We start from the raw sequence: 144,179 nt of genomic DNA, 5'->3' as shown, positions 1-144,179 counted from the left end.
CGCCAAAATTTCCGTCACTCGATCTCCCCCCTTCCCCGAACGGTATACGTCGATGCCACTTGTTTTCCCGACAGCTTTAGTCTTTTGTTACGGTTGATGTGCTGCTCATGGTTATTACGGATGATTCTTATCGAGTTTTGTTTACAGCGAGTATTCAAAAAGCGAAAATATGGTATTCAGGAATGGAAGAGAAAAGAACTTTAGCGTAGCTATCTCTGGTGAAAATTAAGACACAACTGTCACATAACAGATGAAAGCCCAAACCACTGTGGACCCCCCCCCCCCCCCCACTCATTTATTGTATCTCAAGAGACGCTAAAGGCAAGGGGCATGAGGAGAAACAGGCGGGTGGAGGATGGCGTCCGTTCGTGTGAGTGGAAGTCGCGACTCTGTCAACACTCTCCGTGATCGGTAACTAAAACTATCCCATAAACATGGCAAAAAATAAATAATTAAAAAAAGGAGGACCTATAACCAAAACTTTTGCACCCATAGAGGGCCTCTCACAAGTCACAATAGTATCGACACTCTCGTGGAAGAGAAACACTTCTTGTAATCTATGAGTGAATATCTGAACTCACTGAAGCCAATTTTTAGGAGAAAATAAAACTGATTGAATATTCGTTTTTATGTAAGCCTACAACTGCATGTAAAACTGAATGAAAAATTGTATCGTTATGGAAAATTCAACCAAATAACGAAAAAAAAAATGTATATATACAGTATATAATTGTGTAACGAAAAAAAACACGACAGTGATATTGGCGGGGAAAATTTCTAGGATATCGCGCCTGAGTGTCGTTGCCGTTGCTATGGATTTTTAATAATGGTAACCAATATTTTTTATAATTTAAAGATTTTAAACAAGTAAACATCGGTTCAAAACGATTTTTTTTCAGTATTTTTTTCAAAATCATAGAAAAAATTTAAATATTCTGTATAAAGGTTCATCTTAAACCTCCGATATATGAGAACTATATTTTGCGGCGAAGGAATACACTCTCTACCTTTCTCTTCACTGCAAAGTTAACCTGAAACAGACTATAGACAAAAGTGCAAATCTTATACGTCAAATACGTAAGCGTAAAAGTGTGTGTAGGCGGAGCCAGTAGAGAAACAGGCTTTATAAGCGCGCGTAAGTTAAGACGCATTTCGTTCTCTAGCACACCTCGGTGAATTTCTTGGTGTTATTTTGCAGCAATCGGTTCATTTCAAATTGTAACAGTAAAAATGAGTAACCACCAACGTTTAGATGATGGAATGAGGTGGCGAATTGTGGGTAGGCTAGAAGCGGGCCGATCTCAAGTTCAGATTTGTAGACAGTTCAATTTAACGGTCAGCGTCGTGTGTAACTTATGGAAACAGTTCCAGGATACCGGATCCATCGAGAGAAAGCCTGGGCAAGCTCGTCCAAGAGCCACGACGGCCAGAGAAGATCGCCATTTATCGATTATAGCGAGGTGTAACAGGAGTGCTACAGCTTCTCAGCTCTCTCGTGACTTGTATTATGACAATTTATGACAATAACGAAAGAGCAAAATGAACGTAATGGAATACAGTAAAAAAATATGCAGGGTGATCATAAAAAAACTATCCCGACATATGGGCCCCTAACTATCATACCATTCACAGAAACTGAATGAAATTTTGGCATAAGGTATTTTGATGTATGCGCTCAAGAATGATATGGAAAACAACAGTGTCACTCTAACAGTTACGGTTACAGTGAGAAAATTTCGAAAATATAAAAATGGAAACACCAAGTTTTTTGTATTGGAATGTGATCTCCATTGTCAAAAACCCTAAATAGCGTTCGAACGGCAACTGTAGCATGAAAATCACCGGCGGTAGATAGGCTAAAAGTGAGGACAACCAATAAGGACAGAGAAGCAGCATAAAATAAAGCATTTTATTGTGTTTTGCACATGACCTTATGGAGGACTAATCAGGCTGGGATCGAAGAAACGGTGTGACGAATGAAACGAACATTAATGCTCTGGTGCACGGCAAAGTCCTTTTTCCTTGCCTAGCTCCGGGGATTTTCGTGCTACAGGTGCCATTCCAACGCTATTTAGTGTTTTTCACAATGGAGATCGCATTCCAATACAAAAAACTTGGTGTTGTCATTTGATATTTTCGAAATTTTCTCACTGTAACCGTAACTGTTAGAGTGACACTGTTGTTTTCCATGTCATTCTTGAGCGCATACCTCAAAGTACCTTATGCCAAAATTTCATTCAGTTTCTGTGAATGGTATGATAGTTAGGGGCCCATATGTCGGGATAGTTTTTTTTATAATTACCCCGAATATATAATAAATTATTTTCAATCAATGTAAATTCTGCGCTTGAAGACGGCACAATGTCATCAAGTTACTTGTGCTGGATGAAATTTGTATTATTTCAAATTAGTTTATTTTTGTGTAAATTATTATGGTTTCGTTGAGAAAATGTCAGTTGTAGATTCCAAAATACGCATTCTTGTAGTGATATAAATCGCCAAATGTGGTTGCAAGCAGTTTTATTAATTTAATTCTCTTCATGCGGATAAAAGTAATATATAATGAGGGAGTAGCCACACAGAAATGAATCACAATTGAAAAGTTCAACCTTTCACATCGTTTTCAATAATGTATCAAGGATATAGTAGGTCCATGTTGTAGCCATACTATGAACTTAAAAAAATGAACTAAAATACGTGTGAAAACTTTTTAAATATTTGTTTGAAACATTCATTCCCGAGAAATCATGTGCGCAGTCACAGGACCGGATTAACCATTAAGCAAAATAAGCACGTGCTTAAGGCATCAGTACTAAAGGGGCACCACCAAAAAGATATCATATGGTATTTTATATTTAATGAACGATTTTTTTCAACATCCATCATCCGATAGAAGATCCTAAAATTGTAAGAACACTTGATTGTATAGTTGAAGATCATTATCACACAAGGATGGTACAAAAGATGAGAATCTAATAATATTGCAAACTAAACTTCACATTATTGCCAAGTTTTTCGATTAGCTTTTCACAATTTTCATAAAGCCCGCACGGGGCTGTCTTAACATTATCATACGCCCGCATACAGAGCGACTCATACAAAGCGACTTTTGTGAAAGAGGCACTACTACATAGCTAAAAATTCCTACCTACCTATTTGCATGTTTACTCTTGAAAATCGGAACCAGATCTAATTGTCACTTGGTTGCCAGAAGTGACCAGATGGGCCCCATGCAGCAAACCAAGTTCTACAGAATAAGGACATGACTTTTGTGGGTCATTAGTGGATCAAGTGTGTAGTTTGATCTATAGAAGTAAAAGAAATGCTACCACGTGTAAATTATAAACTTGAGAATGTATCTAAAAGAAAAAGTACCCAATATAACGGCGATTCGTCAGAAATAAGATACCTACTGGCAGGGCCGCAACTGGATACTTGGTTAGCGAGGGCAACTACTCATTTAGGCACCCCCCCCCCGTAATGCTGAAGGATAGGTTGAATGGTTGAATTTGCGCCCCCTTTTGTATTGCGTCCGGGGCACCAGACTCGCCTGCTCCCCCCCCCCCTCCAGTTGCGGCCCGCCTATTGGTAATATTATGGCCATTATAAGATTCAATGGTTTCTCCTTGGAGTGTTGGTACAGCCTTTATCTCATCAACCGTTCGCCGTAGCGGTATGGTTCTAATTTTAAAAATTCTCAAAATATGACCAAAAATCACCCTGTACGAGTTTTGAGGATGAAAATACAGTGTACACGAAATAAAAAATGTAAATTTTTGTACGATCGCCCCCCCCCCCTCTAATTTCCAATCAGACAGTTGTTGCTCTTTCCTCTTCTGAGCCCAAAAAACAAATCACATGTTTTTAACTGTATTATTCCCTGAGATATTTAAATTCAAAATCGGACACAGGTCCGGGCACGGAAGAATTTCGCGGCCCAATGCAAAAAAAAATTTTTACGACTCCCTCTAAAAACATTTTATGTAGTTGTTCCCGACTTACAAACTTTTCGAGTTGCGAACATAAATCTTGGAGGGGAATTTTTTTCCAGAAAGAACGTATTTTATTACTCTAATTTTTTTCATTATTTCAGGAACGCGGTGATAGTCTGGACCGTAATGAAACACGACCCATTGGGAGGGAATAGCATTTAAATTAATTTTACAAAGTTCATAAATTATTGATAATAATTATTGTCATGGTCCACCTGCTGACACTTCATCGTGGCTCGAATCATATTGAACAGACATAAATTTTTGTCATACTTTTAAAGCACTTCATCATCTCTTTATCAATTCGATATTGCAATTCGATAACTTTGATCATTTTTCGAATTTTCATTGCTATTTTTGTGTAATTAATGTAAATGAATAGAAGTAAAGGAATCAATTACTAGAATTCCATGACTTCCACAAGAGTAGGGCAGACAGACAGGATCGTCGTAATAGCATCATAGCCCCCCCCCCCCCAAGAAAAGGAATTTTTTGGAGGCCTTACATGGAAAGTTCTCGAAAAATTCAACTACGTCTCGTTTTTCTGATGCACCTCTTCTCTTGAGGCTCTTCGGGCACGGCCCGTGGGGGGGGGGGGGGGGGAGTGGAAGCATGCGTTAAGACGGCACTGCGTAAGGTTCGCACCAGGCGTCCTCTTTTTTCAGTTTTGAATCTGGTGACCCTATCTGAAGACCACATTATCCGTAGTTTCACTTATTTGTTCGATCATCCATATTGTCCGAATGTTTTTGTGGAAAGAAATAATTATTTTTTCTACATAAATTCGATTATTGCAAATGTACGAATTTTGTTACCGAAATTTTCGTCTCATAAAAAAATTTCATGCCAAAAAATGACAAAGAACTCTCTTTCATCATCGCATGAAATTTCGAGATTAAATGGCAGCACCAACAATATATAAATCAAGCCTTTGGAGAGAGTAGGACGTCAGCGGTCTCCGCTTTGGCAGTGCTGAGGGACATCACGTGACTCGGTGAAAACAAACACGATCCCCGTTATTTTCTTATGGCATAAATAGGAGTTTAAAACAATAAATGAAAAAATAATTTCACAGCATGGACGAGATAATGCCAAAATTAATGAAAGTTATAATTTCGGCGTTAATGGAAGAAAATATTCTAGAATTAATGTAAGAGAGAATTACAGCATTGATAAAAGTGATAATTCCAAAATTAGTGAAAGAATTAATGAAAAAGATAATAATAAAATTAATGAAAGAGATAATAATAAAATTAATAAAAGAGATAATAATAAAATTAATGAAAGAGATAATAATAAAATTAATGAATGAAAGAATATTCAAAAAATAATGAAGGAAAATTCAAGAAATTATGAAAGAAATGATTCCGGTATTAAATGAAAATAATTTAATCTTTTTTAACCTTTATATGAGTTCTTTATCCTTTTTTTAAATCTTTAAAAAAACCCAATATTTAGAGACCAAACTGTACATTTCTATGGGCAAATTGCCAGGCGGGAAGTTTGTTTTGACCGAGTGACGCGATTTCCTTACATTTGATGTCGCTGCAGTCGCGGCGGCTGGATTCTCCCTCCAGTAATAAGTCCGACCAGTAATGTCGTCTGCTTCTCTCCAGGTTACTTGTTTTGGACTTCTCCTTGTGTCCTTAAAAAATAACCGAATTGGAAGTTCGAACTTCCAGTTCTGTTTGTGAGCTTAGCTTGTAGGGAACCGAACAAACCGTCTGTCGTCTGCTCAGTAAGAGGTTCTTTGTTCTGAACGTCTCCTTATGCTCAAATAAAATAACCGAACTTTCAGTTTTAATTTCCAGTTCAATTTATGAGCTTTGTTTATAAGGAACTGAGCGGAATAAAGAATATAGTTTTTTTACTTTAAACTTCATCATCACCACAAGAGTCACTTTTAAATTTGAGACTAGATGGCAGCACATTATTTTAAAGTGGAATGTGGAAAAATTCACTTTTTACGATCTTACCTGTCGTCTGCTTGTGTGGAGAGTGTTTTTTCCTTTGTTTTCGATGTCTCCTTGGGTCTTGAAAAAATTACTGGACTGGGAGTTTGATCTTTCAGGTCAGTTTATAAGCTTCATTTATAAGGAGCAAAGCTGAATGAAGAATTCAGTTTTTTTATACTTGAGCTTCGTCATCACCTCATAAGTCACTTCTCATTTTGAAAGTAGGTAGCAGCACCAACAATATTTTTAAAAATGAATGTCCTAAAGTATTCTAGAGTATTAAATTAATTTTAATTCCCTTTTAAAATTGTTAGTGCCATTGTGAATTCGCGGCAAATGCTGCTACAAAACAAAAAAAAAAACTTCTATTGGCGGACGGCGTAACATTTCGATTCACCCGGTATATACGGATTTTGTCATTGCGTAACGCAGTGACAAAACTGTTCATGTGAACATAATAATGATTCTATATCAGGATTTCAAGCCCGTCGGAAAATATAAATAAGGAGCCATTCAAGTATTACATAAGCAGATTTTCAGAATGTCAGAATCCCTTACAACATGAATGACATATCTGAGTTGGGCACATGATTTGGATACTTTTTCTAGTTGGATATGTCTTTAAGACTAACGGCTCGCCAGTAAAGTGCCATACGCCATGTTACCCCATGCAGTCTGCATATACACGTAAAAAAATAGTTTGAGACGAAATACAGTCGACTCCTGTTTTAACGAATACCGTTTTAACGGAAAAAATATCGTTTTAACGAAAACTTTTCTAATCCCCCGGATAAGTTTACATAGGAACAATATAAAAATCTGAAATTTAACGAAATTTCTTTATTACTCCGGTCTCTTGGAGTTCATTATAATGGGGTTTGACTATATTCCCACCAAAAAAATCTGAAATTTGATGTGAAAGCAGTCCTTTTTACTTTTATAAATTTAGGAAGGAAACAAAACGAAGAAAGGGTGGGGAAAAAAAAAGAAAAATGGCCAAGAGGGGCTCGGTTGTGCGTAAATGCCTTGAAATTCCACTTGTGCGCAAGGGGGATTCGGGCCTCACACTCAGTTTTATGACCCAATTTTCCCGGTTTCTATGTATCCATGCAGAGAATATATCTTTAAGGAATTTTTTATGACAAGACAATGTATCTATGTTTTATGTGTAACAGCTGCGAAAAGTATTATTTTCAAATTATTTTTTTGCAGTGCAGTGTACATTTCAAATCACTTCGTATTATCCACACCGAAATAATATTCAAACATTCCGACCATAGGCACCAGAACTGGGGGCTGATGCCATTTGAGCACCCCCCCCCCCCAACTCCAATAACTCATGAATATACAATTCAATGCACCATTTCGCCTCCTGAGTACGGGTTTGAGTCCCTTATAAACGGAATGAATGGCGATTTTTAGCCCCCCCCCCCCCCACCTCCTCAATGTTTCCTTCATGTCGGCACCTTTGACTGGCCAAGGATGCCGGAAGTGTTTGAAACTTGTGGGTTCTTGTCTTGATCTTGAAGTAGTTAATTTTGATTGCTGAATCATTTCTCTGGGTGCTCATACCCATTCCATAAAATACCCTGGGCACCAACAGCATCTCTGTCTCTGACACCACTGCAAATGTCAATCGATTTTTGATTTTTTTTTTCAACTCTAAAGTAACAACTCTAAAGTAAAAAGAATGAAATCAGACTTTTAATTAGCCCATTGTATGTAACTTCATGTACATGACACTCGAAATTAAAATTATAATATCAATTACATTTAGAAATTTAACTGCATATAAAAGTTTAATTATATTTGGAAATTCGGTTACAAAAATTTGAGATGTTAAATAATTGATTTTTGCTGCGATAAAATTTCAATATCATGTGGAAAAATTTCGGTTTGTATGATATTCTCCAAATTACAGTGAGCCTTTCTTTAACGGTAAATTTCTATCTGCCCCATGGGCTCGAGAGTTCCCCCCCCCCCTTCGAGAGTCACCAACATTTACCATTACAGTATCTCCATAAGAACCTGAAATATTTAATTAATTAATAATTCAATAAAATTAATATTTAATTTTCACCGTATAAGCCGCACTTCCCGCTTTTGTTGGGATTTCTATTTCTCACAGCGAAGGGAGTTGGGCGCAGATCAAGGGTAGAAATGTACAGCGCTTGTGAATGACAATTCGATGAAGTTTTCATAATGCCCACAGGATGAGCACCTACAAAGGCAATGTAATCACCAATAAGAAAGATGACTATGGGTCAGTCGCATAGATATAATATAACCATTAATCTTATGTTTATAATCAGTCGCATATCTTTTGCTGATTTGTTTGTGTGGTTGTAAGTGTGGCTTATACGGTGAAATTAAATATTAATTGAATTGAATTATTAATTAATTAAATATTTCAGGTTCTTATGAAGATACTGTAATGGGGCAGATAGAAATTTACCGTTAAAGATAGGCTCACTGTAATTTGGGGAATATCATACAAACCGAAATTTTTCCACATGATATTGAAATTTTATCACAGCAAAAATCAATTATTTAACATTTCAAATTTTTGTAACCGAATTTTCAAATATAATTAAACTTTTATATGCAGTTAAATTTTTAAATGTAATTGATATTGTAATTTTAATTTCGATGACCTTTCCGCATAGACAAAAATTAATTATTTTCAGTTAACTGCGTGTACACTTTTGTTCATGTTTTTATTTCACGTGTAAGACGAAAACCTACATACAAGCTCGCGTGGAACATGTACAGTGAAGAATCGACGGTTCGACGAAATTGATTCTGCGCTGTAATATATAAATTGACGTCACGACGAACTGACACGGCGGCAAACTTGTACAGCGACGAATTGGAGCTGCGACGAATTTGTATCGCGACGAATTGGAGTTGCGACAAATTTGTACCGCGACGAATTGGACTACGACGAATTTGTACCGCGACAAATTGAGGCGCGACGAGTTGATCGCGACAAGTTGAGTGCGACAAATTGACCGGCTACGATATATTCCCCATCGGACCACTCAGGTTTAGAGGTGTCGCGAGTTCGTTACCCGGTTCGTCCTTGCCAGAAAACTTTCCTGACACAGGAGTACAACAAAAAACGGCGACTTGACCGCAGCGAAAAATTGCTACCGCATTGAGTCCCCCATCGAGGGGGGTTGGCGCACCAACCTCTCGATGAGTATAAGAAACAAGCCTGCCGTTCGGAATCGGCAATAAATTGTAGGTCCCAGTCTAATTAGCCCTCGCGTGCAGAAAATGACCGCGGTGCGACAAAAATGATCAATGATCAGACCACTCAGTACCGGTTGAAGATAGCTTTGTGCTAAACTAGATGGCTATCCGTCTGTAATTGCATGAAAACGATGGGTTTTTTTACAAGCTTTCATTTTTCACCCATCTACTTCTTGGATTACATTTACTACCAGCACTCAAAAGAATGTCAATGAATGGTAAACAAAGCTTTGTCTGCTTTCTTTATGGCAGCCCTCTTTGAATGAAAAGTCATCAAACACACACAACTTTCTGTCTTTACAGTTACTCCATTTTGCTTTAAACCTCTTCTATATTGTGTGTCAAGGCCTACTGTCACCCCCAAGTCGTAAAACCACCGAGATCACATGCAACGCTTTTTTTTATTTCCTTCCTCATGTTAATGTTACTCGAATAGCGGAAAAATTGCGAAAAATGTATTCTATGAATTTTTTGTTTGAAATAAAACTTTTTTTAGTCAGAGTGACTAAAAAAATTTAATTCCACAAACTTCTTCGTGGCCCCCGTATCAGTAGCCGTGGCTCCCCTTTTGCCAGATTTTCATCCGTGGCCCCGTGGAATATCCTAGGACCCCTCGAGTTCATATGACCCCCGGTTGAGAACCACTGTTCTAGAGTATTAAATTAATTTTAATTTCCCTTAAAATTGTTAGTGCCATTGTGAATTCGCGGCAGATGCTACAAGGCCAAAAAAAAAAAAACTGCTATTGGCGCACGGCGTAACGTTTCTATTCACCCGTTATATACGGGACTCATTACTTCCTAGATACAATATTATAGGATGTACTGGCCTAGTCGGGAAGACTTTATGCATTTATCGCACCCACGTCCTGCAGCAGGGATGGCTAGGCTACTATCTTCGGTGAGGAGCCTTAGAGGCCAAATTTTCCACTGGTCTTTCGATAAAGAATTTATAGTATGAAAAAAACAAAAATTATAAGAAACTAGACTGAAGCCTTTCAGCTCCCCCCCCCCCATTTTTCACATGAAGGCCACCTTAAAACCATCATAGACCCGGGGCCACAACTAGAGGTTCGGTCAGCTGTGTCAAGCAAGCATTTTGGCACCCTCTTACAATGTTGAATCGGAGATTAAACGGTGAAATTTGTTCCCCTTCTGGTCCAGCACCCGATTCACCAAACCAGCTGGCTCCGCCCTAGTTGCGGCCCTGCATAAGCCCTGTGACGAAGTGATTTTTCTGAGCCCCCTCTTCCTATCTGCCTAGAGAAAAAAAACCTGCTCTCCAATTTGCTTGTTTATTCTCAAATTTTTCTATCAGATCGTATATGAGGCCCCTTTCTATAGTTGAGCCCCGTCTCCTCACGGCTGTGCTCAGGTGCCCCCCCCCCCCACACATTAAGACGACACTTGCGAGAAGAGGGGGGGGGAGGAGGTATAATCAGCCGATAACATACTAGTCAATAGGGAGTCGCCCATAAAATTCTCATTGTAAGTCCGGTATTACTCTATAAAATATTGATAAAAGTTCTTTTATAAAATTTGAAAAATGCGAAAAATAAGCGTATCGGTTTCAATCTTGGTTCTTACAATTTCAACCAGATCTATTCACGGCCCCTGTGCTGTGCCAAGGTGAGCCCATGCGTTAAGACGGCACTGGCCTTGGGCCTCGGCTGGGCCGTAGCGGGAGGGAGGGGTGAACTTGAGGATCCCCCCTCTCCGAAATGTGAGAAAATGCCAGAAAAAGGGGGGGGGGAAAGATGGACAAATCTATTGTTCTGTAACTTTGGTCCCCTCCAAACAAAATTTCTGGCTACGGGCCTGCACCCAGAGACGGTTCTATTATCATATTTTTGTTTTTTACCACCGTAAATTCACTTTAGGGGGGGCCCGTCAAAGCGTAGGTATCCTGCTGCAAGATGATGGGGAGGGGGACGCCGATTTTTCCACAGGACAAGTAGGCTATTTCTCGGGCCTCCAAATTAAAACTAAAAATACTTGACCTCAGTGGAAGCCAGTAATTTATTTCGAAGGGGCAGTCCTGTGTTAACGCATGCACCCACCAGGGCCCGGCCCGGAGGTCCTCTCAAGTACAAAAGAAGCCTCGTGATAATGCCTCTGACAAGAGTGGGAGTTTTTCGGGGCCTTCTTAGGAAAGGGTATCTCACAGGCCCATAAAGACCTGGAATGTCACGGGCCTTCTCAGGAAAGCCTGAAAAGCGGCGCCCATAAAGGCCGGGAGTTTTGCCGGGCATTTTCAGGAAAGAATTCTTCACGGGCCCACGATGGCCGCGAATTTTTCGATCATCGGGCTTCTAGGCTAGAGCCCTACCAATCGGAAGAGCTGACATGAAGGAAGCATTGGAGGAGAGCTCAAGGTTGCCAGTCTTCTCGTACATACGGGACTTAATATCACATGCAGGAGGAGGGAGTGGGGTGTATAGTCATTAGTTATTTGGGGGCTGTGCTCCCTCATAGAATTCATCGGGAGTCAGGAGCTCAGAGGTTTTGGCACTCATGCTATCAACCTCGAATTGGGAAGTTATCATGGTCTTTTCTTGCAACCATGAGTAGGTACTGGCATCAAGTTCTCTTTAAGACAAGGTGGCCATGAGAAAAAAACTATGGTCCAAACAGGAGCTACGGACTATGCTACATCCTAGGGGTTAACAAATTTTCAGCCAATTTTCAGGCCAAATTTATGGTGGAAAGTCACCAACTGAAAGAGTCTTACGGGAATAATAGCCAAAAAAAGGGTTAGAAACATCAGTACCCGACAAAGCCATAATACAATTACAATAAGAACTCACTACAACGTCGATCACTTTTAACGTCACCCCAGTTATAACGTAATTTTTTAAAGGTCCTTGCAGAATGATCAACAAATCTTGTTTACTCGTTATTTAAAATCGTTTTTTTTTTTAAATCGGTTTCCAAGGATGGCGTTATACCGAGGTCTGACTATATAACGGAGTAGAACCTCTCGATAACGGATAGCCACGGGAAAAGGGGGGAGGGGGGTGGAGTTGTAATCGACATCGTAAAAAAACATTAAATAAACATTGGATATCTAGTAGAGATAATACAGTGGATACTTCCAATAAAGGACATTCCCGTTAGCAGACACCTCTGTCACACCGTCCTGACTGACATTTTTTTCCGAGTACCGTGTGACAGGACTTTAACGTATTTCAGTTCTTACTAGCGTACACTACCCGTTAACGGACAATTTCGGTCGTATGGATGTCCGTTTGGTGCCTTTTTCCTTTTCGGCACTCCCTAAACTAATAGTAATCATCACACAATCACTTGCGACACACTGATAACCACTATAAGGACTTCCAGGATAGTCCTGCACAGGGGAGTAGCGAACGAAAAAAGGGACAGTGGCAGACTCACTTACTTGGCGTAGTGTGAAATTTTACTATTTATACCCATTAGATCGTTATTACTCGGACACATCGTAATGTCATATTAAGCCTTATAAGTCAGGGTCGAGTGAACGTCGCTCATTGCGTAAACCTTCTCGGAGTAGTCCGCAAAACTCGAAGTAACCACCATTATGAGTTCGACTATCGCTGCAGCGGTACCGCCCGGTGGTTATCTCAGTCCTGTGCGGGATGTTTTCTGTACGGGATGTTAAGGGGAGTAGCGGACGAAAGGGTCAAGTTGCAGACTCACTTACTTGGCGTAGTTCCATGGAATTAGCAGGGCATTAATTCGTCACTCTATGGTCACACCTGGACAAGTCTTAAGCACTTTATAAGCTGAGGTCGAGTGAACGTCGACAGTACGTAAAACTTCCCAGAGTAGTTCGCGAAACCCAGAGTCATCATCACCAACGCACAGCACGCACGCCACATGTAACATGATACGGTAAAAACTGTCTAAATTGGACACCTACAGTTCCATTCAAACAAAGTCTATCCAAGTTAGAGAGGTATCCGCAAATGATATACAGCAGAGTTTCGCAAAGTGGACAATATCCCCCCCCCCCCTTGGGATGGTGGAATGGTCCGGGGGGGGGGGGCGATGGAATGGTCCAGAAGGAGTAGATCCAATGGTTATAATATAGGATCCTATAGGTTGTGTCTCGAGTTCAGGAATAAAAAGTAGAACCGGAAATGGGCACGAAGATATATTTTAGGCTACCGGAAACGGGATAAAAAATTTCTTTACATTGAGTACATTTGGACTTCGTAACTTAAAATTCTGCACAAGACAGAGAAGCACAGGCCCAGGGATTTGACGGAACCCCTAAGTCAATATTTCTTCAATCGAATCTTTCAGCGGGGCCTATAGACTGTGATCTTTGGTGAGCCCCTAAGACACATTTTTCACTGGCCGCTGGCTGTGATCTTTGGTAGACTCCAGCAGGGCCGCAAAGAGGGGGGTAGCAGACGGATCCTTTGCCCCAGGCGCTGGACCAGAAGGAGCGTGGAATTCACCCTTTAACTGCTTCTTCTACGTGGCAAGGGGCGCAAAAATGCAGGTTTTTCCCGGGTGACGAAGTATCTAGTTGCGGCTCTGGAACCCAGGGCAACAACACAATATATTTTTTGGGGGGGGGGGAGGGAAGGGATGATTATTCAGAGCAGTGTTTCTCGGCGGCCTTCAAGTGCCCGGAGGCGCATTTTGTCTCGCTGAGCTGTGGGTAATATTGCCAAACTTTTTTGTCGAATGGCTTTTTTATTACCATAGTAACATAGTTTGATAGTCGTTCTCGGGTGTAAATGTAAACCTGGCGGGTCCCAGGGTACCCGATTACACTGGAGGATCATTATTATAACAACTACTAAACCACACATTTACCTCGTCCATGTTCCTCTGCGGAACTCCTCTGTGAACCTAACGTGAAGCTTGTCTCTGTGTATAATGCTTGTTATTCATTATTATAACTGGTTACACTCAAAACAGTCCAATATAGGGAGGTGCCCAAGTTGACAGCTTTTACTGTAACACACGTCAGAAGACCAGGTGGGTCGAGCTTTTCAATGTGGACTCTCTTGGGGGGGGAAGTATATTAATTATTATTTCCCTTAATAATTTTCTCAATTTTCTGAATTGTTTTATTTCAATGGGGAGAGGCAAAAAGCTCTTTAAATTGGAGCCTACGTAATTTAATGTAATTATTAATACTGAAACTTAAACTATATATATACAGGCAAATAATAATTACTTTAAGATAATTTTTCTAATTAAGCGTTATTACAGCAAATATAACAATTAAATCAATTAGTAGGAATAGTCTTAGGAAGTTATAGGAAGAATAATTATACGAAGCTATTGAATTAACCAATGAATTTCAAGAGCAGATTTTTCTCAATTCCCTTTCTTCCTATGTACCCGGCTTGCGGCAGGAGGACCTACCACATCGGAAAAGGAGTTTTTCATCCTGAACTTGAGGTCCCCTATCTCAGAAACTAGGCGATCAACCGCAGTTGGTTGCGACTCGCCGGTACAGCCAGCAGCAGTGTTAGCTAGACCCTCATCCTTGTCGATGGTAAGCAGTGGAATGTACCGTGGAAGGAACAATTTGTTCGCGACGTGTGTATAGCGACAGGAGTCTTACAATAAATTGTGATGTATTTTTTGACGTATTTGAGTGCTTTTATTATTGACACTTTCATTTAGTACTTATGTATATATATATATTTTTTACAATATTATATATATATTTTACAATTTTACAATATACTGGGGGGGGCAGCGGCCAACCCCCCCCCCCCAACTTCTCTTCACAACATATCTTGTTTATTTCGTCCCACTTCATCAGCGTGCTATGGAAAGGGACGCGTGAAAGGATCAGCTTACTGAAGAAGCGAATTTTAATAAAAATAATAAAGCAACAAAAAACAGATGAGATTCATCAAGTACCCCCAGAAAACTTCCTCATGAGGGTGCCAGATTCAATTCGCTGAATTTTAGAGGGGGGCCCCACACTGCATATATCTTGGACTACCGATGTGTTGCAAATTTTACAATGTTAAACAACAAAAATCAATGAGATACATCCAGGGGCACCGAATTAGAACCTTTCAACATTTCCTTGGAGCCCTGACCTGGAAGCTTGTCAGACACTTTCGTGGCCCCTCACAAGGGGGGTCCCTTGTGAGGGGCCACGAAAGTTTTTCATTTTTATCAATTCTACAATGAATAAAATCCAGGGCCCCACATCCAGTAGCGGGGACACAATACGCTGATTTTTAGTGGGGAATCCACACTGGATTTGTGAAAGATAGATGGCAGTCAAACTCATACAATGATACCTCGTCTAAAGAAGATGGTTCGTTCCGAAATCACGTTCATTAACCAAAAACTTTACAAGCCGAAGTATCGCTTTGCCGTGAAAGCTATCTAACAAGGAAAGGGTCCCAATGTGTCGTCCTCAAAAAATTATGAAAAAATTCACATGTATCTCACCTAGAAAAACGCAAAAAAATTAGCGGCTGAATGCAATTATTAAAGTTGAAAAAAATTGTCAAAATGACAACACTTGGTTACTCATCGCCTCTCGCACTTCTTGGTGATATCTATAAAAAAAAAATTCTTTTCACGTTTTTCACATTCTATAGCTCAACTTTTTCTGTGCTGTACCACCACCATCGTGATGTGTCAAGTCCTGAGCATCATGCGGAAACTGTACTGTGAGGTCATGATGGAAAGACCGACCAGTTCACAAGCTACCACCACCATTGTGATATCTTAATATCGTGAGCTAACGATGGAGGGGGAGGGGGTTATATCTGATCTTGCGTTATTTGAATTACGTTACTCTAAGGTTGTGAGACTTTTAGTCACATTCTTTGCCTCTGAAGTTAAAAAAAAATTTTTTTTTTGAGTAACCCACAACAATATTCCACCGGATTTTCTTATATTTTTGTGCACGTTTAAATGATTAGAATCAGAGGTAATTGTTTTGAAACTTTTGTAAGATGCCACCTTGGGACCCTTTCCTTGTGCGATGGATACTATATGGGACAGGACGCGGAAACTTTTCTTCGACGGAATCAAAAAATAATCCCTTCATTGATTGACACTTTTATGTCCACTTTCTATAAAACGGAAAAACTGTCTAAGAAATGTAATTTATTATATTTTAATACTTAATAATTTAATATAATATCATTTCAGTCTTTTTTGACGTTCCATTTATGCACGTTTCACAGTGTGATACAATCTAAAAAAAAGTGTGATACAAATAATCTGGGTTTGAGTCTACAATCACCGATAAAATAGTGATTGATGGGTAGGTAAGCCACCTGTTGAGTACCACTACTCAACAGTGTGCAATCACCCCTAAAATGTACAAGCAAACCTGTTAGACAACAGAGAAATAATAAGGAAAAACTAGAATATATACGCATAGCCATCTATAAGGAATTTTAAGAATTTCATATTAAAAAAATTTCTTTAAGAAGAAAATCCAGATCATCTCAGGATGATTGAGCACAATCAAAGATTTCTGTTTTTTCTTTAAGAGGATATAAAACCTGCGTAGCCCCCCGCTCCCCCAAAGCACGAAATGAGATCAGCCACGTCACGTCAGATGATTGTATTCTTTTCTAGAGAAAGAAGTCAAACGTGAATAGAACCGTCTTACGTGATGTGACTTGACTTAGCCAAGTTTCATCTTGTGCTTGGACAGCACCTCCTAGAGATAGAAGGCCTCTACACTGTTCGCTATAAACGTCATTCGGACACTACCTATCAAGTCTGCCACATTTTGAAAAACAGCATCCTATTTCGTTTCTTCTTATTTTGGTGTAGAATCTTCCTGATTGGCTCACAAATACCGCATAGTGATTGGATGTGGGGGCATAGAAATCGCCAATTCTGAGCCCGATCATTTCTTTCCTCACAACGATATATTGGCACGAGCAGGGAATGTTTTTTTAACTGAATATTCTGAGGGAAAATGGACTATACTTACTGACGTCACAAGCAGACTGCGGAGGCCTTCTATCTCTAGGTGGTGCTGGCTTGGACGACAATACCAAAACCTCGTCTGGGTACTAGCAAAGCCTCTAGAATAGATCGATTGTCTAGGAGGAGGCGCTTTGGTACAAGTCTCTATCTAGAACAGTGTTCTTCTGTTGCTCCTTTGCAAAACACCAACTCTGGCCATATCGCTGTGCTGCAATTTACTGCCATTGATGAGATTGGTTGGTATCTGTGATCGCCTCAAGCTCGCGTTTTATAGAGGAAAATATCTTATCTATATCCTCCGTCGGGTTTGAACCTGGGACCGCGATAACAACCTTCACGGTGGTAGACGAGCGTCTTACCACAACGCCACTCGGACAACCTTCTTCAATTGATGGTCCGTGGGAATTTTCTGCCGGTCTGCAAAACATTTCGCCCAATTCATTTAACCGCTACATAGTTTTAGATTCAATGAATAAAATACCGTCTATGAACTGTTTCTGTATACTTTGCGGGTCCGCAATTTGTTTTCACTGTTTATGTACAGTAAAGCCTCTCATCTGCAGACACCGGCGGGACAAAAGAATTCGTTCGTAAAGGAAGGGGTGACTGTTAATCAGGCGTTTGAAATGCATAAATGTTTGTTGTTGTTTTTTTTGTCAATGTCGCTAATCCAGTTACCCAATCACGCAAATGCGAGTCGATCTCCCGAATAAAAAGTCTCACCACAGAAAGCAACAGGCCTTCAACGGTACGACTATTCAATCATTACATTTCAGTCACAGTTAGAAAAAGTAGATGGCAGCAGTTCACATAACAAGCATTACACAGAAACAAACTACACGTTAGGTCCATAACACGTACACTCTGGCATGTACCAATTCGTTAGAAATACCGTAGGGGAATGTGGACGAGGTGCGCATGTGTGGTTTAGCAGTAGTAGTAGTCACCCAATCAGCCAATGCTAAACGACCAATTCACAAAAAATCAACCTCCTTATCACAAAAGAAAAAAAAAAATTGAAGGCCGTAAGGGGCCGTTCAAGTATTACGTATTTTTGACCCCCCTTGTCAGCAAAAGTCATCAACACTCTAACGCCCCCCCCCCACCCTTGTCAGCAAAATTTCGTCATCGCTGCCCCCTACCTCCTAACGCATATTGGTGGGATCAGAAACGTACGCGGGAGGGGGGCATAGGGCGGTCATGCGCCTCCCCCCCTCCCTCAGACAAAAAAAAATTTTAATACAAAAAATATTTTAAAAAAAAACTAAAATTTCAAAAGAAAATATTTTTATATATTATAATAATTGATTTCTGTTCATTTCAATGCTATTTAAAGGGTACGAACTCAAAATTTTTCTTTAAAAAATTCATTGTGACCCACCCTTTAAGCCATACACGGTAAACCCTTGACCCGCAGAATAAATGTGGCCCTGAAGGTAATCTGATGTGGCTTGCTCCCCGCAAACGTATTTTTTTTTAAATGAACTAAGCGGCACATTTTTACAAATCGCTTAAATGACCCGTGGCACAATTCCAGAACATTTAAGTGGCCCGTGGCACATTTTCAGTTTTTTTTCAGCACTTCAACATTCAAAGGTCACTTAAGTAACCCACAGTTACAGAACACTTAAACGATTCGTGGAACATTTAGAGATCCCTTGAATGACATTTGGCACAGTTTTAGAGCACTTAAGCGGCCCCCAGTGCCGTTCTGCATCAGTGAAGTTACCCGCGGAACATTCCCAAATTACTTAAGTGATCCTTGACATATTTACGGATCACTTGAGTGATGCGTGGCACAGTTCCAGAGCACTTAAGCAGCCTGGAAACATTTCCAGAGCACTAGCAGGATCCGTGAAACATTTAGAGATCAGTGGCTCTGTAGGGGACTTATCAATAGGTAGAATGTTCAGGTGCCCAATAATATATAGGTTCAATATATATTATATATCCCAATATCGATAGGTTTTTTTCCCGTTTTTGGTGCACCTAATAATATGTCATTATGAATATTTTATATCTTCAAAAACGGGGGTTGATGACTTAAGCATCATCCAAACCCCCCCCCCCCACCCTTGTCATCAAAAATCAGCGAATCGGAAACCCCCCCCCCTTCCCCCATCGATTCTGACGTAATACTTGAATGACCCCTAATTACGATTTTGGCAATTATTCTATCTAAACAAACACAGAAATTGCAACTCCTATCCAGGAGGAAAGGAAAAAATTTTGTTTTTGTGACACAAAGTGTCAGGGCCCCCACATCCTGTAGCGGGGCCCCCTAGACTGGGATCTTTTGCGGGGCCCTCGGTCAGACTTTCAACGGGCCCCTTCTGTAGCTAATTTATAGCGTGAAAAAGCAAAACAATGATGATAATCATCCCGGGCCCCAGGGCTAGAGCCCTGTCAGCCCTGCCATGTGGGGGCCATGCAAAGTGTTATTGTTTTGAACACTGGTTTTTTTTTATGCTCTAAGTAAACTGAGCTAATGTGTCGCCATCTTTTTATCACTCGTACAACCAATTGCGCAGTCTAGTGTTGAAAAAGTTCGATCAAAATAAAATATAAAATTTTGTTTTTTTTTTATTTTATAAAAATTTTTTAAACAATTGTTTGGTTTTTTTGCTATTAACTTCTTTTTAGAACTTTTATTATAATATATTTTATATGAAATTTTTATCTTCGAAACGTACCTGTACACTACTTCGCATGGTAGCGAAGTTGGTCAAGGCCGGTCAACGTATTCTGTTGATTCTTGAACGTTGTAGTGAAACACTAGGACCTCGATTATTCAAGCGTAGGAGGCGGAGATTGACTTGGTAGTCTGGGGGGGGGGGCACTGTCTTGATTACGTCAATTCATATATACATTAGATCATTCGACTCCACCTTTGATGCTGGGGGGGGTGGAAGAGAGGATGCCCCCTCCCGTATCTCCGCCCTTGTATCCAAGCGAGTAGAGACAAAACATCCTATAAGTAGTATCTAGGAGACTTTGGTAGAGAGAGAGACCGGTTCTGCTTCGAATAGTGCGAACCTCCATAAATTGGCGAAATTATTTTGCAATTTTCTCATTGCAGAAATGCTTGATTTGAAAATCAAATGTTTAAAGTTACACGAAAATTGCACAAGTACTCTGTAATATATTCTTATACTTTTTTTCACATTCAGATGGTTATATTGCATTCATCGAGCACTTTTGGATACTTCCGGGAGCACCGGAGCCATCTTAACATGGGCACCCGAGCAAAGTGATGTTCTGGGGACTTTGCCTAGCTAGGTGTAGTTGCCTAACAATTTACATCCTTACTCTTGGAAAATCTTGATGTTGATGTTGTAGGATGCGTTTGCTAGTATTGTTCGCACACTTAGAAGAACAATATCTTGTTTTCACATAATTAATTTATTCCGGATATTAAAATTTTTATATTCACACAAATTAGGGAGAGAGCATAACTTGTGTGTTTACCCACACTCTCGGTCAATCAAGGTCCGGATAATTGGGATCCTACTGTACTTATATTAAAGGCTTCGTGATTAATCTCTAATAAAATCATAGTGATTATCTTGAGTCATTGTGAAAAGAAAATCTTGCGCTTCATACAGTGACTGACACTCTCTAATTTCTGCAAATAATAACTTTCAGAATTAATTAATTAAGAATAACTTTTGAACTGCATAACTTTCAAGCGGCTTTGACTTTCTGCGAGTCTGGTCTTGGCGATCTTGATGTTATTGGCGACCGCTACAATAGCATCTTAATCTCACAATCACGAGGCCCTCCCAATGAACTTAAGGCCCCTGACCAAATCTTAATACAGCATTGCCTGTGATCGGGTGATGGGTTAAGACGGCACTCGGAGGCACCATTGTGCTAGTAAACAGCTTTGAGATGTTTGTCCAATCCAATCTAGAGTCTTATAAACCTATTTGTTTCAACGTTCCACTTCTCCGAAAAAGAAAAATCCTACGGTACAGCCCAGAGGATCCAACGTTTCATCTGTAGTTTCCACCCTTGGTTTCCACCGTCTTCACTCTTTAACCGACTGACGGTCCTGCACGTATACTATGTACGTGCGAAATTGATGACTTCCAAACGGTCCAGGCCGTATTTTTACGTGTGAACTTTTCGACTTCCAAATGGTTCTGGCCGTAAATATACTGCTTTGCTTTCCTCCCCCCATAAAGAGTCATTAAGCTGGCTTAGCATACACCCCTTCTCCTTTCTCCACAAAATGACCATTGTACTCGCATTGTACTCGCGTAATAGACCCCCAGGGGGTCTATTATGCTCACGTCGTTATACAACGAGGTCGTTAGTGACGTCACGCCCTTAACGCAAATTCTCAACGAGCCTCATAACGCAAATCGCAGCGACCATCGTCAAAAACTTGATTTTTCTCAGCAACCCGGGGTATGTCGTTATCTATTTTACGAAAAACTCCCTGGTCCGAGAGTTGCGTTAGCTCCGAAAGGGATGGACAAATCGGATAATTTTCTCCGCTGCTTATAATCATCATCACTATCAACGAGACAAGACGTTAGGGTCCTACCTATGCTAACTTTATTGTTTAAGTGCTCCTACGTCACGCGTGAAATCACGCCCATTCGCGCTTGCGCTTTAAGCATTCCTTCGTGGTCCCTACCGGCTATGTATCAACGAGTGCTGCAGCACGTGCGTTATTATTATTTTATTTATTTGTGCGCGTTAGTGTGTGTTGGTTGTCCCTAATTTTCTAAGCTGCATTTTTTTTTTAATTCATCCGGATTATTTTTATTTTCATCAAATATTTGAGAAAAAGGTAGGCTATGCACGCACATGATACTGGCGAGGGGAAATTTTCTAAATTATTACGTTTAAAAAATGATTTTCTATTGAAGTTCAATGATGTTATGAATTTCCGAAACGACTAGCAAAAATATCATTGTATATTACCATGTTTTTAACACATTTATCTACCGTCTTGATATTAAGTCAAAATCAAGAACAAGTAACCTTTTATTTACATCATTAATTAGACAATTGGTTTCCTTGTGTCACACATGAAAATGAAGTGCCACCAAATTTACACTGTTGTTGACATATTTTTTATACTCCGATGAGAAAATGCACTCAAGGATTAGAAAAAATTTATTTGTTGATTAATAAAATTTACTTTGATTTTTTATAGTGTATTTTTAGAGCGCAGAGTATAGTGTGTGTAATGGTGTTTACTGCATTACACTTCTGTGTACTGCACAAAGTAGCAATACTTAATTGATATTATGAAATATCAATGTTATTAAACGAATTAAGAAGGGGAAAATCTGGAGACGTTTAAATATATATTGACGTCGATTTTGAACGAGATGTAAAAAAAATATTGAGTGAATTTCAAAATGTCTTGAAAACATCGCGGTAGAGAGATTTACCAGTTAAATAATATTCTTATATTGAGATGAGTTTAAGATTAGAATAAAGGCATTTCCATGCAAGATTTAAAAAAAAAAACCGTTTTGTAGAGTGATTTATCTTTGTACCGAGTATAATAATTTATAACGATTTACCACTATGAATAATTTTTTCCAATCAGTATGTGTACAGATAACATTTTAAACGATAATGCTGTCTCTGAATCATGTTACTAAATTTAGGAACGTAATTCAGAGAATTATCATTCATTATAATGAACAACTTGAGAAATTAATAATGAATGAATAATTTCCAATTCTAACTAATTTGTCTCCGTTGCTCTCACCATCGAAAAATGTACGCGCGAGCGGCCATGTTTATTTCCGTAACGCGAACATAACGAGTGGTCTCCGGTTCCCGTTAGTTAACGTTTCACGTACCGATGACTGTAACGAAAATCGCTAGTAACGATGTGAGAAAAATCAGCCTTTAGCGATGGTGACGTAAATCTATCCCACAATGCACCGCAAACCCCAAACACGTTTGAAGCGCGGGCATAACGACAGCAGGCCTTAAACTTAGGGAAGCAACACCCTCTCGTGATTTCGTGCGGGTGACTTCGGAACCTATTCGGAATTCCGAGCTTCGTCCGACGATATAACGCGCATGCGCCGCATTTCGTGACGTCACGACACAACGTTGTTTATTTCGTTATAACCCTTATAACGTCTGCTTGGGCTCGCTTTTCGCTTTCCTAAATTTTTTCATCCATTTCTTTTCTTTCTTTGGTTCTTATTTTTACATTTTTTTATATTTTTTAGGTTAGTATTTATATTTTTAGATATTTTTTAGGTTAGTATTTATATTTTTAGATTAACTATATTTTACTGTAATTATATTTTCTATATTGTGTTTTCCTGTATTTATTTTTCTGCTTTTACTGTAATTATATTTTCTATATTGTGTTTTCCTGTATTTATTTTTCTGCTTTTACTGTAATTATATTTTCTATATCATTTTTATTATATTAAGTGTATTTTCCTGTAATTATATTTTGATATTGAGTGTATTTTCCTGCAATTATTTTTTTTGTATCAATATTTTATAATCAATAGTTGTAATTTTCTTATTCTCAAATATTCTAAGCTTTTTCTTGTTAAACTCTACTTATGTCTTCGTCACTCAAAAGGCCCTTTTCAGCCCCAGAGCCCTCTGTGAAGAAAACTTGTTCTGTCTGCCAAAAGAATTTTTCAACTGGTGTTAATTTGAGTAAACACATTAAATTGTCCCACCCATCAGCTGTTGGAGAAATTGAGAATGAAAACTTCACTCACTCTTGTGATTTTTGCAAATCGCAATTCAATGCACTCAAAAATCTGCGGTATCATTTGAAAATGAAACATTCTATAACATTACAAAGCTGTAAGAGTAAGAAGACACATAAGTGTCCAAAATGTGTACAGCAGTTTCATAAGGAAGACATGGATGCACATCTACATGATGCACATGACATTAGACTTGACACCCAACAACTCCAGTTTGAAACTTTTCAGGACTTTGATAACTGGAAGACAAGTACAGAAAAGACTTCGAAATCAAGATATACAAAACTCTCATCAAAAAAACTGAATGATAACGAATATCACTATTATAGATGCTGTCGCTCTGGCGAATACTCGCCACAGGGTAAAGGAGTACGCGAGTTAAAGGGAAAAGGCAGTTGTAAAATTGAAGCCTACTGTCCTGCTTCCATGAAAGTGAATGTGTTTAAAGGCAAGTGTGAAGTCACTTGCTGTTTAACCCATGTTGGACACGACGCTGATCTTGGACATCTTCGTCTATCCAAGGAAGAGAAATCTATTATCGCTGGCAAAATAGCATCTAAGATACCATTTGAGGCTATTCTAGATGGCATACGTGATGATGTGGGTCCTGATTTTGGAAGAATCCAGATATTAACAAAACAAGACTTGCGTAACATTGAAAACTTGACCTGCTCAACTTCTAATCATACGAATGACTTGATTAGTGTGGAGACTTTGGTACAGTCGGATGAAATGAAAAAAGCTGTTTTATTTTACAAGGCACGAGATACCACACATACTATATTGGACGCAGAGGATTTCATGCTGATTATAATGAATGAGGGACAGCTGGAGATTTTTAAAAAATTTTCATCAGATTGTGTAACCATAGACAGCACTCATGGGTTAAATGAATATGGTTACCAATTGACAACTCTCATGGTCCTAGATGATTTTCGCCAAGGCTTTCCATGTGCTTTCATGGTATCAAACAGAACAGACCAAACAGCATTAAAAATTTTTTTTTCCCACATTAAAATGAAAGCTGGTACAGTAAAACCACAGGTTTTCATGACGGATATGGCTGACAATTTCTACAATGCTTGGATTGAAGAAATGGACACTCCTACTAGACGCCTCTTTTGCTGCTGGCATGTTGATAGAGCATGGAGAAAAAATTTATGTAAAATAAAAAATTTAGAAAAGCAGGCAGAAGCATACAAAGTTTTGAGAACTCTTCTTTATGAAACTGATGAAAAGAGTTTCATCCTTATGCTTCAGAAAGCAATTGAATGTTTTATGAATGATGTAGAAACAGACTCATTTGGAACATATTTTTCCAAATATTATGGGAACAATCCCCAATCATGGGCATTTTGTTACAGAATAAACGCAGGACTCAACACAAACATGCATGTGGAGAGCATGCACCGCACTATCAAGCATATTTACCTGAAGGGTAAGCACGTGAAAAGACTTGATAAAACAATAGTGGCGTTAATGAAATTTATAAGAGATAAATTATTTGATAGGCTGATTGCTTACCACAAAGGAAAACTATCAAGTAAGGTGAAGTTTCTAAGAAAGAGGCATAAATTAAGTGAGTCTCTTTCTTCGGAACTTCTGAAAACTGATAATGGGTACATAATCAATTCGACTGATGGGTCGGGGGTTTATTTAATCCAAGAAAATGCAGTCAATTGCAACTGCAAGATTCTGTGCCGCCAATGTAATATATGCATCCATCGATACAGCTGCACATGCATCGATTATTGCATCAAGTGGAATATGTGCAAGCATATTCATTTGGCTTGCACAAAATATCCGATTCCTGCAAGCACAGAAGTGTCAGAATTGACTATTGTGGAAGACTGTGAAGAAGAAGGTATTATGAGAAGCTTAGTTAGTGATAATACTAGCAGCTCATCAGAAAAAGAACAATCTTTTGAGAGTATGAAGAGCAAGATAAGAGAACATTTAGAAAATCAGTTGAGGGATCTAAAAAATCATAGTGAAGCGCAGTTATTTTTTAAGCAATTGAAAAAAATACAACCCATGATTCATGCAACAAGATCCCAAAGTAGGCCAACAGAATCATCCATTGGCAACTCAGGTAAAATACCAGCAAATAAGAACATTTCATTACAAAGAAGGTTCATATCGGTAAAGAAAGCATCCAGAAAACAAAGGTTCGCAAAGCCAACACCAGAAGAATCTCAGAAAATCGCACTTTCTCTTGTTCTGGATCACGAGAACAGCAAACCATTTGGACAACAAGGTAATTTTTGACTTAATTTCTTTCAAAATTAGTATCGCCCTAACCCATGTTTGCATATTATTTTGAGAGAGAGAATTTTTTTTATGCTAAATTTGATTTTGCTAAGACAAATTCCAGGCCACAAACTAGAAAATCTGTATTGACACCTAAAGTTTTCAGTTTTATACATATATAATTGCTAAATTAGAGTCTGGGAATAATACAAGTGTTTCTTATTTCATTACAGCAGGGGACACAAGACCCGTGAAAGTCAAGAAATGTAGAAAAATTGAGCATATAGGATGACTCGGACCTATTCTGCCAAATGAAAGGTGATAGACAAGCCCAAGTGGATCATGGAACACCCCACCCTGGCCTATCTCAAACCGTTTTCGAGTTATGGTGGATAATCAATTATGGAAAAAATCTGTGTCGTCTAAAAAAACCTACATTTGTGAAGTATCTAAGATACCTACATGCAAACTAAGTACATATTTGAAAAGAACAGAAACAATCCTGTAAGATGACATAATTTCCATTGAAAAATCTAATGTATTGACAAGCACTGAAAGATTGGCAAAGTTCAAATTTCAGTTGTCGCCAAAATGTTTCATCACCAATTAAGCAAATATCCTTCTAGCTACAATCAGTCAACTTTACAAAAAAATTGTGCATTGTGCCAGCTTTCAAAACAGTCTACAATAAACCATATCTGCAATCTAGTTTAAGAGAAATTCAGTTTTTAGTTTGCAATACATCACTGAAATCTGCATTCGTCAAATTAATTTTAGTAGGTTTTGGCGACGATTTAATTTTTCACTTCACTCAAACTCTCAGTGCCTGAAGCTTGCCAATAAATATAGGTATCCAGTAGGCAGAGGTAGTGTCACTTTATAGGATTTTTTTCTGCAAAATCAAATTTTCACAAAAATCTGTAACTGCCAGTTCTAAATTTTCATTGGATATCTACTCAATACAAACGCTTCTTCCAGTAATGTATTGCGAACAAAAGACTGAATTTCTCCTGAAATAGAACACTGATATGGTTTATTGTAGGTTCTTTCAAAAACTGGTGCAATGAACAAGTTTTTGTTGAATTTGTCTGATTATGGCCAGAAGGGTATTTACGTAATTGGAAACAGAAAATTTTAACGACAATTCAATTTTGAACAATTCAATCTTTCAGGGCTTGTAGCTTGCCAATACATCCAGATATTTCAATGAAAATGATGTGATCTTGCATGATTTTCCCCATTCTTTCCAAATATGTGCTTAGCTTTTGTGTAGGTCTTTTAGAAACTTCACAAATGCAAGTTATTTTAGACTTATCACATATTTTTTTCCATAACTGATTATCCACCATAACTCAAAAACGATTTGAGATAGGACAGGGTTGAGGAAGAGGGTTTCATGATATACTTGGACTTGCTTATAACCCCCATTCATTTGGCCAAATACTCGAATTCATCCTGCATGAAAATTCACCCAATTTCTCAAAAATTACTAATTCACCCAATTTCTTCAAATTTGTAAGGGTCATATTTAAAGTTAGTGTAGTTTCATGTACATGCATCAAATTTGCAAAATATTTTTGTTTTTGCTTGCAATCAAAAGTTAAAAAATTATTATACACTCCACTATATACTGCGCACGTGGTTTCATCTACCCAAATTTAATTTCTGTGTAAAAAAACATTGCTTAATGTCCTAAAATGTTTTTTAATGCAATTAACTAGTCTTTTTAAGATATGTAAGTATTTTTAAAAATTCAGAATTTGAATTTTATGAAATTTTACAAAATTTGAATAAAAACTTATATGAATGCCAACCATTCTAGTTCATTTTATACGCCTAGGCAAGGTACAATTACTAGACAAATTTTATGGAAATGGGAAACATGGTTCATGAGATATCATGCTGCAATGACAAAAGGTGTTTTGAGAAAAACGTGTTTAAAGATTGTAAAGTATGAATTTTGATGAAATTTATTGTGTCCTCAAATCCAATACCATTCAGATTCATTAGAATAGCTTTAACGTTCAATAATATAATCAGTTTTTAACATTGTCATCATGTTTTCATGCTTTAATTTGCCATTTTAATGCTTTGAGATGCCTGCGTTTCAAATGTTCCACACACAGCAAGTTGAAAAAAGCAACAGATTGGGAAACTAATGAGGCAAAAATTCACTTAAATTGATGTAAAAGAATTACCAAAACTTGTAACAGATTTATCAAACATTTCAGATCATCAGGAAGAAGTCATCGTTCCAGCTCTGGACCCTGAGGTCGCTCTGAAAGTTGGAGCCGTTACAAGTCAGTCAGTAGGCCCGCCAGCAGAAGCCACAGTGGAAGTTGAAAACATTCCAGAGGTAAGATAAGACAAGGGTATGGTATTCTTATGGCAATTGTTTGACCACTTATTTTTTTAACCTTGAATTTATCAATCACGTACAAGTGATCAGCACAAATTATTTGATTATTTTAAATTAACAAAAATTTGTCTTGATAAAAAAAAATTTTAAAATTACCTATATCTCAAACCGTATCTCATCAAGTTGGCTATAGTCACTTAAGCTATCAAAATGCTTGAATTATAAAAAGTATGGTGGAATAAGTTGAAATAAAATTCCAAGGCCCTCTCAGGGTTGCAGCCTTCTCGTTTTAGGGGCTGAAGGGATCTATCTAGGTTTCACTCTCATCTTTTTTTCACATAAAAAGGACATGTGAAACTCTGCTGTATATGTATGAGCTGGAACCTTGGGGCTGAGGCTGTTTGAATCCTTCCCCTTATAAATTTGACTAAGGGATTAAATAATAATTTTACTTAATTCAAATGAATTCACAATAAGCGTATTGATGCAACTTGAATGATTCAACTGTCAAGGATTTTTTGCTCAGGCACAGGGATAGAGTACTTCTGATGCTTCAGCAAAGACTAGTTTAAAATTGTCTGATATTTAGGGCAGTCAAGGCCAACTTAGCTGATTTTGTATGCATATTATTTCCTCACAGAAACGTGCATGTATGAATGCCAATCCATAATATTGTGTTTTATTTTTCTTTTCATTTCAGAAACACTCTTAATTATTGCCAGAAGTTATATGGAACTTTGAATTACAGTCATTGGATTATAGCCAGAAATAACATCAAATATTGAACTTCACTATCAACTTGTTTTGTTGCCAATTTGAAATGTTTTTGTTGCATTATGTAATGTAGTTTGAAGACAAAATTCTCTTGAACCAAAAATTTTGGCCTTGAAAAATTGACTTTGATCAAATTATTTCCATTCAAATTTATATTAATGTAGACGTGATGTTTTGCTTTGTATTTATCCAGTGAAACCTCTATAGTGAACAAGCATTTTTGCCACTTCATCCAGGAATATTAACTCGCCGTCTCAGAAACGTTCGCATAGTTTTTTTATCAGCTTTTCTTTCAGTTAGTATTCTAGGGTTAAGGTGGCTACGCACAAACGACTAAACCATATACATTCCTCCATGAAATTTCTAACAAATCAGCACATGCCTGAATGTCTGGCCCTAATGTATTTATGTTGTTAAGTTATGCTTGTTTCGTGTCATGCTCCCATCTATTTTCCGTAGTTAGGATGGAAATGCTAGAATTTTTCATGTTTTTTCAGTACCGTGTACACACATAACTGCAACCATGCGGGTTGCATAAAATGTTTCGTACAAGCATGTTCACTATTTTATCTTCCCTCACTGCACAGTACAAGTATGCATATACAAGAACCAGTATACTTGGAATATGTCGAGCTCGGATAGTAATGCACTTGCTTTACCGGCCTGTGTGTTTGTGTATGAAAAAAAACAGCAAAAAAAAACTCTAAGCAGAGCTTACTGAATAATGAAGACTACTGCTTAGCCATACATGTATCTCATACATATTTCTCTATGGAATTTCTAATGAATTGGTACATGCCAGAATGTACTTATACATGTTATGAACCTAATGTGAGTTTTGTTTCTGTTTAATGCTTATGTTTAGTGGGTGCTACCATCTGCCATCTATTTTCCTGACTATAAGTAAAGTGTAATGATTGGATAATTGTAAGCTTCTTGCTCTCTGTGGCGAGACTTTTAAACAGGGGGACCGGCTCACATTCGCTCAAATCAAGAAGACTTGTAAAAGTGTGTACAAATCCTCAGTTTTGTTTGTTTCAAGTGTGAAATTTTATTACTTTCATGCATACACGCTTGTAGTTATGCATGTAGCTGCCTTTAAATGGAGGTGTTACTTGAACTGTTCCTTGTGTGAAAATTGTTTTAAATAATTAATTTGTTATGGAAATGGAGTCAAATATTAAGAGGGAACCTGGGCCTACGGGCAAAATTCTACTTCACACCTATGGAAAAGCATAGTCATAGCATATATGGCAAGGGAGGGGCACATTGGTGGATTAGAGATACTTTACTTTTTTGAGTCACTATCCTTGAAAAAATCATTTTTAATTTAGATAAACTGAGATTCGGCTAAATTGTGTGTTATTGGAAAAAACTCTCTCAATAAAAATGAGCTGAATTTGACAAATTAATAAACAATGATCGATTGTTTAATTAATTGATTGTTTATTTAAATAATTTCGATAATTCTTTTATTTTTTATCTTGAAAAATAAATTCACAAATTTAACCGTCATGGCCCTAATTTCTTCATTGCATGGTCACTAATGATCTTATTCACCTTTCCTGTTGGAGGGAAGGAGGGCGATCCAACCCTTGTGATTCACCCCACCAAGCAAATGCGGTCCATATAATTTATTTCACGTATGTTTTTATGTGGTTCTCTGATGCATGTCAACCTTTCTGACTGGGCTTTACTTAAGGTATCCGACTACCTTTCTTGTCACTTTTCTTTAAAATGGTACTGGAGTGAACTTTAATAACATTTTTTGATAGAAAGTGTTTCGAAATAGTGAAAACTGTGGTAAATTTTGGTCTACCTATGACATTTTCTATGAAAACGTCGTTTTTATGTCAAATTTTAGGCAAAATTCATGTAATATTCGAAACATGATTGCAAAAAAAAAGATTTTGTTAATGAAATGCTTTGTGATTTTCTTAGTGCATTTAGCTAGTACTGTTGCAGGTTATGAACCAAAATTTAAAGGATTGCATGATATGCTCATTAATTACACCAAAATATGTTTGTTTACGTGTGAATTTTTTGAAATTTCATCCTAAATTTTGTTTATTTTTCTATAAAACACTAGTTCAAAAATATATGTGATAGACCTTAGATTTTGGCCCATAACCTCAACAATATATAGTAAAATATCACATTAAAATTTCGTATAAGGTTGCAATGAATAAATTTTTACAAATCATGTCACAAACTCAAGTTAAATGTCGAAAATAGCATTCTTCATAAAACACGTTTAGTCTTTATTAGCGTACTACTTGTATGTAAAAACGCAACACTAAAGTGAACGCAACTTTGATTCTAAGCATCACACAAACAAAACAAGGCCCATTTTGGAATCGCAACAAATAGGGCTTTTATCAAAACTAAAAAAATGAAAATCTATATTTTCTTCCAAAATGACGTTGTCAACGTAGTCGGATACCTTACAGATGTATCTACCTGTATATAGCATACAGGTTTGAGTGGGCCATATAAGCTAGGAAGTTCTAAAACAATAAGGGTGCTCATTCTTTTGGCTAATGCGGTCATTTTATTGGTTTCGAAACATGTTGTGGGCTACTTCAGTAATCTGAAAATATGCCTCGAGCCACTCAGGTAATCTGAAAGTGTGCAGCAGGCCACTTGCGTCACTCGGAAATGTGCCGCGGATCGGTCGAGTGATTTGAATATGTGCTTGGGGTCACAAATGATCCTGATATGTGCTACGGAACACACATGAGTGGTTTGGCTACTTGTCGCGGGCCATAGATTGAGCATGTATGTTCCAGAGCAGGGGCGCCAATAACTGACACGCGAAGTGATTTTGTGTGGCCCCCAACAAGGTAAAAAGTACCGTGTATTAAATTGAATTTGTGATTATTGGAATATCGGTTCCTACAGCAGGTTTCCTGATCAACAAACTGCTCACAAACTACTTATTTCTGGTGACGAAAGCAATTTAATAATTAATCAATTTATAATGGTTCGACTTACATGTGGCGTAAACATACATCCCGTATTTTCCGGGACAGTTTTGTTTCCCGGCTATCCTGAATTTTTGTAAAAATGTCGTGGTTTTTCAAGCCAACTTGGCTTTTATTCTTCAAATTAACGATTAAAATTTTATTTCCAACTCAGAAATTAGATTACGATAAGTAGGACTACAAGTAAGAATATTTCACATAATTGTAATATATTTTAATTCACTGCAATTTGAAATGCCACTTTTGTTCCTTCGATTGGCAACTTTTGTGTGATTTTAGCATGAGTTAACAACTTTGCTTACTTTTGGCGATAATTGGTAATGAATAGGGTGATCATACGTCCCGTGTTTACAGGGACAGTCCCGGTGTTCTCTGTGTTTTTAGTCGTCCCGACTTTTTGGCAAAAGTGTTCCGGTTTTTCCCGTATATTACACGAAGCCTATTTGAATATTTACGCTTTATTGAAGTCAAAGATTGACATTATTTTTCAACTCATAAATTATTTCATAATAATTACAACTATGAAAGAATATTAATCTCCCACATTCGTCTTGGTGAACGTTTTTCTTCGTGGAATTCATTTTAATCCACTTCAATTTGCAGTAATGGTTCATTTCCCGCCATTTTTATTTTTCTGTAACTTCAACAATATTTGGCAACTTTGGTTTTGGTGTCATTATTAGCGATAATTGGCGATGTCCCGTACTTTCCTGTATTTGGAATCTTGATGTCCCGTATTTATCTCGAGAAAATATGGTCAACTTAGTAATGACGCGTGTTTTCAGTGTTTTGAAGCCCCATTTTACGTATTTTTCTCGTGCAAGTATGGTCAGCTTGCTTATACGTCGAGCACAGTTGGACCAAAAAAATATAATAGTTAGAAAATAACTAAAATTTGTGGCAACACTAAATACACATGGAATAAACTTATTGTGACGTAACATCCAAAGCTCCGAATCCTCTTCGGCAATGTTCGGGTCTTCGGCTACTACGTCACAAGATAGGTTCGGAGTTAGAATTTCCCTAGCTCTATGGTCATGTCATAACGACATGAGCGTAATAGACCCCCTGGGCGTTGAAAACGACAAAATGGCTTATGCCTCTTCGGCGGGAGGCAAAGCTGCATTAAGGCAAAGCTGCGTGAGAGGGTTAATGCAGAGTTAACTTACAAGCGGCTTTGGCGGGAGGGGACAGTTTTCAATTAACTTAGCAGATAGACGTTTGACAAGCAGCTCTCGAATAGTCAGTTCAAAGAAGCCCTAATCCTTTTGTAAACGAAGTGGAATTTTCAGAAAGTATAAAGAAGGCTGCTCTTCAGCAACAAATGCCCCAGCTAAAATGCACGTTTTTAGCTTATTATAGAAATTCTTATCTCTTGATTGTAGGATATGTACTGGCACTCACTTTTATTTTGGCATGAAAAAAAAAAATTACATCGTATTAAAACTCATTGACTGCGAAACACTGAATGCAAGATAGAGATAAACAGGATCCCCCCCCCCCCCCGAATTGTGACATCCTGACTTTCCAGGGATTTCAATTTTTTACAGTATAGGCGAAGTTCTTTAATAATATTTTTCATTTGTTTATCTTTACCTCTTTATCACTACGCAAGTACGATGCGGCAGAACCTCAATTATCCGATGTGATTGGAAAGCCCTACATCAGAAAACCAAAATACAGTATCATGTTTATTTACGCAGAGCATAATTGATACCAGTGTTTCTTAACTCCTTTACCCTCCCCCTGTAACCCTCTTTGGACCATGTTTTCTTCTCACTTCTTTCTTGGCCTTTGCCTGGGCCCCCAACCTCACCCAGCAGCGGAAACCATTTCTAAGTACGCAAACTATTTTTTTTTGAAAAAATTTATACTGAAAGCGAAAATTTTATAAACAAAGTCTGTCATAGTGTCTATCATGTCTCTAGAGTCCAGCGAGCTTCCCTCTTGTGAAGGTTATAATACGCTGGGCAGTGATTCCAAGATCGTGCCAACCCACCCCCTCCCGCGTGCAAAGTGATGTTCGGGGGGGGCAGTATTTGGATGGAAGTAACAGCTTACATATTTACATACGTTCGAAAATTATAGTGTGCCAGAATTTTATCATGCAGGCCCCATGAAGACAATATACCCCCCCCCCCCCCCGGACTATGCCTGGATCAGCCCATACTCGTGAACCAGAGTTGGGCGAACGTACACAGAGAAAGCATATGGGAACGTATGCGCATCACATTTGTGGTAAGCCGTACATAACATGTATGAAATTCTATTAGCTTTGCAAACTACGCCATGATAATGTTCAGTGAAATCGAGAATGCGGCTCATTTGCAATACCTAAATCCACGCATGTATTCAATCTCTGCCACATTTCATTGCTTAGTTGATAATTTTCAGCTAGTGTACCAGTACTTATACAAATATATACATTTTTATATTATTATTCATCGCTTCGCTGAGCAATGCTCTAAAAACTAAATAAGGCAAGGGCACTCGTGTGTGGCGTGTTTTTAAAAATTTAATCGGTTATAATAAGAATTTAAAAAAAAAAACAGTTGGAAGTGGAAATAAATATAAGCATGTCATCACATTGTTGACCGGTCATGAGTAAATTCGTACTTTTCAAGAAGGATAAACTTGTAACCCAGCGATTCTTAAGCAGTGCTCCGCGGAGCCCTTGGGGCTCGGAGGTGACTCGAAGAAAATAAAACAAATCAGTGACTTTGATAGATAAATAAAAAATAAGAGGCCTACAAGATTCCACCATAAAATTTATATGCAAAAAGTGCTCCTCGAGTGAAACAGGGCTCCGCCATAGAAATTAGATACTGAAAAGGGTGGACTTATATGCTGAAATAGGACTCGCTCCGCGAGTCCAAAATGGATGAGAACCGCTGCTGTAACCGTTCAACAATGCTTTTATCAGTTGAAAAACCGCAGAAAACGAACTTCAGTAGACCACCACTCTGCCGCCAGTGGGGTACAAACCTGGATGCTCGTGATGAGATCCTAGAATGATGTCTACACGACCACACAGTAGCCCTAGAATATACTAAGGGGCCACAGGTGAAAATCCAGTAAAAAAGTATTATGCTGTAAAAGCTGAGCCACGGCTTATGATTAAGCATTCCGTACAAAAAAAAATGTTCAGCTCATCTATCAATTCCTCACACTTATGTGGCAGGACATGAATAAGCTTGTACGTGCTCATCAAGCACAATGTCTCAACATTGAACGAAAAAAAAGTACATTTAAATTTAAAAATAAAATACAATTTTTTTATTGTATCTTTTAGTCATTTATCACACTTCCTATGAAATGTGTGCTCATTGTACAAACGAAACATCCAAATGGTTGACTGACTTCTTTTTTTCCCCATCTAAGATAGTGATATGGTGGCCCAGCCATTAGATACGTCGGAAGAGTTACGAAACCGTGGGTGCTTGACTTGAGCTTTACATGGAAACTATTGATCCCTGAATAAATTTTGGGGGTGCTCCAAGCCTTTTTTTTTACATTTTAACTGGTGGGGATTTTGCCCCACTAGCCTTTCTATTTGCCCCCACCAGTGAAGATAAAAAATGACCACTGGTGGGGCAAAGCCCTTTTGTTGTTTTCCTGAGGCAACTTCAACTTTAAACCCTACCAATATGAAAGGAGTCAAAGAAAAAAACTCACACAAAATATTTCGCCATTTGCGAGACCGATTTTTTGTGACTGGTCTTTTTTTTTTTCAAGAAGGAAAAGGAAAGTTCAACTGAAAAGATTAAGTTTTCCAGGAACTGACTTCTCTGAATAGGTCTTTTTGTATCATACAAAGTCCGACGTAGAACCTCGGCCATCCTACATTACAGATGGAGGATGACCGAGGCGAAGAATATGACCATTGATTGATTTTTTTTTTTTTTGATGCTCATTAATGTGAAAACTATTTAGTTATATAACCCCGGGAGTAGAAAGGATCTAAAGTTACCGGGTTGTCATCAGATGCGGGGGTTGCACAAGACCCTTCAAATTTAGGCATTGGGTGGTCTCGATTCATCCGAACAGAGGGGAACGAAGAATCGAAGAAATACAGTGGAGAGAGAGACTCACAATTTGAAGTATAGATGGCAGCACTCAAATATCACACACAACACTAGCTACACACTCACTGTTAGGTGCACTCACTTTGTTCCAGACTCTGCCACGAAGCTGGGCTGGAAGAGATCTCGGCAACGGGATAAGTCCGGTGGCAGAGACCCTGGCGTTCATTCATTCAGTGGAGAGAGAGAGACTTTCGAGAGACGGAATCACTGTATAGTTTTTATTTACCCTTGTTTCTCCCATAATTTTTATTAAACTTTCGGATTATTTTTAAAAGTTATCTGAATATGAAGAAAACAAAGAAAAGGTCATGAGATTATATATTTTTGATAAATTTAATTCAATGATGACTTTGCCCCTTCACTTCAATCTCTCTCTCTCTCTCTCTTCAAGATACTTAGGATTATTTTACAAATAACAAAAAAAAGGAGAAAATTAAAAGCAAATTTGTAAGATCTTCTGCGAACAATTCTGTTTATATTTACAGATTTATTTTTATTATTATTATTTTGCAACCGTCTCAAAAAGTAACTCGGCATATTTAATTTCTTCACAAGTTTCACTCTTTCGTAGATCCAGTTTTTTTTTCTTGAAATTTTCATTTTACGTGAAGGGCCTTTTCTTTTTTTCAGAAATTAAGTAAAGCTGATTCCACAACACAGCCATCTAGCAAGCAAGATACCACAGATAAAGGAAATTCTACTGGAAATGAAAGAACGAACTCATATATTGTACTTGTTTCTCACCAGCAGACCAGTTGCAAATGCTTCAGGAATAACACTGGGAAACGAAGCCCTAACACAATCCAAAAACATTGGTTTATTTAACATATTTTTACTGGCTGAAACAAACAGAGCGAATTTTGTCGCTGCGAATGACGCCAGAGCTGACATCATTCGCAGGGTCCCCAATTTCTGCTTTGCTCATGGTCGTGCCCCCCCCCCCCAGATCAAAGTCAAGCTCTGCCAGTGGTGTCTTAATTGATACGTGCAGGGAGGGGATAAGCAGCGCCTCAATCAAATTATCATAGACACAAAATATTTGTGCAAAAGATATTTAATTCATAAATAAGTCCAGGTGGAGGAAAGAGAGTTGCCAAAAAATATATTTTTTCCAAACTAAACGACACTGCCAAGAAAGGAATGTGAAACTTTTATATTGATTAATTTAAAAAAAATTGCGAACACACAGTATTTGCAAAACACTAACTGGTGAATCGGAGCAGCCGGCCCCAAAATATTTCTTCGGGAGCACCACAAAAATAAATCGGAAAAAAAAAAAAAAATCTTTCGTAATTTAATAATATTAGGCGCAATTGTTTGGTATGGCTAGGCTTACCATATTTGCTCGAGAAAAATACGGGAAATTGGGCCCGGAAATATGGGCAATTGCCAGTTATTGCCAAAAATGATGCTGATAGTAAGCGAAGTCACCAACTCATAATCGCAGAAAAGTCTTCAAACGCGGAAAACAAAGCCTCACTTTAAATTGCAGTGAATTTAAAAAAAAACGAAAGCATGATAAATATGTAAGACGAATCTTCTCGTTTGTAGTCGTAATTATCCTAATATAATGTCTGAGTTGGAAAGGTAATTTCAATCGTTTATTTGAAGAATAAAAAGTCAAGTTGGCTCCGTTGGATATGTCTGAAAAACCGGGACAGTTTTGCAAAAAAGTCAGGACCATAAAGAAAGTAGAAAATGCCGATTCTGTTCCAGGAAATACGGGACGTATGATAACTTTAAGCATTAGTGAAAGGTCGATGTTTATTTACTTATGTTTGTGACTGACAACAAAGTGACATCTAGTGAGTCTTTATCACATCATCATAAGCTGAAAGAAGCGTATTGGGCTTTTATTACTTTAGTGAGGTGACTTTTCTGAGGTGCAAAAATGTCCCAGTTTTTCACGTAATTTCAACGAAACCAACTTGACTTTTATTCTTCAAGTCAACGATTAAAATTTTCTTCCAACTCAGAAATTACATTGCGATAATTACAACTACGAATAAGACTATTTATTTCATCTGACGGCTTCGGCATCCAAACCCGCACCCCCCCCCCCCACCACCAAACTCCTCCAATGTACCTAACTACTCATCGCATCTTCTTTAATTATCATGCAAAGTATTCCTCAGGCACTTCGAATGCCTGCGAAATAGTCATTCAATTACCAGTTTCCCACTCTGATTCCGATAAGCAATGCACTGCCATCATAAATACGGCGTAATACTCGATGCACCGAGTAAACTTTCCCCCGACTTCTTCTCGGTCGTAGGTCCTCGGCTGTACCTCCACTACGATTTCAGAACGGAATAACTGGATTCTAGACTCCCAAAAGAGGAAAACAACACTTTATTTAATTTATTATCCAACACCTCCAACGAAACCGTCCAGTCTCTTCGGTACAAACTTTTACACTACTCCTCTTTTTCGAATGTCTCAACTCGTTCTCGTTTCTCTCTCTTGAGACTCCTCTTTCTCCTCGGCCTTTTTCCAACCTCTTTTCTCCTGAACCTTACACACCGCAATACATACATTATACCAAAAGATAGGCAATACACAATAAGTAATGCACCACCATATGTAGTGCATCACAATAAGGAATACACCACTATATGCAGTGAACTTCAACACGCAAAGCACCATGATCGGCAATAAAGCTCAATACTACCACTGTATATGCAGTGCACCACAATGAGAAATACAGTACAAAATGCAATGCACCACCATCGGCAATACAGCCAAATTTGTGCACAAAATTGCAGAGCACCATGATAAGGAATGCACCACAATACGCAATACAGTACAATACGCGATGCATCGCAATAGGGTATAGGGTAAGCACCATAATACGCAATACACCACAATACATAATAATAAGCACTGCATTACGTTGAGCAATATAGCACAATATGAAATGTACCACAATACGCAACGTATCGCATTAAGCAAAGCACAATAATACGCAATCCACCACAATACGAACTGCGTTCCAATAAGAAATTACAGCTTGCGATGCGCTACAATATGGAATGAGCCACTACTTGCAATAAGCAATACACCCCCAATACGCAATAAGCAATCATTAAAATAAGCAATACAGAACGTGATGCCCTACAATATGCAATGCATTACAATCAATAATGCACCACTATTTGCAGTGCACCACAATAAGCATTACAATGTGATATGCAATCCACCACAATACGCGATGTCTCATATTAAGCAAAGCACAATAATACGCATTGCACATAAGCACTGCATTACAATAAGCAATACAGCACGTATGCACTACAATACGTAATGCATAACAGTACGCAACCAGCAAAATCAGCAATCCACCGCAATCGGGGAAGCATCACAATAAGCAATTCACCACAATACGCAATACAGCAAAATACGCAATACGACTACATTACAATAAGCAATTCACCACAATACGCAATACAGCAAAATACGCAATACGACTACATTACAATAAGCAATAATACAGCACAATAGCAATAACCACTGCATTTTATTAAGCAATACGGCACGCGATGCCCTACAATACGTGATGCATAACAAATGCAATGCAGCACAAACAGCAATGCACCATATTGAGCAATACAGCACGCGATGCATAACAAATGCAATGCACCACAAACAGCAATGCACCATATTGAGCAATACAGCACGCGATGCATAACAAATGCAATGCACCACAAACAGCAATGCACCATATTGAGCCATACAGCACGCGATGCAAAACGTACTAAATACGTAATGCTTAACAATACACAATGCACCACAATACTCAACACACACCACAATAAGCAGTACAGCTCAATACGCAATACATCACTATACATTGCAATAAGCACCACAATACACCATAACCACTGAAATACGGTAAAAAAAGCGGCAAACTATAATCAGCTATGCACAATTATTTGCAGTGCACCACAATAAGCAATACAGCCCAATACGCAATGCACCACAATACGTAATAAGCATTGCATTATATAGCATTGAGGACTACCGCTCGCGATTCACTATAATGCATAATGCATAACAATACGCAACGCACCACAATAAGCGATGCACCACAATACGCAACACACACCACAATAAGCAGTACAGCTCAATACGCAATATATACATTTCTGTACATACTATACATTGCAATAAGCACCACAATACACCATAACCACTGAAATACGATAAAAAAAAAAGCGGTAAACTATAATCAGCGATGCACAATTATTTACAGTGCACCACAATAAGCAATACAGCCCAATACGCAATGCACCACAATACTAATAAGCATTGCATTGCAATGAGGAATACAGCTCGCGATTCACTATAATGCATAACAATACGCAACGCACTACAATAAGCGATGCACCACAATACGTAACGCATACCACAATAACCAGTAGAGCTCAATACGCAATACATCACTATACATTGCAATAAGCACCACAATACACCATAACCACTGAAATACGATAAAAAAAAAGCGGTAAACTATAATCAGCGATGCACAATTATTTACAGTGCACCACAATAAGCAATACAGCCCATACGCAATGCACCACAATACGTAATAAGCATTGCATTGTAATGAGGAATACAGCTCGCGATTCACTATAATGCATAATGCATAACAATACGCAACGCACCACAATCAGCAATGTACCACAGTAAGCGATACAGCACGATGCGCAATACGCACTGCATTATAATAAGCAATACAGCACGCGATGCATCACACATTATACGCAAAGAACTATAATATGCAATACAGCACATGATGCACTATGATACGCAATGTACCAAAAATAGCAATGTATCACACATTATACGCAATGAACTATAATAAGCAATACAGCACATGATGCACTATAATACGCAATGCACCAAAAATAGCAATGTATCACTATTTACAGTGCACCGCAATACAGCATAAAACGTAATGCACCGCAATACGTTACGTATCGCAGTAAGCGAAGCATCATAATATACGCAAAAAAGCACTCCATTACCGCATTACTATAAGCAATATGGCACGTGATGCATTGAAATATGTAATTCATAAAAATGAGCAATTGACTAATATTTACAAAGCACCAAAATAGTCATTCAATTGCCAGTTTCCCCCTCTGATTTCGATAAGTAATGCACTGCCATCATGAATACAGCATAATACTCGATGCACACAGCAACACATACGTTATACACAACGATAGGCAATAAATAATGCACAACTATATGCGGTGAGTTTCAACACGCAAAGCAGCATCATCGGCAATAAAGCGCAATACTACCACTATATGCAATGCAGCACAATGAGAAATACAGTACAAAACGCAATACAACACTTTCGGCAATGCAGCAAAATAAGGAATGATAAGGAATGCATCACAATACGCAATGCGCCGCAATCGGCAAAGAACCATAATACGCAATGCACCACAATATATAATAATAAGCACTACCTTACGTTAAACAAAATTTTGTTTTTGCAAAAGATTTGTTTACTTATATTTGTTATAGACAACAAACTGTTCGCAGTGGCATCTAGTGAGTTTTTATATTCTAAAACATTAACATGAGCTTAGAGAAGTGTATTGGGCTTTTACTACGTTCTAGGCAGTGGTAAAAGCTCGATTTGTTACAGACGATAAACTGTTTGCAGTGGCATCTAGTGAGTCTTTATATGCTGAGGTGTCATCATTAGTAAACTGACTGATGAATACGATTTTATCAGCCACCTCGTTGGGCATTTTGCCTGTTGTGGCGTTGTATTTGTATTTGCGGGCCCTGGAATTTAGTTGTTGGTAAATTGAATACAAGTTTAAATTTTTCGTGGCCCTCACAGAGGGGATGTCCGACAAGCTACCGGGTCGGGGGCTCCATGTGATAGTTGACAGGTTTCATTTTGGGGGCCTTGGATGAATCGCATTGTTTCTTTTTTTTTTTGTTTTACACTGTAAAATTTGCAACAGTGGAAGACCGAGATAAATCCAGTCTGAGCTCCGCTAAAATTTGCGAATCGGGTCCCGGATCCTAGATTAGGAGCCCTGGAATTTATATGATGGTGAAATGGATACAATTGAAAAATTTTCTTGGTCCAACAGGGCTCCAGTCTGGGGAACCCTCATGGAGAAGTTTTCTGGGGGAACTTGATGAATCACATTTGCTTTTTTTCCCGTTCATTATTTTAAAATAAGAGAAAATGGGGGTGTGGGGGGTGGCCGCCACAGGCGGTGAGCCCCTCAGTAATTAAATAAAATCAAAATGCCGCTGTTACTGCTATCTGTTGACGACAATTAAAACCCGGGTTCAATGGCTGTGAAGAAGTTTGATTTAATATCAGACATTTGTGACACCCTGGGCCGTAACTAGTCTGGGCCAACCGGAGCACTGCCCTGAGCCGAATGGTTTACGGAAAATTCACCGACAACAATTCACTGCTAGGAAAATTCACGGACCATCAATTCACTGACAACAGTTCGTCACGAAGCTACCGAGTCCGTGAGCGAGTGAAATATTGAGTGACGGAACAGTGAGCGAGCTACTGAGTCCATGAGTGAGTGGGCGAACAAGTGAGCGAGTGACTTAGTGAGTGAGTTGATGAGTGACTTAGTGACTGAGTTGATGAGTGACTTAGTGAGTGAGTTGATGAGTGACTTAGTGAGTGAGTTGAGGAGTGACTTAGTGAGTGAGTTGATGAGTGACTTAGTGAGGGAGTTGATGAGTGACTTAGTGAGTGAGTTGATGAGTGACTTAGTGGGTGACTTAGTGAGTGAGTTGATGAGTGACTTAGTGGGTGACTTAGTGAGTGAGTTGATGAGTGACTTAGTGGGTGACTTAGTGAGTGAGTTGATGAGTGACTTAGTGGGTGACTTAGTGAGTGAGTTGATGAGTGACTTAGTGGGTGACTTAGTGAGTGAGTTGATGAGTGACTTAGTGAGTGAGTTGATGAGTGACTTAGTGAATGACTTAGTGAGTGAGTTGATGAGTGACTTAGTGAGTGAGTTGATGAGTGACTTAGTGAGTGAGTAGATGAGTGACTTAGTGAGTGAGTTGATGAGTGACTTAGTGGGTGAGTTGAGCAAATGAGTGAGTTAGTGAGCGAGCAAGTGAGTGGATGGTTGGGTGAGTGAATGAGTGGGAGAGCGAGCTACCGATTTCCTGAGTGGGTGGTTGGGTGGGTGAATGAGTGGGAGAGTGAGCTACCGATTTCCTGAGCGGGTGAGTGAAGGAACGAGTGAGTAGGTGAGTGGTTGGGCGAAGGAGCAAGCGGGTGAGTTGGGGTGAGCATGTGAATGAGTGGGCGAGTGGAGGAGTGAATGTGTGAGTCAGCGGGCGAGTGAACGGATGAGTGGGCGATTGGGTAAGTGAACGAGCTACTGAATTCATGAGCGGGTGAATAATAGAGCGAGTAAGTGGGCGAATGGGTGAGTGAGCTAGTGATCGAGAGAGCTACCAAGTCCATGAGCGAGTGTGCGAGCGAGTGAAATAGTGAGTGAGGGAGCGCGTGAGTGGGCGAATGAGTACGTGAGGGCGTGATCGAGCGAGCTACCAAGTCCATGAGCGAGTGGACGAGCGTATGAAATAGTGAGTGAGGGAGCGAGCGAGTGAGTGAGCGAGCGAGTAAGTGAAATAGTGAGTGAGGAAGCGCGTGAGCTGGTGAGTGGGTAAGTGAGCTAGCAACTGAGTGGGAGAGTGGGCAAGTGAGCGAGTAAATGGGTGAGCGAGAGAAATAAAGAGTGAAAGCGAACGACTGGGCGAGTGGGTGGGTGAGCGAACTACCTTGTGTAAGTGAGTGAGGGAGCGAGTGAATGGGAGAGTGGGTGAGTGAAGGAGTGATCGAGCGAGCTACTGAGTCCGTGAACGAGTGAGTGGGTGAGCGAGCGAAATAGTAAGAGAATGAGTGAGTTAGAAACGCTTTAATTATAAATATGTAAGGAGTATTACAATTAGTAATTTTCATTCAAAACATACTGTATTTATTGGGGGCAGTAGTATAAAAAGGACAGTTCAAACACAGGGGGAGGCGCGGAGGCGCGCGCCTCACATCCGGCCCCCTCACGCGCCTCACATCCGCTCCCTCACACACCTCACATCCGCCCCCTCACGCGCCTCACATCCGCTCCCTCACACACCTCACATCCGCCCCCTCACGCGCCTCACATCCGCTCCCTCACACACCTCACATCCGCCCCCTCACGCGCCTCACATCCGCTCCCTCAATCCTCTTATCACCCTAGCCAATGCACCGCTCCCAACAACGTAGACTTTGATTTTTGAGAAACAATTTCATGCAAGCGGTAAACGCCAACTTGGTGTAACTCGTCACATATTTATTTAAACGCGCCGCTGTTGCACTGCAACCACTTCATTTTACTCAACGTTTCGTCTGTTTGAATACTCTCAGTCTCTACACTCCACAGCTAGCATTACCTGTAAGTAAAGTATTTTCCTTTTTGAATCGTCATGTCTTGTGTGTTAGATATCGAAGGTTTTAGATTGAATTCACGTGAATTCATCGTGAAGGAATTAAGTTTTTCCAATTTGGAATCAAGTGAAACTTATCACACCGTTTATAAACCATAATAACAGAATTGATTTTTTTAGAATGAACGGAAGAAAAAATTCTAGAATTGATGAAAATTCGGAATTAATGCAAGAAATAATTTAAGAATTGATGGAAGCCTCCAATAAGTTACCGTGAGTGCGGGGCCCGGTGCAACCGCACACCTCTAAGGGCGGCTCTAGACTTACAGAACCATGAATTCCGTTTGGGACGCATTATAGCCAGATTGCTTTTCAGGCAGAAATTTCGAGTGCTTTGACACGTAGACTGCTCAACACTACTTTTATTGAAAAAAACTTTTTAGTGATTTCAGGGTAATTTTGAGTGCTGATTCTGTGTGTGAATCTGGCATTATTTTTTTTTCAAACGCTGTAATTTTTAACATAAAGTGAAAACTAAATTTCAGTAGTACTGCATAAGCAGCACACAAATCGCATTTAAATCTGCGAGCGGAGTTTACGTCACTAGAAAGCTTGAATCAATGGAATGAATCAATTTAATCATGAAAAGTAATCAATACATAAATTGCAAGATAAGTCAATACTAATGATTGATACTTAGGGCCGGACTTGGGCAAGTGTGAAGGTTGGCCGCAACCGGGGCGTTAAATGTTAGGGGCCGCAAAAACGTGATGAAAGAAAATACTTTGATTGCATTTTAATTTAAAAACTTCGTTTTCAACAAAGCGAATGCATTTAAACCTCACTACAACGATACTCAATATAACGGTAAATTACTCTACAACGATATTTTTTCAAGCCTTGTTTGAAAATACCTATACTCTAATGTTAAACTGTTACCTCTCGACATAACGATATATAATCCGTACATAATCTACAACGACATTTTTTCTTGGTCTGCAGAGTCGTTTTATCGAGGTTTCGCTGTAGCTTAAAATTTTGTCTAAAACCTTTAAAATTCAGACATCGAACCCTATTCCTCTTGCCTAGGGTTTTCACAGAACCCCTTCCTCCAAATCAAGTAAAGGATGGAGGTGGATCTAGTGCTCCGGATGATGGGTTGCTAAATTCTTCTTTTAAAATTTAAAAAATTACACAAGGCATACATAATGCATACTTGCCCGGCCGAAAGAGTATGAAGTTGAGGTCCTGGGTAGGTAATCGGTTCAATTTCCCTGACAGCTCTCCAACCTTTAAATGTCTGGAAGCAGCGGGCAATATCGTTTAAATTTATTGTCGAATAATTTTTTTCTCTGTGACCATGAAATAGTAGTTTGATGTTCATTCTGCCTATGTAAACCTGGCGTGCTCCTGGGTGTTCATGGTTACTCAGGGATTAGGAAACTCCGTTTTCGAGGGCCACAAAATGTTTAAGCCCGTCCTTGATAATAAAATAATGCGTATTTGTAAATCAATAAATGCACATCTTTAAAAACACTCCACTCAATTATCAGATTTCAATATGCAGGCAATGCACGTCATATGAAATTTGTGGTACATTTATGTTCAGAATAAAAGTAAAACAATCATGTATACATTTATATATCGTATAATATATGGAATGAAAATAAGGGAATATATTTAGGATATCAGAATAGATCAATGCAGTAATGATATGCTCTATAATGTTGCATTTTATCCACTAAAATGAACACAAAATGATATTAAATTAATTCAAGGAGAAGCACTTGCATGATTTTCTGTTATGGGTTTTGAATGTCTTTCATAGGAGGCTTCGGTAGAGTAATCAGCCATCATACGCGAGGCTCGAGCTTGCCTTGATACTTCTGTTCCATTACTTTCATAGCTTGATGAAACCGCCTCTCTTGTCATTAAAATGACTCAGATTGTCTGTGAAATTGGACCAAGTAACTAAGAAGAAAATGCGCCTTTGTGCTCATATTAACAGTCTATTTTTCAAACGTTAGAAAATTTTTAAATTCAAATTACAAATTAATCGTATTTTATTGCAATTCTTCATCGTTCTCTGCTTTGCAATCATTCAAAAAATTCTCAACAACCGATACGAAACATGATCAAACTGAAGATTGACCGGATTGAACGGATATTGATTAATATCCGTCAAAAATGCTGAAAATTTCGTATCTTTAAGAAATTTATGAATTTGAGAACCATCAAAAATCCTTGCTCACAGCTTTTCATTGTTCAGTCCAGGAAACGTTTTACAAATTCATTGGAAGCACTCGCCACTTTATTTATTGAGCACCTTTATCGAATTGCTTCACTATAAGCCGAGTTTTATATGAAGTGTTGGGGGGGGGGGGGATGTATTTTGTCTATGAACCGCTGGCTCTCTGATGATATTTTCTTTGTTGTCCCAGTAAGAGGTTCATCAGCTCAAGATCATGACAAATAACGGATGTCTGATGATGAGAGATACGTAAATTTTGCGCATAAAATTTCGAAATTTCGCAAAAATAAAATTTTCTAAATCAGAGATTTTGCATTTATTCGCAAAAATGAACAAAACTAACGATACATTATTACTTCGCTTCAAAATGAAACCTGAAGGAAAAAAGTACTTAATTAAAAGCTAATATTTCAGTAATTCTTCAATAGTACTTCCCTCTGTGACTAGTAACGGCGTTGTAGGTACATAATACAGTCGACTCTCGGTTTACGGAGTTAATTCGTTCCTGAGGTAGGTTGGCAAACCGAAACACATTTAGGAATTAATGTAAAAATAGATTCATTCGTTTCTAAGACCCCGAAGATTCCTACAGTGTCAATTTTTACACGCTCAAGTGAATAACTCGAAACCTATTGAAATAATCATACTGACACTAAAAACACTTTTTTCCAGAGAAAATCCAGACTTTACGAGAAAACGGGCATATATGCTATACATGGGCAGAGCTGTCTACCCATGTCTAGTCTGATTAATTTCATCTATTAATGTCAATGTCAAAGCTCTCGAAATTTCTGCCTGCAAAGCAATCTGGCTACAATGCGTTCCAAACCGAATTCATGGTTTTATAAGTCACTTGCTGCCAAACTTCATCAATAAGTTCTATGAGCAATGTGGGCATTAAAATGATGTTTCTAGAAATCAGATAGTAGTAATTACATATGTATCAGAGGTTATTGCAAAACGTGTTTCAAAAATTTCTTTGATGAAAACCGTCCCAAAATTTTAAATGACAAGCTGATCTATGAGCTGGATAAAAGGTGTCGAATTCGGAGGAATGCATTTGAAAAAATCGAAATGCGGCCGTAGACACTTCAATTTCTCCATTATCATTTCGAATTTAGTCAAATATTTTCCTGCTTGCGTGTTCGTAAACCGAATCAATTTTTGTTGTTGGTAAACCGAATTGACGTAAACCGAGACGTTCGTAAACCGAAGGTTGACTGTGTCAGCATTCTTGCTATTAGCGGGACTACGAAGACTTTGAATTACTGTCTTTGCATAGTAGGTAATAGAATTTCATTATATTTAACATGCGCATGGCCATCAACAGAAGTATTTTAGATGACTACTGAAAGTAGTATGATTGTATTTATCAATGACTTCATACCATGTCATAACGTTGCAAAAAATATTATCTTGGAGAAGCTTTCCAAAGTACAAAATTTGGGTGCAAAGTTGATGTAAGTGTTGTCACGGCTTCAGATAGGCCCAGCATAAAACCACTGTATATGCTGCAGAGTTTAATTTGTCGCGTCGAATATCGTGTAAAATAAATGTATTTAAACTCTTCTGCTGCTGTCAAACTTTTTTTCTGTCTTTTCGAAAAAAATGGCTCTGACTTTTGCGTTCATGAGAAAATTAACTTGATGCGCAAAACGTGCGCGAATGGATATATAGTTTGGTCCTTCTATAAATAGTCAATAACATCCATAATTTTCGGACAGAACTCAGAAACGGAAGGCAACTGAACTCTTAATTCACGAGTTAGAATTCAAAAGCTCAGCAAAATCACGACCTATTTTCGCTTAAAATTGTAAATCTTCGAAATTTTGAGGAAAAGTTATAAAAATCAAAATTTTCGTATTTATTCATCTACATCGGCTAATTTCACTTTTATCGCATTTATTCCGTAAATATGAAAATTACGCTTCCTTAATGATGCTATGAATGCAATAATATTGAGAATAAGTTACGAAAATAAATGAAAAAACACAAAAGTAAAAATCTGCCGCAAAAAATAGTGATTACAGACTGCATTGGAATGTTGAGAATATGTACTATCTCAAAACTAGAGTCATTTCGTCAAAACCAACACCAGTTTTGGAATCAGCAGACCACTAAAACCTAAAACCTTTACAATAAAACCGTTGAAGTTTCTTTGGTAAACCGATTTTTTTTTTTTTTTGTCTTGAGTAGTGTAATAGAGGATATTTTAACACTTCTAACGAAATTAGACATTCCCTGTCTCTGCCCCAGTCTGACTTTTTCTCTCTCTCTCTGAGGGAATTCGTTTTTAGTTTATTCAAAGTTCTTTATGACTTTTTTTCAAAAACGTTATAAGCGGGATCCGAATTGGACAAAAACCGAGACTCATGTAAAACCAACAGATCTATCCACCCTATTTTGTAGGTTAACTATCATTCTCCTTCGACAAAGAAAAAGTTTACCCCCCCCCCCCCGCACTCATGAGAAAATCTTCCGTACACTACTGAATGGAATTCGCTGCACACACAATGTACTTACAGTTCCCGTTTGAACTAGACTGGGACAGAAGGAGTCTTCTCCTGAACTGGGGTCTTCCGTGTACCTATAATAATTAGCTAAAATTTTTCGCAAGCATCTTTATAGTTAATTTATTGTGCCATCAAACAAAAAATATAGCCAGATATGCATGGCTTCTTTCTCAGCCAGAGATATCAATGGGTTCGAGTACCTGGGTTCGAGTCCCGGCGGAGACGTGATGACTTTTCTTTCCGAGCTCACCTCAGCATAATATCCGGAAAATAACTGTTTCCTTGATATCTCTGGCTGAGAAAGAAGCCATGCATATCTGGCTATATTTTTTGTTTGATGGCACAATAAATTAACTATAAAGATGCTTGCGAAAAATTTTAGCTAATTATTATAGGTACACGGAAGACCCCAGTTCAGGAGAAGACTCCTTCTGTCCCAGTCTAGTTCAAACGGGAACTGTAAGTACATTGTGTGTGCAGCGAATTCCATTCAGTAGTGTACGGAAGATTTTCTCATGAGTGCGGGGGGGGGGGGTAAACTTTTTCTTTGTCGAAGGAGAATGATAGTTAACCTACAAAATAGGGTGGATAGATCTGTTGGTTTTACATGAGTCTCGGTTTTTGTCCAATTCGGATCCCGCTTATAACGTTTTTGAAAAAAAGTCATAAAGAACTTTGAATAAACTAAAAACGAATTCCCTCAGAGAGAGAGAGAAAAAGTCAGACTGGGGCAGAGACAGGGAATGTCTAATTTCGTTAGAAGTGTTAAAATATCCTCTATTACACTACTCAAGACAAAAAAAAAAAAAAATCGGTTTACCAAAGAAACTTCAACGGTTTTATTGTAAAGGTTTTAGGTTTTAGTGGTCTGCTGATTCCAAAACTGGTGTTGGTTTTGACGAAATGACTCTAGTTTTGAGATAGTACATATTCTCAACATTCCAATGCAGTCTGTAATCACTATTTTTTGCGGCAGATTTTTACTTTTGTGTTTTTTCATTTATTTTCGTAACTTATTCTCAATATTATTGCATTCATAGCATCATTAAGGAAGCGTAATTTTCATATTTACGGAATAAATGCGATAAAAGTGAAATTAGCCGATGTAGATGAATAAATACGAAAATTTTGATTTTTATAACTTTTCCTCAAAATTTCGAAGATTTACAATTTTAAGCGAAAATAGGTCGTGATTTTGCTGAGCTTTTGAATTCTAACTCGTGAATTAAGAGTTCAGTTGCCTTCCGTTTCTGAGTTCTGTCCGAAAATTATGGATGTTATTGACTATTTATAGAAGGACCAAACTATATATCCATTCGCGCACGTTTTGCGCATCAAGTTAATTTTCTCATGAACGCAAAAGTCAGAGCCATTTTTTTCGAAAAGACAGAAAAAAAGTTTGACAGCAGCAGAAGAGTTTAAATACATTTATTTTACACGATATTCGACGCGACAAATTAAACTCTGCAGCATATACAGTGGTTTTATGCTGGGCCTATCTGAAGCCGTGACAACACTTACATCAACTTTGCACCCAAATTTTGTACTTTGGAAAGCTTCTCCAAGATAATATTTTTTGCAACGTTATGACATGGTATGAAGTCATTGATAAATACAATCATACTACTTTCAGTAGTCATCTAAAATACTTCTGTTGATGGCCATGCGCATGTTAAATATAATGAAATTCTATTACCTACTATGCAAAGACAGTAATTCAAAGTCTTCGTAGTCCCGCTAATAGCAAGAATGCTGACACAGTCAACCTTCGGTTTACGAACGTCTCGGTTTACGTCAATTCGGTTTACCAACAACAAAAATTGATTCGGTTTACGAACACGCAAGCAGGAAAATATTTGACTAAATTCGAAATGATAATGGAGAAATTGAAGTGTCTACGGCCGCATTTCGATTTTTTCAAATGCATTCCTCCGAATTCGACACCTTTTATCCAGCTCATAGATCAGCTTGTCATTTAAAATTTTGGGACGGTTTTCATCAAAGAAATTTTTGAAACACGTTTTGCAATAACCTCTGATACATATGTAATTACTACTATCTGATTTCTAGAAACATCATTTTAATGCCCACATTGCTCATAGAACTTATTGATGAAGTTTGGCAGCAAGTGACTTATAAAACCATGAATTCGGTTTGGAACGCATTGTAGCCAGATTGCTTTGCAGGCAGAAATTTCGAGAGCTTTGACATTGACATTAATAGATGAAATTAATCAGACTAGACATGGGTAGACAGCTCTGCCCATGTATAGCATATATGCCCGTTTTCTCGTAAAGTCTGGATTTTCTCTGGAAAAAAGTGTTTTTAGTGTCAGTATGATTATTTCAATAGGTTTCGAGTTATTCACTTGAGCGTGTAAAAATTGACACTGTAGGAATCTTCGGGGTCTTAGAAACGAATGAATCTATTTTTACATTAATTCCTAAATGTGTTTCGGTTTGCCAACCTACCTCAGGAACGAATTAACTCCGTAAACCGAGAGTCGACTGTATTATGTACCTACAACGCCGTTACTAGTCACAGAGGGAAGTACTATTGAAGAATTACTGAAATATTAGCTTTTAATTAAGTACTTTTTTCCTTCAGGTTTCATTTTGAAGCGAAGTAATAATGTATCGTTAGTTTTGTTCATTTTTGCGAATAAATGCAAAATCTCTGATTTAGAAAATTTTATTTTTGCGAAATTTCGAAATTTTATGCGCAAAATTTACGTATCTCTCATCATCAGACATCCGTTATTTGTCATGATCTTGAGCTGATGAACCTCTTACTGGGACAACAAAGAAAATATCATCAGAGAGCCAGCGGTTCATAGACAAAATACATCCCCCCCCCCCCAACACTTCATATAAAACTCGGCTTATAGTGAAGCAATTCGATAAAGGTGCTCAATAAATAAAGTGGCGAGTGCTTCCAATGAATTTGTAAAACGTTTCCTGGACTGAACAATGAAAAGCTGTGAGCAAGGATTTTTGATGGTTCTCAAATTCATAAATTTCTTAAAGATACGAAATTTTCAGCATTTTTGACGGATATTAATCAATATCCGTTCAATCCGGTCAATCTTCAGTTTGATCATGTTTCGTATCGGTTGTTGAGAATTTTTTGAATGATTGCAAAGCAGAGAACGATGAAGAATTGCAATAAAATACGATTAATTTGTAATTTGAATTTAAAAATTTTCTAACGTTTGAAAAATAGACTGTTAATATGAGCACAAAGGCGCATTTTCTTCTTAGTTACTTGGTCCAATTTCACAGACAATCTGAGTCATTTTAATGACAAGAGAGGCGGTTTCATCAAGCTATGAAAGTAATGGAACAGAAGTATCAAGGCAAGCTCGAGCCTCGCGTATGATGGCTGATTACTCTACCGAAGCCTCCTATGAAAGACATTCAAAACCCATAACAGAAAATCATGCAAGTGCTTCTCCTTGAATTAATTTAATATCATTTTGTGTTCATTTTAGTGGATAAAATGCAACATTATAGAGCATATCATTACTGCATTGATCTATTCTGATATCCTAAATATATTCCCTTATTTTCATTCCATATATTATACGATATATAAATGTATACATGATTGTTTTACTTTTATTCTGAACATAAATGTACCACAAATTTCATATGACGTGCATTGCCTGCATATTGAAATCTGATAATTGAGTGGAGTGTTTTTAAAGATGTGCATTTATTGATTTACAAATACGCATTATTTTATTATCAAGGACGGGCTTAAACATTTTGTGGCCCTCGAAAACGGAGTTTCCTAATCCCTGAGTAACCATGAACACCCAGGAGCACGCCAGGTTTACATAGGCAGAATGAACATCAAACTACTATTTCATGGTCACAGAGAAAAAAATTATTCGACAATAAATTTAAACGATATTGCCCGCTGCTTCCAGACATTTAAAGGTTGGAGAGCTGTCAGGGAAATTGAACCGATTACCTACCCAGGACCTCAACTTCATACTCTTTCGGCCGGGCAAGTATGCATTATGTATGCCTTGTGTAATTTTTTAAATTTTAAAAGAAGAATTTAGCAACCCATCATCCGGAGCACTAGATCCACCTCCATCCTTTACTTGATTTGGAGGAAGGGGTTCTGTGAAAACCCTAGGCAAGAGGAATAGGGTTCGATGTCTGAATTTTAAAGGTTTTAGACAAAATTTTAAGCTACAGCGAAACCTCGATAAAACGACTCTGCAGACCAAGAAAAAATGTCGTTGTAGATTATGTACGGATTATATATCGTTATGTCGAGAGGTAACAGTTTAACATTAGAGTATAGGTATTTTCAAACAAGGCTTGAAAAAATATCGTTGTAGAGTAATTTACCGTTATATTGAGTATCGTTGTAGTGAGGTTTAAATGCATTCGCTTTGTTGAAAACGAAGTTTTTAAATTAAAATGCAATCAAAGTATTTTCTTTCATCACGTTTTTGCGGCCCCTAACATTTAACGCCCCGGTTGCGGCCAACCTTCACACTTGCCCAAGTCCGGCCCTAAGTATCAATCATTAGTATTGACTTATCTTGCAATTTATGTATTGATTACTTTTCATGATTAAATTGATTCATTCCATTGATTCAAGCTTTCTAGTGACGTAAACTCCGCTCGCAGATTTAAATGCGATTTGTGTGCTGCTTATGCAGTACTACTGAAATTTAGTTTTCACTTTATGTTAAAAATTACAGCGTTTGAAAAAAAAATAATGCCAGATTCACACACAGAATCAGCACTCAAAATTACCCTGAAATCACTAAAAAGTTTTTTTCAATAAAAGTAGTGTTGAGCAGTCTACGTGTCAAAGCACTCGAAATTTCTGCCTGAAAAGCAATCTGGCTATAATGCGTCCCAAACGGAATTCATGGTTCTGTAAGTCTAGAGCCGCCCTTAGAGGTGTGCGGTTGCACCGGGCCCCGCACTCACGGTAACTTATTGGAGGCTTCCATCAATTCTTAAATTATTTCTTGCATTAATTCCGAATTTTCATCAATTCTAGAATTTTTTCTTCCGTTCATTCTAAAAAAATCAATTCTGTTATTATGGTTTATAAACGGTGTGATAAGTTTCACTTGATTCCAAATTGGAAAAACTTAATTCCTTCACGATGAATTCACGTGAATTCAATCTAAAACCTTCGATATCTAACACACAAGACATGACGATTCAAAAAGGAAAATACTTTACTTACAGGTAATGCTAGCTGTGGAGTGTAGAGACTGAGAGTATTCAAACAGACGAAACGTTGAGTAAAATGAAGTGGTTGCAGTGCAACAGCGGCGCGTTTAAATAAATATGTGACGAGTTACACCAAGTTGGCGTTTACCGCTTGCATGAAATTGTTTCTCAAAAATCAAAGTCTACGTTGTTGGGAGCGGTGCATTGGCTAGGGTGATAAGAGGATTGAGGGAGCGGATGTGAGGCGCGTGAGGGGGCGGATGTGAGGTGTGTGAGGGAGCGGATGTGAGGCGCGTGAGGGGGCGGATGTGAGGTGTGTGAGGGAGCGGATGTGAGGCGCGTGAGGGGGCGGATGTGAGGTGTGTGAGGGAGCCGGATGTGAGGCGCGCGCCTCCGCGCCTCCCCCTGTGTTTGAACTGTCCTTTTTATACTACTGGGGGCATACTGTGTTTATGAGGCCCATGTCCTACTACTGATGCTGGAAAAAACATTCCAGCATCAGTAGTAGGACATGGGTCTGGGTCATGAGTCGACAGGTCAAAATCCCAACAGGGTTAAAATACCGAAAGGGTCGAATGAATTGAAAATTTTAGTTCCACCGTATACGTCGCACTTAGCAATTTCTGTCGAGATTTGCATTTCTCGCGGCGAGGGGCATTGTGGGGCTCCGATCAAGTAAATGTTGAAATTTTAATTTTCACCGTATAAGCAGCACTTGCTGTCGGGATTTGCATTTCTCGCTGCATAATATTTTGTATGTCTGGGGTGGGGGGAGGGGGGAGAAGTCATTCAAAAAATGTCTCAGTTATTCGACACATTCATACGATGTTTTGACTTGGCCTCTTGTGAACGTAGTATAAACGAGATTCCCCTGTATTATGCAGTGGACTTGGCGAGAGGTCACGCTATGTCCTGTTGTTCTGCAACCCTATTCGACTTGTTAATGTCGAATCAAGGGCGTAGCGAGGGGGGGGGGACCAGACCCCCAAGTCCCCCCCCCCCGAAAAGTGAGAAAATGACCAAAAAAATGGAAAAAGATGGCCAAATCCATTGTTCTGTCACTATGGTCCGCCCCCCCCGAACGAAATTTCTGGCTACGCCCCTGTGTCGAATGGACGCTTCCCGTTGCTAAGATGCTTATTCATGTTCACATTGCCGATTTACTTTTTTCTCTGTGATTGGTTAAATATTTACAAAAGGGAATAAAGAATATATTAATCTCAATCCTCAAATGGCACTATTTTGTAAAACTAAATTTTACTTTTTTTATTTATGAAGAAAAAATTTCAGCCAACTCTCCACGAAGTCCACGGGCCAACAACTCTGAATCCGGCAATTCACAAGGGCTTAATACAGTGTAGAGTTGGCCAACGGGAACCCGGTTAGGTAGGGGGGGGGGCAAAATAATTGAAGACATTTAATTACTTTGAAATTATTTCTTCAGTTTAAGTCAGTTTAAAAAAAAAAGCAATTGCTTCCGGTAATTAAATCATCATAAAAATCAGAATTTTTATCATTTTTAACTGATTCACCAATTTTATAATGTAAAAATAAATATAGATTCATCATGAGGCCCTAGGGCTATTGCACTCTAAGCCTTCTGATGTAAGCACTGCATGTAGTCAGGGCCACTGCCGTCTTAACGCATGAGTCCACCAGGGCATTTCACGGGAATCTCAAGTGCAGAATGGGCCTCATGACAATATGAGACGTAGTCAAAAATTCGACATTCAGAATGTGAATATGTTAGCAGGTGTTTCAATCAAGTGGGGCCCAATAAAAAGCATAAAACCCCTTCTCCCAGTGAAGGCCGGGAACTGGAGAAGTAGGGTAACTGCCCCGCTGAAAAATTTGGAGACAACAGTGTTCGAGGTGGGAACAAAGAACACCGTTATAAAATTACCAACAGAAACCGCGGAGTGCGGCATATGCAATGAAATCAAAATTTCAAAATTTATTTGATCGCAATTTATTATCCTTATCGGAGGCCATACGCCCCTCGCTGGGAGGAACGCAAACCAGGACAGAAAGTCGAAAGTGCGGCATATACGGCGAAACTAAAATTTCAAAATTTTATTGATCGCAATTTATCATCTTGATCGGCACCCCAGAACGCCCCTCGCCACGAGAAATGCAAATCTTGACAGAATAGCGAAGTGCGGCGTATACGGCGAAACAAAAATTTTCAATTCGATCCTTTCGGGATTTTAACCCTGTTGGGATTTTGAATTTCGGGAATATGGCCCAGACCGATGTGCTACAACTGATGCTGTAAAAAACATTAGTGCAATAAAATGAATATAAAGATAAGTTTAATTTTCTCCATCAGCAAAACTGGTAAAAGAGCCTCAGCTTCTAATTGTTAAAAGCCATATGCTTGAGTTCAAAAGCTGTGTGAACTTATCTCGTTTTAAACATCCAGTTCTTGCACATAAAACCTCGTGGGTGACAAAAACATTTTCGAAAACTGGCTCCTGAAACTAGAGCTTCGAAAACGAAATAAAAAAAATTAGCATTCCTTTTTGGGAAATTTTAGAGGAGATATAATTTTCGACAAGCATTTTTCATTACATGTTTATTTGGTATAACTTTCATTCAAAACATACAGTACTTAATTAATAATTTCCGACATCATTTTCATTCTTCACATATTTATAATTGAAGGGTTTCTCGCTCGCTCACGGACTCGGTAGTTCGCTCGCCCACTCATTCGCGCACCCGTTCACTCGCTCGCCCACTCACACTCACTCACTCGCCCACTCACTCTCTCATGGACTCAGTAGCTCGCTCGATCACCCGCTCAGTCACTCGCTTCCTCACTCACCAGCACAAGGACACATTAGCTCGCTCACACACCCACCCGCCCACTCACTCACGGACTCGGTAGTTCGCTCGCCCACTCATTCGCGCACCCGTTCACTCGCTCGCCCACTCACACGAACACTCACTTACTCGCCCACTCACCCACTCACTCTCTCATGGACTCAGTAGCTCGCTCGATCACCCGCCCAGTCACTCGCTTCCTCACTCACCAGCACAAGGACACATTAGCTCGCTCGCACACCCACCCGCCCACTCACTCACGGACTCGGTAGCTCACTCGATCATTCGCTCACTCACCTACTCGCCCACTCACTCCCTCATCCAGTCACCCACTCACTCATGGGACTCAGTAGCTCGCTCGCCCACTCATTGTTCCAATCTCCCACTCACTCACCCGCTTACTTATGTTTCAACTGTTACTCCAGCTCTCACAAGGTTTATGAATGTTCGTCGTCGTTCAGGTGTTCGCGATGTGATCAGAGGCATCATTCAACTTTGCACGAAGTTGTGTCCACTAGTGTTACCGCTGCGTTATCGGATATGCCTGAATCTACCGAGTCTAAGGTGCATGAATCCACAGTGTTGCAATCGAATATTTCCGCTAATGTTCCTTTCTGTACGCTATTGCCCAAGGCTCAAGTGTGCGTCTTGGATACGTCAGGTAACCGTCATGTTATCCGTGCACTTCTCGACTCGGGCTCTCAGTGTTCCTTCATCAGTAAAGCATGTGTTCAAGCATTGAGTATTCCCCGCAAAAATGCCCGCTTGACTGTGAAAGGAGTGGCAGCTGTGGACGCTGGTACCACTAGAGGGTTAGTGAACTTTAAATCATATTCTACATATGATGATAATCATTATATTGACATTGATTCGTATATCTTGAGAAAGTTAACGGCTCCTTTGCCTACTGAGTTTATTCGTTCGGATGAACTGAATTCTTATGCTGATTCTCTAAAATTAGCTGATGTTAACTTTGATAAATGTAAAAACATTGACATTATTATTGGAGCTGAGCATTTTTTCTCTTTGATACGCCCAGGGCAAATACGGGATAACGATAGTGCACTCATCGCCCAAAACACATTGTTCGGTTGGGTGCTGTCAGGAAAGATCCCTACGAAATGTAATGAAGCTAAAAATAACTGTCAGTCTAATGCTAATTTGATATGTCTTCATTCTGAATTGGATATCGATGAAACACTTCATGGTTCCGACGAGATTCCTACAGTGTCCCATGAAAACTGTCTCTCCTCTGAAGAGGAATTTTGTGAGAGGCATTTTCAGGAGAATTATCAACTGTGCACGGTAACTTACAAAACATCCCCACTACGAGATTATTGCATCAGGTGGTCTTGAACTGAGGAGAGCTTATCAGCTGTTGCTGACGTCATTTAGAACGACACATATGTTGACGATATATTATACGGTTGTGATGGTTTGACATTTGTTCGCAGCCGCAGCTTATAGGTGTTTTCAGAGAGCATGGTTTTCATTTGAGAAAGTGGCGTTCTAATTCATTGGAATCAATTGATTATATTTTTTCTTGGGATGTCTCTTCTGAAAATGCATCCGTTGAAAGTTGTGGTGATGGTATCTTACGGGTGGGAGGACGTTTTCGACATTCCTCTTCGAATCGTTCTCTTTCAGCTTGTGGAGCTGGCTTTGCAGGACCTGTCAACATACAACAACACAGAGGTCGCGAATGACTTCCGGCAGAAGGATATACCGCTGTTTTTGTGTTTTGCTCGAAAGCTCCTCATATCGAAGTTTATCGATCTTACACCCAATGCATTTATTGCAGCTCTTCAACGATTTTGCTCACGTGCAGGTGCTACTAAACATATTTATATTGATAATGCTCATGAAATTCATCTAAGTGGAAATGTTATGTTGAGTAGTCGCCATTCGAACTACTAGGGGTATTTTTAAAAGAAATGTTTAATTTGTTAATCAGATGCTAAGATATGTGTGTTCTACTTATGTATCAAGAATAATATGACATCATGTATATATTCTTGGTAGGGTGGGAGTATGTTTGTGTGTAGCTGTAGTATTTCATATTATTCTTTTTCTCTGTATCGCCACTAGATGGCAGCGCTTACATAATTATTATCTATGTTATTTTCCCCCCTTTTGAGGCAGATGTTATTTTGTATCGGCTCGAGTCAGTCGTAACTTTGCTTCATCTCATTAATAAACGGGTTTTTTGTTTAATTATAATTGAAACCTTTGCGTTCTCCGTATATAACGGCGCGTTCGTCGTTCGTATACAGTAAGGATATTGCTTGCTTAGAAATGGATGTAAGAGAGGAAATCTAGTACAAAGCGGCATTGCCCATTAGAGCACCTGTGCTCTGCAAGTACCATGGGGGTGGCCTTAGGTATTAATATGAAGGTAACCGGTGCACGTCGGCGTTCTAATTATTTAGGAACGGGCGGAATTTATTATGGCAGATGAATAGCACAGATCTTCTCGGGAATGGTCACGCGAAAGTCCAATCGAATTGGCCTTGCTTGAGGCCTCAAATAAAAATGTAGCACAGAAAGAAAAATTGCAAGACGGAGCGAATCCGGGGTTCTAAGGAAGAGCCGAAGAGGAAGTAAAATGCAGGACCGTCTTAAGAGCATCATGGGCTCCCGGGCCAAGTGATTTTTCTGAGGCCCCTTTTCTCTTGAGGGCTCCGGGTGAGGCCCATGCCTTAAGACGGCACTGGTAAAATGAGGAGTCCTGATAGAAGAGGGAAGATATGGAAGTTGGAAAATTTGTTGTGAAGAGAGAAGAGTTTGGAGTTTGCCCGGAGATTGGGAGAAAAAGCCGGAGGGGTGGGCTTGGATTTTGTGGAGTGGAACAGAGTTGCGGGATATGAAAAGGCCGTAGTGTGGTGTGTAGGAAGTGCAGTAGTGTGGTGAGTAGAAAGTGCCGTGGTGTGTAGGAAGTGCCGTAGTGTGGTGTGTAGGAAGTGCCGTAGTGTGGTGTGTAGGAAGTGCCGGATGTAGGAAGCGCCGTAGTGCTGGATGTAGCAAGTGCCGTGAGGAGGAAGTGCAGACACACGATGGCAAGGAGATCACAAACGAGGACCGGGGTGAGTACACCAATCTATTGTTCCCTTAACCCGTAAGTCCAGTTATGCAATTGTTGAATTGGTATGTAATGTGTAACGTCTCAGATACATTAGATAAAGGCTACCTGCGGTTGTGCTGATAGCAGAAAAAATTCAGTATTAGGAGATACATTACAGTCTATAATTGATGTCCTGCTGTGTTAAACTTCTAAATTAAATATTTAGGTCTATATACTTCAAAATTCCCTCCGTGCGTTTAATCGCTCTGGATTACGTTAATTATGTTTTCTGTCATGTAAAACACATCGAAATTTACAACAACTACACGAACGCGACGTCTTGCTGATTAACAATTAGTTAAATACATAGTTAATTAAAAAGTCACCCAATAGAGAACGTGCTGGTACTACTACTAATTCGGCCGTTTACTCTATCAGCTCATAGAAAGTACTGTAGTACTTATCTCAGAACACCCGTTTCAGCGTGTACCAATAGCAAAGTTTGATCATTTCTGATGGCTGTAGACAGCTCAGAACATGATTACTAGAAACCGTTTAGATACATATCCACGATTTAAACCTTTCAGTCGCAATCCCGAGATATCTCGTCAAACTTGATCTGCTTCATTTCCGTCACCTCGGAATATTTCATCTTCTAAAAACACGTTGAACGTATTTTTTACGTAAAACACGTTCCCCCCCCCCCATCCAACCAATCAACTTCTGGTGGGCGAAGTCAGCTATTGTTCAAGGTTAGATAAGAGAAAAATAGATTGTGCGAGTTTTTCCCCCCTTTCTTTCAGCACAGTAAAGAAATATACACTCAGTGTAAATAATACAAAAGCTTTCCCCCCCCCAAAAGAGTATTTATCTTCCTATAGAAAGCCACACACGTCATGGCAGGGTTTTTTTTTATCATAAAGACCGAAATAAAAGCGATGGGAGGAGTAAATTTTCATGTTGGGAGGGGAGCAGTTATCAGTTTACAATCGGAAAAAAAAAAGAATAATTCTTTTTTGAAAAGAGTTGAAAATTTGATAAGGTTTCGCAATTTCAAATTTGGCAGTTATAATGCGGATCCTTTTGCATTTATGCAAAAAGTTCTTTCCTCGAGGTGTCGTCTTCTATCGAGCCAACATATAATTAACGGGGAGAGAAATGGTTATGTGTGGGAAACTCCTTTTACTTCTTTTAAGACTAACGGAAGTTATGGTGGTCGAGTGGTCGTAGTGATGGACTCGCATCACGAGGATCTGGGCTCGAACCGCACCTTCACTACAGTGTTTGGTAGACTTAAGTTGTTTTTCTGTGGTTTCCGAACTCGAGGCCTGAATATAATCCGATCTAGAGAGATATAGATGGCTTTTTTCTCAGCCAGAGATATCAAGGAAACAGTTATTTTCCGGATATTATGCTGAGGTGAGCTCGGAAAGAAAAGTCATCACGTGTCCGCCGGGACTCGAACCCAGGCCCTCTTGCATACCGGGCAAGCATGCTACCATCTACACCACTGGAGACACATAAACATGCCTTCCAAATTTCACGCACTGTGTCGTGAGGCGCTGAAGTAGAGGCATTAGTAGCCTCTCTTCACCGAGCCTTTTCTTTCCGAGCTCACCTCAGCATAATATCCGGAAAATAACTGTTTCCTTGATATCTCTGGCTGAGAAAAAAAGCCATCTATATCTCTCTAAACCGTCCCACCCGGGGGCCATTTCCTGAAGTTAAGAGAGGCTACTACTGCCTCTACTTCAGCGCCTCACGACACAGTGCGTGAAATTTGGAAGGCAGATTCATGTGTCTCCAGTGGTGTAGATGGTAGCATGCTTCCCCGGTATGCAAGAGGGCCTGGGTTCGAGTCCCGGCGGAGACGTGATGACTTTTCTTTCCGAGCTCACCTCAGCATAATATCCGGAAAATAACTGTTTCCTTGATAATCCGATCTCCTCGTTAAAAAGACTCGCCACAGAGGTGAACAGACCTAAAACGACATAATTGTTCAATCACTGAACTTCACTCATATTTCGATACATAGATGGCACCACTATAACTAGCATTTACACAGAAAAAGAGCGACCATACGTATCGTATTTCCCGGGACAGTCCCAGTTTTCTTTCTTTTTCTGGCCGTCCCACAATTTGACGAAAGTTTCCCGGTTTGTCCCGTTTTTTACATGACGCATACTTGGATTTTTATTCTTTATTGAAGTCAAAAATGGAAAATATTTTTCAAGTCATAAATTATATTATGATAATTACAACTATAAATAAGAACATTAATCTCCAACATTTGCCTTGTCGAACGTTTTATTTCGCGGAATTCAATTTGAATCCACTGCAATTTTCAGTAACGCTTCGCTTCCCACCATTGTGATTTTTCCGTAATTTCAGCAATATTTGGCAACTTTGTGCGCTTTTGGCGTTGTTCTTGGCGATAATTAGTGTTGTCCCGTATTTTGCCGTATTTGGAATCGCAATTTCCCATATTTTTCTCGAGGAAACCTACACAGAAACAAACTTCACGTTAGTTCAGCAACACGTACACACAGCGTGGGAACTCGTCTTCTTCTTCGATTACCTGCTTATAGCTGTTTATTGAGACAGAGCGAAGGGCCATCAAAATTACGGAAATACACAGCAATGCATCATAGGCGGAGATAGACTTGGGGAGGGCAAAGAACATGTACTCAATGTATTTATAATTTTATATATATATTTGTTTATATATACCATTTTTAGTGTATTTTCAAAAGCTGGGGGCAACGCCTCCCACCCCCCCCCCCAAAAGACGGGCCTGCAGAATCATTGAAAGAAATAATTTCAGCATTTATGAAAGAGAAATAAATCCAGAGTTGATGAAAGTGATTATTCCAGAAGTAATGAAAATGATTATTCCAGAAGTAATGAAAGTGCTTATTCAAAGTAATGAAAGTGCTTATTCAAAGTAATGAAAGTGCTTATTCAAAGTAATGAAAGTGCTTATTCAAAGTAATGAAAGTGCTTATTCAAAGTAATGAAAGTGCTTATTCAAAGTAATGAAAGTGATTATTCCAGAGGTAATGAAAGTGATTATTCCAGAAGTAATGAAAGAAATAATTAATAAAGGAAATAATTCCAGAATTAATGAAAGAAATAATTAATAAAGGAAATAATTCCAGAATTAATGAAAGAAATAATTAATAAAGGGAATAATTCCAGAATTAATGAAAGAAATAATAATTAATAAAGGAAATAATTCCAGAATTAATGAAAGAAATAATTAATAAAGGAAATAATTCCAGAATTAATGAAAGAAATAATTAATAAAGGGAATAATTCCAGAATTAATGAAAGAAATAATTAATAAAGGAAATAATTCCAGAATTAATGAAAGAAATAATTAATAAAGGGAATAATTCCAGAATTAATGAAAGAAATAATAATTAATAAAGGAAATAATTCCAGAATTAATGAAAGAAAACTCAAGAAATAATGAAGGAAAAAATTCCAGAATTAATGGAGGAAAATTTCAGAATTGATGAAGGAAAATTCAAGAATTGATGAAAGAAATGATTCCAGTATTAATGAAATAAATGATCTTTTTTCACCTTTAAATGAGTTCTCCTTTTTTTTAATCTTTAAAATCCAATATTTAGAGACCGAACTGTACATTTCTATGGGCAAATTGTCAGGCACGGACTCTGTTTTCACCGAATAACGTGATTTCCTTGCATTTGATGTCGCTGCCGTCGCGGCAGCTGGATATGCTCCTATAATTATACTTATTTTCTTCTCAATGGGATACAAAACTTTAGTCAGAGAAACAGTAGTTTTGATCCATTTTTTGCGCACGCGCACTACAGATATGACTACAGCATGAATTTTACAGAGTTGCCAGTGTGTGATATGGCTTCCCTCTGCACCATGTTGTAACCACAAAAAATCTGATAAAATTTATTATATTTTATAATGAAATTTAATTTTAATTTTCAAATTTTTTTCAGTGCATTTAATGTACTATCGTGTAAAACGTATCATTAAGGCATATTATCAGATTATTTGAAATCAAAAATTTAATGACAGTGAATAAACGCAAATAATAATAATTACGGTATTTAGCGTAAGTACAATCAAAATATAGCTAAATAAGTGCAAATAATAATAAATATGTATAAAGATTGCAACGATTGAAGATTGAAAAAAAAATACGTGAGAATGAAATAGGACGAGCCGTTAATGCCAAAAGGCACAGTGACACGATTGGCTGTTGGGGAACTGACTTATCAGTTTGTCATATTTGGCAAGAAATCATACTTTTTCATCATTAAAACAAGTCGCCAAGATGACTTTGTGTTGCTATCTTTTAAGACAAAACTCTGTCGGAAAACCTCATGACCATGTACTCTCTGTATTTTACGGAACAAAATTACATAGAACTCTGAGAAAATTTTAAATTTCCCGTTATCACGTGATTTCTAGTAAAAGTCATTTAGTGGATTTTTGTCTCTGAGATATATTGGGTGCAGCATTCAATGCCACTCTGCTGTTGTTACATTACGCATGCTCAACCCATGGCCCGCGGGCCAATTTGGCACTCAGAGCGATCTGATGTGACCCGCGACCTCAAACTTAATTTTGTAAAAATTTACAGATCACTTGAGTAACCCGCCGTACAGTTCCTCGCACACTTAAACGGTCGGTGGCACAGCACTTAAGTGACTCGTGGGACATTTACAGAGCACTTGAATGACTCTTGGCGCAGTTTAATATCACTCAAGGGACCAGCGACATATACACAGTTCACTTGAGCAACCTACGACATAGTTCTAGAACACTTTTGAGTGGACCCGACATATTTCCAGATCATTTAATTATCCGCGGCACATTTTATATCACTTAAGTGATACAATTCCACAACACTCAAGTGACCCGCGACACATTTATGTACCACTCAAGTAACCCACGACGTATTTACAGATCAATTAAGTGATGTGCGGCACAGTTCCAGAGTAATTAAGGGACGTGTGGCATAGTTTCAGAGCATTTGAACGGCCTGCGATGCAGTTTCACATCACTCAAGTTACCCGTGGCCTAGCTCTAGGTCACTCAAGTGGCCTCCGAGGCATATTTCGACATGATTTAAGTGGCGCGCGACACATTTTCAAATAAAGTGGCCCACTCTTCCTCCAAAGGTTGAGCACCATTGCATAAGGGTAATTGAAGCGAGGGGGTCCATGGAAAAATTCCAGTTGGTCCGTGTAAGCTCGGAAGTGAAAACATTTTCGTCATTATTCTTATCAGTGGTGTTTTAACAATAAAAGAGCCACAAGATCAATGGACCCCAGGGGCGAACAGTTGGTCTGGTGCCACGGACCAGTGGGGACGAAAATTTCATCCTTTAACCTCACCTTCAACATTATAAGGGCAATACCGTCTAGAGCAGAAGCTGCTGCCTTCTGCTCTAGAAGGTATTGATAAGGGGGCGCCCAAGCATTTAGTTGCGACTCTGCCTACGGCCGTAGCCAGAAATTAATTTCGAAGGGAGGGGGGTGACAAAAAGTAGAACAGACGATTGTACCATGTTATTACATATATATTGGCCTTTTCTTACATTTCGAGGGGGGGGGGTGGAACCAACCTCACCCACTTCCTCGCTACGGCATTGATGGACAATTGAAGAATCTTTTATTGATTCGCAAATTTTTTTCTCGAAAATTTGCAATTTCCACAACTGCACAATTTGCAGTCCGTCTCATAAATTTTTAACTACGTATTTTTTTCCATTCGTTCTAAAATTTCAACAATTTGGTTATTGGAATTAACGCTCACACACATTAGCTTTTATCTTAAAAAGTTTTTTTTAATTATTACTGTGTATGCTTACTAATATGCAACATTGAAAAAAAAGTGCAGAACCGCTGACATATATAAGAACAACAGTTCTGGGATTCAAGCCCCACAAGCAGAAGCCTACACAAGGAGGTGCTCAGAAGACCCAGTCAGCCACCTCGTTGGGCAATTTGCCTGTTGTGTCGTTGTATTTGTATATTGTATATTGTATATGCCTTCTCCCCAAAAGTTATAAAAAAATTTAATATTTTGGTCAAAAACAATTTGAAAAAATATCGAAAGAAAATACCCTTTATATTACGCTTTGGGGGGTTTTACACTTAAAGTATAGGAAATATTACGCAAATAAATTGTGGGCTGTTCAAAATCTTCTCTCTGCTTTCACGTTTCACCTAATTTTTGTGCTTTAATCACTATAATTATTAGAGGAATGATGGCTTGGAGATGGGAAAACAATCACCTCATTTTTTTTATATGTCTATGTACTAATTATTATTTGGGAGAGTTCATGGCCTTCATTTCATGGGTACTGTGTGTTCACGGAACACCCTGCTATAAGCACACAACGTAAGAAATATCCTTATCCATTGGCATTTCGTCAAGAACAGAACTACTACCTTGGTCCATCCGATAACTTGGATAGACCCCCTGTTGGGTTCACCTTTATTGGTGGGTGAACTTCAATTCCTTTTTTTTTTTCACAATAATAAAACTTTTCACATAATCAACATCACACGTATCTGCCACTTTGCATGATCTTTATTTGATCACTCAATAACGCAAATGGTCTCCATCATTTTACAAACTACACGCCTCACATTCACGTCTGCACATAGGCAGCTCCCGAGACCCACTGATCGTCCAAGGTCTCTTTTCTGTCCTCCTTTGTCCCTCAAAGGCAGGTGTCCCGATGTTTTGGCGATTCCATTTTAAAGAACAAGGAGGGTTCTCTTCGCTTCAACTTCTGCCATTCGTGTCTTTAGGAAGCACATCTCACACGCCCCCACCAAGAGAGAAACTTGCCTAGCAGAGGCTGGTTTTCTCTTAAAAACACAATAAGCATGAGTTTCTAATAAATCTTTCCCTCTCTTTACAAAAATGCACACATGGAATTCAGACTTACATACATGTTCAAAAAAAAACTAAAAAAAAACAAGAATTAAAATTTAAGCCAAAATACGTTCTGCAATAGAGATGACCATATATGCATAAATATACATATCCATGTATTTGTATACATACACAACAATACTCACATATATGGAATATATATATTCTGTTTCCTGTCTGTTTGAAAGTTCCGGGTACAATACTATGATTAACTCACGTGTACGAAATGTACATAGCAATATCAAAAAAAAAATATATAGAATACATCTTTCAGATTTAATATCCGAGTACGAGATACGCACATACATTACAAAAAAAAAATACTACAATCGTGATAATGCATCTGGTACCTGATTTAACGCACCAGCTTTATGTACAATCTGAAAATTCCATCTTTGCAGTACCAGAGCCCAGCGCATCAATTTTGGGCTTTTGGGTGTTGTGTATCTTGCAAATAAGTCAGTGGATTGTGGTCAGTTATTATTTCGATTTTCGTCCCAATTACCCATTTTTCAAATTTCTTCAAAACAAAAAGAATGGCCCACGCTTCCTTTTCTATGGTGGCCCATTTCCTCTGAGTATCATTAAGTTTTTGACTCACGAAAGCGATTGGTTTGTACTGGCCCTCGGCATCCATCTGTGTGAGACATCCTCCTACCGCAACGCATGATGCATCTGCATGTACCTGAAAATTTTTGTTGAACTGTGGTGTAGCTAGATAAGTTACTCGGCATAATGCATCCTTTAACTTCTGGAAAGATTCTTCCTCTATCTTTCCCCAACAAACTTTATTTGGAGATCCCTTCTTGGTGAGGTCAGTCAAAGGCGCTGACAGGGCCGCGTAGTTTGGAATATATGAACGATAAAACCCCATTAACACCAACACCGAGCGCACTTGTTTTTTATCAACAGGTGCCTTCAGGTTTTTGATAGCCAACACCTTTTCCTCGTCTGGCCCATGTCTTCCGTTCCCGATTCTATGTCCCAAGTATTTTATCTCTTTCGCTGCGAAGTTACATTTTTGCATACGTATGGAAAAACCGTAGTTATCTAGTTCTCTCAGCACTGCAGATATATGCATAAGGTGTTCCTCCCAGGTTTTAGAAAATATTATTATATCGTCTATGTAAGCCTGAGCATATTCATGATGTTCCCTGAGAACCCGATTCATTTGTTTTTGAAACGTACCACTGGCCCCGACCAACCCGAACGGCATGGTCTTCCATTGGTATACGCCATTGTGAGTCGCGAAAGCCGTAAGATGTCGACAGTTTTCGTCCATTTTGATTTGCCAATATCCTTTCAATAAATCTAAGCTGGTAAGCCAACACGCCCCTCCTGCTACGTACATTAGTTCTTGAATGTCTTTCATCGGAAAGACGGGGACTTTAGTCACTGAATTCAGTGCTCGATAGTCAATACACATACGAATGGAGGAGTCTTTTTTTGCAACACATACTACAGGGTATACAATTTCTGCCTCTGATATCTCAATAAGATTCCAGTCTAACAACTCCTGAATTTGTTTATCGACCTCTGCGCGATATGCCATTGGTATTTTGTAACAATGAGGTTTTTTCCGTGTGGCATTGGGTACCAATTCAATCGTGTGTTCGCCAACCTTAGCTGGTTGAACTGGTCTCGTGAACAAGATCCTATGCTTAAAAATGAGATTTTTTAAATCAGCTGATTGCCGTTTATTAAGTGAATCTATATTAAGATCATTTACCCCTTAAAAAAAATCAGTGGCCTTTGAAGTTTGGGTGGGGCATGTCTCCACTCTTCCAAAATCTTCATCCCCTTCGAAAATAATACTGGCCGAATTTACACATGAGGAGAATTTCCTGATTTTGTTTTCATGTACATGTTTTACACTGCCATCCCCCATCTCAATTAGAAATGAGTGCTGGCCCTTTTGTTTCTTGATAAAACCCGGACCTTGCCACCTAGCGTAGATTTTGCTGTTAGAGTCTGGTATTAACACTATGACTTTGTCCCCCTGTTTGAATGATCTAACCGAAGACCTCAGGTTATAATATTTCGCCATTCTATCTTGTTGTACTTGAGCTGTAAGATTTGCTTGTTCCGCTGCTCTTTCCAACCGACATTTCATATCATGTAGGTACAACGATATCGGTTTCGTGTTCAATTGCAACCCGTCATATTTGCCTGTCCATGTATTTTTCAAAATGCATAATGCGCCTCGTGGAGGTCTGCCATATAGAAGTTGAAATGGTGCGACTCCCGTAGTATTATTAGGAATTTCCCGATACGCCCACAAAGCATATGGCAGTTGCAAATGCCATTTCCTACCTTCGGCGTGTATAATGTGGTTCAACATCCTTTTCAACGTTTGATTGAATCTTTCAACCAATCCATTTGATTGGGGGTATCCAGGAGTTGAAAATCTCGGGCACGCTCCAATTCTTCTCTCGAATTCTTTAGTCAACTCCGCATTGAAGTTGGTACCATTGTCTGATGCTATGACATTAGGTATGCCCGTTCTAGCAAAGATGCTTAATAATGCCTCACAAGTGCTTTTTGCAGAGATGCCAGTGAGTGGCAAAGCCTCCGCCCACCTGGTATGTTGATCGACCAGACATAAAATGTATTTATGCCCCTTAGAACTACTAGGGGTTATTGGACCGATTATGTCAACATTGACCACCTGGAAAGGCAATACTGGTCTTGTTACGGGAGTTATTGGGGCTCTTTCCCTCGTTAATACTCGTTTAGTCAATTGACATTCTTCACACAGCTCACAGTACCTTTCGGCATCCTTCTTCAGAGTGTCCCAGAAGAAAGAGTACCGTATTCTTTCGATTGTTTTTCTTTTTCCCACATGTCCTGCAGATACTGAGGAATGCGCTAGTTTCAATACTTCATCTCTTCTGCCCTTGGGCAGAACTAGCTGCATCACAGTTTCAACCAGAATCTTATCTCGATGCCATAAAAGTTCCCCAGCAACAAAGTAGTTTGCTTTCCCAATTTTCGCGTTATCCCATGCTCCACGTAAATCCGTACACAAATTTTGTTCCCGAAGGAACTGATCTGTCGATGACAGCATTTTATCCTTTTCATCTAAATTCTTTCTTGATCCATCCCTTCATTATCAATTTCCTCGGAAAACTCGTAACTCTTGCCTTCTTGATCATTCTCGGACATTTTCTTGGGTTCCATCATCCCTGCCTTGGAGTTAATCTCCTCTGTTTCTATTTTTCGAGTGTCGAGCGAATTCCCCTCTTCCACACACAGCATATTTCTTACGTCTGGTGGCAACAAAACGTCTTCCACCAAATTCTTGGCTATCGCACACAATACCTCCTGGTGTATCACGTTTGATCTATCCCCAACCGCCATTCCTAAAGGAATGCTTAAAAGTGGGCATTTTACCGCAGGTCCGAAAATACTTTTTAAAAAAATAGTCGGCCTCCCTTCTGTTTGGATTTCAGGAAGTACATCCTGTCTTACTACGGTAATCTCACTACCAGAATCTACGAGAGCATAAACTAGTTTCCCGTTTACACTTATTGGAATTCTTTCTAATTTGCTAAGGTGTTCTCGAACAGACTTTCCCGAAGTTGTTTCCCCAAAAGATCGGACTTTTGCCACCACCACCCTTTCGTGTTCGTCTGTCTCTTCTCCCAAAGTTCGGGTATGGTTTATGTTAGCTTTTTTTTCGCCTTCAAATTCAGTAAATTTTCGCTTCTCCAGAATGGGACAGTTACGTCTGAAATGAAATTTAGAATTACATTCAAAACAAGTGGGTTTTCTCCAACTCTCCCTGTATTGTGCTCCTTTACTGCTCCCATCGAAGAGTTTGTTCTCTGTCCGTCTATCGTGAAACTGCCCATGAACTCTGTCACTCCAACTGCCTCGACGTTTTTCCCTCGGACTCGAAGCCATTTCTCTTCCCCTCGATGCGAAAAAAATATCACATTCTCTCCCAAGGTCCCTAGGTTTAAACCACTCCCCGTTTTGTCGGATTCCAATGTGGTACGCTGTCTCCCGGTCCAGTGTCTGGAATAATTTATCGGCTACAACCAATGAGTTCACACTTTCGAAATCCGTGGCTCCTCTCATCCTGATATATTGTTCCCATTGCGACGTAAGCCTTGTGGCAAACTGCATGAACGTCTCTTCCTCGTTCCGACTCGCTTTTTGGAAGTTTTCGAGACATCTCTGCGGGGAGGGCTGATACTCCCTCAACACAATTAATTTCAACTCCTTATAATCATCATATTTGTCACTGCTCAAACATGTCAATAGATTAGCAGCTCTCTCCCCCAGCATGCAAATCAAAATTTTTGCCCTTGCCGCCTCAGGTACATTTTCACTCTCGAAAGCTTTCTCAAGACTGGTGAAAAAATAGCTCCAACCCTCAGGTTCAGACAGGACTTTGACTGTCAACATCTTTACTACCTTCACGAAATCATCTAAAGTCTTAACCTTACTTCCAGACTCGTTTGAGCCACTTTGATTTTCCATGCCAATACGCATTTTTTCTAGGGCTAAACGCTCCTCGCTTTCTAATCGAAATTGGAGTTCTCTTTCTCTTTGATAAATCTCTCTCTGAATCTCCTCCGTCTCTACTCTTTCGCGCCTTATAGTAATTAATAGTTCTCTAACTATTTCCTCATCGTATGCCTTATTACCCAAAATGATATCTTTCAATTCCATTACCTTGATATCAGGTGCCACTGCCTCACCAAGCTCAATGGCCAGTATCTTCAGTTCCTCTTTGCGGTATTTCATCAGAAAAGTCATTTTCCTGTCACTCAATGAACCGAAATTCAAAAACACTATCGGATTCCTACTATCTACCGAATTTGTTGAAAAATTAAAAAGTTTCATGCAACGAATGATCTCACCCACGCATTTTTCTTCTTTTTTTTTTCGAAAGGCAAAGGGAAAAAAAAAACCAAACAAAAAGACAGTAAAAATACAAGAAACACACTGATCACGATTTGCGGTTACACTGGCAACAAACACAAAAAAATAAAATCTTCAAACCAAAACTGTCTGAACTCCATATATTTACCGCCGAGAGAGAGAGAGAGAAAAAAAATTACTCACGCCACCGAACTTATCGTTTGTACCAGGAGACTATCGTTTCCTTTTCGTTGTTTGGGTTCCTCTTCTTGCCGGCGTCGCCTCGATGTATACGTTTGTTTCTCCCACTCGCTACCGATGTATCGGGCTCATCACAAACACATCACCAGTTTCTTCCGAAAGGCACCGCTGCGACCACTGTTGGGTTCACCTTTATTGGTGGGTGAACTTCAATTCCTTTTTTTTTTTCACAATAATAAAACTTTTCACATAATCAACATCACACGTATCTGCCACTTTGCATGATCTTTATTTGATCACTCAATAACGCAAATGGTCTCCATCATTTTACAAACTACACGCCTCACATTCACGTCTGCACATAGGCAGCTCCCGAGACCCACTGATCGTCCAAGGTCTCTTTTCTGTCCTCCTTTGTCCCTCAAAGGCAGGTGTCCCGATGTTTTGGCGATTCCATTTTAAAGAACAAGGAGGGTTCTCTTCGCTTCAACTTCTGCCATTCGTGTCTTTAGGAAGCACATCTCACACCCCCTTAGACATTTTGAAAACCCAGAAAGCACAAAATTTGGTAAATTTTTTCTTGCTGTAGATATTTTTAATCTAGTGAGTTTAGCCCTGACTGTAGCTGTGTTATTGAAGTCAGGTCTGAAAGGGTAATAGCATTCTTTTTTAATAGGCTACCATTCCTGTCAGAAAGCGATACACAAATTCCTTTGTATTTCTAAAATTCAATGTCATTTTAAATATCTTTCCACTTCTTGAATATCATCAAAATTCAAGAACTGGTGAATATAAACAAATTAAAACAGTAATGAAAAATAGGCATCAGATATATGTGTAGAAAAATTTTAAAGATCTAACACTCTTATAGAAGCACCCGCTCCCCCCCCCCCTAAATCCTAGCAAGTCTTGAGAGTTCAATGGAAATTTCACATCATTTTTGTAAATAAATCACAAAATAAATTGAAACTGAAGTATTTATTGATGAAAAAAATATATATCAGCTAACTTTCATTTACAATGTATACGACTGCAGCCACTATGCACATACAAAGGACTTTTGATCATTTTCGCTTTCTCAGCATAAAAGTGTCAAACACCGGTTGTCTTTTTTGGTGATTGTTTCCTCTCCAGAACTGAAACTAACGAATCTCTGATATCATCTAGTGTTTTGTGGAGAGAGACTCCCACTTTCATTTTATCTGGAAAGCGAATGAAAACAATTGTAACAATTAATAACACAAATACAAACTCTACGGCCACAACAGGCAAATTGCCCAAGTGAACTGATGCTGGGAATAGGGGTTTAACTCAAGCAAGGGTGAGCAAACAGACAGTGTTTCAAAAGAGATGGGCTATTTCTAAAAAGATGGCAGAACAGGTGAAACAATCTCATTTTCCCTTTAGCAATGCATGGAACAAAAAAAATACTAAATGGCCAAAATTCTATTTACACAATAAAGTAGACGCGGTTTATTGGAATCATGTATAATCTTATCATTTGGTATTGGTTTAACCATATCTTTTTTCACTCCCCAAATTATCATTGTCTGCAAAACTATGTAGGAGATTAGAAAGTGTAATACTCCCCTCCCCGACAAACATTTCTGTACTCTGGATGATGATTTTTGCTTGCACATGAAATTGATAGGCTATCTGATTATTATTAGCCGTTATAATCCCTGTACGTGTGCAGCTGCTTTTGCAATTAACTTCCACCAATGGAGGCAAACAAATGTATGATCAAAAAGAAACTTCAGTTCCCTGTTAATTGTCCAGATTCAGTTTTTGTTTGAAAAACTTTCTCAAGGGAGCTATGGAACACACAGTACATGAATTAAACACCTGATGACTGAATTAAAAAAATTTTTTAGCTTAAAGGAAAAAAAAAAAACCCCAAGCATGATTTTTCCTCGAAACAGTCCTAGATAATGTTTTTCAACTTTTCAGAGACATAATGACTTCTCATGTTGCAAGACAAACTGCAATGAAATCAGAAAATTTTGAGTCACCCTTAGAAAAACTAAATTTAAATCCTCCTGCTTAAAATTAAAACTCCCTTTTAGCAATCACATGAATTTCAGACGGAAATACCAATTTTACAGTTGCCACGTCGACTAGGATTTATCAAGCCTAGAGCTATGGAGGAAAGCGAATTGAATCAGCTTGATTTAAATTCTGTTTTTCCTTTTCATAACTTATATTGAAGTGAAAGTAACCTAGTATATATGGTATACATGTTATTGAAATGTGAAGTTCTTGATTAAAATAAGCATAGAAGATCTTTGGGATAAAATATAGACTTAAACTTAATCCCTAGATATAGAACAGCTTTCTTTCCGCACTTTTTCTAGATTTTGTACATGGAAAAAAATTGTAGAGAAATATAGGGAGTTAAACTTAGCACTTAAAGAGTTCCCCTGATTAAAAAACAAACTATTTTTTGTATAAAGCCTTGAATTCTACGTACTAATTGCTGATTCAAAATAATAGATATGTTGTTCCAACATAAATACTGTTGGACTTTACATTTTAATACAAAAAGTGGAAAAGGTCTAGTGTTTGTCTATTTTTTTTACCAAAACTCATTAAATATGTGAAACAATGAAAATGTGTAAATTACTAAGCAACATCATGCAAGTTGGAAACACATCATAATAAATGCATCCATCTGTAGCGGAAGAAACAATCTTGTCAAGAGAATGATTTTATTTAGTTGATGCCGAATGGAAGTTCAGAAGTGTAATGATTAACATATAGAATTCCGCACATGTAATAAATCTAAAACAAATATATTGTTGATCCCACTTATAACGTTTCTCCCATTTAGAATGTTTTTCCACTTGATACAACTTATTTTCATGGTCCTAACAATAAGTAATTCTCATTGCGATTTCCTGTTTAAAGTATTTTCCTATTTATTACGTTTTTTATGACGGTTTTTGAAAATCGTTATGAGCAGGATTCACTTTAATTAACAGTTGAATGCACACATTTATGTATTTACTAATAATCAATGTACGAATTCCCTTCTGATTGATTTTACATTTTTTTTAAATATCTTAGCATTTCCAATATCTTCAGATCAAATTTAAAGCAAATCAGATTCTCTCTCTCCTCTCCAGACACTTATCTTCTCATTCCCTATTCATACTTTGGTTATCCTGCTAAAATGATTTTATTTTCCTTCCCTGATGGTCCACAACTCTGATCTGTCACCATTTAACGGCCACATATTTGAACACCTGAATGTGGGTGCTATGTCAGATTTGTGTTGAAGAAACTTAAGTGTGCTTATGTGTGCGTGCCCAGCATTTGGAGCGTTTTGTGTTCAGTAGGTGGTGCTATCTATGTAGCGCCACAACTAGATACTTTCTCAAATGGGGCAAGTACACATTTTGGCAGAATTAAAATATTGGAATAAAATAATTTATTTTATACTATCTGTGAAGAATTAGATCCTTGTGCCCCCTCCGATTCTGCTTACACACCCATGATTTTTGCGATGCAAAATGGTGACTACCGCATAGCAGCTAGATGACAAAACTAGATATTCAAGGTCGAGTTTTTACAGATTCGGTTTCTTTCCACGGTATCGGGAAGGTTTTACAATTTGAAAGGGTGTTGCAATCCTTTATGATTAAAAAAAAAAAAACCGCGCATTCGCAATATTGTAGGAACAAGACGAATTTACGCAGTATAAACACGGTCTTTGAATGCCGGCCAATCACCGCAAAAGTACCGTAATTTCCTGTATATAGCAGGAAGGGAAAAAATTTGCAGGGTAATAAAAATCCGAAATTTGAAACTTCTGTACACGGCCCCTCATTCAGAGAAGCAACCAAAAATATCCCTCATCTTCAAAAACCCACAGGTATATCAATACAGTAGTGTACAAAGTAGTAAAACCAGTTTTTCAAGGTCGAGGGATCATACACGGTGAAAAAAAGTTGGGAGCTTTTTCCTCTCTACTTTTTTCTTGTAAGAACTAAGAATGAACGCATCCCGGAGGACGTGTGAACAAAATTTTTACTGTTCCTTTTCCGAAATTCAGAGTATTTGACACGTTATAACGCGTCAATGGCATCTCTGCCAGTCAGGGGCACTGCTGCCAAATGTACGGAGGGGGGGGGGGCGGCACGTGTAGCTTAAGCAAGGCTACAAGGGGTGCGGTGCACCTGAGCAGCAGATTGTAAGGGACGGCAGCCTAGGCTTTAGTTAGACATCAAAAAATTTTAAAACCTCGAATGTTAAAAATTCACATGACCAGAGGCAACTTTACAGTTTAGCTGACTGTGGGCTACAAAAATGTAGCCACCTTCCACTCATCTTCGTCAAATTTTCTTGACCATTTATTTCTCAAATTTGCAGGGCTATAGCCCAGTATCAGCCAGTATTTCTCAACCTGTAAACATACCCGTTTCTTACTTTTTTCATCCCTCTTTTCCTCTTCACCTGGTCCCTAGATTTCTCTATTTCACTTTTTGCCTGATCACTCAGATGCTTGAAAACTCTATGGAGTTTACTTTGGTCCTGTACATGCTTGCAAACTCAAGGCCACTATTTTTGGTCACTCGCTGACTCAGTCCCTCTCTCCCTGGGCAGAGGCGGATGTACATTTTTGTCAATTTCAGAGTCCTCCTCCCATTATACTAATTTTCCTGTGACTATTTATTTCTTGAATTTGCTGTCCTGGGCCTGCTAAGCCCCTCTGTAAATACGGCTCTGGGGCCATTCAAGTATTACGTAAGCAGATTTTCAGCCATTTCTGACACCACCCTCCCTTGTCAGCAAAACACTGCCCCCCCTGCCCCTGTCAGCAGCTTAGAATATTTCATATCTTCAAAAAGGGGCGGTTGATGACATAAGCAACCTTCAACCCCCCCCCCCCCCGCCCTGTCATCAAAAGTAAGCAAATCTGAAACCCCTCTCCCCTCAATGCTGACGTAATACTTGCATGACCACTCTGCAAATGATATATCATGCTTTTAAGACATACCTTTCTGATATATTTGTTGAGAAAACTTTAAGATAGAGCTTAGGGACAGTGATACCAGAACAAGAATGTACTCTATCGCCCTTTGTGATAGAGTACATTCTTATTTGATGTCAGAGTAATTTTCCTGAATGCCAAATGAATTCAAATTCTGATTCTTAGTAGTCCCATCTCTGTACAACAAAAACGGCTTAAAAATAATTTTTTAAATAAAAGTTACCTCATTATATTTTCTATTTATAAAGTGTCAGCAACGATGACTCATCAACAAGAGCTGAAATATGAATTGAGTTATCTGGCAAAATTCTATACCTCAGAGCCATACTATCATATGTGGTTCCGAGGTACAGAATTAAGAACAGTATAATGATTTGACTCTTGCCTCCTGCAGCAAGAGTCTTCTTTAGGTGTGGCACATGAGGCTTTACATCCAGATGGCATTTAAGCTTGAGCCGGCCCTAGTGGAGGCCATGCTTCTATTATTTCTAAAACAACATTGATTTTTAGATTGTTTGTCTTGGTAATTTTCATGTCTAGCATTTCTGAAGAAAAAAAAAAAGGATTGAATACAATGGCTCAACAACTGTTATGTTAATGGCTCAACAACTACAAAAGGTGCATTAAAGGGGGAAAAAACGACAAATCAAGTCACTTGCAATTTCTTACCTCTCTGCTTTGATAGGAGAATTATTAGTGTGTCCCAAGTAACTTTCCTAGTGCTGCACTTGAAACATTCTGGAATTTTCAAGTAATATTATTTCAGCAGGAATTCATCTTTCTGCTACCCTGACTTTTGCAACATCTTTGGCCAGTGCATCTGCTGATCTATGACACAAAGGGCTCCTTACACATTCTTTCTTTTACGTCAGTCTGATGCTTTTGATAGAAATATTTTGACTGCCTTACCAAAGATTAAAATCTAAAAAAAACAAACAAAAATCATGCATTTCAAAAACACAGAACAGCCAGAACCGGGGTGGGGAGGGCAAAGGGGAAAACAAATTCAAAGGGACAGCAAATTTTTGGTGAAAACAAAAACACAGGTGTAAAATCATCAATCAAATTCTAAAGTGGCGGGAGCAGAAAAAACACATTTGGTCCTCTCCCCCACAAAAATCGCAGTTAACCTTCACAGTGACAATCCCGAGATATCTCATCAAACTTGATCTGCTTTATTACGGTCATCCCAAAATATCTCAATTTCTTAACAGCTTTTATTTCTAATGTGGCAGTTGCAATGCAGACCAGGAAAATTTAAAAAACTACTTAAAGGGTTAAGGCCTGACATAACTTCACTCTTCAGTTATTTTAAAGTTGTAGTCACTGACAGTTTGATTGTGAGGTGAACAAAAAATATTTTTGTCTCCTGGAGAGTAACAAAAAATATGCCAATTGCAATAACAGCTTTATAATATTTAAATACTGCATTCCCAGCACACCAGGAAACAGTAACTGAGATCAGCATGCAGAGAATATTCATATTTTCCACCATGCTTGGCAAATTTTAGTGACCAATTCCTGATATAACATCTGTTTTCAGCATAATTACACAAATTACCTGTATAATTCAAAAGTGACCTTTCTTCAGTATCAGAAAGCATCAAACAATGTACAGAATTTAATATCTGCATTTCGTATTAAAGGTTGGTAATTGAAGTAGATGTAAATGTTCAATTTTCATTATCACTATCAAATTCTTCAATGTTTCCTATAGTGGGAAAACCATTACTTTATTCCAATTAGCTCATTTGTTCAATATAAATTGATATCAGTCTTTTGAATGCATCACGTTATCCTCATTGAACCTTGGTTTAAAACACATGCCGGGAATGGAGACTCCAACATTCAAAAAACCGAAGTCTTCCCCGATTTGCCTGGAATGACAGTTAAAATACTGGGAATACTGTTATTTTGATAGCAGTAACAGAGTCGTCGTAACACACGGGAATACCCCAGTGTGTGTGTGGGATCATAACGCTCCTTCTTGGTGCCCCAGGGTTGACATTTTCTTGGGAGGCCCCTAGGCCTTAAAAGGGAAAATATTATGCGAAATAAATGTACATTATTTGTGAGGCCAACATTTGGCTCGAGGCCCCTGGTCTCACCAAACCCACTGCCCCTCTAGGACTGGGGTCCTGGAGAGCGGCACGAATGTGACATTTGGTTTAAATTTGACAGTAAGCATGGTTATTGCTGGGCAACAATTTCTAGCCAGATGGAGGAAAAATTGTTTGCATGGAGGGCTGTCAGGAGTGTTCGATAAATTAATTTTTGGTCAGCTTGGGGAGGGGCAAGGCCAGGGCTCAACTAGATACTTTGTCAACCGGGGCAAGCAGGCATTTTAGCACGCCAATGTAGAAATAGTTAGAGGGTGAATTTGGAACCCCCCCCCCTCCTGGTCCCAGCTCCCGGGCCACTCGACCCGCTCCCCCGTCCCTGGGCACGTCCCCCAACACTGTGAACGCCTCTGGTGCCCGTGATACACTTAGAACGCCCCTGGCTAGCAAATTTATTGAGTCGTGTAATGATTTCCCGGATTTGACGAATTTTTTTTACGAAGTTTCTGTGCGTATATCGGCATCGATGTTACCCCCGATAAAACGATTTTACTCGAATTAAGGAATGGAAACGGCAGTTTTACACAAATTGTTAAATCGGGGTTTTCAACTCTTATTAACGAATAATTTTAACAAACGAATCAACTCACCTTGGATCGATGAAAATACATGCTGCTCACGTTGAATTTCTTGTCCATTGCTTTCAGTCAGATGATTGCGAAGAATATTTTGTGCCGCATCATACTGCATCTGTTCCGTTTTTTCACCAAATTGCTTTCAGCCGGCAACCTATTCATTTTTGTTGCATCATCAACAGCCAATCGTCGATCAACAGGATCGATACAGACAGTAATAATCCCATGTGATACTCGTGATAATAAAAGTAATTAATCGGATAGAGCGCATGCGCAAAAAATGCGAGCAAGTAGTGGTGTCGCCATGCGCATGCGTTGGGCTGATGATCAAAAGTAGTGTTTCTGTGACTATGTGCTATACAATGGGATGCTCCCTCCAGTAATATAAGCTCGACGCAAGCCTCGGAATCTCTGTCGTCTGCTTCTTTCCAGGTTACTTGTTTTGGATGTCTCCTTGTGTCCTGAAAAAATTACTGAACTGGCACTTTGAACTCCCAGTTCTGTTTGTGAGCGTAGCTTATAGGGAACCAAACAAAGCGACTTCTTGTCTGTCGTCTGCTCATTCAGAGGTTCTTTGTTTTGGACGCCTCCTTATCCTCAAATAAAATAACCGAACTTGCAGTTTGAATTTCCAGTTCAGTTTATGAGCTTTGTTTATAAGGAACTGAGCGGAATAAAAGATATAGTTTTTTACTTTAAACTTCATCATCACCACATGAGTCACTTTTAAATTTGAGACTAGATGGCAGCACATTACTGTAAAGTGGAGTGTGGAAAAATTCACTTTTTACGATCTTACCTGCCGTTTGGTGGTGTGGAGAGTGTTTTTTCCTTTTTTTGAATGTATCCTTGGGTCTTGAAAACAAATTATCGAACTGGAAGTTTGATCTTTCAGGTCAGTTTATAAGCTTTTATAAGGAGCAAAGCAGAATGAGAGAAGAATTTAGTTTTTTATACCTGAGCTTCTTAGCGGAGAGCAATTATTGTATTGTATACCTGAGCTTCATCGCTACTTAAGTAGGATGACCATACGTATCGTATTTCCCGGGACAGTCCCAGTTTTCTTTCTTTTTCTGGCCGTCCCACAATTTCACGAAAGTTTCTCGGTTTGTCCCGTTTTTTACATGACGCCTACTCAGATTTTTATTCTTTATTGAAGTCGAAAATGTAAAATATTTTTCAAGTCATAAATTATGTTATGATAATTACAACTATAAATAAAAACATTAGTCTCCAACACTTGCCTTGTCGAACGTTTTATTTCGTGGAATTCAATTTGAATCCATTGCAATTTGTAGTAACGCTTCGCTTCCCGCCATTGCGATTTTTCCGTAATTTCAGCAATGTTTGGCAACTTTGTACACTTTTGGCGTTGTTCTTGGCGATAATTGGTGTTCCGTATTTTGCCGTATTTGGAATCGCAATTTCCCATACTTTTCTCGAAGAAACCTACACACAAACAAACTTCACGTTATTTCAGCCACACGTACACACAGCGTGGGAACTTGGCTTCTTCTTCGATTAAGCCGGGTTTTCCTAGGAATAGGTTTGTAGCGCAGCGTGAACCGAATTAGACTATTTCGCGCCGACAGAAACGTGTTACATAATCACGCTACGCGTTTGTGTTTTCCTAGCGGGGCGCATCAGATCAGGGCGGCTATATATAGTCCACCGATCACGAGAAGAACATTGGCTACGTCACGTTACGTCACGTCGGACGATTCTATTATTTATTTTTAGGTAAAGCAACTGTCCATCGAGAATAGCACATTAGCAACGGCGCTTTCCCGTTTGGCGTCTTTAGCGCTATTTTGGCCTCCTAGAAATTTCACTAAAAGTGCCACGGCAGTGCTCTCGATAACGTCGTCATCGCAGTGTTTTTGTTGCGTAAACAACGGCTGTTAGACAGTGTCGTCTTAAGGCATTGTCGCATTATATTCACAAAAATTAGATCTGGTTGAAATTTTCCAGAATTTACGTGGTAGGGCCTCAGAAAAATCACTTGGCCCGGGAAAGCCCGTGATGCTCTTAAGACGGCCCGGCTGCTCGAGCACTTATTTTAATACAAAAAATATATTTTTTATTCCGCAGAAGGGATCAAAATCTCCAGCCTTTTTTAAAGAATCAGTTCCATGCATCGAGCTGAAGCCAAACACTGCTCGTGTAAAACCTTTTCGACCATGGCCCCCAGAAGGATGGGCTACTACACCGCACACCAACTCTGATCATATATCGCCATACGGTAATTTCCAACCAGTGGAGTTCGGTGGGAAATGAAGGCTTCATCCATCGGTGGTCGCCCTAGGCTCGGTAGGTAAAGAACTTGCTTCGAATGTTCTATGCCCGGATTCGAACCCATGGACCTTGATGGTAACCTTCGTAGTGGCAGACGAGCTGAAGACGAATGATTGGCTGACAAAATCCAGCCTATAGTAGAATTCTTATAATTTTCTTTTTTTTTCCACACTGTAAATTCAGAATGGACGGCCGGTGAGAGATCCCAGCCAGGATCCCTGCTGCAGCATGAGAGGACCATTCTTCCGATGCCCTTAAGCATGGCCCCCACATCTTGCAGCCAGGCTCTCAGATTGGAAACTTCGATGGGTCACTCTAAAATGAATTTATAGTTGTAAAAAATGGTTAGAATCATCCAGGGCCCCAGGGGCTGGATCCCTGTCAGCCCTGCCCTTGGGGGGACATGCCCTTAATGTGGCTATAGACGTAACTGCAAACTTGACAAGCAGGCATGCTCAATCTTTTTATTTGTCACCTATTTATGTATATGCTGCGGTATAGAAATTAAACCGAAGCAAATGTCATATAATTTACAGTAGAAATAAATTATTATTATTATATTAACAATACTCATTTTATATTAAATTATTAATTTAAAGTAATTTAACAAATAATATATTTTATTATTTTAGGAATTTAACCGACTGGCGGTTCGAGGTGTTGGCACAAAACCACTTCAAAAATGCTTGGTCTCCAGGATTAAAATAGCTTTGAAAACGTTCTGGCTGTTTGTCCCCCCCCCCCCCTCCCCGTACGCACAGCAGGACAGCGAGGACTCTTTGTGAGATTTGATTCTTTGTACTGCCCCGATCGTCACAGAGATGTCTACAATTTTCGCGGAACAATATACCCTCATTGTATTAGGTGGTTTGCCGGTCCTATTACATTCAAATACAATAGAATTAAGAATGTCTAAATAAGCGCAGAACGAGTCTGTTTTGAAATCTAGGTGAATATTTGTAAAGGAAAAAAGAAAATTGAGCATCTCTTCTCTTCTAAATAACCTGGATTTATACATAAATGTGAATTACAAGTAAAGTATATATACATACAATGCTATAAGCCGCAAAGGATAATTGACTTTCCGAGTTGACCACACACATGTGGCGACAGTGATTCTCGCTCAGTACCGTGGGGAGCCCAATGGATTTGGGAGTGTTTGTGCGAAGAAATGAGAGAGGCGTGTGCTGAACCGATACCTTCTAAAGCAGCTTGCTCTAGAAGGCGTTGGCTAAACTATCATTGTCATGTTTCAACAAAGACGTTGAGGGGGGGAAGGAAAATCGGTTTTTTACGTTCAGAACCTTTTAGAAACGGATTTTCTGAATCGTGTTTTCACGTGCAGAACCTTTTTGACGCAGACATTTTTACACGTATTTCTACGTGCAGATCCATCGGTCGGTTAATTATTAATTCAAAGTAATTTTTCTCCCTTTATTACTAAATGATCACTACTCCCTTCGAATCTTTTGCTGTATCAAATACTTTAGTTCAAAATATTAAATTTAATAAAAATTCAAATTTTTTAAATTAAAAAATTTAATTTACTTCCAAAATTTATGGCAACAATTTCCGAGTACATCTTTTAACAAACGCCAACACAAAAAGCGCAGCTCACTCAAGCGTGAAGACTGACGGAGTTGACTGAAGCGTGAAGAATACCCTCTTACTGATTTGCGCCAAGACAGCCTTTACTGGCAACCCGAGATAATTTTTATCTTTTCCTCGCGCCGAAATGGGCCCTCTCCAGAGAGGGGGCTTCGCGTAACTCTTCTCGTGATCTGACGACTATAAAGTATATGGCTTTGGCATCAGCTACTCTGTCGTCTGCATGCTCCGGTTTGAAGGGAAGGAAAAGAACGAACGAACGAACGAATGGGGATTTTTGGCAGTACCTGTCATGGATGACACTAGCTGCCCTCATGTCAGCCCACGGGGGGCTGTTGTGAAGAGTAAGGCAAGGGAGCATTGTGTGTGTATGTGAAAATGCATGTATGTCAGTCTGAAATTGGGAGCACTGTCTAGTGGGGGACCCACGGTTAATTAATGAATTAATTAACCAGGAATTTTTAAATCAAACATGTCTGGACGAGCTCTGTTAGTCATATTACTTATTAATATTTCGGAGGAAAAAGTGATCGCTCCTTTGACGTCATCATCTTGCGCCATGGTCGCACCTCATTCGTCGGTTGCGTTCGTGTACCTGATTGGACGAAAAGAGTCACATGATATGCAATTTTGTAAGTAAAAATAAATTAGTTTTGAGGTGAAGGAAAAGAAGAATAGAATTAGTATTTTTAAAAAGCAAGGAAAAGGGATAGGAGAAATATTTTTATTTATTTTCAGAGTCATTTCTGAATAAATTCAGGAATGCCTCAAAATTTTTAAGTTTTTATAAATGTTTTGGAGAAAATGTTCTTGGAAAGATGGTTAAGGGAAACGTAGAAAAAGATAGAAAAATGCCGATTAATTAATACCGGCTGTTATGAGCCTTTAATTGCTCTTAGGTTGCTTGCTGCTACTCTGCAAGCTAATCAGGATTTCTATTAATTCGCTAGATATTGTCCAGCTTCTCTTTTAAATTCCTGGATAAGTTCACGCTTGTCTTTGCGTGATGTTTTTCTTATTATACTCTTCATGTATAATTGTGCTATTTGGAAGATTTCGTTAGCGGGGCTATCACTAGCATCCATCGCTTCGGAGTCCGGGTTTGCTGCCACTAAATCGCGTTGGCCTGGTCCGGGTCTCTTGTTGATTTCTTCCGTGGGTAATGCGCTGGCTCCACCCGTCTTGCTTACGGTATGCCGTGGGCTCGGGCTGTGCCGAGGATGGGCGTTGATCGGTCGGGGCTGCTCACTCGCCCTGTCAGTCGCCTTGCGCTTCTTTTCAGCACTGCTTTGGAGGTCCGTAGATCGGGACTTGTGATTTTCAGCTGATACACGCTGAGTTACGAGTTCCGTTGGGAGATCCGTAGAGCTGGCTCGGCCAATCGCATTATTTTCCTTAATTTTTTGAGTGTCCAGCGAAATTTTCTTTTTTCGCTCATAGAATTTGCGTAGTACGCTTCTTGGTAGAAACGACGTGTTCGTATAATTTTTCATCGATCGCCGGATTTCTTTGGGAGTGATGAATTCGTCATTTTGTTCCACCGTTGGGGAAGACGTTTGCTTCTGGAAATCTGCATATAATTTTTTGTATACTTCGCATCCACGAAAGTTACTCGTGTGTCCTTTCCCACAGTTTGAGCAGGTCGGGGTGTCGACTCCTTTAATATTGCCACAACGTTTTACGTCATGGTTCCCCGCACAAACCATACATTTCTGTGGTCGCTCGCATTCGTCACCTCGATGTCCCCATATTTGACATCTATAGCAGATATTAATCGATTTCCGATTTGGGTTTCTGCGATATCTCGTGATCGATACATCCAGGAGGAAAAGTTTTTTAAGCTCAAGGATTCTCCTTGAATCAGGGTCGTCCTTCAGATCGACCTTCCAGAGGGGTAGCGGTTTCCCTCTTATTCTCTTCCTCTGTGATTTGAGTTGGGTGACGTCTATGGGTGAGAAGCCTTCATCACATAGTTCGTTTGATATATCCTCTGCTGGGATCGCGGCAGTTAGCCCTCGTATAAAGACACTGAGGGTAGTATCATCTGAGGCAGATCGTCTAGTGATTTTTGCATCACTATTTCCTATGTGATTTAGGATCGTTTCGTAGTCTTTATAAGTGCAAAAGTCCATTTTAAATTCGTCACGCACTATTTTTGTTTTTACTGGGGCACAACACTGATCTTTTATCACTTTGGAGATACTACGCCACTGACGGTCAGCGCGAGCTACAATGGTGTACGTGATACCGCTTAACCCGCTTGTTGCTGGCTGTTCGTTGCCTGGCTCGGGTTCGTTTGGTACGGGTACATCTATTTCCTCGTCGCTAGCACACGACTGGTAAGCCGACGCTGTTCCATCTTGTGGTTCGTGGATCTCTTGGGTGCCGATGACTGCGGTGGGGGGTTCATTCTTGCCGTCTTGAGTACGGGGGAGCTCCGGCTGTTCACTGCCGGTTTTCCCGTCGATCGAAACCAGTGAGGGCGGGGCTTCATCATCGCTCATGCCACGCGATTGGTCCGCTGCTGCTGGTTCGCTCGTCGGGGCGGGGCTTCCCTTACCGTCGGCGGCGGTGAAGACCTCATCTTTGGTCTGATCGCCCACGTCATTTTCCAGTTTTTCCTGGATTTCTCCCGGGGTTGCCGGTTCCTGTATTTGCGGTTTGGTGTTTTCATTAAACTGGGCCTTGCTTCCCTCTTCCGGGGGCTCGGCTGGGCCCGAGTTCGGTGGAGTTCCATCGGGATTCAGCTGGGCTTCAGAATCCGGGACAGGTTTCTTCCGCATAAATATCGGGATCTCGTCCCACTTCTTGGCCCGCTTCCAGATATGTTTGTTAATTTCGTTGTAATAGTCCGTCCAGATGCCCTCGTTTTCCTTCTCGTCAAAGAAGCAATCTTTACCGATGATGATAATTTGCTGCAAGTTCCACCGTAGTGATTGCTTGAACAGCGGCACTTCCGGGTCATCTGGACTTCCCATAATTGTTTTGTAGTCTTCCATGGCTTTCCTTAGAAAATCATCGCCCGTGCAGTAGAACACTTCCGTGTCCGGGCGTCTGTTTCTGGGATGTGACTCTTCCCAGCTGTTGAAGTGGTCCCTGATGGTCCCGAGGTATGCGATGGCAGCCTTGTTCAGGTCAGCGTTACGTGCTTTCCTTCTGCTATAGACCGCTAGCAGCTTGGCCCATTCTGCATTCTCGCTGTCCTCATCAAGAATCACTTCGTGCAAGAAACAGACTGGTTGTGGAGCTAAGTTATTTCTTGGTGCCATGTTACTTCTGGGGATTTTTCAAAGTCAGTCGTCTGTGGGAATTAGTTATTTAAGTTATGAATCCCTGCCGTATTTCTCATTTAGTGATATCCGACTGGGTACGGATAGGTGTCTAGCTTCATGCCGCTAGTTAGATCAGTTGGTAAACGATCATCGGAGCACAGAGAAACATGCTTCTCCTCTCGTGTCTCATCTGAGAGTCCAATCGCGCTTTAAGGAAAAGAAAACACACAAGAGTGAAGAGAATATCGGTAAAACCGCGGCGCACGACGCATTTGACTCCTCCAGAAGCAGTCGGCCAATCAGGCCCGACGTAAAGCGTTGTCGTGAGCGCTTTGTAGGAAAACAGTCATGCTGCTTTTCTTACTGGTGAGTGGACGGCGTGTCGCGCTGGGCGAATCACGTTGCGCGCGGCACAGGAAACCTGCTCCTAGGAAAACGGCCATCAAAATTACGGAAATACACAGCAATTTTTTATTTATTTATTTTATTTATTTATTTATTACTAGGGGGGCTCTGCCCCCCTGCCGCCTTTGGCGGCCAACCCCCCCCCCACTTCTCTCCCGGACATATCTTGTTTATTTCGTCCCACTTCATCAGCGTGCTATGGAAAAGGGGAAAGGGACGTGTGAAAGCACCAGCCTACTGAAGAAGCGAATTTTAATGAAAATAATAATAAAGCAACAAAAAACAAATGAGATTCATCAAGTATCCGCAGAAAACTTCCCCATGGGGGTCCCCAGATTCAATTCGCTGAATTTCAGTGGGGCCCCACATTGGATATATCTTGGGCTACCGATGTGTTGCAAATTTTACAATGTTAAACCACAAAAATCAATGAGATACATTCAGGGGCACCGAATTACAACCTGCCAACATTTCCATGAAGCCCTGACCTGCAAGCTTGTCGGACACCCACCTGTGAGAATTTTTCATTTTTATCAATTTTACAACGAATAAAATCCAGGGCCCCACATCCAGTAGCGGGGACACAATACGCAGATTTTTAGTGGGCCCCAGACTGGCTATATCTCGGGTTTCGGCTGTGGCAAATTCTACAACAGAAAAGAATGAGATTCATCCAGGGCCCCCAAAATCAAACCTGTAAACATGGGGGCCCCCAGACTTGGAAGCTTGTCGGTCATCCCCCGGTGCGAGTGCCATGAAAAATTTTCATTTGTATTCGTTTTACCAACGAATAAAATCCAGGGCCCCCAAAATGAAACCTGTAAACATGGGGCCCCCGACTTGGAAGCTTGTCGGTCATCCCCCGGAGCGAGTGCCATGAAAAATTTTCATTTGTATTCGTTTTACCAACGAATAAAATCCAGGGCCCCCAAAATGAAACCTGTAAACATGGGGCCCCCCCGACTTGGAAGCTTGTCGGTCATCCCCCGGTGCGAGTGCCGTGAAAAATTTTCATTTGTATTCGTTTTACCAACGAATAAAATCCAGGGCCCCCAAAATGAAACCTGTAAACATGGGGCCCCCGACTTGGAAGCTTGTCGGTCATCCCCCGGAGCGAGTGCCGTGAAAAATTTTCATTTGTATTCGTTTTACCAACGAATAAAATCCAGGGCCCCCAACCAATTACCCGGGACACCAATTCGCATACTTTTGGTGGGGCCCCCAGACTGGCTTTATCGCGGGCTTCGGCTGTTGCAAATTCTACAACAGAAAAGAATGAGATTCATCCAGGGCCCCCAAAATGAAACCTGTAAACATAGGGCCCCCGACTTGGAAGCTTGTCGGTCATCCCCCGGAGCGAGTGCCATGAAAAATTTTCATTTGTATTCGTTTTACCAACGAATAAAATCCAGGGCCCCCAAAATGAAACCTGTAAACATGGGGCCCCCGACTTGGAAGCTTGTCGGTCATCCCCCGGAGCGAGTGCCATGAAAAATTTTCATTTGTATTCGTTTTACGAACGAATAAAATCCAGGGCTCCCAAACAATTACCCGGGACACCAATTCGCATACTTTTGGTGGGGCCCCCAGACTGGCTTTATCTCGGGCTTCGGCTGTTGCAAATTCTACAACAGAAAAGAATGAGATTCATCCAGGGCCCCCAAAATGAAACCTGTAAACATAGGGCCCCCGACTTGGAAGCTTGTCGGTCATCCCCCGGAGCGAGTGCCATGAAAAATTTTCATTTGTATTCGTTTTACCAACGAATAAAATCCAGGGCCCCCAAAATGAAACCTGTAAACATGGGGCCCCCGACTTGGAAGCTTGTCGGTCATCCCCCGGAGCGAGTGCCATGAAAAATTTTCATTTGTATTCGTTTTACGAACGAATAAAATCCAGGGCCCCCAAACAATTACCCGGGACACCAATTCGCATACTTTTGGTGGGGCCCCAGACTGGCTTTATCTCGGGCTTCCGCTGTTGAAAATTCTACAACAGAAAAGAATGAGATTCATCCAGGGCCCCCAAAATGAAACCTGTAAACATGGGCCCCGACTTGGAAGCTTGTCGGTCATCCCCCGGAGCGAGTGCCATGAAAAATTTTCATTTGTATTCGTTTTACCAACAAATAAAATCCAGGGCACCCAAAATGAAACCTGTAAACATGGGGCCCCCGACTTGGAAGCTTGTCGGTCATCTCCCGGAGCGAGTGCCATGAAAAATTTCCATTTGTATTCGTTTTACCAACGAATAAAATCCAGGGCCCCCAACCAATTACCCGGGACACCAATTCGCATACTTTTGGTGGGGCCCCAGACTGGCTTTATCTCGGGCTTCCGCTGTTGCGAATTCTACAACGGAAAAGAATGAGATTCGTTCAGGGCCCCAAAATGAAACCTGTAAACATGGGGCCCCGACTTGGAAGCTTGTCGGCCATCCCACGGAGCGAGTACCATGAAAAATTTTCATTTGTATTCGTTTTACCAACGAATAAAATCCAGGACCCCCCAACCAATTACCCGGGACACCAATTCGCATACTTTTGGTGGGGCCCCAGACTGGATATATATTTTGCTTCCGCTATCGAAATTTTTCAACGTTAAAGCAGCAAGAAAACAATGAGATCCATCAAGGGCCCCTGGAAATGAAAACTTTTTACTTATACGTGAAATCTTCCCCGGGTACCCCGACCCTGTGTTGGGAGCACTGCTGTTGTGTGTGTATATTATACATATATATACCTCTCGGCATGGACCTCCCCCCCCCCCCCCCACAAAGGAAGGGCTGACAGGGGCCACAACGATTCTTATCACTTTTTGATTTTTCACACTATAAATTAATCACAGAGGGGCCCCTGAAAAGCTGGTTTGGGGGCTCGAAATCTAAATTCCAGCCTAAGGGCTTTGCTGTAGGATGTAGGAGCCTCTTGGTACATGCACATAACATGGTCCCGATGGGTCAAATGGGTCCCGATATGTGAATATCGACCCAATATCGATATATGATATATGATATCATATCGATATATGGATATATGAATATGAATGTACGATATATGAATGTGAATATCGATATATGAATCGAACCGACTTCCGTAACAGATTTCCGTCACTCAAAAATTTCACCCACTTCCGTCACTCGGTTGCTTAGCAACAGGCCCTTTTCGAGTTTGTTTGTGATTTTATATTATAGAATAGATATACAAACCTGTGCAAGGCCAGTAGGCTCTAACTCCACAGGTGCACTATTCAAACAATCAATAAAATTGGAAAGAGACGGCAGGGAACATCAGTACACATTCATACACACGAATATATACAAAGAGAAAAATGCATAAAAGATGACACCAATAAAAAAAAAATAAAAAAAAAATCCCCGAACACAAAACAACAATAAAATAAACATCTTTACACAATAAAATTCAATATATAAATCAGAATAAAATACATGTATATATATATATATATTTAAAAAAACACACAAAAAAATAAACAAACAAATAAAAAATCATCACATGTAATTCCAAATTGAAATAATCAATAGAACTGATGGAAAAAAAAAAGTTATATAAATAAAACAAGCATATATGCACCAATAAAACCCGACATCAACTAAAATGCATAGCACATTAAAAATGTTGAAAGATCAGAAGCGTTGAGAGAGTGACAGAATCTGTGATATGTAGATGAACATACGAGATCTGGTGGTAATTTGTTCCATACTCTTCCAACTCAGCATCGGAAGTTATAAAATTTAGCATTGTTCCTGGCAGTTGGAATTTTTATTTGTAATGAATGTCTTCTCAGTGATGGTCTGGGATTGATTTCAAAAAATGGAGTTGACTGACCCGTATATACTAAGTTGTGTACAAGTTTGAAGCACAGCTTTAAGTCGGCTTCAAGGCGACGCCATTCTAAAGAGTGGACGCCGAGACATCTCAGCCTTTCCTCGTTTGGGCGATGACGCAGACTGCAAAACTGTTTGGTAAATGACTTCTGGACCTTTTCGATGAATTTTATATCTTTCACTTTGTACGGAGACCATATTTGCGAACAATACTCCAGGATTGGGCGTATAAAAACGGTAAATGCTTGCATGAGTGTAGCGGTATCACATTCTCCATACGCCTTCCGTAGGACATAAGAAGCGCGTCTCGCTTTACACACTATATTCGAATAATGTAAGTCGAAATTTCTGGTATTGCAAATGGTGATCCCCAAGTCAGTGTAGGAAGTGAACCTCTGGAGCTCTTCGCCACCCATCGAGTAGCTTGGACTCATTCTGTATCCCCCTATGTGCATGACACCACTTTTGTTAACGGAAATTGGAAGACGATTGACCACAGTCCAGTTGTGGAGACGTTGGCAGGCAGAATTAAGCTCTGTGTGTTCAGACGTGGGAAAAAACAGTTTAACATCATCAGCAAATTGTACTAGTGGAATTGGATGAGTGTAAAAAGCAATGTCATACGTGAATAGTACAAACAACAGTGGACCCAACACAGAGCCCTGAACTAAACCGCTAGATACGCATTTTTTCCCAGAGAGGCAATCTTCAACACGAACCTGAAAAGTTCTAGAGCCCAGATATGACTGCAGTATTCGGCACATCTTTTCTGGCACACCCAAGTTCAATAGCTTTGTGATTAGAGAGAGCGGTCTATTTTATCGAATGCTTTGTGAAAATCAATAAACAATATATCAATTTCGGTTTTTTTCTTCAACGGCATTTGTCCAATAGTCGTGGCAAATTAGTTGTTGTATTAATAGTGATCGACCAGGAACAAAACCAAATTGATTAGATGGTATAAACCCTGAATTGATAGCAAATGTAAGAAGTTTTTGGACCAGACATCTTTCGAATATTTTAGAAGAAATATCAGTCAATGATACCGGGCGATAGTTTTGAGGATCAGAACATTTGCCTTTATTTCTGAAAATAGGACGAACTATGGCATTCCTCCAGGAATTGGGTATCATACCAAAGTCATAAAATACTGGAACACTGCACTCAAGAAATAAGATGCCTCGTCTCGTAAGGCCCTGTAGAAGCTACCGGGGATACCATCAGGCCCAGTAGAAGAGCGAGAAGGCAGTGCATCTATTAAAGAAGCGATACCTCTAGCATCAAACATATCGATGAATTGGGAATGGTCTTGCATAAGGCCGCCATCAAAATGAACTTCTGTCGCGAACGGTAACAAGTAAGCGTCTGAAAATATGTCCGCAAATATATCAGCCTTAGATTGACTGTCAGTAATTATAGCTCCATCTACAACAAGGGATGATATAGATGCAGCCGAACGTAGTTTCCGTCGAGCGTCTTTGTAGAAGGCAGTACGATTATTATTGCCACAAATCGAACGGAGGTGTGCACTCTCGCTTGATGCAACGTACGCATTGTATTCCTGAGCCATGGCACAATATATTCGTTTGTTTAGAACACTCGGATACCTCCTCAAATTGCGCCAAGCAATCAGTTTCCTCTTACCGATTAGTCGCAGTCTTTTATTTGCCACGTTGCTAAGTTTTAATGACATACGAGGAATATACCTCCAACAATTCAAAAAGAAAGTTTGAAATGCATCGAGGGGAGACATGCGCTTTTCCCGGATAGAACCAAAGAGATCATGTAGTAATAGAGAAAGAGCGTCATAATCCGCACTCCTAAAGTCATGTTTAGCCAAGCCTGAATAATTATTGGCTATTAAATCAGGCAGTCGAAAGAGAAATGGTATATGCGGTGGGTTGTCACTATTGCAGAAGGGTGGCAATGATCGTATGTCGATTATAAATTCGGGAACAGTGCACAAAAGAAGATCCAAGAAATTCTCTCCCTTAGTGGGAGAGTCAACAAGTTGATTGAATCCCAAGTCTGCAATAGAGGCAAGAAAGAATCTGTCAGTTGGCAATCTGTCTCCAATGCATCATAGGCGGAGATAGACTTGGAAGTCTGGAGGGGGGCACGATGATGATGTCAATTCATATATACACATATACATTAGATCTGCCCACTCCACTTTTGACGCTGGGTGCCCCCCCCTCCCCCCCAGTATCTCCGCCCATGCAATGCATCAGAAATTACAGGTAGTATAGTCAGATAATTTCTAATCTGTGATCGGAACCAGATCACGCAGGCAAAAAGCTTTCAGTGCCAAAAAATCACTGTATAAAAGCGAAACAGAGTAAGCAAGTGCGGCGTTGTTTTTGTTTGTCCCTAGAGTGGAGTGTTGAAACACAATAGGAAAAATGAGTCGAACTTCCCGTAAGACGCGCTTCCCTTCGAAGCGCGAGGCCAGACTGCAACAGATATGCAAGTACGACAAGCGCCACCAACTCGGAAGCGCTTCGAAAAACGCTTCTAATCGGTCCACGGCGAGAGGCGATGACGCCGCCATCAAAATGTCCAACAACAACAACAATAAGATAACCAGGAAAAAAGTAACTCGCATTCAAACTTTATTATCGTCATTCATTAGCGTGTATTTTACTGCCAAGGTTTAGCGGGCTAATTACGGCCCAGGGGCGGCTGCGAATTCGAGGAATGAGTGGTCAAGAGGAGGCGGCGAGCAATAAATCCGCCACTGCCCTCAAGAGCGAGTGATTACGTTAGAGAGTGACCCAAAGAGTTTGCTAGCCTAAAAGAGCGACCCAAAGCCGGGCGGGGGGGGGCGGCAATCCGTGGCACGCGAACGCTTTTTTTTTTAAAAGGTAAAGAAATCTCTCGAACTTTTGAGAAATCATTGTTTTACTAATGGTGGTCTTGTAGGTGGCTAAACCTATAATTGGTATGGTAGGTGCTCTGAAAGTAATAATTATGATGACCTGAAGTAGTGTCCCAATCCGGCCACACAGGTTGCAGGGCATGGCCGTCTTAAGAGCATCGTGGGCCCCGGGCCAAGTGATTTTTCATAGGCCCTGTCAGGAAAATTCTTGAAAAATTCAACTGCTTCTCATTTTTCTGAGGCCCCCGTGCCGTGCGGACCGATGCGTTAAGACGGCACTGTCGCAGGGCACAAGATCTGCCCCTTCTTGCAAGCATGTAAGTGATCAAAGAGTGACCTAAAAAGTTTGCAAGAGAGTGAATGACAAGTGCAAGCACATAAGTGACCGAAGTGTGATTTAGAGCGATGATACTGGTCAGTGAGTGACCTAAAGAGCTTGCAAGCATGTGAATGACTAAAAAAAATGTGCAAGCACATGAGTGACTAAAGAGCAAACTATAGAGCATGATAGCAGGTCTGTAAACAACCAAAAGAGGGGCCAAGAGAGTTTGCAGTCATGTAGCTTAAGTGAATAAAGGAGTGATTTCTCTCTGGGACAGGTCAGTGAGTGACAAAAGAGTGATGTTGAGAGTTGAACTTTTTTGTCTGCTCAGATTTGGCATCCTACCAGAGCAGTGCTTCATTCAGCCACATGACCCAAGATCTACCCCGTGTTTGCAAGCAAGTAAGCAACAAAAACAGTGTGCAAGTGAATAAATGACTTAGCTAATGACCTGGAGGGCAAGGGTACGAGTGATCTGAATTTTTCACAAGCATGTGAATGGTCAAAACAGTGTACACACAGATGAATGACTTAGAGAGCGAGGGTATGGGAAAAGGGTACATGTCTGTGAGTGACCTAAAAAGTGTGCAAGCATGCAAGTGACCAAAAAGAGACGTGGAAAACAAGGCCATATTGAATCATCGGAAGTGTTAGCTTAAAGAGTTTTTAATCATTTCAATGAAAAAAAAAGTGACCTATACAGTGGAGAGGGGTGGGGGGAGTGGTTGAGACTAGTAAGCAACCTAGTGAACGAAATCAAAAGAGTAAAAAAATATTAAAATAGTGACCTGAAAGATTAACAGAGCAAAGGAACATGTCAGCGACCAGCAAAAAGAGTGGTTTAAACACAAAGGTGGCATATTTACAAGAGCGGAGGGCTAAGTAGGCTCTTCAGCCCAGGGCAACAAATTTGAGAAATGAGTGGTCAAGAAAATTGAACTAAAATGGGGGAAGGGCAGCAACACTTTGAATTTTCATCTTTCCATTATAATATTTTTGTGTGTAAAATTTCATTAATAGTCTTCCTCGAGTAGCCATTTTGAATCAATTGCTCGCGAGCACCAAGAGTGCTCAATGCTCATGACAGATTTTCTTCTCTCGAGCACTTGATCAACTCTTAAATTAAATGCACTGTAACAAATAGCATTCAAGAATTATGGTTATGTTTGTCTATAAACATTGCCGAAAAAGACATAGAAGACTAAGACTCTTAGCTCGTGGGCCTAATGTGGCCCATCCACCTCAGACCTGTAGTTTTGGGAAAATGAACCGAGCGACACATTTAGAGATCACTTAGGCATACTTGTTATTCTATTGAATTTAATCAATATATATATATATATGGATATTGATAATCACACATTTGTGTCTTTCTTCATAGAATAAGAAGATGAAGAAATTTTATCTCCGGAAACAGAAATTGCTTACACGTGAGTTGAATTTATTTTTCAAATGAACGCCTTGAATTGATGATTCTTGCTGGCAATCACTATTAATCATAGCGAGTCAGCTAAAGAGAAAAAAAAAAGTTTTATTTGCCCCTATATGAAAACCATTACAATTTGGCGAAACAGTCAGAGGAAACTGGCTTTCAAAATGGCTATGTAAAAAAATATTTGCCTTTTGTGACACTCAAACTTATACGTTCCAAGTACCGTGATATCTCGGCTAACTAAGATAGTTTGTTCCCTAATCATGTTCATTAGCAGAGTTATCACTGTGCAATGGAAGTTATCTGAGATGAACATTGTATGAGACAGAAATCAGTCTTCGACGGAATCAAAAAATAGTCCCTTCATTGATTAATGTTTTTTTTGTGTGTGTGTGTGCATGCATGCATCTTTATAAAATAGAATGCTATTTCTGTCTCGATGTACCATTTCATGCATGTTTCATTGTATAGTACAATATAAGAAAAAGTGTGCAGTACAGAATCTGGGTTCAGACCCACAATCACTGGCAAAATAGTGATTGAGGGCGGGCAGGCAGGCACTCTACCAATACTCAACAATATACAATCATCCCACATAGTACAGGCAAACCAGTTGGAAAATAGAGAAATAATTTTAAAAAAAAGCTAGAACATATGTGTGTATGCCATCTATACGTCATTTTAAATGGAGATCATCTTAGGATGATGGAGCACGCTGAGGGTTAATCAATAAACTATTATTGTACCAAACAACGTGATCTACCCCCCCCCCCCATGCATCCAGGCATGGATCCAGAAAGGGCCGATCGCCCCTCCCAAGAACAAGGAAAAAAATATCCAGTTCAGTAAAATATTTGATGATCCTCCTCAATTACAGAATTCCCCCTCGGATTGCATCATCTGGCATCTGTGCCTGCTTGCACTTGAGGCCCAGGGATGTGACTGGCTAGGCTCCCAGGCATTAAGACAGAACACCAGTCTGGTGCCGCGTAGGTGCTATCAAACTTGTGTGAGACATTTGTCCAATGCATTCTTCTAAACCTATGTCTCATCGCCTCCCATGGGCAGAGATACAGGGGAGGGGGTGAGGGGCATTGTCCCCCCCCCCCCAGTGTCAAAGGTGAAGTCAACTGATCTAATGCATATATATATATAGATGAATTGACATCATCATCATGCCCCCCCCCCCAGCAATAATGACTGTGCCCCCCCCCCCAGACTTCCAAGTCTATCTCTCCGCCTATGTCACCTTCCCCACTAAGCCACCCCAAAGGAATCCATATTATATCTGTAGTCTCTGTCACCCCTTCCTGGTCCCCCCCAAAGTGCGATATCACCTTTTTCTTTGAAAAAATGACGTAGACATCCTTTGAACCAGTTTTGTTTGTCACGAAAAATGTTGCTTTGCAAGTCATTTTACTGTGCAACTAATTTTTTTTTTAACTTGTTCATTAAATGTGCCTTGGATAACCAGAAATTCTGGTTAATTGAAGCATTTCTCTCCCAAAGCATTTTATTCATTTTGAACACAAAATGGTTGTGGGATGACAGAAGAAGTGAATCATAACTCTTAATTTGTAGGACTGAATTTTATACCGTCTTATCTGGTAGTTTGTGATTGTGTAATGGCAATCATTCCTATTTCTTATATAATTTTATACCAACTTTTAATAGATATGGCCGTTGTTCAGAAGCAGATAGCCAGAGAGAAGAGCGGCGAGACAATCCTCGGAGACATGTCGGACATGATAAGTGCTTTACCGAACTTGGAGGAGCTTAGAGCAGAGTAATTTAGAACCTTTCATCATATTATTGATTTTTTTTTACAGAAACTGATGATTATATTTACAATCCTGCTCTATATTGTAGTGATACTTCGGAAAGTATTGGATATTTTTATATATATCTGATATTTTTGATAGAATTGTCTATACATTGTTGATAATGAACATGTTCAGGCTTGATATAAACTAATGTTAGAACATTTTTCTTAACCTAAAAACATTCAACTGATATTTATAGATAATATACATTATGCACATAACATTTGACATTCAACATGAAAATAGTGATCTGATATTTTGACAGAATAGTCAAGCTTATTAATTTGTGGAAGCATTATGAATGCTTCCTCAAATGGTGTGAACTATAAAATTTAGAACATCTCCAACTTGACATCATGATTTACATTTGATAAGTATTAATAAGGTATTTTGAATCCTTTTAAACATTTAATTGTAGAAACATGCAAAATATGATATTTTTGAAAATATAGATACTTTATCTTGACTGAAAATATCATCTTATTCTCAACTGAAAATAAAAAACCATTTTCGAGTGAAAATATTATCCCAACCATGGCTGAAAATATCAGCCATTTACAACTGAAAGGCATCAGACTGAGCCACTAACGCACCATACTCAGAATATCAGCCATTTATAACTGAAAGCATCCATCGGAGATAGCTCGATTAATTAATTTCTCAACACAATAATTCAATATTTGTGAGTTTGACGATGACTCAACGCGGTTCCCACTGACAAGTCGCAGGACTCCTCCCCCCCCCCCACACACACACACAGGGAAAGAGAAGGTAACATGATGAGTTATTGGGATCTTAAAAATATCAGCCATTAACAACTGAAAGCATCGGACTGAAAATATCAGCCATTTACAACTCAAAGCATCAGACTGAAAATATCAGCCTATTTTGACTGGAAATAAAAGCTCATTTACAACTGAATACATGAGACTAAAATATCGGCCCATCCATGAATGAAAATATCAAATCATCCTTTGACAGAAAATAGCAGACCATTCTCAATTGAAAATATCAGCCATTTACAACTGAAAGCATCAGACTGAAAATATTATTCCATCCATGGCTGAAAATATTAAGCATTTAAATTGAAAACACCAGACTGAAAGTATCAGCCCATTTGTGGCTAAATATATTGTATGAAAATATCAAACTATCCTGAACTGAGAATATCGAACCATTCCCGATTAAAAATATCAGCCCATTCCTAACTGAATATTTTTTATGTTTGAATAAATCTGTTTATTTTCAGATGAATTAAATTGTAATAGTGATCAGCAAACTCATGTAACGGATTTTTAGTGCTAATATTAATCTATATTGGATGATTATCTACAAATTTAAATACAGTGGATCCTGCTAATAATGTTTCTCATAAAGCCTTTGTGAAAAATGTTCTAGTTCAAGCTGAGTAGGTGCCAATGAAAAGTCATTAAGTACAAAGTTATGAAATGTTTGCTAACTGCATCAAAGTAACGCATCTTTCTCTTTTCATGCTGCTGTCAGAAGATGCACCAAAATCCAGCAAACTTCCAAGAAGAAGCCACAGCTTTTGATGTAAGTAACATTTGATAGTGTCCAATTTTTTTTTTGTACTCATCATTTTCTGTCTTTCTTTGGCTATTATCCTCCAGAAGTTGATGTTATTTGGTCTTATGATGTAAAATACCCCAAACTTTTTGTATCCTTTTCGCAGTTTCATGAATTTCTCTGATTCAAATTATGAATGAACATAGCTACACCCTCTATAAAATGCAATGCTTTTTATGAACAAGACTTTGTGCAGGTGCCCAAACTCATAGAATAATAAACCCAATAAGAGAAATACTATTTCTCCAAGTTAATTATTGGCAAAATGAGATGTTTGAAGAGGTAAGATATCTCGGAATTGCTAAAATATAAAGCATGAAATTAAGTGAGATATCTTGTATATTCTAGAGAGGAGGTTAAGATATCCCTGAAAACAGTGAGAAAGGAAAGAAATGTATGCTTGTGATCATGTGACACTCAACAGACCAAACTAAGAACCAAAGCCTCTTCTCCGTCTAGGAGGCTATGGCAGTGGTTCTCAAACTTTTATCTTCCACTGCTCCCCTGGCCCTAGTGGACATGTGTCCATGGCTCCCCAGAAAAGTCTGACGCAGAACCACTTCATTTCATTGAATTAGGGTTAAAAGACATCCTCCCTTTTGATTTCATTTTAAGCATCCTCCTACGTTCTCGAAAATTCGCCGTTTTGTTCTGCTTTTCAAAATTATTCGTTTTCTTGTAGGGAATTTTCCCCCACATTGTAATATACACTGAAGAGCCAAAAAAACTGGTACACCTGCCTAATATCGTGTAGGGCCCCCCGCGAGCTCGCAGAAGTGCCGCAACACAACGTGGCATGGACTCGACTAATGTCTGAAGTAGTGCTGGAGGTAATTGACACCATGAATCCTGCAGTGGTGTCCATAAATCGGTAGGAGTAAGAGGGGGTGGAGATCTCTTCTGAACAGCATGTTGCAAGGCATCCCAGATATGTTCAATAATGTTCATGTCTGGGGATTTAGGTGGCCAGCGGAAGTGTCTAAAGTCAGAAGAGTGTTCCTGGAGCCACTTTGTAGCAATTCTGGACGTGTGGGGTGTCGCATTGTCCTGCTGAAGTCCGTCGGAATGCACAATAGACATGAATGGGTGCAGGTGATCAGACAGGGTGCTTACATACCTGTCAGAGTCGTATCTAGACGTATCAGGGGTCCCATATCACGCCAACTGCACACGCCCCATACCATCACAGAGCCTCCACCAGTTTGAACAGTCCCCTGTTCACATGTAGGGTCCATGGATTCATGAGGTTGTCTCCATACCCGTACACGTCCATCAGCTCGAAGCAATTGGAACCGAGACTCGTCAGACCAGGCAATGTGTTTCCAGTCCTCAACAGTCCAATGTCGGTGTTGTCGGGCCCAGGGGAGGCATAAAGCTTTGTGTCATGCAGTCATCAAGGGTACACGAGTGGGCCTTTGGCTCCGAAAGCCCATATCGATGATGTTTCGTTGAATGGTTCGCACGCTGACACTTTTTGATGGCCCAGCATTGAAATCTGCAGCAATTTGTGGAAGGGTTGTGCATCTGTCACGTTTAATGATTCTCGTGAGTCCCGTTCTTGCATGAACTTTTTCCGGCCGCAGCGATGTCGTAGATTTAATTTTTTACAGGATTCCCGATATTCACGATACACTCATGAAATAATCATATGTGAAAATCCAAATTTCATTGCTACCTCGGAGATGCTATGTCCCATCTCTCGTGCGCTGACTATAACACCACGTTCAAACTCACTTTAATCTCGATAACCTGCCATTTTGTAGCAGCAGTAACCGATCTAACAACTATGCCAGACACGTGTTGTGTTATATAGGCGTTGCCGACCGCAGCGCCGTACTCTGATTGGTTGCATATCTCTTTATTTTCATACGCATGCATGTACCAGTTTTTTTGGCTCTTCAGTTTACATCTCTTCATTAAAATGAGTATTTGTGTGTTTCACCCCCACATGTTGACACGCTTTGACCAATCGTCATTGAAATTCCCAGAATACAGGAACTCAAGTTGCCTCCAAGCAGAGCAGATGCTATTCTAACCATAGTCCAGCTTGCCCCAGGATAATACAAAAAAAAGACAGTCCCATAAACAGCTTTGGAAGAAGAAAACCTCAGCATCCATTTTTAGGATATCATTGTTTACTAACCAACAGCTAATTCTGTATACTACTGACCTTTTTCTTGGAATTATGCTGGATTAATATACAGAATTAGTATACGAAAGTGGGGGACACAGATGTTACCTCGTTTATTCAGAAATAAAGAAAATAAGATGCAAATAAAATATTCAAAGCTTGGCAAACTTTCAACTGGAAAACAACACTAACACTCCCGAAATTTAAAAAAAAACAACAACAAAACATTCTGAGGTGAGAGCTTAAAAAGGTTATATATGAGAAAGCTTTCAGACATGCAAACAAATGTGATAAAAGACAATTTTTTTTTCCCAACAATCTCTCGCCATGCTCTAGGTAAAGCAATCAAACTGACCAGACCGGAAACAATTAAATATAAGGGAAGGGAGATGGATCATTATATTTATAGTATTTTTGCTTTTTTTTTAGTACTTCTGTTTTAGTTGGGAAAAATTATTATGGAGGTGGATTTTTTGACGGTATAAGTGGCACCATCTCTAGTGGAAGTTTGGGAAGTGATGTTATATCAAGGTTACACATTCAGGCATCCTTTTTTCTCAGTTTTCCAATCTGGCAAGCTATATTGAATAGTCACACATTAATACAGACATTTTTTCACAGAGGGCACCTCGACTATGGCTTGCTATGCTTCAAGGAGCTGCGACACATATTTTGAGAACCACTGGGCTGTGGTACACTAAAGCAAGATACAGATCATTTATCAAATTAAAATTTTAGTCTTATAACATTCTTGTTAATGAAGTTACTTGCGGCCCAAATTTTTACTGTACGTAATTGGTTTTTTTACAACTATTCATACACTAGAATAGTTCTCCCCTTTCCATTGTAGTTTCATTAGCGCTGCTGATATTACTTTTTTTTTTTTGGCTTCTATTTTTATCTACATATTCTCTATGTTTTCATTCAGGATGGAGAATGTGCAGCTTTTCACTAGTGTGTTGAATAACAAAGAATTTCAAGCAAACCCATTCGCCCTTATCAGTGCTCATCTGAAGAATAAATTGCGGGAAGAAAGTGTGAACGTTTCTCAAAACGAGCAACGCTGAACTCGGTTTTATCTTGTGAAGCATTTCATCATGCATGTGTCAGTGTTCAAATTTGTATGCATTTTCTGTTGTAAATAAAAGTGAATATGTTTGAAAACAAATATCAGTTAGAATCTGACTTCTCAACACTAGACTAGTCATTTTGACAGTTTTCGAACTTCTCGCTCAATTTTCATGATAAACCAGATCATTTAGATTGTTGAAATTTCATGACTTTTCCAAAAAATGCTCAAATATTATGTTGTCAAGCTATCATAAATTAAAAAAAAGAAAACCAGCTGAGATATTTTTAGGTATACCTAGAAAGACCCTGTCACCAGTAATGTTACAGGCAGTTTCATTGCCATGCACAGACAATATTTTGTCAAATCATGGCAGCAAATTTCTACTGATATAGATATGCTCAGTTTGGCTAATTGACATAATCTTTAGTGATAGACCAATTTTGAAATAAAAGTGTTCTGATATGGCCAAAAAAAAAGTCTAGTGATGCAAATCATCGAATCTTATCTGAAAGCTAGTAGAAATTTGGAAAAGTGTGGTAGTTGTTTTTCTTCATCAATACTTTGCTGAAACCCTGAAGCAGAACAACTATTCCCTGGTAGATATGAAAATAAAAGATCGAAAGGAAATTTGATGTGATATTCATCAGGGACCCCTTTGCATGAGCCACGTTTGACTCGTTTACACACAAAAACATTTGTGTTTTCTGGGGAAGAAAAAGGAAAATATTCTCTCTCTATCAATGCATGGAAATATATATTCTCAAAATGAGAAAAATTTCTGAAACATACTAGTTTTACAACAAAACAAAGTATAGTGTTGATCAGATTGCTCGAAAGGATTCCGTGCGAAAGCATTCATTTGCCAGCATGCATTTTCCACAACATTCAATACAGCCTCAAAAAATGCTTGGTTGATTTGTAGAAAAAATGAAATAAAACTGTTAAAATTAAATTTCCTTGTTGAAATTAGCTCAAAAGCTTAGCTAAGACCCTTATTTGTTCAGGGGAATCAGAATTTTACTCACAACAGAAACAGCAGGCTCTACTGTACAGCGATGTATTCACAAAACAAACAAACTTTCATTGCTTAAAAAAAACCTGTGTGTTGAAAATGTGTTTCTGCAATGTAATGAAGGTATTGAAAAGTGTAGAAAGTGTGATGTGCGAATGCAACTGCAATTATAATGTTTAGAATGTAAATATTTCTTTTTATCAGTTATGCGATGAGGGTAGGCATTATCCTGTTCAAAAACATGAGCCAATACTGACCACTAATTTCTTTTCGATTGATTTGTGTTTATTGTATATGAAAAGGACCCTAAAAATTTTTGGGAAAAAATTTTGAAGAAATAATTAACATAATTATTTAACTCATCAGTTATACACCTTTAAGCATACCTATCAAGTCTTAACTTGAAAAAATAATCATTAAAAACGTATAGATACAAGGCCACAACAAGTGAGATGCCCATCGAGGTGGCTGAGAAAAAGATGCCCATAACAAATATGGATGTCATATGTTTCAACAATACAGCTACCGAATTAAAATTGCAATCAAAAACTAAAAACTATGCATATAATACATGATAAAATTTTATACCGGGTGGGCAAAAGTCCGTGAAAACTTTAAAAATGAATAAAAACCGGAAAAATAACCGACATAAGAAACGGTTATCGCTAGGTCAAAGGAATTTTTTAAGACGGAAAAAAACCTCAAATAGCAGCTGATAGGTGACGCTGGTGCGAGCGACTTCGGTGGAAATATGCAAATGAGATGGTTATAAGCACTTAAATACTCGCACTCCTAATCCACAATCAGTTCACCGTTGTAAACCGTATTTGTGGACCTGCTGCACTCTGCCGTTGCTGGATTTATGACTCGCCAGCCATGTGTTATCTATCCCCTGTGGTGGTCATGTGGAACACATACTGCTGTAATAAACGATTTGGAGTGATTCTGTTCGTTATTTGCATATCTTTTCTTTGACTTTTGTACATCAATGCCACCTAGTGGCTGTTTTGTTCTCTCTTAAAAAAATTCCTGTGACCTAGCGATGCCTAAGCCTGCAAACCATTTTTATTTCGATTATTTTTCCAGTTTTTATGAATTTTTAAAGTTTTTACGGACTATTTTTGCAACCCCTGTACAATACCCGTAAAAATATGTATAGTTGTCTCGTTCTAAGAGAGAGTATGGATTACTTCTCGATTTACCCCAGGTTTATCGTATTGATTTTGTGTGCCATCCTTGCGCAGGGGCTATGCTAATCTTCTCTGTATCGTTCCAATTTTAGTATATGTACTGCCAAAGCAAGTACCAATATGTATGCGTCTGGAGCGAAGAAGTTAAAAATAAAATTTAATTATAAAATTTATTTGGGAAACAAGTTTTTATATATAATATAAATTACTTACCTACACTCATATTTATATTTAAATATTGGAAAAAAAACCCCGAAAATTGAGATTTTATAGTGAAAATTAACCTCCAGTCATTTCTACCGGTATCAGTCACTCTAGGTAGAATGAAATGTAGATCCTTCTAGTATTAACCCTTTGAAGGGCAGACATTTTTCCAAAACCCGTAGAAAACAATGTGAACAGGTGTGCCCACTATGGGGACACCCTACCGGAAAGAGTTAAATCAAAATTACACTGTTTCAAATTGATTGAACAAGTTACATATTGTCATGAAAGTAACAGTATCATATATTTCTCATGTTTTTTTCCATACATCATTTTTTTTATCCTTTTCTATTAGAAGATTTCGTGCACCAGCATAGAGTCTTTCTCCTTGATATTTTTAATGTCATCTGCGCAGCTTCGCATCCACTGCAGCATACGGTACTTCCTCCAATTTTTGAACCTTAAACAGATATAATGATTGTTAACATATCTGACAACGGGTGGGGGAAAAGCATTTAGTTTCAGTTTTCACTGTTGATACCTGATGATTGATAATTTATGGAAAATTTTGTTAGCCTAGAATTATAGTACAGTATATAGTAGGGTGGATCGAAAAGTATAGGAATTTTTTTTTCAAAATTACTTTTGACATTGGGTGGGAAAGTTGTATCTTGCATGTATTAGTTTGCATAATTTTTTTTTATCGAAATCCATTCACATCTTCTGGTGCCCCAAGCGCCCCAAAAATAGTTAAAAATTCACACTTTTATGAAAATGTATTAAAAATTGTAAATTAAATGAAAAATGTTTATAAATTTTGCAGAGTATTCAGGTATTAAAGTATAAACTTATAAATAATAATTTTATAATAATACATAAAGTATAAATTTAAACATTAAAGCAATAAATCATAAAACTTATAAAAATTGAACTTATATAATGGCTTTTTTAATTCTGTTAATTTGAAGATTTACATATTTCTAAATTTTGTAATGCTTTTTGGTATTAAAATGTTTGATATGGCTTTTTGATGTTATCCTATTCAATATGAAGCCGTGTCTCTTCTTCACACACACTTTCTGACACTATTTGTGAATGTATCTTTCAACTGCTTGGTATGGCATGAATATTTTCACCACTCCTTCCAACTTTTACTATACTATAAATAATTTTATACATTTAATAACACACAATAAACAATTTTTCATTCTCTGCCTATACTATTTTCCCTGTGAAATTGATTAATTAACTCATTTTTTTAAATTCAAAATTTGCATAAAAATCGATTTTTGGCAAATATTTAAGTGTCTTGGGGGCACCAGAAGAAATTAATTGAAGTTGAAAAAATTGTGCATTTATGCTAGTATGCATAAAACACAACTTTTGCACCCCCATGCCGATTCTTTTATCCACATTTTGATTTTTCGATCCACCCTAGTATATAGTGTACATTATACAGTACTATAGTACATCATTATATATAGCACATTTTTATTAGTGTTACTTAGCCATAGTTGTTGGGGATGCGCTTAACGTTCCGAACATAAGATATCAAATTTTTTTCAGGCCAGTTATATTTACTCACGCTTCGGACATGATTTACACCTTGCACCTGTCCAGCAACGTGTTCTTTTTTCTGCATCGCTATCTGAAAAAGGAAAAATAACCAACACGTGTTCACAAGCATTTTTTTTTAACATGAACAGTATATTCCATGTTTTGCATTTCAAAGACAACATTTTTATTACTTTCACATAATTAATTTATTCCAGATTAATAATATTTATATTTACACAAACTGTATAGGGAGATAGCATAACTATATGCGTGTTTCCCAAGCTCCTTCTGGGGGGGGGACGACGACGACTATCTACTTTGTACGAGTCTGGTCTTGGCGATCTTGATGTTATTGGTGACCACCACACTATTTATTTAAGGAAACATTATAATTTCCTTACAGAGAGTAATTAATTCTTTAGTGGGAGATATCAAAAAATGTTTTGGTATAGTACTATATTTAAGGCAGTAGATCATAGTCGGAGATAGACTTGGAAGTCTGGGGGGGGGGGCATGATGATGATGATGTCAATTCATATATACATATACACATTAGATCTGTCGACTCCACCTTTGATGCTGGGGCGATGCCCCCCCCCCTTCCACGCTCCCAGTATCTCCGCCCATGCAGTAGATATATCTACTGCCTTAAATTCATGGCCGCCTGACGGAAAGGCTCACATAGTAGAGTATAGAATTTGTAGAAATGTGCTGTAAGAAAGGAAAATCTAAATGGAAAAAAAAAATCCTAACTGGCGAATAATAAAACTAAGTTCGAAATATTACTTTTCGAAACATTTCAGAATTGAGAAATAATTTCATAATTAATGAAAAATAAGTTCAGTATTAATGTGAAATAATTCCATATTTACAGAAAGAAGTAGTTTCAGAATTAGTGGACAAAAATTATTTTGCAATTCAGGAAAATTCACATTGAAAGAAAGATATATGTAGTGACCGATCATAAATTATGCTCTGTGACGTCACATTGTCATGTTCCCCGTTGTAGCATTTTTGGCCTTGCGACGGATGGACCTGCCAGCTGATCGCCAGACAGTTTTCGAACATTTTAGTCAGTGTGATTGTATTTCGTCATAGAGAATGGATGTCGCGTATAACTTGTCAATAAAGGTTGCAAATAAAGGTTCATGTTTTTAAAAATGCAATTTACATCTTCTCATTGCCGTCGCCTTCAAATATTTCCAGAATTATATTGAAAAATATTTTTATAATAATTGCAAGAAATATTTCCAGAATAAATGAAAGTTCATACTTGGTGTAAAAATAATTTCAGATTTAATGAGATTAATCTCTCGAATATGAATATTCATATTCGAGAGATGAAAAAATAGTTTCAGAACAAAAAACAATAATATATAGTCTCCTGTTTTTGACTCTCGACCCACCAGTTAAGACACCACTGTAAAAACTTGGGTTTTATATGATTTAGAATTAATAATAAAAAATCAGATTCAGCAATACAAAAGAATATAAAGAAATCCTTGTTGTAGTCATACCTATTGGGACGCATATGATGATGATGACTAAAGCAAATATCAATTCTTTTTGCATGGCATTCTGCGGGAAAAATACGTAACATTTAATCCAATATAAAAAAAAATGCGCAATCTGTGTAAAAAAAATTTTTGAAATGATTTTTTTAGAAGCCCAGTTTGTAGCACCATCTATTAAACGACAACGGTAATGGATGCTAAGAGATGTCGTCTAGCCACCGAATGTTTACCATGGGCGGAGATATGCCCCCCCCCCCCCCCAGAGTCAAAGGTGGAGTCGACTGATCTAATGTATATATGTATATATGAGTTGACATCATCAAAAGCAAAAAACTCTTCACTGATGTATTAGAGTTTTCACGTGTTTTTTTTTCTTTTCTCCACGCGTTTACACGCTTTGACTAGTCACCGTCAAAATTCCAAGAATACAAAAATCCAAATTGTGTCCAAGCAGGTCAGATGCTATTCTAACCCATAGGTGGAGATAGACATGAAAGGCTGTAGGAGGGGGAAACCACATGATGATGATGTCAATTCACATATATACATATACCGGCCCTATTATTGACGCAGAAAGAGCGTGCCCTCGCCATTTCTGCCCATGCTCTAACAATGGCCCACCCAACTAGTCCCAGGATTCGACAGAAACTGCAAAGTGTCTTTGGCAACCATCACAAGCCGGTGGAAGTACTGCCGAGCTTCGGGGGGGGGGGGGGGAGGAGGTCAACATCAAAGGAGCCGGTGGTCTTGTGCTTCGTAGAATAGCCCCTTACAAGTATAGGAAAGCTTTCATAAATGCAATAAACGTAACAAATCAACAAGGTTCTTGGACGAAGAAAACTTCAAGATATTTAAGGAGAAGGTCACAAAGCAATAAAGCTCACCAGAGCAGTGAGATAAACTCATTATAAATGAGGGGAGACAAATCAGTATTTGCTCTTTTTTGTCTTTGTTTGTTTCAGCGGTTCTGTTTTAGTTGGTAAAAATTAGTTTTGGTGCCATCTGTTGTGGAAATCGATAAAAGTGACGGCATCAAGGGTACATACGCAGGCGATCTCCTTCCTCGGTTTTCGAATCTGGTTACCCTATGCCCGTCTTTCACCTGTCTTCAGACCAACCATGACCCCCGTTCTGTCTCCCTAGGGTATATAAGCTGGTTCGCGTCAAAAGATGTGGGCCACAGTGGAAAATCCAACGACATCCAAGACCAGCAAACCGCCCGCACCAGACCAGACAGCTTCGAGCCAACCAACAGAAGGAATCCTGTCTTCCACCTGCCAAGGTCCACGGGTTCGAATCTGGGGGAAGAACATTGAGAAAACCAGTTCTGTAACTATCGAGCCTGGGGCGATCACCGATATAGATGGCACCTTCATTTCCCACCCAACTCCACTGATTGGAAATTGACGTACGGCGATATGACCGGAATTGGTGCGTGGTAAAGTAGTAGCACTTTCAAACACATAACATATATTTCTCAGAATCAAAGTTCACGTTCGATACAGAACACATACACGGCCATTCCGACAAGCACCAATTCGTTATAAGTCCCTCAGGAGAACATTCACGAGGTGCATAATCAATTTATTAGTACAGTAAAACCTCTCTTTTGTCCGGCAGGACAAAAACATTCGTCCGTAAAAGAGGGTTGAACGTTAATTAGGGGTTTGAAATGCATACTTTATTGCACAAGGTTAAATTATTTGGCCGTAAAAGAGGGGTGTCCGTTAAGAGTGGGGGGGGGGGGGGGTTAATGTAAAGCAACCCATTTACAATCCGGAATAGGCCTATCTGGTTTAGGAAAGAGATTCGATCTCATCAAGAGAAAAAGAATTAATGAGGAAAAATCTCAAGATGAATTGCGCAACAATAACTCTTTGTCAAAACAATAAATATTATGTTGTTGTGCATTAAATATTGGGTGGTTTGGATGACATGGATTCAATGCCATTAGACGTTCGCTAGATGGCGGTGCAAACAAGTTGGAGACGACTACGAAAAACTACTTGAGAAAATTTTGTGCCGACGATGCATGTAAAAATTGTGTAAGATGTGTTTTATTTTAGAACCTGTGTTTTATTATAGAACCTTTTTATTTTAGGATTTGAATATTTTTCTCCCCCATCACAAGCAGATGAAGTTATATTATTTCATGGATTTTTTCAGCACGTGAAAAAAATTAGTAGTCTAGCCGTTGGTTATTAACTTTTAAGTACGCACGCGAGAGCAGTGGGCGCAAATTTCCAAATTTATTGTTAATAACTGCCACTTTATAATACCGAAGAGAGCTATTCTGTACATGCCACATCAATGCAGCATTTTCGTTTAAGTTTGAACCCCTGTAATCCCGTGTATATTTAAATATACATGGGGAAAAAAAACCAGTTATACAAAATATTAGATATTGAGAGGGGCACGGAACACTTTTCACACCGAGCCATGAATGAATGAACGCCAGAACTTTGCCGCTGGACTCTTCCCGGGCCACAAAATGACTTTTGGTTTTACATTAACGCGCACATAACACATTTTAATACAAATAACTGAAATTTAGTTGTTTTTATTTATTAAAAAAATAAATAGTTTTTGTAAATATCATCAAGATCATCTTCCACGAACCTTTAAAATTTTTACAAGAAACGTATTGGAGATAAAACTTCAGAGCATATTGAAAGCAATTTAGATATGACGAGGATTTTCTTAAAAAAAATAGCTCCAATATCTAATATTTATATAGCTGTAAGAACTATCGAAATAACTGTTAAGAGTAAGATATGGATATCGGTAATACTCACAGATTACGTGTCGTACCTTTTGTGCATTGAATTGGGCGAAAAATAACTAAGTATTTGTGGCGTTGTTTTCCGCGAAAGGAAGGGTAAAAGTAAAAATTTCCCGCTTCCGCAGAATCATTTTTTTTTTTGGCCTATCACACAGGGCTTCTTCCTTTTATTTGCTAACGTCAATTACATTTTCCGGATTCTGTAATACCTCATGGAAAAAAAGAAAATGATTTTCGATTTTGTTACTTATCATTAGAGTCCGGATTATATGCACTAAAATAGTGGAAAATATGCTCTAAAAATATGCACGTAAAAATGCAAAAATAAGCACGTAAAAATGCAAAAATAAGCACGTAAAAATGTAAAAATAAGCACTTAAAATACAAAATGTGCACTTAAAATACAAAATGTGCACTTAAAATACAAAATGTGCACTTAAAATACAAAATGTGCACTTAAAATACAAAATGTGCACTTAAAATACAAAATGTGCACTTAAAATGCCAAAATATGTATTAAACACCCCAGAATAGCACTAGCAATCTTGAAAAAGTCAAAAAGTCCGAAATATGTACAAAAAATGAGAAAATATGCATTGAAAAAAATCACCATGCCATAAAAAAGCAGATGTGTTTTTGAAGGAATTTTTTCTATTTCTTAGTGCATATGTATTCATTTGCAAAAACTATCCCCTTATAAAATATATATGCATATATACCGCATATGCGGTATAATATATTAAATGCCTGAATAAAATAACTTGTACATATTTTTTATTCAAGCATTTTTTTAATTTTTAGTTTGTAGTAGCTGCTCAATAACGAAAATACCAGTAACAAAAGAATTTCGACACCATTTCTAAAACAATTTAACACTTTGACATATCTCTAGAAATAGCCTTACAATAAAACAGTTAGCATTCGTAAAATACTTTATAAATATGTATTAATTCACTAAATTTCACCTGCGGGAAAAGAAACCGATGTTATGAAAAAAATTATGAACTATATTTATTTGAAAAATTATTTAAAAAAATGAGTGAGCTTAAATAAACCTTCAAAAATATGCACTTATACAGAAAATTCTTTGATTTTATGCATTTATATGCATTAATACAAAAAAAGGCCAAAATATGCATTTGCATATAATCTGGGCTCTACTTATCATCCAATTGATTTTTCTGAGAGAGCTGATGATAGTGAGAGGCTAATGAGGTTGGAGCTGAACCAATTTTCGGAGATTTCCCAGGATTAAAAGTAAATAATAGGAGCTGTGTAAAGACCCCCCCAAGTGTGACTGCACCTCCGAACAGAACCGTCTTTAGGGGGGTGTGCGACAGGTGCGGTCGCACCGAGTCTGATATTTTCCGGGGCTGTAATAAATTATTGGAGGCTGTCACCAAGTCCCGGAATCTTTTCCTCCGTAAATTCCGAGTTTCCATCTCAATTCAGGAATTTATCTCTCTATCTCTCTTCTGTTAATTAAGAATTTTTATCAATTCTGAAAATTCTCCTTCCGTTAATTCTGAATTTTTTTTTTCAGTTGTGGAATTTTTCTTCTCGTAAATCCTGAGTTTTCTCTAGATTATTGCCCAGAATATATTTTCATTAATTCAGAATATATTTTCATTAATTCAGAATATATTTTCATTAATTCAGAATATATTTTCATTAATTCAGAATATATTTTCATTAATTCAGAATATATTTTCATTAATTCAGAATATATTTTCATTAATTCAGAATATATTTTCATTAATTCAGAATATATTTTCATTAATTGTGAAATTTCCCTTCCCGCAAATTCTGTATTTTCATCAATATTTCTAAAGTTATTTCTGCCGTTAATTCTGAATGTTCTTTAAAATTCGGAAATTTTCTTTCTTTAAATACTGAACTTTTCTTTAATTCTGGAAATTTTCCCTTCCGAAAATTCTGAATGTTCATAAATTGTGCCTTTCATTAGTACTGAATTTTCTTCAATTTTGGAATTTCTCCTTCCGTAAATTCTGAATTTTTTATTATTTCTAGAATTTTTTTCTTCTATTAATTCAGAATTTCCAGTAATTCTGGAATTTCTCTTTCCGTAAATTCTGAATTTTCTTCAATTCTAACGTTATTTCTTCCGTTTATTCTGAATTTGTTTTTTTCAGTTCTGGAAATTTTCTTTCCGAAAATTCTGAACCTTCATAAATTCTGGAGTTATTTCTTTCATTAGTTATGAACTTTCTTCCATGCTGTAATTTTTCCTTTCATCAATACCTAAATTTTTTTTTCATCAGTTATGAATTATTTTTACATCAATTCTGGATTATCACTCTAGTGCTGAAATTATTATTTCTTCTATAAATTTTTAATTCACTGATTCTAAAATTGTTTCTCTCCATTAGTTTAAAATTTATTTAACTGATATAAACTCACACAACAGGCATATGCCTATAATTACAGTGAAGTAAAAAAAAATAAAGAGCATAAACAAATATTACCTTTAATGCTGAATTTCAATCAATTTTTCTGTTAACGTACGTTTAATTGCACCTTTCAATTATTTTTGTATGAATATTTCTCAGCATTCTTGTATATTCTGAGGTAACGGATGCTGATCCCCTTCTCTACAAAATGTATAAAATCGGGGTAGGGGGTCCTGAACATTGTTGGTGACCTGAAATTGTTAAGACGCACCAGGCCCCGCTATTATCTTAGCACCGGACCGCGCGTCTGGTAAGGGCGACCCTGTCTCTAAGGATGACCACCAAAGATGTAATTTGAACGCCAGGAAGTGAACTTAACTGAGCCTAATGAAGTCATCTTCCAGACCAACCCCGCGATGCTCTGTCGTAAAGGAGAAATATAAGCAGGTGGTCGAAGAAGACCTGGGTCATACTGGAAAAATTGAAATGAAAAAAAAGGAAGTCACCCCCCCCCCCCCGAAAATTTCAGTTCATCCAAAATTCGACCACGAAACCCGAAGGAGATATTTCAGTTCTCAAATTATTTAGATAATTTTCTAACCGAAAAATAACTAATTAATGCAACAGGGTTGCACAAAAGTTTCAGTCCGCGGACCAGAAACTTTTGTATGGAGTATGACCATATGACCCGTATTTTGCGGGATATTCCCATAAATATGGCCATCCCGATTTTTTGAAGAAAAAAAAAAATGTCCCGTCTTTTACCATATTTCCAACGAGGCTTAGTTGAATTTTCGAAATCAAGAATTATGATTATTTTCATAACGTATAAATTACATTGTGATAACTACGACTCTATCATAATTAATTATAGTCATATTGTTACGAAAAAAATATGAAAATAGTCCTTATTTATCATTTACTATTTCATTTTCGCCTGTGAATATTCATCAACGCATTTCTCTGTAAATCTCGCCAAATTAACGAAAAACTTGGCAAGTTTGGCGACAATTCTTATAATATGGCGATGTCGTGACGTCAGATGAAAGGATGGGATCTCGCGAGAAAATGGGAGAACGTTCTCGAAACATTTCTGTATAATAGCGCTGATCTGTATAATTCTGTATAATATATTATGGTCTGTATAATAGCGCTGGTCGGTATAATTCTGTATAATATATTCTGGTCTGTATAATAGCGCTGTCAGAGCTGAAATAAAAGTAGTTTGTTGAGTTTTCGATGGCGAGATGTGTCGTGTGTGTGTATTCGATAGAAGTCGCTCACTGTTTAGCGTGTTTCATCAAATATTTGCTTGTAAATAGCTGTTCGAAATAAATCTCATGACGTCCTACATTCTGTTTCATCCTCTCCTCATTTCAAGGACTTCTGTTAGAGGCATTATCCGGAACAATATATTCATCTCGCATATTTTTCACAAACGTGTTTTGTTTTGGTGACTTACATTTTCACCCATTGCGACTTGCAGTAACCATCATTTTCCATCGTTGGCGATTTTCCAGCAATTTTAGCTATGGTTGGCAACTTTACTTGAATTTGAAAATTTTTTTTTGGCAGTTATCGGCAACTTTCTCTGTGTTTGAAATGTTTTTCCCTGTGTGCCAATTTTCAACTTTCTTTGTCTATACCCGGTTCGTCCTTGTCAGAATACTTTCCTGACACAGGGGTACAAAGAAAAAGAAAAAAAAAAAAAAAAACGGCGACTTGACCGCAGCAGAAAAATTGCTACCGCAAGGAGTCCCCCCATCGAGGGGTTAGCGCACCAACCTCTCGATGAGTATAAAAAAAAACACAAGCCTGCCGAACGGAATCGGCAATAAATTGTAGGTCCCGGTCTAATTAGCCCTCGTGTGCAGAAAATGACCGTGTTGCGACAAAAATGATAAAATGATCTTTGTCCATATATACATATATAAATTGGTAGCTTCGCTTGTCTTTAACAATCGATTTTGTTGTAATCAGCAACTTCACTGGCATTTGACAATTTTTTTGGTGATAATTGATAATATCTCGTATGGAAATTACGATTTTCCGTATTTTTATGAAAGAAATTTAGTCTTCCTAAATATTTATCGTGTTGGGTGAGCTGATACTTTTCCATCAGAACACCAGGCCCGTCATTTGGGGGTCAAGGGGGTGCCCCCTGGCTTTTGAAAATACACTAAAAATGGTATGTACATACATACATATATATATATATATATATATACATATAAAATTATAAATACATTGAATACATGTACTGTGCCAACTTTTTCCCCCTGGAAGAAGTTGAAATGACGACCCTGTGGAACACCTTTCGCGAGTCGGATGGAAACCGTTGGTGGGCGGCCGCATTTGGCCCCCGGATCGGAGGTTGTGCACCCCTGGTTTAAAATATCAGTGTGCCCCCAAACTAATTACGTTATTCTTTGACAACCATATCAGCGACCAGAAATGACGTCACAAATAAAAAGACGTTCTTTTCTCACTCACTCACGTTATTCTAAGAAAAATAATGACCAGGTTACACCATAGATGACATCACGCTGCTACTTGGGTTCCAGAGCAGTTTTAGAAGACAACACGTGATGTAAACATACCAATAAAATTTTATTTCCCTGGTATAAAGCGGTTTTTACAACCTATCTCATGCGAACTCCGAACACTTAACTGTCAACACCCCATTTTAATCGCACGCAAACAGGCTTTCGATGCTGTAGGTCGTTTCAAGGTTTATTGCTTTTTCACCGGCAAATTTTATTGTTGTTGTAATATACTGTTTTCAGTTTGAAATTCACAGTTGTAAACAACTTGTTTACATTCGTGGGAGGAGGAAGACACACATGTATGAATAATAACACTTATTTACCATTGCGAAGGCGTCTTGTATTTGCATGAACAAGAATAATAATGAGCATTCAATTATAATTCACTCACATAATGTCTGTGCAACACGTGGGAGTTGGTTACTGTATTGTTATTGTATCACGTGAGCTGCTTGCAGAGCCGCAACTAGATGCTTGGTCAGCCGGGGCAAGCACGCATTTTGGCGTCCCCTCATAATGTCGAAGGAGAGGTTAAAGAGCGAAATTTGCGGCCCCTCTGGTCCGGCGCCCGGGGCACCAGATCCGCCTGCACCCCGCTAGTTCTAGTTGCGGCCCTGGCTGCTTGGAAACACGTCGTGCAAACCTGAGGAACATTACGTGAGACTGTGTGGACTACTACACTAAATAACCGTGCGATGGCTCGATCCATATCCTACGGGACTTCTAACCGTAATGTGGACTACTACCACTAACTATGAGTGAAGTGTAATGATTGAATAATTGTACCGTTGTAGGCCTGTTGCTCTCTGTGGCGAGTCTTTTTAACGGTGAGATCGGCTCGCATTTGCGCGTTGAAGTCGGAAGCCATAGAAATACTGTGTTAGATGGAACAACAAACCCATCTACAGCTATCTAGCTATGTTATACTCGAAAAAAAGGGGCTAATGCCTAGGATGTGTGTAAGTAAATTTTTTTTATAGAAAAATACTGCAATTTTTGGTATCACAATACGTGAAATTACCAGTAGTTGTCAAAAATGAGGACAAATGAAAGCGAAACAGCAAAATATGACTGAAATCTCTGAAAAATTCCCAAATGGCAGTGATTTTTCTGAGGCCCTACATGGCAAAATCTCAAAAAATTCAACTGCTTCTCATTTTTCTGAGGCCAGGTGGGCCCATGCGTTAAGACAGCACTGAATTCAATGCAATTTTTGGAATGTCGTAGTTCTGCAGTCACAAATATTTTATTGAATAGGCTACTTTATAACTGTATATTCCTCATAGTTAATCAATGAACAATTCCGAGCATAACGCGCGCACACACACACATATACAATATATTATATATACAATATAATATCCCAACAATAAGGAAAAAAAAACGAACAATACTCCAATCCTTTCAAATTCATTCATTCCCATTTTCAATTCTTAAATATTGATGAATAAATTCAAATATTTTAATTCCTCGCATTCATACGACATTGTCTCGCATTTACGACGCAATATATCTTAATTTCAGGACACATTGTATATTATTAAAAAAATATATATATATTTACATTTCCGCCCTATGATAACAATACAAACATACGCTTTAAACACACTGTTACTACCCGAATAACCGGTCTTCGTCCTTCCATGAACCTAATGAAATTCCTATTTAAAATATAAATAAAAATTGTATAGTACATCTAGACAAGAGTATAAACTGAACATTTCTCTGTCTCTTATTGTTCATGCTATGCAAAGCAATGTCGCCGAATTTTGCATATGTGTATATTATTTCTTTTTTGCCTACTTCTTCCGTTCGTTTTACGTCTTTTTTCCCCCGACTTATTTGGTAGGCATCGTGCGGCACGTTATATTATATCTTATGGGTATCTGAGTTATAGCCCCCCGGTCTTTCCGCCACTGAACAAAGTGACGAGCATGAGAAAATAAAATACATTCAAGGTGTATATCTTCACGTATATATGGAATTGTTATTATTATTATTTTTTATTCAAAGAGAAGCCACAAAAGGTTTTTTGTTTTATGCAAAAATTTCAATTCAAGGACTCGTAAAACAGCTTCATTCGAATGCACCGCGTTGTACTCTTTTTATTTCTTTTTCTTCTTATATTCATATGCACCATCATGTAGTGTTAAGATAGTCCCTGGAGTAATGTGGCGTGCGGTTATAAATTTCAACAAGATGTAATTCCCGCTTATATTACACAACTGTGTGTTGCTTCCCGAGGGCTTTCATTCCGTACTTAGTGGTTATCTGCGGCAGTGGCGTAGGTGAGTTAGATATTTCTCCTACTTTTAGTGATCGAATCGTAATCTTTAAATGTGTGCGAAATCGAAAGGAAAAATTATATGCCTGGTCGGGCATGTAACTTAAAAGAAATACGTATCATATATCCCCCAGAATCAGTATTTTACATTAACGAAAAAAACGTTGCTTAGTTTTTGAGCAAATTTTTCAAAACGAATGTGCTGCTATCTATTGATGAAAATGTGCAGTTTATGTAGAAAATTAAGAGCAGTTGCTCTACATTGAAAAATAAAAGAAAAGAAAATTCAGTTTATATTCCTTTATTTGATGAAATCTTAAAATTTTATAAAACACCGAGAAATTTCTTACACGTGCCGATGCTTCTCCCGAGTTTTGATCAGTGTCAGGTTGCATTTGTCGTTTCGTAAAAGAACCTTAAAACATTTTTATAGTGTGGCCTAACGAAATTTCCTTTTTCATAAAATTTTCCCCGCACATTCAAAACAAATGTGTTGTCATCTATCGATGAAAATACTTACCGAAGAATTTAAATAATGAGAGATATACACAGTATAGCCTGTCTATAACGTAGGGACCTACAGAAAATATTGTTTCAGATATGTTATCGTTGTTGACAGTTTGCGCTACTTCCTATTGAATAGGAATTCCGCTGGGATCAAAGAAAATAATCGTTATAAGCAGATTTATTGTTATAGAGAGTATCGCTATACACAGAGGTTTCATTGTATAAAGCACAGTTTCCCAACCTTTTTTGTCCCATCGCCCCCTTCTTCAGAAATTTTTCTCCCATCGCCCCCCAAAGCAATCTAACTCACAGGATCCTATGTTATACCCGTATCTTCTACCGCTCCCTGGCACTTTCCAACGCGCACGTTAACGCCCACGTTGGGAATCACTGGTATAAAGTGAAACCTCTTGCGGGCGGGCAATAAAAAAAATTCGTCTGTAATCTGAGGGGTGTCTCCCTTAAGAGGAGTTTTACAAATAAGTAATGCAATATATATATATATATATATATATATATATATTGTATTACTTATTTGTTTTAACTCACAAAATTTCCCATAAACCCTAAAAACTTTTCCTCCTATGTTTTGAATTTTTTACAAGCCAGCGTCGGGCATGTGGTCGAAAAAAATACATGCCCGAGCAGAATTTTCATATGTCCCGGGCATGTCGGGCAATAGTTTCGTCCAGCCCCCGGTACCTAAGAGTTTCTTTCTTCAGTCTAGTTTAGTCTCAAAACTTATGGTTAAATGTTGAGGTCTTGATGAATTTATGTTTTATTGAAGTTGATTTTGAACAGGAGACTGTGTGAATTTATGGTAACTGAAAATATATTTTGTGCGACGTTTTGTTCTCAATGTAATCAGAAAGCCCTCGTTGGTCAAAGGACCAATCCGAAAACTATTGTTGAAAAATATTTGAACTATTGTTGAAAAATATTTGAACTATTGTTGAAAAATATTTGAACTATTGTTGAAAAATATTTGAACTGTTGTTGAAAAATATTTGAACAATTGTTGAATGAAAATTTAATCAGTTGAAAGAGAATATGAGAGAAAAAATTAAAGGGATACTATTTCTTGAAAAATTATTTATTCAGTTATATTGTGTAAAAAATTGACCAGAGAGAGAGAGAGAAGGGACTGTAATTATTACGTAAATTATTAGCAGGTATACTCTTATTGAAAAGAAATGTTAATCGGCATACTATTGTTGGAGAAAAAACGAGGTAATATATATAGTATTGTTGAAGGAAAAAAGAGTTAATTCGTATTGGGGAAAAAGTGTTGATTCGTATATTATATTGTTGGAGAGAAGAACTAATTCGTATACTATTATTGGAGGAAAAAGAGTTAATTCGTATACTATTGTTAGAGAAAGTGTTGATTCGTATGGTACTCAGGCCGGGTGGGGGGGGGGCACAGGGGGCTTGTCCCCCCCCCCTATCAATATTATCAAAAATTGAAAATAGTTTGAACATTCAAAAAAAGAGAAAAAACTGCAACATTGAAGGCTAAATACCCTCAATTTCGATGCTTCTTTTTTGGTAAATAACTCAAAATTTATATGTGCACGAAAATATTTACGCTTCCTCCCCCCCACCAAATCTCACATCAGTGTTTCCCTAACTGTCGTCCGTAGACCCCTGAGATACATCTGTGGATACTTTGTAAAGGGCATTTATATTCAGCTTTTTATATATAAAAAGCATTATATTCAGCTACGAAAAGAGCTGAGACAGCCATCTCCAGCTGCGAAACAGCCGAGGCAGATATCGTCAGCTCTGAATGGATACATGTAGGAGGAAAATGCATTCTCATAATAACATTCGTCATTACTGGTGAATATAATTTCATTTTCATCACAGATACTTGCATTTCGATTTCCGTCAGTCGCAAGTGAATTTTTTTCTTTTTGTCTCAACAGGAAGAGGAAGGACAACAGAGACATCAAAAAATAACAATAACAGAAGGATAACCTGTCTTGCAATCTTTCCCGGATGTAAGAAGACACCACGTGATTCTGATTCACCGAAAATATCAGAGTGAAGCTGACAGCCAAATTTCTTAATCCCAATCATCGTCGCTGATATCGTACAGGCGTATACAAGAACCGGTGAGAATTAATTAATTTTTTAATTTAGCATGTGAAATTTTAGATCAAGGGTGCACGAGCTTTTCAGTCCGCGGGCAAGATTTGCGATATTTCGACCAGTCGTGGGCCATAAACTGATGCATGTGTTACTGACAAAGCCTGGAGTTGGGCAGTTCGCGAAGTGGCCGGCCAGATCGCGTATTGAACAATTTCGTTGTAAATTGACTTGGCCAATGTTCGGATTTCGGCCAGCCAGTTCGGGAAGTGGCTTGGGATCCCTCGCCAAATTCCGATAACAGAAGATATGATTCCGGGTAATCTTCCAAGTTTGCTTATTTTTTTCGTAATAATTATTGCCACGTTAGCTATGGAAACATATCGCGGTCACGAAGCAGTAATAATTTTTTTGCCTGCAAAAGTTTATATGCAGTAGATCCCGATCCCGCTTATAACGTTCCCAATTATAACGTTTTCGCGCTTAGTACTAATCCAATACAGCTACTACGTATATACAGCCATATATCGCGCATTGGCGATGAAAAAAAAATGGATTTAGCGCCTATCGAACCGTCCAACATCAGCACATCGAACTTTTGCTTGGGTTCTCCTGCCAAAGCTCGAATCATTTCTGAAAATCTGGCTTTGGACAAAACACTCGGCCACTTCGGGCTTTGGCAGTAACATATATGTTACGGTAAATGTGATAAATTCGGTTATTACACATAACCGAACCATTTCGGTAGGTTTCATAAATTTCACTAAATTCACCTCTTTTACCGGCGATTATGCAAAATAATGCACAATAATACCCAAGCGTCGTTGGTAAATTTGGTAAACACTAAAGCAATTGAGATCATTTTAATGGTTTACAAATTTTCATTACGATCATGACTATATTATTGATTATAGTCATTCGGATAATTATCTCGCTTATTTCGTGAGTAACATGTTTATCCACTTCGTGCCTTCAGTGGTTTTTCAATGAGTTTACTGATGAGGGGTCATTCAAGTATTACGTCAGCATCGATGGGGGGGGGGTTCTGATTTGTGTGTGTGTGTGTGCTGACTTTTGATGACGGGGGGGGGGACAGTGGCAGTTTTAGAGCACTGGTGCGCCCCCCCCCCCAGTGCTCTGAATCTGTGCCACGTGTCACTCGAGGGATCTATAAATGTGCCACGGATAGCTTAAATGTTATGGAACTGTGTCTCGGGTCACTTAGATGATCTAAAAATGTGCCACGGGCCGCTTAAATAGGTCTGGAACTGTGCCACGGGTCACTTAAGCGATCTGTAAATGTGTCGCTTATTTCATTTTCACAAAATTAAATTTCAGGTGGCGGGCCGCATCAGGTAACTCCGATGGCCAAATTTGGTGCGCGGGACATGGTTTGGTATATATGGCTTAGCAGGCGCCCTGGTGTGCCTCCAACCTTTGTCAGGGGCGCCGAGGAGCGGTCACCCTGACAAAGGTTTTTCGGAAATATTCTTCATTAAACAGCTCCTGGGGAGTCGGTGGTGCTCGCGGATAAGAATTGAATAGGAAACAGGGGTGCCGCGCATGGAAAAAGTTTGAGAGCCCCTGACGTAGAGGGTGGGTCGCAATGAATTTCTTCAAAAGAAATTTTGAGTTCTTAGCCTTGAAATAGCATTAATATTAACAGAAATTGATTGTAATAGTACGTAAAGATATTTTCTCCCGAAATTTCAATTTTTTGCATTAAATTTTGATTTTGCATTAAATTTTTGATTGTCTGGGGGGCGGGGGGGGGGGGGCACCAGTCTCCTCCTCCCTCTCCCGCGTACGTCTCTGATCCCACTAACATGCGTTAAGAGGTACGGCCCCTACATAGCAATATTCACATTTCGAATTTTTTGGCGATCATTGGTGACGTTCCGTATTTTTGTTTTGAGTAAATAAATTTTTCTCAAAGCAAGGCTACATACAGGGTGTCCATAAATTCGTAAATAGCTTAAAACACACACACACACATAAAAGATTGAAGGAATCGGTATATTTGAATGCGGTTTGGAAAAAAGTTATTCTCACGAAGAAGGGATTGCACGCACATAAAAAGAATTGGTTAAAATTTTTGTCGACAGGGGACGCTGAACCTTTCTTTGACTTCTGTGTCCGAAACGTTCGTTAGCTGGCGGTCCGTGACCAATGTCACCATCACAATGAAAACATTATGTGAGCGCAAGTAATTGGAAAAAAATGCTCTGAAGTCAGAAATGAGATGTTAATCGCAAATTTTTCATTTTACAGGACCCTGAATATTTTCACTGTTTTGCGCTCTTGCAGTGCCCTCTATCGCCAGAAAATTCAAACTAAACTTCTGGAAAGGTACAAGTTGTTCTATAAATTTGTAAATAGTTTAAGAGATCCATAAAAATGGAACGATTCGTTGTATTTTGATGCGTTTTCCAAAGAAAAAGTTGTTTTCATAAAGGGGGATTTGTCTTAATATACAGATTGAAAATTTAACTGAGATTTTTTGTCAACAGGAGGCGCTGCTTGGAGCAAATCAAAAAAAATACGCAAATAAGTCCTATGAAATGCAGGTTGTACGATTTAACACTTCTGATTTCAAAATTTTCTTGAACTGACGCTCACATAAGGTTTTCATGGTGATGTTGGCATTGGTGGATAAAGCACAACTGATGAAGTTGTTTTATCTGTCACAAATTACCGGCTGAAACTTTAAGAACGTTTTGAACACAGATGTGATTGAAGGAAAGTTCGTGTCTCTGCAGGATTCCGTGATTTACTTCCGCGCAGCGCTCTCCATCGACGAAATTGTGAACTGAATTTCAAAAGATATTCCTCTTTGTGACACCAACGTTTTCGCAAACCGCAATCAAATATACCAATTTCTTCAATTTTATGAATTTTAAAATTATTTATACAAATTTTTGGGACACCCTGTATATTGTGTCGTGGGAATAGACATTTTCCTTCCGGAATGCCTTTACGGGCCGGAGCTGTCCATTCGTGTCTTAGATGGAGATTTACAATAATTTTTCACAATTGCGATGAATATTTAATGAAATTATATTCTCTCTAGAAGAGCCATGGCAAAGCATCTACTGATACTCACACTCATCTCAGCATTATCCATCAACTACATTGCTGCAAGAAATTTCTGGAAAAGGCAAGCAGGTGATGATCCAGCAACCGATGGTGCTGCCACTGCCCCGAACGTGGACGCAGGCGTATCATCGACGGATGGAGCAACGGGCACCGATGCAGTACCACCAGGTACGGACGCGGTAGCACCGGGTACGGACGCGGTAGCACCAGGTACGGACGCAGTAGTATTAGGTACCGACGCAGCAGCACCAAGTACGGACGCAGTAGCACTAGGTACGGACGCAGTAGCATTAGGTACCGACGCAGTAGCACCAGGAACTGAACCCATGGCGAACTCGGTATCCGACACGGAAAACCCCACAGATTCCGCTGGAACAGAAGTGGCTCCTGACAGCTCCCCTCAGTCAGAGGCACCAGGATCGCCTCCAGTGACGCTGGATCAGGGAAGCACGGCACAAGGAGAAACATCAGGGCCACTTCCAGACCAGGTATCGTCTGAACCAGCTGCCACGTCCCAAAGTGAAACTCCGGGATCGATTCCGCCGGAATCAGTCAACACGATCCAAGCGGAATCACCGGGTTCGCCACCAGTAGATGTAATTCCAGAATTAACAGACTCACCTCCAGCAGAAACTCTGCCACCTGTGCCAGAACAAACAGCAGGAATGACTTCCGAGTCTGGCGACGCAGCTACTGTCCAAGGATCGGAACCCGTATTACAACCAGGTTCAGAACCGACTTCTGGGGCACCTGGATCAGAGGCCGTGCCAGTGGCGTCCATAGTGCCCGAATCCGAAACAGCGGTTATCGTCGATACAGGAACCCCTGCGGTTGTTTCTGAACTAGTTCCTCAAGTTATAACGTTGCTACAGCCAGTTCCAGTTGTGACCGTGGAAAGTAGGTTTATCATTCTTCATTATCGATAATACAGGGCGGTCATAAATTAATTTTGCTGGTATACGAGCCCCCTAATGGCCGAAAAAAATCAACTAATGCCACTGCAATTCGAGACAAAGGTGTTTCAGAGTATGCGCTCGGAAATGAGATGATAAACAAAAATCTAGCTCTCGTGGTTTTCGGCTTAGAGGGGATATACTGTACCTCCCCCTCTAAGAGTTGCGGTCGCAGCAACAAAATTTCGAAAAAATCGAATGACAACACTGACTTTTATGAATTGCACAATGATCGGAGTAGTAAAAAAAAACATGAATGCCATTGAAAAACGGTATCTGTATTGCCATGAACACACCGGCGCAGGACGCAGACAAAGAAAGAAAATCTCACTAAGGGTCTGGTGCGCTAACCACTCGGTCGAGCATGTCAGTCAAATCAGCAAGAAGTTCCCGACCCAGAGGTTAGCGTACCAACCCCTTGGTGAAATCTTCTGTCTTTATCTGCGTCCTGTGTAATACAGGTACCGTTCTATAATGCCATTCATGCTTTGCGCCGATGACTTGGCAATGCATAAAAGTGTGAGTGTTGCCATTTGAATTTTTCTAAATTTTATTGCTGCAACCGTAACCGCGAGAGATAGACTTTCATTTCGCATCTCATTCTTGAGCGCATACCCTTAATCACCTATATCTCAAATTCCGGCAGCGTTAGTTTATTTTTGCGGCCGTTATGGGCTCGTGTATAGGTGAAGTCATTTAATGACGCAACCGTATTTTTAACTATATGCATAGTTCGTAGGTCGTGAGAAACAGAAAATTTTTCAAACTCTCCTGTAGGTGGCAGTGGAAATCCGGGAGCAACCGGCGTGAAAGGAACCGTGGTTTCGAATCTGGGATCTTCGACAGGAGGACCCGTACCTACCGAGAACGCCGATGTGTTTCCGTTCCAAGGTGGTTTTGTGTTCGATTCCCCGTTCTTCAGCTTCGCTCAGATAGAAGATTACTTCAAGAAGCTTGAAAGTGAGTTGGTCACTTTGACACAAAAACAACACATTCACACACACCACAGTCATGCCACCCCAATGATCCATCCTGCAATTATTCCTCCAATGAGAGATTCTGATACGTGAGTACCTCTCTGTGCAAACTCATTTAGTACGCCAAAATGTAATTATGAGAGCAACAGAACGCAACAGTCCTATAACGGTGCAGATAATATTGAATATAATTGCACTGCACTCGCAGTTTGAGAAATAGATGGCAGTACTGCAATTCACGCACAGCACAAGATACGCACTCAGACTGTTGGGTACATATGCAACAGGGCTGAACAAATCTCTACAAATTTATATGCACGGTCAGGCATGTTAAATTTTAGGTTGCGGTCCAGAATATCACTCGACCCACGATGTATTTATTACGATCCTGTAACAACATGACTACGTGTGTGTGAATGCTTTATTCTTGATTCTTAACAATTTGCATTTTTCCCGTGGGTTTTCCAGAGGCCATGGAGAAGATATTCCGCGACACGATAAAAGACGTCAACAATGATTCTGACTTGTACAAGAACACAACGGAACGGGTGGTGGACGTCGACGGCACCAGGTACAAAGTACACACGACCATCATCAGGGGTGGAGACGAAAACAACGCCGTGTCCATTGAGGCTGTTTCGGCCGTTCCCGAATCAAAGAGGAGAAAAGTGAGTCTTTATAGGATGTCTTAACGTTGTAAAAATGAACTAAGCGGTACATCACTCAAGCGCAGTGATGGTAACCCGTGAGAAATTCCCCACATTCGTGGGAAAAATTGTCCAAAATTTGCCAAAGTGCAAAATTTCTTAGCATTTGTGGGGAATTTTGCGAGTTCATCAAACAAAAGAATATTTTGAAAAAAATAAAGAAATTTTAATGCAGTATATATATAATAATTTTCTATTGGAAAATACTTGATTACGTGTTTTCCCCGCTAGATGGCAGCACATTTTTCGGAATGCGTGGGACAAATTTAGTCAAAAGGGAAATTTTGCTGGAAGAGGTTAACATCACTTCTCAAGTGAAACGCGGTGAAGTGTGGATAACCATCAATTGGGTGTCCCGCAGCACATTCCAATAACTTAATGAACTCTCGGCATACCTACAAATCAACGCGGCCTTTTTTTCAGAGCATTTAAGCAACCAGCGAGATATTTACAGATCACTTGAGGGACACTGCACACAGCTCCAGATCACTGAAGATGCCCGTGGAGCATTTATGGATCTATAGATCACTTGATTAAAAGAAAATTGTGGCACTGCTTTAGATCACTTGTGCCGCCACGGCGCATTCCCAGATAAATTATTCGATTCGTGGCGTTCCACAGATAACCACGGTGCAATTATAGATCACTCAAGTGACCCATAGCATATTAATTAGCATGCTCCCAAATCACTTGAATGAACCGCGGAATCACTTGAGCTACCTGAGCACATTTACAGAACAGACCGAGCACGACCAGGCTCTGTCACTTACACGATTTTAGCTCATTGCCCCGAGGAATGTGATCGTACCGGAGAAAATTCTGAAACACAAGGAGGGGGGAAAACATAATATTTGGGGTCCCTATCATAGGATCGAACCCCCATGTGTGTATATGCATTCAAATTCATAATATACATTCAAATATGCATTCAAATTGATAACATACATTCAAATATGCATTCAAATTGATAACATACATTCAAATATGCATTCAAATTGATAATATACATTCAATATGCATTCACTTGACAATATACATTCAAATACGAGATTAATAAATTAACCGTGTATGTACACAAATATAATACAAAAACGTAGAAATGTAAATCATTGCTACGAGGACCTCTTACGATTACAAGAAGGTCCCTGGATGTTAGCTTTTGTGTTTTCTTTCCGTTTATTTTTGAAAGTACAAAAGCTCATAAAACACAAAAAGCCAAAATCTTGGGCTTCCCCGCATTCCGATTGCAGAAAGCGCCAATGAAATATCGAAAAACCTGTTGGCCTCTAAGGGTTGCATGCTTGCTTGCACCATAGTTTTCTCTGACTTATTTGCGAGTTCTCGATGACAGAAAACATTCGACGACTGTTTTTCAAAGCACTGTGTCTTCGAAATAATCTCCGAAGTATAGCAAACAGTTAATAATTACACCAACCCTTTATCTACCACGACATGAAGAAATGAACTAATTAATCCTCATGTCAGTTTTTTGGTAGGTCATTTTAGTTTTGGTTAAAGCCTAAAAACAAAACAAAAAAAATATTTAGTACCTATACAGCGAATCAATTAACCGGGAGCAGTTGTTGCTCATTACAGTGACTTTTCCACTATATAACGAAAGGTACGACACAGGTGCCAGATATTTTCCCCGAATTTTCACCAAAACAAAATATCCCGGCGAAAAAAAGCCTATTTAAATAATGTATTTTGAACCCCTCCTCAACGGTCACCCTAAGATACGGTCGCGGACACCCTTTTCGTCATTCATTCTATTCGACTAGAACCCCATTACGGACACCAATTTTGTTCCGAATTATACTAACTAGATTGTCAGGAGCACACAAGTTTCAGTAGTTCATTCGCTTTTTGGTTATTTTCATTGAGGTTTTTGTTGATGTTTGGGAACTCTGATGGCAGTTTGCTCGTTGTGCTCGCATATTTTACATTATTTCTCGCTGTTTAATATGGCTATCTCTAGTAATTCTCGCTTTGTATCATTATGAGAAGATATTTCGAAGAGAAAGAAAATGATGGCAATGGAAAACGTAAAACGGGAGTTCGTGCTCTTGCAAATGAATACAATGTCAGGAGGACGCACATATGTTCCATCTTGAAGCAAACGAAACGTTGGCAAGAAGAATGACTGAAAAACGGTAATCATAAAAAACGGAGGCTCGTAGCGGGTTCAAATGTAATAGCATAGAGAAATCACGTCAAACCGAAACCGCTGAAATTTATGTAAATGTGGTCAGAAGTTTTGTTTCACGACGATTCTTTTGTTTTGACGTAAAGACACAACCAAGAAGCGGTTTTTCGAAATTCGGAACCTAAAGGCATGGCCCCCACATCCTGGAGTAGGGGCCCCTAGTCTGGGATCTATTGCGTCCCCCCCCCCCCAACCAGACTTTCACGGGCCCCTTTATGGTGGTTTTATAGCGTGAAAAAACAAAAAATAATGAAAATCATCCCGGGCCCCAGGGCTGGAGCCTTGCCAGCCCACCCCTTGTGGGGGCCATGCCTAAAGGGGTCATAAAGGGGGTTGAGAGGTAGCGTTCATTAAATTTGGTCAGTAGTTTTATTTCATGTCATCGGCATTTTATGTTCATAGACTGACTAAGAAGGTTTTTTTTTTTTTTTTAAATTCGGGCCCTAAGGAGGGTAATAAGAAAGTTCAATGGAAGAGGGGGGGGGGGTGATATGGAGAAATCACGCCAAGCCGAAACCACTTAATCTGTAAATACGAAATTTGGTCAGTATTTTTTAACAGCTATTGTAATATGGAGACTCATTGAGAAGGGATTTTGCAAAATTCAACCCCCCAAGGATGGGGGAGGGTTCAAAGGTTTTATGGAATAATTATCACTAAGCCGAAATCACTGAAGCCATAAATATGAAATTTAGTCAGCATTGTATGCAATAATGTAAGACGCTCACTAAGACGGGATTTCTGAAAATTCTAGGGAGTCACGAGGGTTTTAAATGTTATATGGGGGGGGGGGGGGAGAGAATCATCACCAAGTAATTTCCAAATAACTCAATACCAAATCCACGCGAGCGAAGCCGTGGGAAGTAAAGGAACATGAAAAATGCATCAATCAATACACATAATGTATCAATTCTGACAGTACCAGAAGGGAGCAATTAACCGTATAATTCATTGATTCCCAACGTGGGCGATAACGTCCCCTTGGGGAGCGATGGAATGTTCCAGGGGGGGGGGAGAGTAGAAGTTTCCGGTGCAACATAGGATCCTATGGGTTAGATTGCGTTCGGGGGCGATAGGTGAAAAAAATTTCTGAAGGGGGCGATTGGACAAAAAAAGGTTGGGAAACTATGGTATAATGCAAGCACACATCAGAGAGCCGAGACATTCGGTCTGGACATGTCGAGAAAATTTGAGTCTAAAAAGTATCAATGCTATTATAATTGGAGATTTCATGAAGATGTTTATAGTGGGAAGTTGTGCACGGAATCAAAACAATTTCTGGAGAGCCTTTCGGCATAATCCATGCCTATTGCTGATGATCCGGGGAACTTCGTGGAGTATTCGTAGCACATCTAGGTAGAAGAATGCGTAAGAACAAATTTATCAAATTTATATATATATAATTTGACTTCAAGATTCTTTTAACGGGAAAAAAATGATTCAACTTTGCGCATGCGCAAAATAACATTAATTTTAACATTGTGTTTGCGTTTGCATAACGAAGATAATATTTGGTAAATTTTCATTTTTTCTTTAAGACTGGCTCGAATATTTTACATAATATTGTTTTATCTATTGGATAATAGATGACAGCACGTTATGTGTATATACGTATATGTGTGTGTAATACACACATTGTGTATATCATTACATGCTTGCACTCTTTTTGGTCACCCACTCCTCTATTTTCTTGACTAATCTTTCCTCGAATACGCTACCCTATGCTATAATCCGATTGGCCTACCACACTCCTTCAAATTCACTCGTGTCCCTAAGTCACTTTTTTTGTCACTCTATTGCTCACACACTAAGAACCGTATTCACCGACATGGTTTAAACCTGTAGTTATAATTTTTGAATTAGAGATCAACATAGATTGGTTAAAACCTTGAATTTAACCAATCCGTGCCGATCTCTTATCAAAAAATTGTGATTATAGCTTAAACCATGTTGGTGAATACCGCTCTAAGTCACTCTTTTAGTCATTGCAGGTGACTGTTTTTGTCGATCACTACCGTTTCTTTGCTTTATAGGTCACTCTTTCGATCATTTACACTGTAACACATGCTCCATGCCATTTTTTGACATCCACATGCTTTCACGCTCCCTAATTCACTATTTTTGTCACTCACATTCTTGCACATGCTTCAAGTCCCTCATTCTGTCCTGGTCCCTCGCTCTGTGAGTCACTGTTTTGTTCATTCCCATGGTCGCTCAGGCTCTAAGCAACTCTTTTGTTCACTCACGTGTTTACAAACTCTCCAGGTCTCTTACTCTTTTGGTCACTCGCTGACCTAGTCCCTTACTGTGGCCCGAGATTTTGAAGGCACCGAAAATGCGGTGGCATCAGACTGCATTTGTTACGGTTTGGAGGTTGAGCACCCCGCTATATAGAGTCACTTTGGAGACGCATTCGCATCATGATTTTAATTGTTTTTTTCATGAAACTTACCTAGGTATTTTTGTGAAAAACAATCGTTTTGGAAACAAAAATTTTTAATGAGTATCATGAAAAGAAGAGAGTATTTTGAAACAATTATTTACATAGAAATTTAAATATTTACAATTTTTCTTCAAAAATTTCAAATTTTCGTAAATTTCATTCTGGTTACCGATATGGATCAAAATTTAAATTTGACATGAATGCCACTCTTCACTTGTTAATGCAAAATATACGGAAGACTGGATGTTGTGAAGATATTTATTATTTGAGATGTTAATTTTTTTAAGGAAGGAAAAACTCATCTCTGCCTCTACCGGGAGTCGAACCCGGGTCCCTCGATTGCCGGACGAGTGCTCTGGCCACTAAGCTACAGAGGAGATAGCGGTTTTCCTTCGCTAGAGCGCATATATGTGCCGAACGGAACCGTGCAATGGACGGTGAACTGATCAGCCAATAGCTCATGGACGACGAGCCACCAGATGGCTATATATATGACATGAATGTCAAAACATGAAAAAAAAAAAATTAACATCTCAAATAATAAATATCTTCACAACATCCAGTCTTCCGTATATCTTGTAAAATTTAAATTTTTTGTCCATCAACAGACAGACATTATTTAAAAACTGAAAGGACAGTTATCCAACGCAGTAGCCGAGGCTTCACTTAGAAATAGTTATTAAATTTTTCCAGTAAACAACTTCGGATATTACGCGACACAGTTTTCCTCATTTTACTTCCGTTTCCTGAGAAATTCTTAGGAAATTCTTATAAAAATATCCCGTTTTAACGAAGCTTGTTCAATTTAAAAAAGAATTGAGAAATGTTTCTAGAATTATTGTAAGAAATATTTTCAAAATTAATGAAAATTCATACTTTCATTAAAAAAACGCAGAAATAATGAAAATTCATATTTAATAAAAAATCTCAGAATTAATGAAAATTCATATTTAATAAAAAATCTCAGAAATAATGAAAATTCATATTTAATAAAAAATCTCAGAATTAATGAAAATTCATATTTAATAAAAAATCTCAGAATTAATGAAAGTTCATAGTTAATGAAAAAATATTTAATATAAAAAAAATTTAGAATTGATGAAAATTCATTTTTAATGAAAACAATCTCAGAACTATTAATGAAAATTCAAATTCAATGAAATTTTTTTTTTGAATTGATGGGAGATTCATATTTCAGGGAAAAAATCTCAGAATTAATAAAAATTCATATTTGATGAAAATGTTTTTTAGAAATTAATGAATATTCATATTTGATGAAAATGTTTTTTAGAAATTAATGAATATTCATATTTGATGAAAATGTTTTTTAGAAATTAATGAATATTCATATTCAATGAAAAAAATCTCAGAATTAATGAAAATTCACATTTGACAAAAAATCTCAGAATTAATGAAAATTCATAGTTAATAAAAAAAGTACACAATTCATACTATTAACACATATTATTGTACGGTATACATCGTATCATGACTTGTTGGCCCTCAAGCATCATGGAAATTCTTATTTTGCCCCGAAATATCTGAAAGGTTTAGAAGATTCCACTTTCGCGTATTTTCTCGATAAAATATGGTCACTCTCAAGTCATAATGAAATAACTTGATTTTTATTTGCGTTTGATTGTATTTGAGTACCACTTCGGTTGTAATGACAGCTCGTTATAACGACAAAATTTCTAGACGTCTTGTAAGCTTGTATAACCGATTTTGACTCTATAATCTTTATTGATGTTTCAGAGGAGCTTATTTTGAATGAACCTGGACGATATCTCAAGAAGTCATCATAATTGATGGGTGATGAATACGTGCTAAAACATCGATTGATGTATACGCACCTGGATGGACTTTCAAGAGATCTAACCATACGCGTTTTACATGAAATTCAAAACATATTTTTCTAATGTACATATTTCTATAATATATCATTGAAAATATTAAAGTATGTCCATATGTTTGAAAATTTATAGCGTCTCTTAAGTACAGTCGGTGTCGCTTAATCGGATATCAACGATTCCATATCCGATTATGCGGGGAACGATTCAATTGTCATTTTACAACGTTGGTATTGTTTGTACATTGAAACTGATCAAAAAGGATCAATATCAGTGGAGCTTCTCGGATAAATCAGACATCAAAAATGAAATTAAAAAAAAATAAATTGTATTTAATTGCAATGATCACAATATACACTCATGTCCATAAATTAAGGATAATTCAGAATCACACGGAAATCGAAATCTAAAGTAAAAATTTCACCTGTAGAATTATCACACACATCTGCAAGAATGATATGCAAATTTCAGGAAGCCACCAGATGATGCCGATAGTACGTCACAATGACGAGAGTGTAAGGGGGGGGGGGTATATAAGGAATGGTGGCAAAGAAGTGAAATTGTTCACAAGAGTTCTGTAAGGAGCTCAGTGCCATAAGCGAATAGCACAGAGGACACATGTGGATGATTTTTTACGTGGTAGAATTATCAGGCGCCTGGAATGTGGGCGTACTCAGATGGAAGTATCCGAGGAACTCGGAATTGCCCAAAGTGTCATCTCTAGGCTTTGGCAACGATTCAAAGATAACGGAAATGTCAGCAGACGTTACAGTACAGGTCGCCCCCGAGTTACAACGCCGGATGAAGACCGGTATTTGGCAGTAACTGCCAAAAGAAGCAGACGGAGCACAGCATCCGACCTGTCTCGTCAGCTATCTGCAGCCACGGGTACCACAGTTTCAAGGCAAACCGTGCACAGACGTTTGGGAGACATTGGTCAATATGCTCGCAGGCCTGTCAGATGTGTTCCGCTCACGGCAACTCACTGTCGGCAGTGATTCGCCTGGAGTAGAGAACATGCAATGTGGACATCGTCACAGTGGGCTTGTGTGATGTTTTCCGACGAGTCCAGGTTTGGCTTGCAGTCTGATTCACGTCGGACTTTCATATGGAGAACGCCAGGTACTTGTTACCACCAAGACAACATCATTGAATGACACCGTTACGGTGGGGCAGCATTGCTCGTTTGGGGTGGAATTATACTGGGTTCCAGAACAGATCTGCATGTTCAAACCGGAACCATGAAAGCCCAAACTTATCGGGACATCATTCTGGAACAACATGTACGTTTGTTTAGGGGTGCCATGGGCGCAGAATTTGTGTTTATGGATGACAACGCCCGTCCTCACCGAGCAAACATCGTAAACGAATGCCTTGAATCTGAGGATATAACCCGTATGGAATGGCCAGCATTCTCACCTGACTTGAATCCGATAGAGCATGTGTGGGACATGCATGGCCGACGAGTCAACCACATCCTACATGTGTACCGGAACTTCGGAGAGCATTGCTTGCTGAGTGGAGTGATCTTCCCCAAGATCAGATCGATAATTTAATACTCAGCATGCCTAGGCGTTGTACGGACTGTATTTCATCGCATGGGAGACATACAATGTATTAACCCTCATACCAACCATGTAATAGTAAGTTTTTGTAAAGGAGATATTTTTTACAATTGCTCCAGGGAGCAAAAATCGTAGATTTTATGAATGGTATCATACATACACCATCGTTTTTGTTCTTTATCTTTTGTTTAATAAATGGGATTTATGAATAAGTAACGTTTGTTTTGTTTCTCAACCTTTATTTGCCAGAGCTGGCATTATCCTTAATTTATGGACATGAGTGTATATATATATACCCACGATTTTTTACTTTTCGTTAGAAAAGTTAGCTCCATCTATTGGTTCAACAGAGAATACAAATTATATGATCAAATGTACGTATTGAAGACAACTTGAATACTCGTTGTACAACTTGTTCCGCTGAGCAACCGAGCGTGAAGATTTGGTATTCAACCCAAGTGGGAAACTCGGTCAGCGAGACTAGTGGTTAAATTTTTCCTCTGAAGACGGCACCCATTGGTGTTAAAATGCATTAGGACTTTTATTATTATTTTTTGTGTATTTGCCTTATTCGTTGGTGTCTTCTCAATATTCTCGGGAAAAGTGGATCAACTCTTCTAAACTTGAATACATTGGCAAAAAAATATTAAATGGTGAGCTTTAACATTGGTCGTATTAAGCGGAAAACTTTGGGAAGTGCGGGCCACTGAATTTTCGGGGCCGCAAAACAGGGTTACATTTTTTAATAACTTCACCTCTTAACTTGAAATTCTATCCAAGACCTCTGAAATTCAGACATCGAATCCTCTAATCCAGTGGTTCTCAACCATTGTTTGTCCATGGCCCCCTTTCAACCATTTCTCATTCCTATGGCTCCCTCTTGCGAACATGAATAATTTTCTACTCCCCCCCCCCCCACCCGTTTTTCCACATTAGAAGATAGTTATTCAAAAATTGTCTGAAATATATAAATATGTTTGAATTTAATTTGATTAATTTTTAATTTATGAAAATAACGAAAGAGCAAAATAAACGTAATAGAATGCAATAAAAAAAAATAGAATAAATTATTTTCAATCGATGTAAATTCTGCGCTTGAAGACGACACAAAGTCATCAAGTTACTGTACGGGATGAAATTCGTATTATTTGAAATTAGTTTATTTTTGTGTAAATTCTTAGGGTTTCATTGAGAAAATGTCAGTTGTGTAGCTTCCAAAATACGCATTCTTATAGTGATAAAAATCGCAAGAAGTGGTAGCAAGCAGTTTTATCAATTTTATTCTCTTCATGCGGATAAAAGTAGTATATAATGAGGGAGTAGCCACACAGAAATGAATCACAATTGAAGAGTTCAACCATTCACATCGTTTTCAATAATGTATCAAAGATATAGGCTAATGTTGTAGCCATACAATGAACTTAAAAAAATGAACTGAAATACGTGTGAAAAATTTTTAAATATTTGTTTGAAACATTCATTCCAGAGAAATCATGTGCGCAGTCACAGGGCCGGATTAAAGCAAAATAAGCACGTGCTTAGGGCATCAGTACTAAAGGGGCACCACCAAAAAGATATCATATGGTATTTTCTTTTTAATGCGCGATTTTTTTTCAACATCCATCATCCGATAGAAGATCCTAAAATTGTAAAAACACTTGATTGTATAGTTGAAGATCATTATCACAAAAATGGTACAAAAGATGAGAATCTAATAATATTGCAAACTAGACTTCGCATTATTGCCAAGTTTTTCGATTAGCTTTTCGCAATTTTCATAAAGTACGCCCGGGGCTGTCTTAACATTATCACACGCCCGCATCCAAAGCGATTTTGCTGAGAGAGGCACTACAACCTAGCTAAAAATTCCTACCTACCTATTTGCATATTTACTCTTGAAAATCGGAACCAGATCTAATTGTCACTTGGTTGCCAGAAGTGACCAGATGGGCCCCATGCAGCAAACCAAGTTCTACAGAATAAGGACATGACTTTTGTGGGTTATTAGTGCATCAACCGTGTAGTTTGATCCATAGAAGTAAAAGAAATGCTACCAGGTGTAAATTATAAACTTGAAAATGTATCTAAAAGAAAAAGTACCCAATATAACGGCGATTCGTCAGAAATAAGATACCTACTGGCAGGGCCGCAACTGGATACTTGGTTAGCCGGGGCAACAACTCATTTAGGCACCCCCCCCCCCGTAATGCTGAAGGATAGGTTGAATGGTTGAATTTGCGCCCCCTTTTGTAATGCACCTGAGCAATACCTTCTAGAGCAGAGATCTACTCTAGAAGGTATTGACCTGAGGCACCAGACTTGCCTGTTCCCCCCCCCCCCACTAGTTGCGGCCCTGCCTATTGGTAATATTATGGCCATTATAAGATTCAATGGTTTCTCCTTGGAGTGTTGGTACAGCCTTTATCTCATCAACCGTTCGTCCTAGTAGTATGGTTATAATTTTAAAAATTCTCAAAATATGACCAAAAATCACCCTGTACAAGTTTTGAGGATGAAAATACAGTGTACGCAAAATAAAAAATGTAAATTTTTGTACGATCGCCCCCCCCCCTCTAATTTCGAATTAGACAGCCCAACAAACAAATCACATTTTTTTAACTGCATTATTCCCTGAGATATTTAAATTCAAAAATCGGAGACAGGTCCGGGCTCAGAAGAATTTCGCGGCCCAATGCAAAAACAATTTTTGCGGAATTCTCTCTAAAAACATTTTATGTAGTTGTTCCCGACTTACAAACTTTTTGAGTTGCAAACATAAATCTTGGAGAGGAAGTTTTTTTCAGAGAGAACGCATTTTATTACTCTAATTTTTCTCATTATTTCAGGAACGCGGTGATAGTCTGGATCGTAATCAAACACGATCCATTGAGAGGGAATAGCATTTAAATTAATTTTACAAAATTCATAAATTATTAATAATAATTAGCGCGTGGTCCACCCGCTGTCACTTCATCGTGGCTCGAACCATATTGAACAGACATAAATGTTTGTCATACTTTTAAAGCGGTTCATCATCTCCTTATCAAATATAAGTTGCATTTCGATAACTGATCATTTTTCGAATTTTTTATTGCCGTTTTTGTGTAATTAATGTAAATTAATAGAAGTGAAGGAATCAATTACTGGAATTCCATGACTTCCACAAGAGTAGGGCAGACAGGCAGGATCGTCGTAATAGCATCATAGCTCCCACCCCCCCCCCCCCAGAAAAGGGATTATTTGGAGGCCCTACATGGAAAATTCTCGAAAAATTCAACTACGTCTCGTTTTTCTGAGGCACCTCTTCCCTTGAAGCTCTTCGGGCACGGCCCGGGGGGGGTGGAGGGTGGAAGCATGCGTTAAGACGGCACTGCCTAAGGATTGCACCAGGCGTCCTCCTTTTTCAGTTTTGAATCTGGTAACCGTATCTGAAGACCACATAATCCGTGTTTTCACTTATTTTTTCTACATCAAATCGATTATTGCAAATGTACGAATTTTGGTTACCGAAATTTTCGTCTCATAAAAAAATTTCATGCCAAAAAATGACAAAGAACTCTCTTTCTCTCTCTTTTTTCATCATCGCATGAGTTGTCTGAAATTTCGAGATTAAATGGCAGCATCAACAATACATAAATCAAGCCTTTGGAGAGAGTAGGACGTCAGCGGTCTTCGCCTTGGCAGTGCTGAGAACTGTGTCCCCCAATATCTTTCGTTGGAACATCACGTGACTCGGTGAAAACAAACACGACGCCCCCCTCCCCCCTGTTATTTTCTAATGGCATAAATAGGAGTTTAAGACAATAAATGAAAAAATAATTTCAGCTTGGACGAGATAATTCCAAAATTAATGAAAGTTATAATTTCAGCATTAAAGAAAGATAATGTCAGCATTAATGGAAGAAAATATTCTAGAATTAATGGAAGAAAATATTCTAGAATTAATGGAAGAAAATATTCTAGAATTAATGGAAGAAAATATTCTAGAATTAATGGAAGAAAATATTCTAGAATTAATGTAAGAGATAATTACAGCAATGATAAAAGTGATAATTCCAAAATTAGTGAAAGAATTAATGTGAAAGCGATAATAATAAAATTAATGAAAGATAATTCCAGAATGAAGGAAAGATAATTCCAGAATGAAGGAAAGATAATTCCAGAATGAAGGAAAGATAATTCCAGAATGAAGGAAAGATAATTCCAGAATGAAGGAAAGATAATTCCAGAATGAAGGAAAGATAATTCCAGAATGAAGGAAAGATAATTCCAGAATGAAGGAAAGAGATAACTCCAACATTAATGAAAAAGAGACAATTCCGGAATTAATGAAAGAGGCAATTCCGGAATTCATGAGATATAATTTCAGAATCAATGAAAGAAATAATTCCAGCATTAACGAAAGAAAAAAATCCAGAATTGATGAAAGCAGTTATTTCAGAAGTAATGAAAGAAATAATAATAAAGGAAATAAAATTCCAGAATTAATGGAAGAATATTCAAACAATAATGAAGGAAAATTCCAGAATTAATGAATTAAAATTCAAGAAATTTTGAAAGAAATGATTCCGGTATTAATGAAATAAATAATTTAATCTTTTTTCACCTTTAGATGAGTTCTCTATCCTTTTTTTAAATCTTTAAAACCCAATATTTAGAGACCGAACTGTACATTTCTATGGGCAAATTGCCAGGCGGGAAGTTTGTTTCCAGCGAGTCCCGTAATTTCCTTGCATTTGATGTCGCTGCAGTCGCGGCGCATGGAAGCTCCCTCCAGTAATATAAACTCGATTCAAACCTCAGAATCTCTGTCGTCTGCTTCTTTCCAGGTTACTTGTTTTGGACGTCTCCTTGTGTCCTGAGAAAATTACTGAACTGGCGGTTCTAACTTCCAGTTCTGTTCGTGAGCTTAGCTTGTAGGGAACCGACTTCTTCTCTGTCGTCTGCTCATTAAGAGGCTCTTTGTTTTGGACGTCTCCTTATGCTCAAATAAAATAACCGAACTTTTAGTTTAAATTTCCAGTTCAGTTCACGAGCTTTGTTTATAAGGAACTGAGCGGAATAAAGAATATAGTTTTTTCAATTGAACTTCATCATCACCACATGAGTCACTTTTAAATTTGACATTAGATGGCAGCACATTACTATAAAGTGCAGTGTGGAAAAATTCACTTTTTGCGATCTTACCTGTCGTTTGGTGGTGTGGAGAATGTTTTTTCCTTTGTTTTGAATGTATCCTTGGGTCTTGAAAAAAATTACTGAACTGGAATTTTGATCTTTCAGGTCAGTTTATAAGCTTTGTTTATAAGGAGCGTAGCTGAATGAAGAATTTAGTTTTTTATACCTGAGCTTCTCGTCATCACCACGTAAGGCACTTCTGATTTTGAAAGTAGGTAGCAGCACCAACAATATTTTTAAAAATGAATTTCTTAAAGTACTCTAGAGTATTAAATTAATTTTAATTCAATTTTTAAATTGTTAGTGCCATTGTGAATTCGCGGCAAATGCTACAAGGCAAAAAAAAAAAAAAAAAAAAAACTGCTATTGGCGGACGGCGTAACATTTCGAGTCACCCGGTATATACGGATTTTGTCACTGCGTAACGCAGTGACAAAACTGTTCATGTGAACATAATAATGATTCATTACCAGGATTTCAAGCCCATCGGATAAGCAGATTTTCAGCCATTTTTGACCCCTCCCCGTCAGCAAAAGTGAGCAAAACACTGACCCCCCCCCCTAACACCACCCCCCTTTCCCCGTCAGCAAAATTTCGTCAGCAGCTTAGAATATTTCATATCTTCAAAAAGGGGCAGTTGATGGCGTAAGTAACCTTCAAACCCGCCCCCCTTATCATCAAAAGTCAGCAAATCCGAAACCCCCTCCCTCCCCTCGATGCTAACGTAATACTTGAATGACCCCTAATCAGATTTTCAAATAAGAAAATTATCAATTTGTTGACTTCAATTTCGATACTGGAGAAACCGGGCATCTCCCGTAAAACCAAAATTTATTGATTCGTCAAAGATTACATATAGTGCAAGGAAATCAAAAATTATGTAAATCGAAGAATCAAATTAATCAAGTTAAAGTAAAGTGCAACGGGCACGGATAATAAATAATCATGGAAAGTTGTATAAAAATCGTATCGCAAAAGGCGCAATCAGAAATTTGATTGATCAAGGATTGTATCAAATGACAAGAAGGGCAGAGCACCTCATTGCACTCCGGCAGTTCAATACAGTCAGTCTAATTTCTCCGAGACGTCATTAATTAGGTTTGGGATTCATCCTGCTCCTCGCTCGCAAACAGTGCCACCAGCGCACTGTCAGGGTGAAGACGCGGCGATCTCCTTAACGGCGCTGGTACCGGAGTTGCAGGAGCTGGAGGAGACGGATCCCTTATCTTTTCGGGATGTTCCTCAAGGAATTTCACCATTTTTCTCATCTTTTCCTTTGATTCCTCTCGACGTATATTCATGAATATATTCTATTATACATAAAATATATTCTATGAATTTTTTGTTTGAAATTAAATTTTTTTTAGTCAGAGTGACTAAAATATTTAATTCCACAAACTTCCTCGTGGCCCCCATATCAGTAGCCGTGGCTCCCCTTTCGCCAGATTTTCATCCGTGGCACCCCCTGAGGTCATATGGCCCCCTGTTGAGAACCCCTGCTCTAATCTAGGGTTTTGGCAGAGCCCCTGTTCCGCCCGCCCCCCTTCCCCAAGCCAAAAGAAAGGAGCAGGGAGAATCTGCTGCCCTGTTTGCTTAACCAGACGGGGCGCCAAATTCTTTTAAAATTATTCAAAACTACGTGAGGGAGGAGAAATGCATGCTTGCCCGGCTGAGAAAAGTATCTAGTTACGGCCCTGCGTATATAATCGGTTCTCTAGACTTAAAAGAGCCCCCAACATGAGGTCACACAATTTTTTCATTGTGGAAAGGGGACGATCGTCCAAATTTATTGTCAAATGGTTCTATTAATGAGCATGAAAAATGGTAGTTTGATAGTCATTCTCAGGTGACAATATAAACCTGACGTGCGCCAGGGGGGCGCATGCATGCATGCAGGCCGTTATTAGGGGCAAGCACGCGGGTCTGGTGCTCCGGGCGCCGGAACGCATTGGCGCAAATCTCATCCTTTAACTCACACATGCTCAACCCATTGTCCGCGGGTCAAATGTAGCTCTCAGGGTAATCTGACGTGACCCGTGACGTCAAATATAATTTTGTAATAAATGAATTAAGCGGAACATTTCCAGATTATACCAAAAATATCAGCGGTGCAATTTCGCATCACTTGATTGACCCGTGGCATATTCCCAGATCACTCAAGCGGCCCACGGTATAATGCTAGATCACTTGAATGACCTGTGCCACAATTCAAGATCACTTAAGTGATCCACGGCACGCTTACAGATCTTTCAAGTAACCCGCGGCATAGTTCCAGTGCGACACTTTTTTAAATCGGTGAAGTGACCCAATAAATTTTGTAAGCGGCCTGAGCCCCCTCCCCAATAATTTCTGAAAAAGCAATGCAACGCACCCTTCTTATACTGCGTGCGCGCTTGAGTTCCGTAGGGTACGGGACGACCAGCAACTTTCAGCCCCCCCCCCCCCCCAATGTTTTCTTCATCTCGGTAACCTCTGCATATATATAGGTACAGACGAGCAAGCGCGCATTGTTCATTCCAAGGGATTTTCATCGAGAAGATGGTTGAATACAGTAATTTTGACCAATGCTAAGGATTTATTTCGAACAGTCAATGGCAGAGAATTCCAAATGTGAATATACCCCGGAAGAAAACCGTATTTTTCTTGAATGTTGTTTTCGCTGTAGGGGTCGGGATACGGTTTCTGGTGTGGGATCTTGTTGGATAAAATCCGTGTGCAGGGATAAGGAAAAGAGGGAATATATGTTGGTTTTTTTATGTAGTGATTCATACATTATTGTAGGTTATCGATATTTTACCAAGCTATCTAACGGAAGAATTCACCAGAGTTTAAAAAGCGGAGCCGCTTGCAAAACTCATCACCCTCAATATTCCCCTTTATTAGGGAGTTGCGGAGATGTTTTGAGCGGCAGATGACCATAAATACAAATACAACGCCATAACAGGAAAATGCCCAACGAGGTTGGATGAGAAAAAGATACCTATAATTTCCTGGAAATAAGTTAATTTAGAAAAAAGAAGTGCAAAAATATAACCTGCGCATTACATAAAAGAGTACGAAATGCCTTGCTTTCTAAAATATGTATATAATAGGAGCTTAATGATTTTCTGAAGCGTCTAGTATATGAGTTAGACCCTGAAAGATGCCCATCAATTAAAACTCCGAGGTATTTAACAGAATCGACAAACACTTTAACTCATCCTGTTTGAATTTTATTGGCAATGGCACATCGTCCAGAAACGACTGAAAGCGGTTAATAATCACACACCTTGATAGCATCTCAAGGGGGGTTCTAGCGGGATTTAAGATGCATACATATCTTACGATATGATAAGAGATATTACAGTGTAACCTCTCGATAACGGACACTGTCCGCAGTAGGAAATTCCATCGTACTTCGAATTCTTAGAGATAATGGACTTCGCTGTTTTAAACTCTACATGTATTGCAATAAAAGGTGACACACACGCAGGGGAATTTTACAACCTGAATTTTGTCAACATACTCACACATTTCTCCCGAAAGAAATTTAATAATAATAAGAAGAAGAAAGAGACAAATAAAATTGACATCGACTCCATCTTGTGCCAGGAGCAAGAATTAAAAATTTTGCAGTTCTGATTTAAGCGCTAATTCCGTATTTTATGATTTTCCTTGAATGATATTATCTGCAGTATCAACTAACGCATAATATTTGGATCGAAATTGCAAAGAAAAAAAATTGTTTTTATTATTTAATACATACTTCTCAGTATTTCTCTTGCAAATTTTAAATTGTTACAAAAATTCAATGTTCTGATATTCAGATAATGTTGGAATTATATTTGAGTTATCATCATATAAAGGTACTAAATATTTGATGTGAAGTCTCGTCAATTTGTTAATTGTATATTTGAAACCTCTAAACCGGTTTTTTTTTATTCCTGTTTTCTTATGATCTCTGAAGTACGAATAAGAGTGCGATGAACTAGAGCCCGGATTATATGCACTAAAAAGTGGCTAAATATGCATGCACTAAAAATATAGATTGATATAGATTGTGAACAAAAAATATGTATAAAATATGTCTTCAATACGCCCTAAGGCAGGATTCTTAACCTGTGGGTTGTGATCCAAACTTGGGTCGCTGAAGCTTCC

The 144,179-nt window shown here is 38.8% G+C and overlaps 3 protein-coding genes, 2 long non-coding RNA genes and 1 other non-coding gene across 9 annotated transcripts; 3 read left to right on the top strand and 3 right to left on the bottom strand.

Moving 5' to 3' along the window:
* Nucleotides 1-23,504: 23,504 nt before the first annotated feature.
* Nucleotides 23,505-30,571, top strand: LOC149084118 (uncharacterized). 2 transcript variants are annotated; one of them, XR_016192946.1, is made up of 3 exons: nt 23,505-26,100; nt 26,327-28,449; nt 29,153-29,170. XR_016192946.1 is itself a non-coding variant. In XM_089234463.1 (3 exons), the coding sequence occupies exons 1-3, from the start codon at nt 23,688-23,690 to the stop codon at nt 29,162-29,164; spliced, it is 2,550 nt and encodes an 849-aa protein (XP_089090589.1). In that variant the 5' UTR covers nt 23,505-23,687; the 3' UTR covers nt 29,165-30,571. The 2 variants fall into 2 exon arrangements, 1 of the variants encoding a protein (XP_089090589.1); XM_089234463.1 differs by having other exon boundaries at nt 28,325-28,449; nt 29,153-30,571.
* Nucleotides 30,572-73,519: 42,948 nt separating this feature from the next.
* On the bottom strand, nt 73,520-80,408 carry LOC149084117 (uncharacterized). Its single transcript, XR_016193029.1, has 3 exons — nt 80,314-80,408; nt 78,273-78,525; nt 73,520-73,812 (listed from the first exon to the last, which is right to left on the bottom strand). It is a non-coding gene; the product is annotated as an uncharacterized LOC149084117 (long non-coding RNA).
* A 13,635-nt stretch (nt 80,409-94,043) lies between these two features.
* On the top strand, nt 94,044-103,065 carry LOC149084116 (uncharacterized). Its single transcript, XM_089234462.1, has 5 exons — nt 94,044-94,318; nt 96,306-96,354; nt 98,031-98,142; nt 99,683-99,733; nt 102,826-103,065. Exons 1-5 carry the CDS (start codon nt 94,127-94,129, stop codon nt 102,962-102,964), a joined length of 543 nt encoding a protein of 180 aa, XP_089090588.1. The 5' UTR covers nt 94,044-94,126; the 3' UTR covers nt 102,965-103,065.
* A 2,115-nt stretch (nt 103,066-105,180) lies between these two features.
* On the bottom strand, nt 105,181-105,287 carry LOC149084115 (U6 spliceosomal RNA). Its single transcript, XR_016193080.1, has one exon. It is a non-coding gene; the product is annotated as a U6 spliceosomal RNA (small nuclear RNA).
* A 355-nt stretch (nt 105,288-105,642) lies between these two features.
* Nucleotides 105,643-111,350, bottom strand: LOC149084114 (uncharacterized). Of its 3 annotated transcripts, none has more exons than XR_016193026.1 (4): nt 111,242-111,350; nt 108,450-108,510; nt 106,961-107,023; nt 105,646-105,835 (listed from the first exon to the last, which is right to left on the bottom strand). It is a non-coding gene; the product is annotated as an uncharacterized LOC149084114 (long non-coding RNA). The 3 variants fall into 3 exon arrangements; XR_016193027.1 differs by having other exon boundaries at nt 111,258-111,298; XR_016193028.1 differs by lacking the exons at nt 108,450-108,510; nt 111,242-111,350 and adding an exon at nt 107,805-107,898 and having other exon boundaries at nt 105,643-105,835.
* A 6,986-nt stretch (nt 111,351-118,336) lies between these two features.
* LOC149084113 (uncharacterized) lies at nt 118,337-133,430 on the top strand. The gene is made up of 6 exons (XM_089234460.1): nt 118,337-118,473; nt 120,905-121,093; nt 124,138-125,060; nt 125,894-126,076; nt 126,562-126,761; nt 133,205-133,430. The coding sequence occupies exons 3-6, from the start codon at nt 124,145-124,147 to the stop codon at nt 133,217-133,219; spliced, it is 1,314 nt and encodes a 437-aa protein (XP_089090586.1). The 5' UTR covers nt 118,337-118,473; nt 120,905-121,093; nt 124,138-124,144; the 3' UTR covers nt 133,220-133,430.
* Nucleotides 133,431-144,179: the final 10,749 nt, after the last annotated feature.

The sequence above is a fragment of the Pholcus phalangioides genome, unplaced genomic scaffold (genome assembly GCF_987345545.1).
Source record: "Pholcus phalangioides strain wild (caught in Gottingen) unplaced genomic scaffold, Ppha-v1.0 ptg000008l_1, whole genome shotgun sequence".
Classification (NCBI taxonomy): domain Eukaryota; kingdom Metazoa; phylum Arthropoda; class Arachnida; order Araneae; family Pholcidae; genus Pholcus; species Pholcus phalangioides.
The sequence above is the reverse complement of the archived record's forward strand: the minus strand, read 5'-3'. Positions and strand labels throughout refer to the sequence as shown.

Bases quoted from the DNA above. Each gene is read 5' to 3' on its own strand.
- LOC149084113 (XM_089234460.1), top strand. From the start codon at position 124,145: ATGGCAAAGCATCTACTGATACTCACACTCATCTCAGCATTATCCATC. The intron at 125,061-125,893 runs GTAGGTTTATCA...ACTCTCCTGTAG, and splicing joins TCCAGTTGTGACCGTGGAAA to GTGGCAGTGGAAATCCGGGA. The intron at 126,077-126,561 runs GTGAGTTGGTCA...TGGGTTTTCCAG, and splicing joins TTACTTCAAGAAGCTTGAAA to AGGCCATGGAGAAGATATTC.
- LOC149084118 (XM_089234463.1), top strand. From the start codon at position 23,688: ATGTCTTCGTCACTCAAAAGGCCCTTTTCAGCCCCAGAGCCCTCTGTG. The intron at 26,101-28,324 runs GTAATTTTTGAC...CAAACATTTCAG, and splicing joins CAAACCATTTGGACAACAAG to ATCATCAGGAAGAAGTCATC.
- LOC149084116 (XM_089234462.1), top strand. From the start codon at position 94,127: ATGAGTCGAACTTCCCGTAAGACGCGCTTCCCTTCGAAGCGCGAGGCC. The intron at 96,355-98,030 runs GTGAGTTGAATT...AACTTTTAATAG, and splicing joins GAAACAGAAATTGCTTACAC to ATATGGCCGTTGTTCAGAAG. The intron at 99,734-102,825 runs GTAAGTAACATT...GTTTTCATTCAG, and splicing joins AAGAAGCCACAGCTTTTGAT to GATGGAGAATGTGCAGCTTT.